General features: G+C 37.8%; 5 protein-coding genes and 1 long non-coding RNA gene across 9 annotated transcripts; 1 reads left to right on the forward strand and 5 right to left on the reverse strand.

Moving 5' to 3' along the window:
- Positions 1 to 11,705: 11,705 nt before the first annotated feature.
- On the reverse strand, positions 11,706 to 33,950 carry LOC139149119 (uncharacterized). The gene is made up of 4 exons (XM_070720682.1): positions 31,626 to 33,950; positions 29,559 to 29,732; positions 24,890 to 25,105; positions 11,706 to 11,844 (listed from the first exon to the last, which is right to left on the reverse strand). The coding sequence occupies exons 1-3, from the start codon at positions 33,820 to 33,822 to the stop codon at positions 24,891 to 24,893; spliced, it is 2,586 nt and encodes an 861-aa protein (XP_070576783.1). The 5' UTR covers positions 33,823 to 33,950; the 3' UTR covers positions 11,706 to 11,844; position 24,890.
- LOC139149120 (uncharacterized) lies at positions 13,506 to 22,814 on the reverse strand. Its single transcript, XM_070720684.1, has 4 exons — positions 22,703 to 22,814; positions 17,601 to 20,253; positions 16,499 to 16,660; positions 13,506 to 14,389 (listed from the first exon to the last, which is right to left on the reverse strand). Exons 2-4 carry the CDS (start codon positions 19,987 to 19,989, stop codon positions 14,160 to 14,162), a joined length of 2,781 nt encoding a protein of 926 aa, XP_070576785.1. The 5' UTR covers positions 19,990 to 20,253; positions 22,703 to 22,814; the 3' UTR covers positions 13,506 to 14,159.
- A 7,857-nt stretch (positions 33,951 to 41,807) lies between the features above and the next one.
- On the reverse strand, positions 41,808 to 77,751 carry LOC139149117 (uncharacterized). Of its 3 annotated transcripts, XM_070720679.1 has the most exons (9): positions 77,507 to 77,751; positions 70,438 to 70,563; positions 65,938 to 66,252; positions 65,365 to 65,462; positions 61,802 to 62,113; positions 59,206 to 60,441; positions 54,428 to 55,295; positions 52,719 to 52,859; positions 41,808 to 43,246 (listed from the first exon to the last, which is right to left on the reverse strand). In XM_070720679.1, exons 1-9 carry the CDS (start codon positions 77,649 to 77,651, stop codon positions 43,011 to 43,013), a joined length of 3,477 nt encoding a protein of 1,158 aa, XP_070576780.1. In that variant the 5' UTR covers positions 77,652 to 77,751; the 3' UTR covers positions 41,808 to 43,010. The 3 variants fall into 3 exon arrangements, with proteins under 3 accessions (XP_070576780.1, XP_070576781.1, XP_070576782.1); XM_070720680.1 differs by lacking the exon at positions 61,802 to 62,113 and having other exon boundaries at positions 77,507 to 77,729; XM_070720681.1 differs by lacking the exons at positions 65,365 to 65,462; positions 65,938 to 66,252; positions 70,438 to 70,563; positions 77,507 to 77,751 and adding an exon at positions 64,097 to 64,438.
- On the forward strand, positions 56,773 to 57,478 carry LOC139149125 (uncharacterized). Its single transcript, XR_011556076.1, has 2 exons — positions 56,773 to 56,890; positions 57,315 to 57,478. It is a non-coding gene; the product is annotated as an uncharacterized lncRNA (long non-coding RNA).
- A 2,967-nt stretch (positions 77,752 to 80,718) lies between the features above and the next one.
- On the reverse strand, positions 80,719 to 97,570 carry LOC139149112 (uncharacterized protein KIAA1958-like). Of its 2 annotated transcripts, XM_070720673.1 has the most exons (7): positions 97,294 to 97,557; positions 93,591 to 93,713; positions 91,862 to 92,257; positions 90,956 to 91,089; positions 88,073 to 88,190; positions 87,055 to 87,198; positions 84,373 to 86,652 (listed from the first exon to the last, which is right to left on the reverse strand). In XM_070720673.1, the coding sequence occupies exons 1-7, from the start codon at positions 97,427 to 97,429 to the stop codon at positions 86,504 to 86,506; spliced, it is 1,200 nt and encodes a 399-aa protein (XP_070576774.1). In that variant the 5' UTR covers positions 97,430 to 97,557; the 3' UTR covers positions 84,373 to 86,503. The 2 variants fall into 2 exon arrangements, with proteins under 2 accessions (XP_070576773.1, XP_070576774.1); XM_070720672.1 differs by lacking the exons at positions 84,373 to 86,652; positions 87,055 to 87,198; positions 88,073 to 88,190 and adding exons at positions 80,719 to 82,003; positions 83,709 to 84,095 and having other exon boundaries at positions 97,294 to 97,570.
- An 11,062-nt stretch (positions 97,571 to 108,632) lies between these two features.
- Positions 108,633 to 112,663, reverse strand: LOC139149113 (NPC intracellular cholesterol transporter 2-like). Its single transcript, XM_070720674.1, has 4 exons — positions 112,352 to 112,663; positions 110,505 to 110,621; positions 109,941 to 110,116; positions 108,633 to 109,446 (listed from the first exon to the last, which is right to left on the reverse strand). The coding sequence occupies exons 1-4, from the start codon at positions 112,431 to 112,433 to the stop codon at positions 109,360 to 109,362; spliced, it is 462 nt and encodes a 153-aa protein (XP_070576775.1). The 5' UTR covers positions 112,434 to 112,663; the 3' UTR covers positions 108,633 to 109,359.
- Between the last annotated feature and the right edge of the window lie 3,286 nt (positions 112,664 to 115,949).

The raw sequence follows: 115,949 nt of genomic DNA on the forward strand, positions 1-115,949 counted from the left end.
CCTTTGCGAAATATTCCACACTGTCATATACGTTTTTCAAAACCTGAAGATACCAAGACGCTTATTGAAATACACTGTTGATTCTCGACAAAAACCTAAGTACTCGGACATTACGTATACAATTCTTGGCAGTCCTTCCGATTTAACCACGAAAAAAATCTCTGTTTCTTACATGGTTCTGGGATCTCGTGTCTCCCCATTTTTGCATCACAGTTTTATGCTGACTGTTGACTGTTGCCGATGGGTGAAAAGTTTTGAACCGAAGCATCGAACGACGTTTTGATGAATTCGTGTACTTGAGCCAAATTCTATATTGTTTTGCCTTTTTTCCATACGCAATGTGAAACCTGAAAACAATTGCAGCAATAATTATTTTATCTCTTTACAATAGATTCAACAGAAATTGACCATTTCAACGAAAAAATAGTCGTGATCGAGGACGGGAACTTTACTATAATCTGCTCTGCCGATGCCAATCCATTACCAAACGTTACGTGGAAGAATGTGAGGAAGTTCAACAACAGCAAAGCGGTGTTTATATTTGTGAGGCGTCCAACAGATTTTGGAATGATGTCACGACAACAAGCTGAAAGTCATTTCAGCTAATCGTGCAATGTAAGTTCCAAAGGTATTTGACATTTTCAGTGACGTGTGAAATATTACTTATTGGAAAGAATAATTTAAAGCAGCATGTCTACTATAAATACATTCACATTAGTATGAAAACTGTTCTATGCTTTTTTCTCCGAATACTCTTAATAACGTTGTTTAATATTTACATTTAAGCTGTTTTCATTTCCCTCACTAGACCCACCTACACTTGTAGTTTCGGTAGAGCATGTCTGCAAGGAAGAAGATAATGTATCTTTGTCATGCAACGTCAGACATGCGAACCAATTACACGCAGAAATGCGGTGGCTCTTAAAGGGACAAAGCCAGCCATTTTTCATGAATTTTGTTTGATACGAGATACTACTAATATTGTTTTACATGTTGAAAGATACTGAATGAAAATGTGACAATGCATAAATTCAAACCTGGTTTTAGACACGATACATGAAACCATCGCGAAAATGAATTAATGGTCAATTTTCGCCATCGTTTCATGTATCGTGTCTAAAATCGGGGTCGAATATATGCATCGTCACCCGATCACTCAAAATCTTTCGACATGTCAAACAATATAAGTAGTATCTCGTATCAAAAAAAATTCATGAAAATGGCCGACTTTGTCCCTTTAAAGACGGGAAAACGGTACCCGGTGCCCACCTCGTTCCAGATCGGGTAAGTCGTATCGACTCGGGGAATTACACATGCATCGGGGCCAACACATTCTATGATGGTGGCCGAGGCTGTGGAAAGAACACAACAATCCTCAATGTACAATGAAAGTTCGATCGTTAGAGTCACTTTATCAATACTGAAACGGGGACGAAACGACTTAGGGACCGTTCAGTTTTTACGGGGGGGCCGGCAAAATCCAGGGGGGTCATCATAATTTTGGAATCCGCGAAGGGGGGGTCATCACTTTTTCACTGGTAGGAAAGGGGGGGTCACCACATTTTCAAAAACATAATACCTACAAATAAAGTTCACTTTATGCCATGGCCATGATCGACCCTCTTTACCGGCGGGCCGCCTTCGGCGGCCCACTACAATAAATATACATTATGTACTACCCATGACCCTCTTAACGGGCAGACGCCTTTGGCGGCCCACTCCAATTAGGTTTACTTCATGCAATGGCCATGATCGACCCTCTTTACCGGCGGGCCGCCTTCGGCGGCCCACTACAATAAATATACATTATGTATTACCCATGACCCTCTTAAAGGGCAGACGCCTTTGGCGGCCCACTCCAATTAGGTTTACTTCATGCAATGGCCATGATCGACCCTCTTTACCGGCGGGCCGCCTGCGGTGGCCCACTACAATAAATTGACTTTATGTAATACCCCACGGCAATCTTACCGTAAAATTCCCAATTGAAGCCGCGGCTTGTATTAGAAACATTTTTGAGGGACCCCTGGGATCACGCACTGAATAATGGTAATGGCCGCGCGCCTTCAGCGGCCCTGTCCAGTAAAGTCTACTTTATGCAATAGCCATGATCGACCCTCTTTACCGGCGTGCCACCTTTGGTGGCCCACTAGAATCAAGTTTACTTTATGTAATGGCCCATGACCCTCTTAACCGGAGGGCTGCCTTTGGCGAACCACTCCAATAAAGTTTACTTTATACAATGTCCATGGACATGAGTTGTCTATGGAAATGAAGTTAAAAATTGCCTTACAGTCGTCCTAATTAACAGACATTTCAATGGATGTGGCTGAGAAGTTTGTGCACTGGCATCTCTGCTACACGAATAAAGTGCGCCGCGTACCGGAGTTCAAATCCAAACCATGCGGGTAAATTTGACATATGGGTTTTGGTTATATTTCAGGGGGGGGGTCATCAATTTTTTTCGTCTGACAAAGGGGGGGTCATCTTTTTTTCACAAAAAATGCAGGGGGGTCTATATTTTTTTGAACACCGGCGACAAGATTTTGCCGGGCCCCCCAGGCCGTAAAAACTGAACGGTCCCTTATTTGGAATAAAAGTGTTCCACCTCGGTGTACGTAACCTTGGAAATTTGGCAGAGGTAAAGATCTCCTAAGATTGGGTCACTGCGTACTCGGTTACACGTCTGTTACCCGAAATTGAACTGAATTGAATTTATATTAGGATGTTGGGAAAAACTTAAAGTTTTTTCGTAAAACTATAATATGAGTTTTCAAGTCTCACTACGTTCATTGACGTATTACAGACAAACCAGAAATACATTTACACCAAATAGTGCCCGAAATTCTTGTTTAACTGAGATAAACATGCGAAAGACACGTGATAAAAAGCCGCTTCATGCTCCTACGCATGTGTAAAGTGAGGTGAGGAGTTTGTGTCAGAAACTGTTGTCCCTCTCAAGAAAGCAGAGGCGAGTACATGGACGTATAAGGGCGTTTTGGGTACCCTTTGCAAAAAATAAGGGTCTATGCCGGAGCGGGTATAAACAGTTCCCAAATGGCCGAAAAAAGTTAAGGGACTGGTCAGTTTCTTCAGCCTGGGGGGCGGTGGATTCATGGGGGGTCACCCTGTTTTGCCTAAAATGCTAGTATCAGCCACAAATTTCATCGTTCAGTTGTATTTTTCGGCGCGCCCTTCGGGCGCGTAATTTTAATAATCAGTCATATTTTTCAGCACGCCCAACTTTAACATATCAAGCATACATACATCAGAGATATCTATATGTTCAATATTTTTCAGCGTGCTCTTCAAGCTCAGTACTTTAATATATCAGACATTTTTCAGCATGCCCTTCAGGTGCATCAGATTTGGCTAAAAAAGCTCTCTATGGCTCCTCGGAGATTTAATTGGATGGTTGGCAAGTCTTAACACCCATCAAAGTTTTTGATTCACTGCTTTTTCGTCTTTGATATTAATGATTGACATCCATTTCTGTACAACAGTTCAGGACATCTGGTTAAGCATAGAAAGTGTGAAATACATTCACAGCTCATTCAAAATACAGCTCATTCAAAATGTACTGTATTCAAACTTTAAGATTGACACTTTGAAATTCCTACCTTACAACTGACATGTCAACAATTTCATTAAAACATAGAATGACTATTTAAAATATAAATATATGTAAAATGTAAAATACAATATATATATATATATATATATATATATATATATATATATATATATATATATATATATATATATATATATATATATATATATATATATATATATATATATATATATATATATATAATTTATGTCCACCTTTTGTTTTACATATGTCGCGCGCCGGAGGGGGTCACCCTGTTTTCGAAATTTGGAATGGGGGTCACCCTGTTTTCAAAATTTTGAATACGGGGGGGGGGGGGTCAGCGACTTTTTGAGGTCGGCAAAAAATAATCCACCGGCCCCCCCCCCCCCCCCCAGGCCGAAGAAACTGACCAGTCCCTAAGTTTAGAGTGTCGCATCCGTTTTACTAGTTATCCGCAATAATCTTGTTTACTCGGTTGTGATGAATAATCTTGTCCTTCACCGTGTTCTTCAGTGATAACACTGTCCATCGTGGTAGTCTGGAGAGATCAAGCTGTCCTTCACTCAATTCTTCACTGAAAATATTGTCCTCATCCCTTCTGTTTTCGGAACGAACGTGTGTCAGTTTAGTCTGACCCTTATACGCAAGCCAAGCAAATTTGTAACATTTGGGACCCGCGTTGACCCTATGTCAATAACCGTTCTTTGATTTTAACTTTTGATTTGAAATGGGCAGTTTTCAAACCGTTGAGCTTTGAGTGCTATCGTACGGTACAGACTAAAATTGGTTCTGTTTCGGTGTACTATCAACTTCGGTTGCAAAGACACTTTAATATTGAAAGGTTTTCAGTAACCACCACCCCCTAGAGGCTAAAGGCTTAAGTGTGAAAGATTTCTTGGAAAATCGTTTTCTGCTTCGATCAAAGTGAAGAGTGAGGTGATGAGAGACCGTCTTGATTGTCTTCGGTACTGCTAGGAGGAGACAAAAAAGATTCAGCCGTGTGCGGGCGCTCTGCAACCTCGGATCATACCTAACCATCTCTCGAGGGTGCGTGCTGAAGTGACTGTGAACGACCATCTTTCAGTCTTCTCCTGGGCGAGGGGAGGCGCGAATGAAGTTGGATTGCGTTGAGGCCAAGATCATGAAAATTCATCGTGTTTAACTTGTCCTAAAATATATCAACCGAATTGTTCGATTTTTTAATGAATAAAACCTAAAGAAACCCCAACTATTTTTGCCTTGTGGCTAACTAAAGTATACAGCATGGCAGTTAACAAATCTCAAGGTTTCAAGCGGCTTTTTTGAAATACGAAATATGAACAAATCCAAACAATTGTCAGAACTTTGCAAATTTCACCTCTGTTAAAGGGAGATGTAAAAGCTCGACGGGAAGAGGTATTGAAAATGGAAGATGCGGTGCGAATAGCCACTTCCATTAAAAATACTTTTAAACTTTAATAGACGTATTAGCCATCCGGGTTGAAGATATACACCCGTTTATACTACAAGTCAGACCAAGTTTAGTCAGCTTCATAGTTCAACACTTCAAATACACGCAATTTTAACGCAAAAGTCAAAGAATTGTTATATTTACACCGGGTCAACCCGGGCCACCAACCTCAGAAGTTGGTTTTAAGGGATATAGTTGTCGGAACTGCGCCTGTGCGAGTTTCTTGTTTACAAACAATGTATTTCGTGCACGATATCAAGATCACCTCATCATCATAGCTGCAACATTTAAATTATACGATGATAGATTATGACAGACATTTTTAACTTTCATCCATCAATCACCATTGTGCCTCGGATGCATTGTTGCCATGGGTGGTATGGGTCCCATACGACCTTTGAGCGCAGTTCCGACGACTATATCCCTTTAAGCTTGATGATGTCTTGTTGAATTTCTTGTTGAATATCGGATCCGAGGTCGAAGAGCGCCCGCTCACGGCAGAATCTTTCATTCTTTTGGGCTTCTCGCTCCAGTGGCTGAGACAATCTAGACCGTTCCTCATCCTGCTCATCACCCCACTCTCCATTTCAATTGGAGCAGAAAATGGTTTTCCAACAAATTTTTCACAATTCAAGCTCAGAATAAAACAAGCCACACTGACTGCAGGCCTGAAAACTCCAACGTATTTATTACTGTTTATACAGACTATCTTTGTGGGTATAACCAAGATGCACAACACGACAGTGAACAAATCTCAAGAAAGGTTGAAGCGACTTTTGGAAGTACGACAATGGTGCATAAAGCACTGTGAAATAAGAACGTAATACTTTAGACGGCCGTCTTCAGTATTTGTACTGTTTCAACTTCATAAGGAATATTTTAAACCTTTTTACTGTTAGAAGAAATGTTTTTGTGGCAATTTCTGAAAATTAAAAAAATTCTGTCAGCAAAACAAATCTTTAAGGGGAAGTGGGTTATAGTTGTACCTGGTTATGCACACAAAATGAAGTTTTTCTACACAAAAAATGGAACATGGAAAATGACATTCACATTGACGTTACCACCCACAAGTATGGTATTTGTAGTATTTGCAAAACATGGTTTTTTGCTACTATATTAGTTGCCATTTTGACAAGTCAATGCTGTATGCATATGATAATGAGTGCTAAAAATGATTTCAATCCTCTTTGATATTAAATATATCTATTTTGCCACCAAAGAGTTCAATCCCATGTATCTGGATTTTCATTCCATCACACTGTTTTACTTAGTTTCATCACCTTCAACAAAATATAGAGACACTCACAGTGCCTCGCTGGTCTCGTCAAAGTGTCCCAGTGTTGGCTCATATTGCTGTGGTCAGCTTGGTTACCCTGCAAGTTTGACCTGGGACTGGCCTCACCAGGCTGTTGATAGCACATTAGTGTTGATAATACATTTAGAAGTTGTACAATGTACTTGTAAAAGAACCCAACTTCAATCAAACTATTTAAACACAGACAAGACAGATACTCATAACCATCCGATTTCATCGGAGGCCACAACACTAGAATAAAAACAACAATAATTATGTTTTGTACAGCTGATAAGAATGAAGGAATGGAGAATGCAGTCACTAAGACCATGGAGCCATGTTTAGGCACTGCCTGGGTAATGCTCATCAGACAAGTGCAAACAGGTATTTGTGTTGCCCCTATGGTCATTTATTGAAATGGCAAGTACAGCAGCTGTAACTTTTAATGGTTTTTTTCAATTTTTTTTGTTTATATATTAATTGAAACTTGTTCTACTCCTCATAGTATGTTGAAACACCAACTATTTAGCCTCTCAACTCATTGTCTACATGTGTAAAATACACATTGGTTGAAGGTCAGTGTTGGCACCACACTGTCTCATCAGAAAATTTACCGACCAGATTACAATTTCAATGGAAAACAAAAGGCTATCACACCTCCGTAATCCTCTTACAGACCAGAACAAAGGCAATCCCAGGGATCACAAACAGTGCCTTTAAACAACATGTCTGAATAAGAAGTTGTGTGCACTTCATTCTTAGGTGTAGAACTTTATTCACTCTAAAACAACACAATAAGCGTTCATCTTTCATGGAATAAAGAAGTCTGCTATTTTGCTTGAAATGCACAACATTAAAAACAGATTTAAAAAGATTATCACTGTCACTGATAGCTTTGGTAAACTGTAAACTTGCGCAACTTGAAATGCGGTTGCATAAAACTAGAACTTAGAAAAGCAGATTTTGCCACAACACATATGTACGTACAGGTGCCAGTTCAGAAATAGCTACATTTGGGCACCTAAGTATCAATACTTTCTAGATTTAATGATTCAGAGGTAAGCCTGGAAGGTAAGTCCATGATTGTATATGCACCAAAACAATATTTTAAATATTCAGAAACAGTCATCTCTAAAATTTCATCTACCAATAAAAGAAACACTTACAATGTAAAACCATGGAATATTTCAATCATTTGTAACCCTTATAAGACTATGTGTGACAGGGCATCCTCTACGGAAAGCTATTGTATTGTTCCATTTTGATAAACTGGAAATAACTTTTGATCACTAAACCGGTAAGTTCCATTGCTTTTTGTGCTCTCTATTTAAACTGATCTACCGTGACTCCCATCAAGTTTATATCCAGTTGAGTCAACATGATTGGCCAAAGGCAATTTTCTTTGAAGCATTTCACTTGCTTCACTCACGGAGTAATTTTAACAACAAGACTTTAACACACGAATGCTACCATGATGTGCATATTTGCCCTTCATGTATTTCATGCATACATAAGTATATATCATCAATTGTATCAACCTCACACCTCTGCTTATTTAATCAGTCGTTAATTTACACTATCGAGTTGCCTTCACTTTACCTTCTAATTGACAAATTTGTGGACATCATCTGTGAATTAAGCTGATAAAGTCGACATCAGACACACCATTATGAGAACCCAGATCTTCACATGGAAATTTAATTCAGAGTACGGACGAAGTGATTGCCAAAACCCATTCAGCTCTCATGTGTGAACAGAAGTGTGTTATCACAGCGTCAAAATTAAGATTGCATTCAAAGGAGGTTCTTGAGACAATGCTTTGTTTTAAAAAGAATCAGAGACAAAACGTGTTGTGCAAATGGAACACACAGACCTGAACACCTTTGTGTTCTGCTTCAGGCGAATATTGTTGCAGTGTTGTTGCCACTGTCAATTGCATTGTCCACATTTTATGAAATGAAGTGGTTGTCATGTAGATATCCCATTTTAAGATTGCATAACTGTGGCATGCAACGACGTTTCAAATGCTGATATTATACACCTATACTTGAAGAGTGTCAAATCTCACTTCACGCAATGTCCAAATATAGACTGATGCGAGAAAATGTAACTCAAATAGGAAGGCGACTTTTAAATGCATTGCATCATGGTAGCATTTACCAGTGCTCACTCATTGAAAAAGTAACAACCCTTGTAAAGTGATTTGGAAAATCCACAAGCTTCTTGCAGTATCAGGTTGATCAATCTAAGCTACTTCTTTCTTCTTTTATGATACAAAACCGCGTTCTATGCACATTTGTGTCCTTCACTAGCCTTGCCTTGCACTACTTTTCCCTGACATGGAGATAACAGCTATCACCGTTCATGTTTTACGCTTTGCTGGATTTGAAGTGACACCACTATTCATCTTTGGCAGGATGTCTGTCAGCATGACCTGTAAGGCACTAGGGCCGACTGGTCTAAGACTGAACCATGATGTGTCGCTGTAATACTTCTCAGGATGTAAGTAGAAAGGCATCACTCCTGTGAATTCCTTCCACTTAGGACAAAGAGATGTGTACTTCTTGAATAGGCGCACATGGCAGCGTTCCGGACATTTGGTATTTTCGTGACAGATGATTTCACCTTGTTCCTCAGTTGTATCACTTGTTGTATCATCTATGTACATCAAATATGAAGTTCCATCATCAGTATTTTCATGGAGTGTTATTTGTGATGGCTTCATTCGCAGATTCCGATGGGCCATGCCCCCCTTCAGTCCAAAATGTTTTCTGTTGAGATAGACCATTGTCCGTAGAAGAGTTGTTGGGTCCCGATCACCAAGAATTCCTTTCTTCCAAAGCTTTTCCTCTTGTTCCTGAGAGAGCATTACATTTGGAAAATCCTCATCACCGTGTTTTTGACTCAGTCCGATGCCTTTTTCATTCAGTCGTCTGACTTCTGCCTCAAGAGTCTGCGTAGTGATAATGCAGAGAAACAAGTTGCAAGGTTATTAATAATTCATAAACGATTGTAAATTGGCCAAGAAGAAATCTGAGAGGACAGTGGTGCTGGCAGGTATGAGTAAAATGAAAAGGTAACAATGCAGACAAGATTCAAAACTATGAGTTTGCATGAACCGATATATCCCCATTGCTGTAGTGTGTTCAAATTTTATATCATCCACCATCCATGTGTCTTTCAAACACCATAATGTGCAATTATGACCATGACTTGAGGACTTAAAAATGACCGTAATTGTCCCTTTCATTTTACTATCGTGTTTAAGGTAAAATACACCATGGAGAGTTTTCTGAACACTTGGATATTCACAATTGCTGGTCTGCTGCCTGGGTTGCGAACTTTGAAGCCTCTGGACTGTAACTGAGAAGTTTTAAACATTTTGTTACATGTACTGTCAAAATCAAAATTTTGATTTGTACCAACAGAAAGTTCTGACTATCGATTAATGTAGGTAACTTTTTTCTGTAATCTTAGTGTTTGTACAATGAGAACTGCTTTTTTTAATTTCATAAAAAAGACAATGAAGTGTTTTAAGTTTCATTACGGCTTGAATAAATGTTTAAAATTATCTAGTTAATGCACTACATCAGTTACAAGCAGCACCTTAAATGGTGAACTTAAGGTTAAATTATTTTGCTGAAATATGTTACCTGTTGTCGAATTGGTATTATAGACTTTTAGCTTACTATATATATATATATATATATATATATATATATATATATATATATATATATATAATATATATATCTATCTAAGTCAGTATTTTAACCTGCCCAACCATTCAGTATTATATGAAAATGACAATGGTAAATACTCTAGGTCTATTATTGAAACAAAGTGCATACTTTTACTTAACCTATTAACACCATGTGTCCAAAAGGACTTAATAGACAGTCACCCATACCTGCTGAAATGTAACTTTTTATTTGATCATTAAATTACGGGTATTTTTCACCCTCCCTGTCAGTATGACTACATACCGGTGATCTCATTATTTTTATCACATTTATTGTTATCACATTTATTTTTATCACATGTATTTCTAATACATTTATATCTTTTAAGAATTGGCATTAGATTTTACCCTTTTTACCCCTTTTTTATTTTGATGGTGAAATTTTCACTTCAGTGAAGTTTCATTTTCTCCTGCCTCAAATATTTCAGTACTAGTTTGCTTTCTTGCAGCTGTCTCTATTTTTATTGTACGCTACACATTGCACATTTCTTATGTTTGTTGGGTTTCACACGTGATGTACATCGCATTAACATATGTAAATCAGCTTGTAAGTAATAACTCATTGCATTTCAACTGCTGTTCTGGTTGGTTCAGTGTCATTTTCATCTTGACTATTAAACAAGTGAGTATAGTCTTGCATTGTTCTACAACTCTTTGTGTAGTATAGATCCTCATGTTGAGTCCGCGGTCCAGTTACCACTGAAAATACATTGTAACGTTTCGCTTTTCAAGTTTGTTTCAATTTTTTAGCTGTCCTTTATTTTTTACATGCTTTTATAGTCTGTTGTCCGTTTATTTCAGTTTTTAACCCTGATGAAGTGGAATTAAGCCCACAAAGCATTGGACAATAAAATTTAGTTTGTAGTAAAGAACACTGTGTCCTAGAGTTGGTGCTGCTTGACCTATCCTCTCTCTCTCTCTCTCTCTCTCTCTCTCTCTCTCTCTCTCTCTCTCTATATATATATATATCAAAGTATACAGATGTCCTCGTGGGATATTACAGTTCTCAATGCTAAAGCAGAGCCTTATAAATAATGATACATTACTTCAAGTACAAAGTAATAATATTTGTTACCTAATAAGTTTCATGCATCCTGTAATCATCAGACAGATTTATCTGCCTGGTGATTGCAGGATGCATGAAACTTAAGTAACAGACTCTTGAAATCTACAATCAATATGATTTAGATAAGAATTTGATACAATTGTTGAATCAGTGCTGGTAGATTACTTCACAGAAAACAGATACAGTCAGGGAAGGTAGGCGTATAGTATTCTTCTGGTATGCACAGTGCTAACCTAGGGTAACTCTTGTGTTCAAACAGGAAAATCTACCGCAACAGAGTTGCAACCAGATTACTTTTCAAAAATATTGAATTCAAGGAGTGACGTACCTGTTTTAGAGATGTGTACTCTGGTTGACTTGTAAGTGTCTCTTTACCCCTGATCATGTGGACGTATCCTTGGAGGCCCTTAAACAAAGACTGCAAAGATCTCGCTGGATACTCTTTACCATTGGATTTTCTGACATCGGTAATGAACTTTGACACCCACTGAACAATCTCCCTATCCGTCAGCTCCTCCAAAGATCCGGTTATTTCTTGCAACTTTTTTGATCTGGCCACCTTGTTGTACGTATCGGCCCATGCATGGAAGACCCTTGCTGCCCAAATATTTCTCCTGCAAGTGTTGTGGGCAAAGGCAGCCCCTGACTTCACATCCACTTTTTTCTTCAGTTGAGACCTGACACCATCAGTAAGTTTCTGTCAGAATGAAAAGATTAGCTGTTGCTAGCAGTGCTAGGACATATAGACACTCCAGTCTAAATTGTGGATTGTGTGTCTGAAAAAAACTTTAAGGCATTTAGAGTATGTTGAAAGGAAAGTTTCAATAGCTTTATATTGGACCAAGAGATATATGCAAATACTTCTATAAACTCATAGAGCCATTTTTACCATTTCAGAGTCCTCACAAAAACTTGAAAGAGGCTCCCAATAATGACCATAACTGAATAATTGACAGTCTGGCATACAATGTGAACATCAGATAAATTGATGAGACCACATTCCATCGTGGAAAGTGTTTTTTCCATGTTCTCTAATATAAGGGGAATGCCACCCTCTGGTTGACTTTTTTTGTTTTGTTTGTTTATTTTTGTTTGTTTGTTTGTTTAATTGTTTGTTGTGTTGTTTTGGGGGGCTCTGATTGAGAGGCCATAGTAAATAATGCAAATTTGAGCTCGCAAAGTTGAAAGTTGAAAGTATGGATATATCAATGGATATATCAACTTGAAGACAGTCTGCAGTTTCTTATTCTGTTCCGTATATTTTTAATATATTAGAAGCTTTTACTTATCATTCACATTCCATTCATCACACACCGAGTTTTGTGATCTTGGGCAGGTCTCTCAGATTTACTATATCTTTCTGAAGATAGGAAGCCAGGGATATTACTGTGCCTATAAGCAGACTTAGTAAATAGGGTTACATCAACTATGTGACAGTTGCATCATAGGCAGTCATCATGGTGAGTGGAATGCCACTACTGTCAATCAAATACTCTGTGTATACAAATATCTCAAGATCTCATTGTAGGCTTGAGGAGCACGTGGTGCACTTTTGTATTTTTATAGGACATTTTGTTCAATGGGGAGGATTCGCACAATCATGAACTCCTACATAAGAAAACACTACATTTATGGAAGGACTGCAGTGATACTCAATGAACACACAACATCAGAGAAAGAAAGGAAGAATATACATATACATTACATACATACACACAAATGCACACATAGGGGGCTTGTAAAAATCAAAGTGGTCACGATCTGTAGCAATGCTGGTTAATACAGTAAATATTCATGAGTTTGTACAAATACTCATGAGCATAAACGCTGCAGCACTGGTGAATGCATACTAATTACATGTACATGTCAGTGGAAATCAACAGGCTTGAGGTATAGAGTCACCATGACTACCAGTAGCCCTACCGTGTGGAGTTCTAGCTTAATGCAATGAGTATATACGAATGTATAGCCATTAGTGTGTGTGGAACAGTGAGAATGTTTGTTGTTTTTTGAGGACAGTTAACTTGGAAACTGTTACATACATACATACATACATACATACATACATACATACATACATACATACATACACACACACACACACACACACACACACACACATACATACATACATACATGAATAAACTAGCATCAAAAGTGGACCCTACCTTTGGTATGTTCCTAGCACCCCCCCCCCCCCAAAATGCACACACCCTAGAAAGTTATTCCATCATTAGAGAAACCATGACGTCCCAGTATTTCTCAGCATTCATCGAATTTTTGCCTGTTTATTGGAACCAAACACATTTCAACATGTCTTCAGGAGATCCAATGTACAAAGCTTCGCTCCACAGGATCTACTTGGTTGAGTAGGCAATGGTTTAATATTTCTTCAAAAAAATAACAATTAACTTCAAGCTACATGCAAAAACTAAAAGACACCAAATTCTCTGGTGTAAAGTCAGATATCTAATCATAAAAATGTGTTTGTGCTGTAACTTGCATTACTGGAAACATTGCAAATATAATTCAATTCAGAACACTGAATAGCTGTTACTATGCTTCAGTATCACAGTGTCATCATAATGAATCAATATTGTGTCAAACTTACAAAACAATGACAGACTAGCAGCCACATTGGATCTTATCATAACATAAATTGACACTCATCTGAATTTCACTGAGTTTTATGTTCCTGTAACAATATTGAAAGCAATCAGTTCAGACAGTGTCCAAGTAATGGATGTAAATATTTACAACAAAAGGTCAACTGCATGGTAGCCATACTTGATGGTATCAAAAAAAAATAATTTGACCTTCATGTATGCTATATGACTAAAGTCCTTGAATAAACTCTGAAAGAACTGTCAGAGTTATAGCTCCACACATGAAAAGAATAAAAAAAAATCACTCATATCAAATTAACTGGCATGCATATTTAAGTTGCATTGTCATGCCCACATGAAAAGTTTGCAAGAAATTAGTCCAAGCATGTCTGATAGAAGTAATGGCTCAGGATAAATTCTTCGTAATCCAGTTTCTCACATGATCCTTTATGACGTGCCAAGACCGTCGACGAAGAGCAGGTTCTTCTTGAATAGCTCTCACACAGTCAGCTTTCTTTGGTAGTATGCGCTTCGCATAATGTTCCTTGAGAGCACGCTGTATTGCAGTTTTTTCTGCTTGGGTCCATTTCACATGTTTCCTTGGTCTTCTGAGTTTGTGCGCTCCTGGATTTTCACCTAAGGAAGGATGAATTATTGTCAATTCACTGTCATATCATGGCCTGTCTATGAACATAAGGGGGAAAAATGGCATATCAATTTTCTAATTGACAGATTCCATGAGTGTGGATACAGCAGTATGTGAAATATTCAATACTTCAGTATGATTTATACACAAAACAATGGCACCAAAAATGGCAAAATGTACAAATATTGATTGTGTCTTGGGGGTGTAAGAGTATGTGTTGTTTGAGTAAATGAAAGTATGAAAACTATGACAGCAAAGGTTCCAGAATTTACGGTAAAGTGATTTCAAATTGCTGGAGTTCAAATAAAGAGGTCAACGGATAACACAGTATTTTAACATTTAGCAGATAAAGACTCCATGGTGCGCAGTTGTTCTGAATCCTTGTGGATCAGCAATGTAACATTTCATTAACAACCTAAAACAATAACAGAAATATAAAAAGGAGATACAGGTACGTCTATTTGGCATTGCAGAGTACAATTTATCCATATTTGCCCAGAATGGCCAAGCAGTCAAAAAAGTGAAGTTCAAGCCTTGCTACTGTAGTTGTGATAAATATCTTCATTAGGATAATTTTCACCTTTTTACAGCATGAGGAGGGGAACAAGATAAGATGCTTTAAAAATTATTTATGGTTTATATGTTGAAATTATTGTTGTAATTAGCATTAATTTCAACAATCTGAAAATTTAAAAGTTCAATAATTAACATGTCTAATAAGAACACTTCCACTGTTCTCAAGGGTGTCCTTAATAGACAGGTTTCATTGCATAGGGAAAACTACATAGATATGAAGTATTAGATATAAATATGAAATATTTAGGGTGGTGCTGCATTTTGAATGGCAATTTTGGCCAAATTTTCACAATTTTGTACATCTTGGAGTTGTCTTGTGTTGACACTTATACAGTGAACCCTTGTAGGGACAAGCATGACCGCTATTAAAAAATCTTTTTTTTAAATTACAACCGCTACAACAAATCTCTCTTTTTTTAACTTTTTACATGTCCATGTGTTATTGTTTCTTTTTAGAATGCTGCATAGTGAAGATGCCGAATCTTTAACTTTTGCACAAAACCTCTCGTTGTACATGAATGAGTTATCTTTGGATACAAAGGGGAATGAATCATCACAGCATGCCATCCTCTACAAACTTCAACAGTAATTAGGCATGGATGTGATATGCCTATTTAAGGAATTGTGGATATTGTGCAAGAAATGGCTAAGCATGAAGAATGCAACGCAAAGCTAGAATTAGTCATCTGCATGAAAAGAAGCAAACCACTATTGTAAAAGGGACGGAACTGGTTATGCAAGATACAAGTCAATCAGAAGATAATAAGTGAAAGCCCCAGGAGCTAGTAAGTCTTAAAGACTGCAACAGATGTAATGTTGACGTCATAACTAACTTCAAGCATGGACATGGAGCTATAAAAGGAATCCAGGCAAAACTAATGGTAGAAGAAAATGGTATGGCAGAATTGCAGAAAGCCTGACATGTGCCATACACACTCCCAACTTTCAGAGGAGAACATACAGAATAATGCAATGGAAAGTAGGGAGACAAGTTACCGTAAACCTGTTTTATGAATCAAAAAATACTTGAATTTTTCAAATACAAATGACAAAGAAATTTACAAGTATAACTTTTCTCATAGCATGACCCCTTCAGTTCTGTCATAATTTTTGTTTTGTAAAAGTATGGGATTTGTAGTACCTGCAGACCATGCTTTTAAATATTATTTAACAGTAATTTTGAAAATGATAGCTGTAAAATCTAAATGTTTTTTTACTTTTCAAACAATTACATAGCTGAGGCATATTACTGCTTATACATACTGCAGAAAAAGTTAGTAGAAAGGAAATTGTCAGTGGTAAAAATAAAAGAGAATTGTTGGTAATTCACTGTGCTGTTGGTATTATTGTGCAAGATTAGATGGTGGAAATGGCTTGTTATGCCAGATTACTTTGATACATAATAAATATCTTTACCATGGACCTAGCCAGAAGTTTCCTGTAATTTATGATTCATATTGCATTCACTCAATCTTTTCTGTACATGTGCAGTTCTGATGCTAGAAGACAGAGATTATACTTACACCCTTCTGCTGAATGTCCAATGGTCTGCTGATCATTTACCACGTCTGTTACTTCTCCCACTACACTCTCCTGTTGTACCTCTTCTGTTCTGTTATCTGGAGGGGTACTCTGGCTTGCAATTTCTTCTTCTTTCTCTTCTGGAGTACTTGTATCTATCGCAACTGAAAGACAGAGTAAAAATACAGATAATGAGCAAATGTGACGTCAGGAATCTCTAAATCAGCTCAACAATGTATGTTCAATGAATATCAGAAAGCATCTTTACAAGGTTTGTATGCTGTAAATGTAGTTCAAATTTTGAGAACTTCTCCGGTGATTTTTTAGTAGGTTTGTTTTTGCTGTTTTTATAGTTTGTTTTTTACGGGAGGGGCAAAATTAGTGATACTAGAGTGATATTGAGCAGTATTCCTGTCCACATTTTTTTCATTATCATCAGCATATGATTTTAGGAATTTCAGGAAAATTTCATTTCAAAGTATTTTCAAAGAATGTTACTTTTTAAACTAAAGGTATTTCAAGAATTTTGCAGAAGCATATGAACCCTGCTACACTACATGTGTGCAAACATGACAGGTAACAGGGTCAGCTCAAAGTGCAACCTCGAAGTGCATCACTGAATGATCCTTTACATGGATTATTTGAGTGCACATCATTTCACTTGGTGGCGTTACATTGTGGGTTTGAGCCCAGTGCAAGTTTTGTGAAATATCAAAATACATTGTTATGGTTACTATTTGACATCAATCGTTATCATAAACCCTTAGAGAGCCAAAGTCAATTATTGTTGCATTTGTAGAATAGAATAGCACCAATTTTTTTAGACCTGGAAATTTTTTTACGAGATTTTCCCTGAATTTTGATCAAAATTTGCAGCCAACGAAAATTTTTATGTCCATTTGGTACAAGCCAATCCAAAAATTCACAGAAAAATTCATAAAACATGGTAAAATGTTACACTGAAATTTTGGTAGGAATGTATCTCGTCTTGTGTTATCAATCTAGTATTACCACTTGGTGTCAGTGCTACTCAGTGAAACAGCGGGCATGTTGTAACACATTGTAAAGACATAGAATTATGAAGAAATGTACAAGCAAGCTTACCATCTGTTGCTATTTGATCAAGAGTCTTGCCTCTGAAGATATTGGCATCTCTGCTTTCAAGTGACATCAGCAGGCGACTTATTCTACAAACTTCCATTGTTGCTTGGGGTAGCCTATAGTGGTTTTGATGTACATTTATATTATGTCCAAGGAAATCAGCGAGAATATGAAGCTCATTGTCACTCAGATTCAAAAACTGTGAAATCGTGGCCACATGCTTTCTAAGCTTTGTTGATGTCAGTCGTTCAGGGTTTGTTGCACCACAACTCCAAGCATAGAGTCTCAAGCACTGATCTGCTCGCTGGCATTCTTTAGAGTCATACTGTCGTGCAAAGACGTACGGGTTCTTGGGATGCACACTGGCCTCCTTCCGCAAATCACAGAGCAGGTTCACACAGTCTTTCAGTTGTGGAGTCAGTAAAACTGGCATGTTTCTCTCACCCTTTCCAGGAATTTCAATCTTTATCAGTTGACGACTCAATGACTTTTCAAGAGGTGTGAGACTCTGATCCACTTCGTCATTTTCACCAACACTGTTGTTGTCTTTGTTGTCTTCATAGGTTTTCAGTAGCATTCTTGAAACTTCTCCCTCCCGACATCGATTAAATAAGATGACTTGAGCCAATGTCGCCTTACATAGTGATGCCCATGATGCTTCAACTAACTTCTTCTCTTTCAGATTCTTCTCGGTGCTGCTCATTATGTCACGCAGCCTGTTGTTTAACTTCATGACATCTTTCGTCAATGGCAGAAGTTTGGGTTTGTATGACCTTCTCAATTCAAATGTGTGGACTGCAATGCTCGAGATTTGGTTTTCCCATTCAGTGTTATGAAGGTTGATGTACCTGTTAGCTCTCTCTTCGTCTTCTTTAGATTCTGTCTGTACAGACTGACTGACAATAATCTGAGCACATGTTTTCAGGAAGTGGCCTAGCTTCAAGGCAAGAGACGGGGTTGAGTAAGTTCCCTTTTCTTCATCATATTCTGCAATAAACCGAACTGCCTGAACGACTGTACTAAACTTTGATGGGTTAATCGCGTCTTGTAGATGTGTAATTGAGCTGTCTAATTCTCGTAACTTTATCAACAAACGTCCAAGTGATCTGATGCGCTCCGATACTTGAACTTTGATACTACTCAAGTCGGCATTGCGACCATGGGCTCTAGATGCACATTTCATTATCAAAGAGTCTTTTCTTGCAACTGTGGTGATATCATCTTGCATCATATGTGGCAACACATTTTTTTGTATTATTTTGCTAATATCATGTGCAACAGGCATTAGATATGATGCTGCTTTCTGGTATCGTCTCCTGTTCTTCTTGGTGTTTTGGTTGGTCTGTTCCTCTGCTAATTGACAACTCCTCACATGTTTGGATATTACCTTCCTTGAGAAAAGCCCAAAGCAATGGTTACATGGCAGGTAATCACCACCGGTTTTCTTACTCTTACAACTTGGTCTTCGGTATGGGACTACTTCTCCAATACCGGTTTTGGCCACTTCATAGTTATGGATATAGTTACCCTTATGTTTCAGTTTCCGCAAAAGCTTTAATCTCTCACTTGAGTGCTTTTTAAAGCTAAGAGCTTGAGCCACTGCTGTTTCTGTTTTATGTATTCGTTCAAAGTGCCGATACATGTTACCAATTTCCTTGTTGCAATACAAACAGAAATGCTTTCTGTCCCATATTCTTCTACCGTCCACTTGAGCTTTCGCTTGCTTCACATGAATGGCCTTCTTCCTTCCTTGACTAGGTTTACTTGAAACTTTAGTAGATTGAACTGATTTCCTTGTTATTGTATGCTTTCTTTGTGTTATTACACTCTGAGTGTGCTCTTGTGTGAAGCTCGAGTCTGTTGTTAAAGTCGAAGAAGGTGATGGTGGTGTCCCGGACTCAGAGTGTGGAGGTTGATAATCTGGATCAGCAACACTATCTTGGTCATTGTCAGTTTCACTGTTAACACAATCATCTTTTTCAATACTATCAATAACCGCCATTGGAGTTGGCTGGTCAGCACTTTCCATTTCATCACAAATATTTTCACATGATTGCATGATTTCACTGTCTAGTTCATCTTGTCCACAATCCATGTTGAATGTGACATCATGCACTTCTGACAGCTGGGAATCAGTCATTGATGCGTCTGAGAGAGGTTGTGGATGATCTGCATAAGCTTCACCATCATCAAGACAACTGGAGATATCTGAACAGATTTCTTTCTTGACAATGTCACATTTCTGTGACAAATCATTTGAAGTGACAGGTAAATCTATCTCAATGGCGTTTTGCTTTCCATCAGAATGCAAGGTTACAACTGGTCTTCTTGAATGTTCCTTACCTCTGTGAGTTACACTCTGCTCTTTGCTATGGACCTCTACATCCCTCATTTGTGAATCACTATTTGATGTCTCTCGTGTGTCCAAATGTAAATGTGGTGGAGAATTAGTTCCAATTGCTACACTGTCTTCAGGACATCTGGATGCAATATCTGAATTGACAATGGTCTTGGCAATGTCACCTTGACCGTCAACAGAAACCGTTGAAAATTCTATAGAGGGCAGATCGTTCTTTTCTTCAGCTGCATGACACACTATACCACTGGCAAGATCTGTGAGTGTTTCTGTACATGAATTTTGTACATCTTCAGGGTCCTGCAAAATATTAATACAGAATAATTTAAGTCCTTGTAATTCAGTCCAGACATGAACAATTAAAATATATGGCAGCCATACTAGATTTCATTATGAAATAAATTACTACAGTATTTATTTGTATTCCATATGGTCACAGACAGTAGAAGGTCTTCCAACCTCTGACAGTCTATGATGCCATGAAGCATTTTCCTTGTGTCAAGTATGGATGAAATTGGTACAGGCATGTCTGAAAAAAAGCTGGTAACGAATAAGTACACAGACAGACTGAAAGACGTAACCTGATCTAGAAGTCCCAAAAACACTTTTTCCATTTTCAGACCAGTGATAGAGGGGCTGTGATATGTACAATGAAACTTGTTATACAAACTGATGTAAATTCTTACCCCTTGTGTAAAAGTACTGGACATACGTTCATACATGTGTATACAAACTGGTATAGACATATAAATAGTGAACCCAGTGTATGCCAAATGGTATACATGAGAGCATGGTGAACCCCTGTGCATACACCTTGTTCACATGAAGTGGTATTGATGTGGAATTATTTAAGCAGTCTAACATCAACATAGCACCCACAAAGTACACCAGGGCATTTCAATGTGCGCCATCATTCTGCGCCTCCGATCTGAGACTTTTTAAACCATGTCATTATCAATGATTATTCTGTGTCAGTGTAAACGAAGTCCATACCAAAAAGTATACGGCCGCCATCATTATGCACCATTGCTCATTGTACCATATTCCATTAAATTTGTTGTTCCCCAATTTTCATTTTCGGGAACTTGTTTTTCTTAATATAAACACAGACCCTGGAAATTGGTTAAATTCTGAACCAGCCCGCAAAGCAAACTGTAAAACACATGATGCCAAGTCTCACTAGTACAGAAATGTGTGAGAAAGTTGTGAGAAATGGAAACTTTCTCACTTTTTTGCAAGAAGTATGTGAGAATACATACTATCTCACACTTAATTTGCCAGAATTTTGTTTTCTCGCAATCAGCCAACGAGAATTGTGTTTTATTGCTCTGCATCTGCAGGAAATTGAATTGAATTCTCGCAATCAACAAGCAAGAAATTAGTTAGCGGACTGATCGCAAGCATGTATCATTTTGCATGTAGCTGTGTTGCTCTTACATTGAAAGATGTCATGGGCTCATTTGCCACAATCATCGGATTTAGGCACAGCATGGATGCAAAAGCATACCGGTAAATTCAATGCTGCTACACATGCAGGTGAAAAATAAGGAAATCAATGAAGGTTAATATTAGGCCAAACGAATATAATGTGGGAATTTTGTTTCATCATGTAAATATTTTGAAGGGATCCAAAATATTAATAAAGATGTAATCAAGTCTCTTAATGACACCAAAGAAGACAAGAATGTTATTGTATTTGGCTTTAAAAATTTTATTACCGTGTTTTGCATGTGCAATGAAAAACAAAATTGTACATTTTTAGGATATCTGCAAATTTGAAAAGAATAAAAACTCTTGCAGCTGATATGTCAGTGACATATGATTTTGTTCTGATTGGTGTAACTCACTGCTACAGTGACTCTTATGAAAAAATGTATTGTGCAATACTCTACAATGGTGCACAATGTTGGCTACCGTCATGTCATGTTTTAAGCAAGAAATAAGTATCATTCTCCTAACATTAATACTGTACTGGCAATTAATAGACCATATATCACTTTAACTGCACATCTTTACAGCTCTCAGGTAATCAACTTACAAATGGGAATAATTTTGACGTATTGAACACACAGTATGCATTCATCTGCTGGCAGTTGTTGTACATAGGATTCAAATGTCTGTCTTCACTGCTCCAAGGAAATAAAAAGGCAAGAGTTTACAGTCAGACAAATTAACAAGAAAAAATAAAGGTTACCCAGAAAGGAAATCTAAAAGTAATGTACTCTTCTCTAAAAAATGGTAGAAGTATCAAATTATAGGAGATCAACATGGGATCATCTTCTAGCCAGGTCCTTGAGTATTGTACCTTATTATATAAAATCCATCAGTTGCACAGAAAATACAATGAAAACAGAAAAAGGGTTGAACAGCCATAACCAATGAAAACAAGGAAAGAATTGAAAATCACTTTGAATTTCTTAAGATATCTCTTGTTCAAATACATTTGGAGCAACACATTTTCAGCACTTCTCTGCATTATGGGGAACACAGGCACTTGTATCGCCTGCAGCATCAAATGTGTCGTCACTCGACCTCTGTATGAAATGAATGACAGTTCAACACAAACTTTCCAGCAAACCAAGCAATATATGATGGTTTTCTCAGACAGCTGTAATATAAATGACTATACCAGATCTGAGGTCAGGTCATTGAGAGACTCTGAACTGTTTAAAATCTGCTGACAGAGATGATGTAATACAAGATTTCTTGGCATAAAGCTTACATCTTTATGGATGATAAATTAACTTACATATGGGTGATCAAGCCACTTTCTTCGTACATCTTGACATCTGTAGACACAAGCTATGACAGGCGTGTCCACTGTATGGGGCCATGCTTGCTGCAAAAATAAACAGGATGATTTGAAGAGCACTCATTTTTCCCACATTCTGATTTTTCCTATTTTGGCATTTGCAGCGGTTAATGTTAAAGATGTAGCATCATAAATACGCTGGTGATCCAATAAAATATTTTTATGGAGGATATATGTTTAATGTCTGAACAATGATAGAATAGAAAATTTATTGGAAAGAAAATTATCAGACAAGCTACTGGCTAAAAGGGATATTAATAATATACATTTCAGTTTGCATCAGTGTTAACTGTGATTACAAAGGGTACAATAATTCAAATTCCAATGGAAATTTTCCAATTGCATCCATGAACAAATCTGCCATTTTCGTACAATGTTTCCATGTCATTGTTTTTTTACAAAATTATTAAACGATAAACTTCACATGGTCAGTCTTCCAGGAGTACAGGACTTTCAAATCCATCCATTCGAAAATCTCAGCTCTTTTGATTTGACTTGAGTGGCCAGGTGCAATTCATACCAGTAATGTGTAAGTGACCAACAACATTCAACACTTACCCATGGTTGCAAGTATTAGGATCTTCATTTCTGCTCAGTCATCTTCCAAATCGTACCAAAGGTCAGCGTACGTACGCATCCTGAATTTTGCAACTTCGACACACAATGTGTAACTTTTTAGTCAAATTCAATAGATTGTGTGGGAAGGGAAGCAACCAAACAGGTGCAATATGTAATACACACAAGAGATCACCAAATACTTATACTCGGATCAAGTATATCTACTTCAGCGAAAAAGTTGAGGAAAAATACACAGCTGGTGTATGCAACTTGTATGTGACAATATTGGCTGTGGCTAAAAAACAAGAGAACAGTCTACTAATGAAGAAGGCAGATCCCTCAGTGGATCTTAGTGTACGCACCACCACCGTCACGGTGGCACCACCAAGGGAAAATGGGCCCACCAAACGTCAATGTATTCAGTTGCAGGATTCACTATTGACCGCGGTTCAAGAACACTCACACACAGTTGTGCAATTTCTACATATCTGAATCATAAACATCAGACACAGAATCATAAACACCACACAGACCTCTATACAAAGTCCAAGATAGACAACAGCATAATGATCAGTCTTTCTGGTATTTCTTTTAAAACGGCTTTCATTTGAGAATATTATTGCTGTAAAATTTTCAATCAGAGCCAAATTGAGATTCAAAATGGCTGCAAATGTTTGTGTGACCTCCATGGAGGCAAATGCGGCAACAAGTGCATAAAATTGAACCCACCATTTCAATTAAAATTTGAAGCTTTTATTCAATACCACAGATTTCACAAGGTTCACTACCCTTTTTCCACAGGTCGATAGTACCTCGCATTAAATTGAAAATCAGAAGGGATATTTATGTATTAATTACGGAATGCTCAATAACAAGAAAAATACATGCCTGCATAATAAAACTGCAACAAGCAAAGATAGCAGTAAATTCATCACAGAAATACTGAACAAAAAAAAAACTGCCATTAGCACCAGTTCTGAGAGGCTCTCAAAATAAGCAAGATATGTCCCTTTCAACCTGCATATTAGTGCACAATGTTCTCATGTCACTATTGATGCATGGTGGTAAATAATAGGGAAACTGAGGAAATGCAATGAGCATTTGCATAGCAGTCTCCAATTTCTTCAAGAATACTTAACAAAGTCAACAAATCCTGAGGAAATATTGCCGAACTCTGCTTTATAAACTTTTGTCTGGCTTACACTTGCAATGCTATGGAGATACAGCAACTATATGTATTGTTGTTTTAAGGTGGATTGCCCCTCGGGGACATTTTTTCACAAACATAATGCGTTCCCATTGTTTTCGTTCTCTGCTATATTACAGAGTTGGAGGAGTTCTTGTTGAAATAAAAGAACAAAAATTGTGTTTACCATCTTGTTTTCATAAAAATCGCCAGAGATTGGGGCTGTTTTGAATCTCAAATTTGTAACAATTTGGCTCAATGATTCAAAACTTTCAACGGTGACCTTCAATTTTTATTCTTTACAGAGAGAATAATCTAAAATTTCCTCGAGTAAAATATGATAAATTGTGTAAGAGTTTCATTTCTCTGGTGTATACTACCTTAAACCTTTGCCTTTCTCTGTTTTATCTTGTTATACACATGATACTTTATGTCTGACCAACTCTTTGCAAACAACACTGGATATTTCTTTTTACAGGCTTCACAATCAGTCTTTCCTGGTAGTTTGAGAAGTCTTATTTCCTTTTGGAAATGCTTCATGACAGTCTCATGTTCTTCTACGGTCCACTTGGTCCATTTCTTTTTCCTCTTTGTGTCTGTAAAAGTCCATATAATGTTGTTGTGAATCTTCATAAAGAAGTTATGGCGGCTGTTAATTTATTCAGTTTTCAGTTTCAATTACAAATTCTAATTCTATGCACTACTGAATGTCAAAGTGCCTAGTGTTCAGCTGGTCAATATAGCCTTCACATATAAGTACAGTCAACATAGTTATTCAGTGTTTTTGCTAAGGTAGGGGAATATTGGTAAATGATTTGGGAACCCGCTAACATTGCTGCTGTCCCCTATTTGATTATATTGATATAACAAGGGGAACCCTGGTAAAATGACAAGGGAACCCCGGTAACATTTACCTGCTTACCACCCTTAACAAAAACACTGCTACTGTTGACCTATGTGAGTCTCAACTTCAGTTTGATTGTTGGCAATAACAATGCATGTTACCATATATTGACAGTGCAGACAAGTTGAATATTGATCTGGGGATTAAGGTGGAGCTGCATGTTGCCAACAGTTTTTTTCAAAGTAATATTTCTCATCAAAGATGACAAGGAAACCCCCTCATACTATATATTCTCAAAAAGTAGAGACTCTAAAGTTTAGTATGGTAGCAATAGTTTACTGGAACTAGTGGAAGGATGAAGTGGGTGCATATTTGGCGTAAAAAACCTCAATTTCGGTATTAATGATAAAAATTAATTTAAGTCAAAAACTTGACGCTATTTTATAAAATGTAGTATTTCACTTGAAAGAAGAGTAAATGTAGGAAAAAACGACTATTTTATTTTGCACTATGTTTCCTCATTCTAGAATGGCAAGGGTTGAAAGACTGACACTCAAAAAAGTTATTAAAATTGTGATTAGCAAAATTAAAATGCCTCTTATTCAAAATATTAGAACTTTATTGCCAAACAAAATGCTTGTTTTGTTATTTAACACTTGAAGAACATAATGTGAAAATTTCAGAATATTTGACCCCGCCAGAGTGGAGTTAAATTCTTTGGAAATTTTGAAATTGGGAGGAACAAGAAGCCAGGAAATCGGGTGATTTGTATACATTTGCATAAATCAACACTTTTGTCTCACACAACTTACAAATGGTTGACAAGCTTAAAGGTGAACCGAACCAATATTTTAATCTTGGGTTGACAAATTTATTGAAATTGAATGAATATTTGGAAAAAAGTGATTTCAGAGCAAAATACGCTGTGTTGGGTGCAGCACCCCTTAAATGAAGAAAATGTAGTTCATAATCAGTACGACAAGCTAACTAACAGCCAATACTCACCGCAATGTTATGTATAGAATAACTACTTGTGACACATGTTGATGAAGAATTTGGAAATCTTTGATAGCTCATTTTAGGATGGCCTGATCAAAAATAGCATCAATGACACTAATTGCTCACATTTGGTTACATTTGGCAAGCTGGAGTGATTGTACATACAATATTTAATAGCTTCTTTGGACCTTTGCTCATGATATTCAATTCATAGTCAGGAGCATTTGAACACATTTTGATACACCCTCCATCGAAGTACGAAATGGTTCACAACTGTACCAACAAACACACACTTATACAATTCAGTGCAGCCCAGTACATCATAATATAATGGTTATACATTCTACAATTATTATACCAAAGTAAAGGCGTCTTCTTGTAATATTGTATTGCATGGAACTAATGTAGACATTTGTTGGTCTCTCTACTGTCTATGGTTGCACAATTGAAGACTTTCATTCTTTAGGGCTGCCACTGTTAACAATGATGCCATACCTACATGATAATGGTATGTGCAAAACTGCTACCCAGTTAAATCAGCTTTGCAGTATCATAGACAAATGGGGAAATTTCCAAACAAACCTATATCTACCAACATGTTAAATTAAGAGCATCCATAGGAACATGTCTAAAACATCAAAGTTATCAGACATGCAGTTTTTGAGAATCAAATTTTTTGACCGAAAATGGCAAAAATTGCTCCAAAAATACAAAATTAGAGATTTCATAAGAATTTTTACATCATATTTTGATCAACCTTATGAATCTGTATACAAAATATCAAAGCTATCAGATGAGCGGATTTTGGAGAAAAAAATTGTTGACCAAAAATTGGGAAATTGCCCTAAAATTACAAATATGAAAATGTCACTACAATTTGTACAAACATGACTGAGGTCATCCTGAGGAATATGGATACCAACTTTCAAAGCAATCAGACAAGCTGTTTGAGAGAAGAAGATTTTTTCACTAAAAACTGACAAGCGACCTAGCGGCCGACATAGCTCCGCCGTGTTTATGTAGAGAATAACTGTTTTTGACACATGTTGATGAAGAAGAGGGAAAACTTTGATAGTTATTTCAGTGGCCACAAAATGTGGCTAAAATAGCTGCAAATTTACACAATTAAAGATTTCATCATAATTTGAATATATCACATCGGATTATCCCTAAGAACATGTCAACCAAAGCTATTTGACTAGTAGTCTTTTGAGAACAAAGTTTTCTGACCGAAAATGGCAACAATTGCCCCCAAAATAGAAATTGCAGATTTCATCATATCTCTAGCAGTTCATCTATAAAAACCTGTATACCAAATTTCAAAGCTGTTAGACCAGTACTTTTTGAGAAACATATCTTTTGACCAAAAATGGCTAAATTGCCCAAAAAATTCAAATTGCAGATTTCATCATAATTTCAATAAATATCATTAAGTTCATCTATAGAAACCTGTACACCAAATTTCAAAGCTATTAGATGAGTACTTTTTGAGAAACACATTTTTGACCAAAATGGCTAAAATTGCCCCAAAAATACAAAATTACAGATTTCATCAGAAATTCAACATATATAACTTAGCTCATCTGTAGAAACCTGTATATCAAATTTCAAAGCTATCAGACCAGTACTTTTGGAGAAATACATTTTTGTACCAAAAAATGGTAAAAATTGTCCAAAATTACAAAATTAGAGATTTCATCATAATTTCAATAATATCATTAAGGTGATCTGTAGGAACGTGTATACAAAATTGCAAAGCTCTCAGATGAGCAGTTTTGGAAATACACATTTTTGACCAAAATGGCAAAAATTGCCCAAAAATACAAAATTACAGATTTCATCAGAAATTCAATATATATTACTAAGTTCACCTATAGAAACCGGTATACCAAATTTCAAAACTATCTGACAAGTATTTTTGAGCAATACATTTTTTGACCAAAAATGGCAAAAAATTGCCTTAAAAATGCAAATTTGCATATTTCTGCACAATTTGAACAAATCTGAAATAGATCATCCCTAGGAACATATGTACCAAATATCAAAGCTATCTGACTGGTAGTTTTGGAGAAGAAGATTTTTAAAGATTTTTTTACCAAAAATGACAAAAATTGCCTTAAAAATACAAATATGCAAATTTCACCACGATTTGAACAAATCTGACTGAAGTCACCCTAAGTAAACTGCATATCAAATTTCAAAGCAATCGGACAAGCGGTTTCAGAGAAGAAGATTTTTTTACCAAAAACACAAAAAAATGCCCAAAAAATACAAATATGCAAATTTCACCACGATTTGAAGAAACTTAAGTGAGGTCATCCCAAGTGAACTGCATATAAAATTTCAAAGCAATTGGACTTGCAGTTTCAGAGGAGAAGGCAATTGTTGACGGACGACGACGACGACGGACGACGACGACGACGACGGACAACGACGGAAAATCAACCTATTTGATAAGCTCCGCGTCGCTGACAGCGGAGCTAAAAAACTTACCCCAAAAGTACAAACATACAAATTTCACCCTGATTTGTACACTCCTTATTTAGAATACCTAAAGGAAACTGCATACCAAGTTTCAAAACCCAATCTGACATATGGTTACAGAGTTTTAACAATTTGCAGGATTTTTCCTTTTTTCCCCATATTTGCATATTGTTGACACTGACATGTTCATTTGGACAAATTCACACTGCCGCAATGTATTCTGGGTAACTTAAAGCACTGAATATGGCGATCCTCAGGAAGAATACCAGAAATTCCAAGAAAGAAAGAAAGAAGTTCCTTAAATGAGAGTTCCAGAGTAGTCGCTGGGAATAATAGACAGTGGCTCCATATATTAGCTATCTTTTTGAGTAGGTAAGTGTTGCTGCAACTACAGTCAATAAATAGCCCCTGTTCCTATGCTAAAATGGTCTCTCTCTCAGAGCAGGGCCCTTTTCCCATAATACAAATTACAGTTCATCTCCTACAATTTCATTATTTGGCACTGTTATCATGAAATCTCGCATAGTGGTGACTGGTAAATATAACTCCTGATCTGATCAAACCTAAAAGAGAAAAAGGTCATAAAATCTACTCTTTTAGCCCTTCCCTTTGGGGGCGTTTTATTTTTGCATAATGGTTATAAGATTAGGCTTACAACATAATTCCACCATTACTCTGCTTTCTGTTTACTATGAGTTATTCATCATGGGTATTGCACATACCTTCTTCATTATGTGTAACTGCCGCATCCTTTTTGTTGCCTTCGAAATTCCCATGGTCATCAGATATATCCATATCGTCAACCGTCACATCATCTGTCTTTCCTGCCTCCACAGTATGTAGACCATCTACGTTCTCCTCTTTGTCATCTGCCTCCTCTTCCTCCTCACTTAGTTCTGCCAGACAATTGCCATGACATTCACATGTTAAAATTACTGCCATTGTCTTTATGCATGCAGAACACTGTATATGATATTAGGTATCCAAAACAGTAAGTGCAGGGAGGTGGACATTGTGGCCATTAACACAAGAGAAGAAATGTGCAATCATTTTTAAAGTACCAACTCACATGTTGTTTCCAGCGATCCACAAAAATAGCAGAGAATGGAAAGCACTCATCGCAACTTTCAGTAAATATGATGGTTTTGTATCAGTTGAATAAAATATTTCACAGGACAAAATTTCCTGTAAGCTATCACATGCATTCGGCCAAAGCACCAACATTGGACCTTCTTTTCATCTTCATGAATTTCAACTGTATAGGCTCTATCATGTGCTCCATGTTGAACAGAGCCACTGTTGCCAGACTGCAATTATTGAATGTTTTCTGAATAAAAAGCTGTAAATACCATTTTTATGCAGATGATTAAAGCATGTATATGGTCTTTCAGAGAGCATCACAAATCTTGAAGCATGTGGTTATCTATGAAGAAATCCCTACAAATTTAGAACATCACAAATGGACTCTGGCTGAACACGACCCCTCTATCACGACCATGAGCTGGGTTGCCAACAGTCACACTCGATCGGTGGATCTGTCAGGTCAGATCACGATCTCAGCATTTGAGGAATGAGTTCAACAAACACACGCCAGTGGCGAGTCTCAAAACCCGGACCGAGACGAGTCGAGACGAGACGAGACCAAAATGACCCCTTGGGCCAGGCGTTGTAAATACATCATATATACAATACTACAGAAAGCTTGCAGTTTGTTGTGAGTGTCAAAGATCGATGCACAAAGCAAGAGATAGCACAATCAACGATTGGAACAACTGAAAAAAGATTTGTTGAGGATTTTTCAACTTGAGTTCAAGGCGAGCTCGAAACAGGTGTGATCTTGGTGATCTGAACAGGAGTGTCTTTCGTAATTAAAACACTGTCATTTCATTGTCATATTCTGTAAAGGACGTTGTTCCACTTCTGTCTTAGTCAGTCAAAGAAGTGATATCCCACTCCTACCATCGACTTATGCTTGTTCATTTTCGTACATTCTCTTTACATGGGTACAAGTCAGTGGTTACATAGCTCTCCGAATCTGAATCTTAACCTGAGGCTGCCTCAGATTCCACACATAACGTTAATATACATGTACTATCGGCAATGTGGAAAAATGGTGCAGAGCCACTGTAATAATTAAGTAAACATATGAGCTCTCAGTTAACTTTCCTATAATGTGTTTATAAATGGTAAATCTAATTTCTAAAAAGTGATTACTTAAATCTCCTGTATGTATGTTTCCAATACAAGGTTATGCCTATTTTGAATTCACAGTAGATATCTGAGTAGAATCTGAATCTGGCGCTTATCACTTAGGCCACAATGCCGACGTCGTAGTTCGCATGTTTCGAGCTCGCCTTGAATTCAAGTTGAAAAACCTCAACAAATCTTTTTTCACTTGTTCCAATCGTTGATTGTGCTATCTCTTGCTTTGTGCATCGATCTTTGACACTCTCAACAAACTGCAAGCTTCCTGTAGTGTTGTAGATATGATGTATTTACAACGCCTGGCCTGAGGGGTCATTTTGGTCTCGTCTCGACTCGTCTCGGTCCGGGTTTTGAGACTCGCCCACGCCAGTTGAGGAAACATTTTGACATAAACACACGTAACTCTTAACCCAAATTACATATACTGTACGCAATTGCTTTTTTCCTACTTAGCCATATTGAGACATAATACCGATGGTAAGATGTCCACACACATGTACACAGTAGCTACATTAGGCACCAGAGTGTCTACAGCTCTTGGTGCCTAATAAAATGAATTCAGAATCAATGAAATAAATACTCACCATATGAGTCAACTTCGATTTCATCCAGGGTTTTGCCTTTGAATTGTGTGATATTGCCCTCCTCAAAAGCCATTAAGATTCTGCCAAGCTTTGCAACTTGCAGGGTGTGGTTTGGTAATTTGTGGATGCGGATATCGTGCCCTATGAAGCCTGCTATAATGTCCATTTCATGTTCCGTTAAGTTGAAGACCTGTGACAGGGTAGCTATTTGCTTGCGCAATCCTGTGGAGGTTACAACGTCAGGAGCCAATAAACCAGCACTGTCAGCATATTTGCGAATGGCAGTTGAGCCATGCACTGGCAGTTCAGAGTTCTTCAGACATGCGAAGACATACTTATTCTTCTTATTGATGCCAACCTTATTTCTTGATGATACGAGCAAATCAACTTGATCCTTGAGACAACTAGTTAGAATCACTGGCACATTTCGACCTCTCTTGCCCCATACCTCTACGACGTTCATCTTCTGACAAAGATGGTCTTCAAATGATGATAAGCAAGAGTCCACACCTTCATTAATTCCTCTATGAATATTCTCGTAGTCATCCATGGTCATTCTACTCATTTCACTGCTCCGTCGCCTGTTAAACAATATCATCTGTGCTAATGTCACTCTGCAGAGTTCAGCCCATGCCTTCTCATTTGGATCAGCCTTTAACTGCTTTGCTGACTCACTTGCTATCCTTTTCATATGTTTATGTAGCTTTGCCATGTCAGAGACAAGCTGCAAATACATGGTCTTGTTTCTTTTTCTTTCACTGATTGTCTTCAGTGCATTACTGCTGATTTCCTCTTCCCACTGCACATCGGCCAACTGAAGAAACCTTTGCGCTTTGTTTTCAAGGTGTTGATCTTCAGTCTTGATTGCATTTCCCTTGCAGATCATGCCACATTTACGTAAGCTTTTGCCGAGCTTCATGACTAAAGAAGGAACCTTGTATGCCGAATTCATCTCGTCGTATCCACTTACATTCTGTACACCTTTTATAACTTTGTCAAACATCTGTGGGTCAATACAGTGGGTTAAAGTCAATTCATCATCATTAGTGACTTCTCTCATTGCTATCACTAGTCTTCCTAACTCTCTCATCTGTTGGCTCACATATTGGAAATCACTGCCTAGTCCTTGTTTTTTATAGAGATTTTCCCCAAATTGTTTTATGAGTCGATCACCCCGTACAACCATCGATACTGCATCAACGTTCATTCTAGCCAGAACATTCTCTCTCAAACCAATACTAGCATCTTTGCCTACAGGCAAAAGCAGTGCACTCTTTCCCTGTAGTCTACGATAAGACTTTGATGCACTTCCTTCTTCATCCTTAACTGGTCTAAAAGGACAAACCTTCTCATGTTTACTAACATCTCCTCTGACAAAGTATGCCAAACAATGGGTACACGGTAAATAATCATACACTGCGGCTTCATAGGTAGGTCGTTTTCGGACAACAATGTTTCCACTTCCCTTTTCAAGTACCTTACAGTTGTGGGCGTGGTTTCCCCTGTTCATGAGCCTTTTTAAGTGAAGTCTTCGTTGCTTGCTTCCTTTTGGAAAACTGAATGCTTGACACACTTTTATTTCCTCTTTGTGTTTTTGTTGAAAGTGCCGTGGGAGTTTTGCGTATTTTTTTTCACAGTAAACACAATAATGGTATTTATCCCATTTTCTTTTTCCTTTACTATCTGTCGATGTCGGCTGAACCCACATTTTGGAAGATGAAGACATTGATGGACTCTTGAGACCCTTCAGATCATCCAAGCTTTCTGTTGTGTTTCTATTTTCTTCACCTGAATCAATTTGTCCTCTTCTGACACTTTTTTGTCTATCCCTACATTTACTTGGAAATGTCTTGTCAACTTTAAATCTCTTGCTTGGTTGAGTGACACAGTTCGATGCAGAATTCTCTTCATCTGAATTTGCAGATTCTGACATCTCTTCAATTTCTTCACAAGGATCATAATCTGGTTCCTCACAGCTATTGTTAGCGACATCTTGGTGATCATCATCATCACCATCATCATCATCATCACAACAATCGTCTGTGTCACAGTCATCACAGAAAGTATGCTGTACTTTACTTGTACTGCTCTTTGTACATCTCGCTTTTCCTGTTCTACATTTTCCGTTTCGTTTACCGATCACTTTCTGTGTTAGTTTCATTTTCTTTGCATTTTCTTGTGCTTTCAATGCTGACATATTAGGGATTGGAATTAATGTGAGAGGACCTCCTCTGACTCGTTGTCAGTCTCTGATACATGAACAATGTTTTCCATGTGATGGAGGGTTTGCAGATTACATTCACTACTGCCATCTGCACTCAATTGTGCCTGGAAATAAAAAATAAAAGTATGGTTTACAACTTATTTCAATTACTTGCACTTGTATATTGAGGTCATTCAGAAAACTTGTCTTTAATGAAATTCCATGCTGTTGATCAGTTGTATTCTGTATTAGACACGTTCAATCATGGTGAGAAATATGCACAGACGTGTATGATGTCAGTAAAGGGAACATTTCATGCAGCAGAATAACAAATATTGGATTACTACAGATGCCGCTATTTTGCTGAGATCATCTGAGCCAATTACCACAGGTCTGAAGTTTGAAATTTTCTGATAGTTATTTGCCTGATTCTTTTCATAAGTTGCTTCATGAAAGAATTTTTCAATCTTTGCAAATTGGTCATCACGAAATCAAGAATGATTATAGACTACGTATCGATTTAAAATACCACTCCAACATACTATACTGCATCAACTTGTATATCATCACCCGGTAATATTGGCAAGACAAAACAAATAGTTTTATTGAAAAATTCTTGGTATATTCTACTGGAGATTTGCAGTATCTATATCTCCACCTACATTCAGTATATTCTAGTCTGGACTATCATGCTGTCAAAAAGTCCAAAATTAATCACACATGAAAAAAAGTCAAATTCTTTTAAACTAGTTGAACAACCAGGGCTATACAGTAAATCAAATTCATCACAATTTGTTGAAAATTCACAGTATTTGGCTTGTGAACGCAACCTTCCTCTCTATAGACGTTAATGACGAGTGTTTTCAATTTAGACCAAAATTCAATTGAGAGCAGAGACATGTGTTTTACATGTATGTATGTGCAGGCTGTGTTTACCAGATGAATACCTGGCTTCTAAACATGCTTTTGGGAGTAAACAAGAACCTGTAAGTCAATATTAGGCCAAAAAGTTGGGGGAAACTCTAAATTTTCAGCAAATAGCTGTCCATGTAGGAGATATCCTAGCTTGTAAAGAAATCTTGGAAACAATGTTTGATAGTTATTTCAGGCTTTAACTTCCCCTATAAAAGCATGATTATTGCCGTATTTCAGGCGTTCTTTGTCATTGAATCTTGCATATGATACCTGTGAATATATAACAACTAAACCTGAGTCAAAAATAAACTGAAAAAATGTTGTTTTTGTCAGACAACGTAAATGTTTCAAAATGTCTTCCCTGTACGATCATTTGGCCCCTCTTTGCATGTGTTACAAAAGTGCCCATCATGAATATTCATATTTATCATATGGTCAAAGCGATGCTTTGAGAATTCATACACTCAACCCAGCGTATGCAAATGGCTGTGTCATCAGTAATCGTCCTATTGTGAGCCCACGGTCCTGTAACTTCAAGATTAAGCACAGTTGTGAAAAGTTCCACTTACATGTCCTTGGTCAGCAAACAAAATATCAGACTTCTCTCCGACACCATTTTGAACATCTGAACATTCATCACTTGCAGTCAATTGTAGCTGGAAATAAGAATAAATAAAATTCAGCATCTGGTGCGAGTTCAGTTTACGGTTCGATAAATTAGTTGTGGTCATTCTGCACAAACTCAGTTTTTAATGACATTCCATTCCTTTGATTAGTAGTATTTTGCATGATATAACTTAAAAATTTGGACCAGAGTGAAGTATAAACATATGATGTTCGTAACACGAAAATTTCTTGCTGGAGAAGAACACGTATTCAATCACTAGTGATGATGTTTTTTGTCAATTACCAACGGTTTGAAGTTTGAAATTTTCTAACAGACTTTTGCCTGATTCTTTTCAGTAGTCAGAATTTTTCAATCTTTGCAAAAAATTTGGTCGTCACAAAATAAAGAACTATAACCAACTGGGTATTAATTTAAAATACCACCCAAACATATTATAACTGTGAACCACATCAACTTGTACATAACCAGGATATATTGGAAAGACAAAACAGAATCAATAGTTGTAGTGAAAAATATTTGGTATATTCTACTGAGGACTTGAGACATCAGCATTTACATTTACATTTCATATATCCTTGTGGGGACTATCATGCCGTCAAAAATCCCCGAATTAATCGAAATGAGAAAAAGAAGCCAGTCAAATATTTTTACACTAGTCGAATAACCAGGGGGCTATACATTATATCGAAATCTTCACAACTTATAGTTGATTGTTTTGCTGAATGAATTATATCATCAACACACCGAAAATACCTGTCCACCGGAGCAAGTGGCAACAAGTTTCCATTGGTAGAAATCAGGGGCAATTTTTTTGCAGAGTGTTAGTTGAGAATCTCAAGTCCACAGTAAACAAGTCATTGTAAATGACATAGTCCCCATTTGGTTAATGAATTTGGAAACCATCAACGCAAATGGTAGTCAAGTGATATTGGTCAATGGATATCCAGAAAATGGTTGAGTAACTGTTGTATTGATGTGTATGTGAAGTTGATGTCTTACGTATGAATGGAATTAGTTTGCTAAATTTGAGAAACAGTTGGAGGTGTGATCAATAGTTGCAATGTAGGTATATATAAAGTCCAAGTGTTGGATGATAAAGATGGCTATGGGTGGACAGATGTAAAAGTCCCTCTCACGGAAAATACCTATAGGTTTTGCAAATTTTTCCAAATTGATGACCTAGCAATGTATAAAACTCAGATTTACATGCACAAGAGTAAAATGTGACTAGACTTGAAAGTGCTGAGCACAAAGTTAAATACAGGGCTATTAATTATATCTGTCAATGTTGTCGTTACACAAAGGCAATGGTACACTGAGGGAGAAATACTTGGGAGGTTGGGTTCATGTCATACAAACAATGATCCATCTCAGAGAAAAGAAAATGAAGCTGGCCATTTTAAATTCCTGTTTGAAGTGTATACAATGGAAACAAGCTATTGTAAATCTTTACTGTTGTAGAGAGACAGTCATAATTCTTGGTGCATTGAATCTGAACCACAAAACATGATATACTTTTCAAAGTTGGTGCAAGAAGTATCACGCAAAAAATGTTTCAGCATTTGAGGTGGTTGATGGCATAGGACATGTTTAATTCTGTAATAGTTACACACTCCAAAGAAATGGTTTCTGTAGCAAAGAATAAACTTGTGAATGCACTTGGGTAACTAAATTACAATTTCAAAACTAGTCTTGTTCTTGTCTGGTACTATTTCTTGTAACATCAAGGGGCAATATTCTGCTATGAATATTGTGCTACTGTATAGTATGAGCCATATTTTTTGTTCTGTTTTTATGAAATATCTCTGTGACTCTAGTATTTGATTTCTGTATTGGATATTCTAATGAAATTGCCTGCTACCAGGCAAACGGCTAGGCTGGTGTCTCTTTTCAACCTCTGGGTTTTCTCCCAAATGTATGGTGGGAGAGTAGATTCCAGTACTGTATTTCATATTTCGGTTCTATATTAGCCTGTGTTCAGGCCAACAGCTGAGATGGTTATGTGTTCCCATCTCTGTTAAATCCCTTTCAATGGCTGAGAACTCTGTACAACTACTGTTAGTGACCTAGGCACTAGAAAAAGTTGTTTTATATCTGAAAAAGAAACAAAAAACAGATTGTTATAGAAATGAACATCTTTACTGGTGTGCAAGTATGTCTCATTCTTAAACTTTAATAGTGTCTCAAAACTTATTGAACTCATTTCATGTAAAAAGGTATGAAATATTACATCCCAGTAACATTCGGCTTGTCACAGATGGCTAATGCCAGTTTCTACACTCGGGTGTGTAGACCAAATCATGACTGTTGTATTCATCAGCACTCTCTTGATATATCGGCAAAACGGAAACACACAGAAAGACATTGGTCCATTTGCTTGTACGTGTGAACAGAGCTACTAGTAAAGATTACTAACATAATGGCATGTTTCTGATGAAATTTTAAATTAGAATACATGACATGCTCATAAAAACTTTGTGATTTCTACAATATGCATTGTTAATGTTGTGAAAACTTTCAGCATCGCAAATTACTTTTACAAATAAGAAAGTGGTAAGTTGCGAATGAAATCTTGTGAAGAATCTCTGACACCATCTGATTCAAAGGTATTAATACTGGATGTTTCATGAACATTCTATATTCCCTCCCGTTTCATGTAATCCAATTGAATGAATACAGAACATATTTGTGACACTGATTGTACCGTGACAAAAATGATTTTCAACGTTTGAGGTTTTGTAGATACACTTGCTGCAGTTCCTGTGGTACATCCTAAAGTTTTTCCATTATTGTCCAAATTATTTAAAACAATACACCAGTGGCCCAAGCAACACAGCTACATGCACACATGTATACATGCACAGCACATTGCTGGTATGACAAAGTTCGATCAACACATAGTACTTTGTCAGTTTTACTTTACCCCTTCTTTATAGCCATAAAATAAACTATCCTCTACACAACTACCACACACATTAATAAATGATCTATAACTTTACCTACCTGGTATTGATAGCAAATCACAGCTTGTGTATGATACATGTTCACAGAATAATAGCTATAATGGTTATATTGAAAACAGATTCAGATCCGTGCTAAGATTCAGCAAATTTCACCAAGGTATTACAAGAAATTTCTCTGCATGAAAGGCAGCTGACATCCCTGTAGTTCACTTTTATTCAATAATGTGAACAGTAATACTTGTTTTATTGTAGTTTAGATGGGCCGGGGTCGAGGCTGTGAAGGGGACGGTCTCCGGACGAGGCTACCTAATAGTTAATCAGTATTGGCTTCGACCTCAGAGCGTTGACATGTGGATAACTTTTGTCCACAAAGCTATTGTTCCCGCCAACGAATAGTAACAATGTCAGACAAGGCACAAAGTTTCCGCGAATGGTGTAAGGCAGTAGGCCTAACGGAGGATACACACGACGTGCTAACTACACAAGGCATCCCATCAACCAATGTCCTAAAGTGCCTCAACAATCAAGACATCATCGGACTTAACCTGCCTATTGGCCAACGCAATTATAAACACTAACAAAACTGCATTTCAAAACATAGTGTCAATGACAGTTGGCTCAAATTTAGTTTGATGTGGCAGGCCAGTGAGTACATTTGATGAAGTTTACCCCTGAAAACATGCATATCTAGTTTCAAAGCAATTGGATGAGCGATTTCAGAGAAAATCATTGTTTTACAAAAAATGGGAAAAATTGCCTTGAAAAATACAAATATGAAAATTTCATCACAATTTGTATAAATCTGACATAGGCCAAACCTAGGATCATGCATACCGAGTTTCAAGGCAAAGAGGACCAGAGCTTACATAGATTTTTTTACCGAAAATGGGAAAAATTGCCCCCAAAAATACAACTATCAAAATTTCACCACAATTTGAACATATCTAACAAAAGTCACCATAAGGAACCAGGATACCAAGTTTCAACCAAATCTGGCAGGTGGTTACAGAGATTTAGCAATTTGCTGGATTCTCCCATTTTTTAACCCATTTGCATATTTTTGACACTGATATGTTCATTTGAACCAATTCACATCTTCATCCCTGCGTGCACCAGTACACCACATACTAAGATGGCAGGTGCCACAGTTTTTGAGTTTTTGATGCGGACAAACATACATCCACACATACTAAAATAATACATACAGATGCCGCTGACCTACCATATCAGCTCTCTTTCTTTGGTATAAACATATACCAAATGTGAGCTAAAAACTGTATAGAATCAGAATCAGATTTGTTCAGTCAGAGTAAGCGTCAGATTTGTTTATAAGTTCATTGAAAACTTCCAGAGCCGACATTCATTCTTGTCGTTGGTTTTTCTTCAACACAACAATAATTAAAGCGGCAAGCAGCATTGGCAGGGCCCAAGTGGTTGCCATGGTTTCAAGTTCTTGCACTGATGATATTATATGAAAAATTTTCAGCTTGAGGAAATCTTTTAGTTCTTGTAAATAGGGAGTTTGAATATCATCTCAAAGTTACTGTAGGTTTCGCTGGTAATCGTATGTTTTATGCAAAATCCAATATGGCAGCAAAACTACATGACCGATCCAAATGCCTCTCGCAAACTTGAAAGTACTCACACTAAGAAAGATATGAGTAAAATTTCAGTTCAATCGGTGTGTTGGTTCTGGAGAAGAAGATTTTGAATGATTAAATTGCGATTTTCTCAAAATCTAATATGGTGGCCAAATCACGTGACCGATCCAAATGTGTTCCGCAAACTTACACTAAAGATTATACATGTAAAATGTCAGTTCAATCGGTGCATTCGTTCTTGAGAAGAAGATTTTTAAAGATGAGACTGCGATTTTCGCAAAATCCAATATGATGGCCATATCACGTGACCAATCCCAATGCCTCGCGCAAAATTGAAAGTGCTCACACTAAGGATACAAGTAAAATTTCAGCTTAATCAGTGTTTAGGTTCTGCCGCAAGGATTGGGCCCCTAAAAAAAGAGACAAATATGCATTTCACTACGAATAATTTTGTCTGGTACATATTACAAGACCTGACATATTGTAGCCCATTTTAGTAACATTAAAACACTATCCACAAAAACAAACATGGCCTTCTGGCAGCCATATCAGATCATTTTTTAAACAATTTACGTTCAAATGTAAATTACAGTGCATTGTCGTGGTGCCAAGTTTGACAGACATTGGTCACAACCTGAGTGTGTGTCTGTGTATATATGTGTGTGTGTGTGAGTGTGTGTAAATGAAGTGATCCAAGAAATTGTTCCACGCATCTCTGAGAAATTTGCATATTACGCACAGACACAAGCATAGAGGCACGGACACGAGCAAATCTGTAAGTCCCCAAAGACAAACTCAAAACTACATACATGTACCTCAGTACAGAGGATTCTACTGAGGATATGTAAAAACCACATTCTATGTAATCTGGTAGATATACCTTTTACATCATAGAGGATATGAAAAGACAACACGGTGTATATTGTAGTGCAACTGATGAAAAGATCTATACTAAGAAACTTCATCCTCAGAAATTCAGATTTGTGGATTTGAATCAGTGAGAAATGTTCAACATTGACACATGTCACAGGGTCAGGCAACACAGCTTACTCTGGTCATGATTGAGCTGATTTGAATTCCAACAGTCATTTTTCAATGGTGTTGCAAGAAATGGTGTAAAAACTGATGTTATAGGTTTCTATTTATGAATAACACTCACCAGTTTCTGGGCTGACCTTATCCCAGCTGACAGCCATACTTCAGCAAGCAGGTCATGATTGAACCAATTTGTATTCCAACAGTAATTTTTCAATGGTGTTGCAAGAAATGGTGTAAAAACTGATGTTACAGGTTTCTATTTATGAATAACACTCACCAGTTTCTGGGCTGAACTTATCCCAGCTGACAGCTATACTCCAGCAAGCAGGAACAACTTGCTCTATGTTGCCTGGACCGTGCGGTGTGCTGCTTCCCTGCGCGCTTATAAAATTGCAAATTGATTGCATGTCGAGTAAATTTGATACACCTGTGCAGACAGGAGATGACCACATTCGACCCTGAGTTACGTACAAATTGCGGACACGTGTTAGACTACAGTCCCTCCATCGCGTCTCAAAAGGCCTGAGCTTGCCTCAGTGTGCAGAACAGGTGAACAAAATGAGAATGCTCGCTAATCGGGATGCAAGTTTTCCTTACAGTCCATAAGAGGTCAAGAAACATAATATTCAATGAGATCATGTCAAAATATACCAGCGTGTAGTAATAATCATTATTGATCTGGCTGAAAAATCTTCCTCAAAACATCAATTACTACCGTAGATTTTATATGAAAATAGCAGAGACCAACAAACTCAGAAATTTACAATGCAACTATAATCATTACTCATACGGAAAATATCTCATCCTGGAAAACAGATAAAACTTACATTAATATAATGATTATATACTTTTATTTGAAAATATCACATCCAACAAAGTAAGAAAGGTATTATGCTACAATAATAATTGGGACAAAAAACTTTTTAAAGCCCCATAAGCTGCAGCTTTGTAATATGCTGACCTGTAATCCATGTACAACAAACACCTGTGCAGGCATGTGAAATCAGTTTTCCATCCTTTTAGATTTCCTGCAAACTAGCAAAATATAATATGGGAAAAACGCTTGCAATTACCAAATGGAGGCCATCTAGTGTCATGCATTCCAGTGAATCATATGTTTGTTTCTGGGAAAATTTTGATATGTATACATGTATGGACCAGTTCCAGCACATCATAATTTGCCTTTTGGCAGCAATATTTGACTACAATACTCACATATTTTGTTCAAACTTGCACATGCACTCCTTATCAGTTATGATACTTCTATACAGTAATTAAATTGAAAACATTGATATGAACTAAGTTTGATTTGAAAGTACAATTATGAAACAATGAAAAAAGTTGCAAATCATGAGGTTTTAAGATAAATACTTAAAATTTCATCACGACTCGGATTTAAGGTAGTTGAATGGGAAACTTCAGTTGCTAAAAAGAAAAAAAATCTGGAAAAAAAGAGCTCAAAGTTACAGTTACTGGGGCTTTAACACAAAATGAGCCGCAGCAGTTAGTTCTCAAATCACTGTTTCTGAGACAGACATACCTGTACATACAGACTGTCAAATGAATGGATGCCTATTCTACCACATCACTCCATTTGGCATATAGAATGGAGACAAATAACTTTCCTGACATTTGTTCAGCAACAGTAATACTTTTAACTTAGTAGGTTTACCTATCTGCAAATTTCATCTTAATCAACAGTTTACCATATGTAGTTGTCTGATATCTGCCATATTACATGCAGGTTGATACTTCAATACTGGGATTATGTCTGGTGGTGTACTCCTGGAGAAAGGTGTATGGGTACGTGCTACCCAGTCTGGGTATTTTTCATGAAAAAATCCAAAATGGATTTGACTTTTCATCAAAACCTTCAAATGTGCTAGAATAATGGCAAATAACCTACTTTCTAGGTCTAATTTTGATGAACAGTCCCTAACAATGGGGCAATTTTTAACAAAGTTTCATTGTAACACACCACTTGTACATCTCTGCATGAAATTTTGGGAATATCACCACTAACACTCCGAGCCCCAATTATTGTTTGTTTGCTTTCCTTGCATATGATATCGCTCTGTTTTTGACATGCCATTTCAACAACTTCCAGTTCCGATTGCATAAAGCTTTCTCTTTACCTAGACATTTTTCAGCTTCATATTTTGTAACCGTTATATTTTTTTTTATATGTGACCTGAAATGCCTGTCAATGGCATCTTCTTCGTCTTGTGTCCAAGGAATCTTTCGTTTACCAACCCTAGCAGGCTTCCTCGTTTCTGTAATGCAAAAATGAGAAATTCTGAGCTTACTTAATGTCACATTTGAGAAAGGAGGACATTACCAACTGGTGGCAACTTGATTTTGGAAACTATTGTCCTGAAGCTTACAATGTACTGGAATGACAATCCACTATTATGACCTTTACAGTACATCTGTACATTACCTTACATCCTGGTACTCCTAATGGTATGCAGTGTCAAAAATCAACATTTTGGCACATTAAAAAAGAATAGTAATTCAGTGAATATAGCTACATATATCTGCTTTTTGGGTATTTTTCAACAACACTGATGAATTCATACCAACAGAAGTACCAGGATGCCGGTCACATAGAGGTCATAAAGCCATCAAATTACTTGTGTATTTCAAAAAGTGAGTACAGAATTAACTACAAAGCATTTGCAAGCAAAAGCGAAGTTCCAGAGACCAGAGCAGAGGAAGAAAAGAGAATGTGTGACAAAGATTGGTGCAGAATGAAAGAGTGCTTGGGATTTTAATATGCATGCATGTACATACAGTGAGTGAAATTGCTGAAGTTTGTAGAGTCTCGTTTACCAGACCTCGTCGCTTCGCCACTGCAAAATGCGCTGCTGACGGTAGGACATGGCGAGTCGCGGAGCGACGAGCGTCGAGTCGCGAAGCGACGAGGGTCTGGTGACTACCACTGCATTCCACTGTGATGACGCATCAGGACAGGCAGAGCACCTAATTTAAATATGACCCTTGACCTACTTGTATATTCACTTCGAAAAACCAAGACAAATGCATGTGTTTTCAATATGCGATAGTCAACATCGCATCGAGCACGTCGCAAATGTCCGGGGCAAATGTACTCTGTAGACAGTGACCATGCTGAAACTCCCGTGAAAATATACGGAGAGCATGTGAAGACAACAGCCAACAGACTTCCCGTACCCAGTGCCAGTTGGCAAGTTTACGAAGATGTCATTCCCCCGCGTAGAAAAGCTGCGATTGCTTCAATTTGCTTGTCTTCCAGGCATTCTATGGCTAATTTTTCTTTGCGACAATCGATTGCCTTCCTAAGTTTGGCTGTCAGCCCCATTTTCGCCAGTTGAATTTACGCACGTCCGCGTACTGTGATGTGTGAATGCCCAGTGCGCTCTTTATCAGCGATGCGGACGCGTTGTTTGGGGAATCCTTTTATGTACGTCATATCATTGCCTAGTCACTTGTGACGAGCTTATTGACGTTGTAAGTCACAGAAGTTCCTCATAGTTGTTGGTAGATATTTTTACAAGCCCCTCCTTCTATTGAATATGCATCAAAGTTTGCCTGTTGTCGCGGTTGTCGATTGAGTCATTTGATTGGTGGGTATAAATATCTTGGAATGCAGAAGTCAGTTGTCTCCAGACCCCGTCGCCCAGCCAGTGGAAAAATCACTTCATGTTCCTACCGCTAGCGGCGCACTTTGCACTGGCGAAGCGACGAGGTCTGGAAGCGAGACTAAAGTTTGTAGAGCAGTGCATCATGGTAACTGTAATATGTCTGTATGATATGGGCATTGTAGATGGCAGAGTTGGTAGACTAGTCTGGTTCCCTGACCCATTTCCCCGGTAGAGGGCGTGGGGAAATATAGGGTCAGGTACCGGGTAGCCATCTTGAACAGAATTTTGTTCAACATGGCGGAGGTTAGTCACCTGACAGAACATGCTACAACAAATATGGCTGCTTCTATGAAAACGCCGGTCAAAATTCGACTGGATCAGAATTATGTTCGAACACTGGTATCCGAACCAAAAACATTGGCACACGAGACGGGAAACATAAACTGAAAGGATTAATCCAGAAGTACGGAGAAATAGAGGTGATTGAAATTTGAAGGCTGGCTGTGATATGATATCGCAGCAGTACTTGTGGCGTGTATCGAACGCGCTATGGTCATTGAGGTCATCGCCGACTGTGGCGTGACCCCGATGACCAGAGCACGTTCGATACACGCCACAAGTACTGCTGCGATATCACAGCTAATTGAAAGCAAACTTTGTTGGAACTTTGAACGACGATTGATTTCGATGGATAGAATGGTGTCCGAATTTCGTGAAAAATGCCAGGCATCATGTCGACGTTCTAAAAGTATCAAGAGGTGTGCTGAATCACAGTGGCTAAATCATGGAGGTAAAAAGTCTTTCGTTTTACCTCCACGGCTTTGTGGTACAAACAAGAAGTTGGTGTCAAGTGAGCCTGAAAGTGCGAAACCCAAGAAACATGAGAAAAAGTTACAAGTGTTACTTTCATCCAATCACAGCTTGTTTTATTTTAACCCAATAGCGTCCATGTTTACATTAGCCGGTACCTGACCCTATATTTCCCCACGCCCTCTACCGGGGAAATGGGTCAGGGAACCAGACTATTGGTAGACTTGACATAGACATAGATATGGTCTAGGAGGTTGCCTTTCAAAGTTTGAGTGTAGTTGGTGATAACTTGAACAAAGTTGAACTTTGACATAAACCTCTTTGATAGGGTGAACTTGTTGTACAAGCAGATTTTCAATAGCGCCGATCGCAAATGACGTCACTGTTCTCTTTCATTAACATGCATAAATAAATATTTGTCCACGATTTCCGCATGAACAACGAAAATAAAACCTGCGAGTGTTAGAACGGCTATCTAGCAGCACACTTTTCGTATGCATTGATGACCGAGACTACAAGCTGCAACAACAGCCGCCCATACAACGACAAAATTTGTCCGAATTTCAGCATATTTGTCCGATAGTTGCGTGAGTGCAGCTATATTTAGTAACAAACCCGAAATTGCGATCAACGCTATTACAGTACAACGTAGTTGCAATGATTGTGTAGCGAGAGTCCAAGAGGTCGATCGCTGAATTTTATGTTGAACACGAACCCTACGCTGCTACAAGGCCCTATGCCATGGGCGATTGTCAATCAATTTTCCCGAAACCATTTGGTTTCGCCACAAAACCAAGGATCAACAGTGCGATTGCCTACTTTGGGTAGGGTTCGCGTTCAGTGAGCGACCTCTCGCTACAATCATTGCAGCTAAGTACGCTTACGCGACGATACATAACGGTAACAACAGAATACAACTAAAAGCAAGGCAGTTCGGGGAATTACAGTACAGTACACAAATGCCTACATGTACGGTAAAAAACGCAACAGATAAATACGGGGGCGACAACGCACGGAAATGTATATCAGACGAGGGAAGACATCGGACCATGGATGTAAAAAATAGAAGGATACAGGACAGCCCTATAATCCCTTTCACACCTATTGTTATCTCTTTGTCTACGCTGGTCTTTGAAGCTGTGGCATGGTTGCCGCGATCAGGACGGCTCAGACACACCCACTTCACTCATAATATCGTGTACATCAAATTTTTGTTGCCAAATTCATAAAAAAAACCTTTCAAACTTGTGAAATTGCTTGTGTTGATTGCCCAGGCTGAACAAAGCTCAAACAAACCAAATACTGAGAAAATCGACGCATATTTGACCAAGTTATGACTATTCTTTTGAAGCGACTTGGATAAAGTGCCCTGATTGTAAAATTACTCTCACTTACAAAGTATCTAACCGCGGAGTCTGATTTTTTCTTAATAAGGAGGTTCAAGGTATGAACTCTTAAAAAAATGTTTGTCCTCAGTGCTGGTTCACCTGGCCGTTGAAGTTATCATATTTTACAGTTGGGCTATATTTGCGGTACGCCCATAGTTCGTCCCCATAGGATTGCGTGCAAATGCGTTCTTCCTTCATGCCATGGTTCACCCCTTTTAAGTCACGTTTCAAGACGTTCAAAGACACTGCTGATAGAACTATTACGAAAAAACTAAAGTCGTATATAAAGACTTTCCTGTCTGGTCATGTGGCGATCTGAGTACCTGGCCGAAAATTCCCTGGTGAGTTTTTTGCTGAAGTTCAATGCGTCACGTCACCATTCTGCTCGGGTTGAGGCATTATTCAAGAAGGGGAAAGGTTATTACACATGCGCAGTTCTTGTTATACCGTGTTTACGTGAGACAGAAAGTGAGCCAGGAGCTATGTAGTCGATTGTTTCCTCCTCGATGAGCCGCATATCATTGTTAACAGAGAAAAAGGTCGTAGTATTGCGACAACAACATTACTGGCACAAAAGACGCTATTTTTGACGCTGTCTGTGGTAATGCACGGAAAGACTCGAAATTTACTGATGACAACCTGAAGGCACGCTACGAATAAAATAACACGCTAATCCCGTTACGGGATTACGAGATAACGAATCGGCGGCAACTATCCCTTGAACAAAGGATCAAAGGAGTGTCCTGTATCCTTCTATTTTTTACATCCATGATCGGATCTAGGCCGTTGAACTTGAAAACCGAGGCCACATGCATGGCTACACCACTCAGCTCTGGACAATCAACAAAGAAAGCCTCGTATATGTTACAAATATCTTATTATTATTATTATTATATATTATTATTATTATTAAGCACAGTGTTCTCCCTGAATAAGGTAACAGGGGTGTGGCGCCCTCTTGTAAATTCCGAGCGCCCCCTTGCCAGAAATGAAAAGATTTATTTTTTTTAAAAATAAAACAATAAAATGTACGGGGAAAAAAGTTGACAGTGATTTACAAGCAAAATGCGAGCGTGAGCGTCGATCCTGCAGACTGCAAACGTAATTCTCATCGATCTTGCAAATCTCGCGAGTTTGTGATGTCAACCGAGATCATAAGCCCATGTGCAACTCATCGAAGGCAGCCATATTTGCATGGCTCAGTCCGTAACGTTACGTTAGCCATGGTCCCTCCATAGGGACCGTGCATTAGGTAACCGACTTAGCTGAGTAAACATGGCAAGGAGCTGTAGGGTAACCAAGGACAGCAGAGTACATTAAAGTTTTTATAGGAGGTTAGAATTTCGTTTGTGTATTCCTTCCCAAAGCAAAAACAACCTAATTTTAGGCTCGGTCGGACGTGTATCAGGATGAGAACACGTGAGTGTTATGGTGATAATTTTGACATCGATGAATAAATGTATGTCTCTAGACTCGCTATGTTTTCGTTTTCAAAAAATGTAATCTTCATTGAAATCAGTGAACTGTAATAAAAGTTATGGAACACTGTGTCAGATCTCTTTTCCTTTGAGTTTTTTATACGAAAAAATCTGAAAAAATGCTCCTCAAGCCTGAGTTGTATGGTCACCATGATAATTTTGACATCGATGAATAAATGTATGTCTCTCGCTATGTTTTCGTTTTCAAAAAATGTAATCTTCATAATTGAAATCAGTGAACTGTAATAAAAGTTATGAAACACTTTCCTTAGAGTTTTTTATACGAAAAAATCTGAAAAAAATACTCCTCAAGTGCCACCAATAACACCATTTTAATCTCCGTTTTTCAAAAGCTCCACCCTGATACCAAATAGAAGAGTCCCACTCTGATGTCATAATCCGCCATATTGTTTACGTACTGAAAAACGTAGTATTTTCTAGCGATGCTGTTACGGAACTTCGATCTCACTGTTTGATATCTTTTAATAGTTTCTCTGATCTGAGCAATTTTACCAACTGTAACAGTATATTTTACTCTCCTAACCTTTCTTTATTTGAGTTAAACAAGGGTAGGAGCTTATACAACTTAGTAAGGATGTACTAAATTTTTACAGTTAAACTGTAGTGCATAGTGTGTTATCAGCAATATTTGGTCAAAATATGTAAATAGTATGCAAATGATTATGTAAATATTATGCAAATGATTATGTAAATTAGCCACCCACTTAATTTTTTTATTTGTGGAGAACACTGCCAAAGGTGACAGAAAACGTGGGGGCTTGTATAAACGGATGTCACTGCATAATCGAACGTGGTAGTTAATTTATGCTAATTGATGCAATGTTATGCAAATTTTATGCCAATGTTTTTTTATTCACGTGAGCGCTGCAGACAACTCATACTTTGTGAAATCGACTCATGGCCATGCTGCGTCGATACTGACAGTCGAATCTGTACGGTATTAATTAATGGAGATCGACAAGTTTTGAAATTTAGCATATTTGCCATACCCTCTTTTGCTACAAAATACGATAGCAATAAATCTTCGTATTTCGTGTATAGATAATCACCACGATACTTTGTTGCAACAAGTAGCTCCAGCAGTAGCTAGCTCCCCATAGCAATGTATAGCATGGCCGCAAAGGTCAGACAAGGAGTAAAGGGAAAGTCCCTAAAGTAGGGAGGCCAGCAGGTCGCCCAGGACGTGCTGAATTGGCACTCAATCACCAGTGACTTAGTCATGTTCAAAATTGAAAAACATCGATAACGGGAAAGAAAATTGTGGAAAAAATACATGAGGCTAAAAATTAAAAATGCAGCTATTCTCTCATATGTTTTTTTATTTCTTTATATGAACTACTTACTTTTTGAATAAACTGCAAAATTGAGCTAGAAACAGTACTGGGAACGGCGATCTGAAACATGGCAAGCACCTAATATTTACATCGCCGATTTTGAAACGCATTTTTGAAGGTGAGCAAATCAAAACATCCTTTACATCGAATACTCATTTGAAAGCCCAGATCTCGCTCTTTCTCGCGATATAAGGTTCTTCACCAACATAGGGCAGTGTATATGACCAAATCTGAGACAAAAAATTGAGAGCGATTTTTCCGAGACCTAACCCGACCAATTCTCAGTGAAACGTCCTCTAGTACGCAGTTTATCATTATTTCTTTTGATTTTGCTAGAAAAATGAGAAATTTTGAACAGCTCACGTATTTATTGACGGAGATATGACCACGCTTCACAGTAAGTGAGGCTACCCACAATTCTCCATGATCCGTACACACGGAGATCACTCATTGAACTGGAGCAAATTTCTCCTGTACACAGAACAGCTCGGTCCATATATCAAAATTCTGGGACCATAGTTTTGATAATCATAATTCTCTAATTTCTCACGGTGAATAATGAGAAGATCAATCCCTTTTGCGCAGAGGAGATAGCAATTTTGTGATTTTGTCGACATAGATTTTTGACAGCCATACACAATATTTTCAAGGAAACTAAGGGAATAAGTTGCATCTGTATTAGCAAAAGAATGGGTATTGATTTTTTTAAATGTTTGTAACAAAGGAAATTTGCATGTCTGACAGGTGGTATGATGAGACCATCTTAGTTGCTGATAACTTTACCATGACAAGTGTGCAATTTTTAGCACCTCCAAACATCGACTTCTCATTCAATTTACTCCTGAATTTTAAAGATGATCAATAATTTTGGAACATAGTTTTAACCAATAATCCTTAAATTAAATTCTAAGTTTCAAATTGTTCAGAAACTGATAAAATTGAAGAAGCCTTTACCAAATAATGTCAAAACTCCACATGGTCCCAGTGGTGATATTTTGAAAGCCTTTATTTGGATAAAATACTTTTTGTAGGTAGTTTTAATGCTGTAGAGCTATTCAAAAGTGTCATCAGCTCAAAAAGACCTTCAATTGATATATCACTTATGCCATTTGAGCTTAATATTTTCATTTTGTCATTTCTCGTTAAGTGTCGTTCATCCGTTGCCATGGATAAATCCAATATGGCCACCATCGTAATCGCGTAATTTTAGGATACATTTGTGTGTGCCATTGAAATCTATCTCCATACCAAATTTGGTACAAAAAGATGTTTTATTAACAAAGTTACAGCGAATTTACTGTAAATTTCAGCTAAAACTCCTTCATTTTGTCCCATTGTTCCCATTGTTATTATATCATGTATTGTCTTTCTACAGAAAGAGTAAAAGTGAATGTTTTAAAAGGTATAAAATTGTAACCGTTCATCCAATTTCGAAAATTAAAAAAATGTTTAGCTTCTCTCATTGAAATCTAAAAAACTACATTAATTAAAATGCAGATTGAACATTTCAAAATTTCAGTTGGCCTCCCTACCTAAAGTTCCGCTGGCTGTGATTGGTCAATTCACGCAATAGGTCAAAGGTGTCAGTGCATGAGGTCAGGGTAAAATTCTGTTCAGCACATGCATACAGTGTGGTGCACGGTGTCCGTCCGATGTTTTCTATTTACGATTTTCAATTAGCGTCCTCCTTAAAATAAATGATCAATTACACGTTGTGAGTTTTATTTTGCTCCTACGGTAGTTTCAAAAAGTCAAACCGTATCTCAAAACGAAATGTGATCTTATGAAAAGGCAGGCGCTAGGCTTGAACTGATAAAGTGTTGAAGCATCGGCCGGCTGGCCAAGACAAAAGATTGCTACGCCAATATGCTCACAATTTGATGAATTGAATTTTTGGCAATAAAACTTTGAAGTTTTTTTTATTTGTATCGATGAACGAAATGTCTCTTGATGTGGAATTCAGTCATCTTTGATCATCTGTTCGGAATGGTACGAACATGCACATTTTTGTTCTAGGGCCGTTTATGAAGTTGGGTATTTTTCCCTCGCAAGACTTCGAAAGCATGCATAATCTTGAAAATCTGTTACACTATCGCCTACTCATTGCCGGGACTAGTTCAGGAAAAGGACACACACAAGCAAGAAATGCCATTCAAACAATAAATACATTTTTAACATGAGAAAAAAATGTACAAAATTGATAAAACATAAACAAATGAATTCAAAGTATTTTCAGTTCATGCGCGGAAGAAACTTCAGATGTTGCGTTTGTCGATACAATTGCCCTCTTCATCGAAGTCAAACCCATCGAAGTCTATATCGTCATCTTCTCCCTCGTCATCAAACACGAGTCCCAGGGCTTCATTTGATAAGTCGTCATCGAGTACCGGAATCTCCTCGGAAATCATGTTGTCTTCAGTTCCGTCGAGCGCATTTGCGATACCCGTGGAATTTGGAAAGGAACGATATTTTCACCACGTGAAATGAGCGAATCGTACTTGATCGACACGTTCAAAAACCCGACTATCGTAATGTTCATGTTATGGTAGCCAAATGGCATCGAAATATTCGATTCGTACTTGATCAAGATGTTCAAAAATCTTCTTATTTTGACGTTAGCAAAATGACAGTGACGAAAAGACGGCATTGGACTAGATCGAGACGCTCAAAAATCCAACTCTTTTAATGTTCATTTACGTAGCGAAATCCAAGTTGAATTGTAAGTATCATCAGGAACGATAGAACCGTTCCGGATTGACATGTTCCAACACCAAACAATAGTGTACTTGTCAGAGGTTTGATACTTCACTTTGGCACTTGTTTGTGACTTTGATTAGCGACGTAGGTGTCGCGGATATCAATGTCTCATTACATGACAATGGCTCTATTGTTCCAGTCAGAATTTGGGTGTACCCCCCTGGGGGGCGTTATAAACGAACTAACGACCAATTACGAATCGATAAAATAATCCTGGGGGGGCGTTATAAACGGGCAGGGCTTTAGAATTGGAGGAATACGGTACTGATAAAATCTGATCCCAATGAACGATCATGTAAATCATAGGTGACCATATAAGTACATCTCTACTTACCTGAGCAAGGTCTGTCTTCTTTGTTTGAAACACCAGCAGGACTACTTTCTTTGTTTGAAACACTACTAGGGTTGCCGTCTCTGATTGAATCATCACTATCACTGCATGAGTCTTCCTCTTCAGAGACAATTCCAATAATATCTGTCGGAGAAAAATGGTTGGATAAAGTCATATTGATGAGTAGAAATTCCAAAAAGTGTGCATGCACCAGGGTAAGACAGGGATATATGGCTAGGGCACAGTTAGTGCATCTGTTATGCTCTAACCTGGCTGAAATCCTGGGCAGAAATACACAGGATTCTTTTGGTTATGTAGGTCATTTCCCCCACACTCATCATGACCTGAGTTCAATTAGTCTAGTCAAGGTCACTACCCTCAATGACCTCACAACCTTGAATTCAATTAGTCATGTTTGGAATGTTCTGGAAATTTAATTAGTTGTGTAAGAGAGATAATTTTAGAACAGTAATTAGCATGTCAATAAAAGTTCTAGATTGTTCTTATATGCCCTTATGTAAACGCATGTGTATAAAAGGGACGTGCACAGCTTCCAGTCAGACTTTTGGGATCGTGTCTCTTGTGTGTTACTAAACTCCAGCAGTAGTCATTCTCAAGACTTTTCAAGACCTTCACTGCCAACGCTGGATTTATACTGTGGACTTTGTGCAGCTTCAAGCCTGCAAGGACTGTTCATTCATCCAACTGACTGTTACAACTCTGAGACTGGAGCTTTGCCGTCCCAGCTGAGATAAGTAGTCTGTACACTTTTAAAGCTTGTACTCTATCCCTGACTTAACAATTAGTTTTATTTTCGTAATAAATTTTGTTTAAACGTTAACTGCTGAGTTCACCCTTTTGTTCGTTTTCTCTGCACGTAACATTTTAAATTCTTATTTTCTTGATAAAACTTGACATTCACGTTTTTTATTGAACTTTCCTTACTGCCAAGACAAGGGCATTGTTACCCATTCCAAATGTTTCATTTTGATCAAAACCCCGTCTCAAAAAAGTTAGCTTCAAAAGGGTGAGGAAATGTGAGCTTTGACAATTTAACCTTCTTTGATTCCATCAAAAACATAATTCAACTCTCAAAGCAATCAGTTATCATATAGGTATACAGAACAGTACCTACTGTACATTTAAATTACACAAATAGAGATCTGGACTAGTTTGCAACTCAGACTTTCACATCACACTTTTGTGACACTTGAAAATTGTCACAAAAGGCTGATGTGAAATTCAAGTTCCTAACTAGTCCAAATTTATTAAAATGTACAACAATATACCAATCTGTTACTGAACACTGAACATCGAGCACTCTCAATTCTATGTATAGACATCTACTCAAGCAATAAATCACACCCACCGACATCACACCCAGTGACGGTCGTCGCTGGGTGTGATTTATTGCTGAAATATCATAACAGTATATTGAAATTCTGGTGTGGAACGTCAAAACAGATTTTTTCTCAAGCTGAGAGCTCGCAATGGTATATCGCCAATATACCACGGTTCTTTTTGCGTCTTAACCAATCAGATCGCTGTATTTGCCCCATCGATATACTGGTATGATATAATACTGGATATAGCATAGTACACAAGTACCAGTGTGCAATTAATGGTTAAGACCCAAGTTATCATTAATTTTTCAGCGATTTTCAGTTTACAGCTGTGATAAGCAGGTATGTCAAATGAAGCAAAGTGCATACCTTCAAGATTTATATCTATCTCCTCAAGACTTTTCCCTCGATATTTTGAGATAGTTCCAGCTTCAATAGCCAGCAATACCTTGCTTATTTGTGTGGCCTGCACAGCACTCTTCTGTTGTTGATAAAAATTACTGTGCACTTGTATATCATGCCCAATATATTGAGCCAGATTTGCCAATTCATTGTCTTTCAGATTCAAAATCTGGCAAGTTGTAGCCACAAGCTTACGAATGCATGTGGACTGTAAGCTCTCTGGATTTGATACATTGGCCTGTACTGCACATGCTCTGAGAGTATCGGTGCCCCTGTAATATGATCTTCTTGCTCCATTCGGATTAGCGAAGAAATATGGATTTTCTTCTATGCCAGCACTTTCTCGCTTCTTCAGTAGCAATTCCATTACATCACAGAGTTTTGGTGATAGCAGTATTGGAACCTTGCTGCCCTGTTTGCCTCTGGTTTCAATAACTGTAAAGTATTTCAGTAGTTCCACTTCTGTGGAACTCAGTGAAGCTAAGACATCTGCATTTGGTGGAGAATTGTCTCTATTTCTGAATGTGTCCAGAAGAAGCTTTGACACCTCTCCGCTTCGTCTTCTGTTGAAAATGATGACTGATGTCAACGTCACCTGACACAGCTTCCCCCAAAGCTCCTTGATACTACTGGTATTGTCATCTACATGTGCCTCAGCAAGTTTGTCTTTGTAGTATGTCATCTCTTCAGACAAGTATTCAGTGAGTTTCTGTACATCTTCAGATGAGCGAAACACAGCATCTTTAATACACCTTGCTTCTTTGAGTGTGGTGAGAGCAGCAGCAGATACTTCATTATTCCATTCTGAATTATAGATTCTTTGGAAATGCTCAGTCTGTAAAATTAAGTTACATATTCAATGTCAGGCAAACATGACATTCTAAATTTCATTTTCTCCATCCATATATATCACTCTATACAGGAAAAATTCAGAAGCCCTAATTCTTGCAAATACTCTATGAAAAATGAATAGCATAAGGCATCACAAATCAAAAGTTTTGGGAGGACTAATATTTTCATGAGTGATTAACTTTTTGTCTTGTCAGCCAGAAATGTCACTTTGCAATTAAACACATGGACAAAACAAAACTAGCACAAGTTGAATAATAACAAAACCATTCAGGCTGTTGCCATTGTTATAGCTAGAAGAACCATTAGATAAGTGCAGGCATTTTAATTCACAGACAATCACCCAAAAGGCAGTGCATGTTTGCATGATGTTGATGAGAAATACCACTGCAAAAACAAATGGTTATGAGTATAGGGCCCAGTGTTCTCCCCAGCGGACAAATAGCGTGGCGGTGCCGCCACGCTTACGGCCACACCCGCCACGCTTTAATCAAGGCCGCCACGCTTACCACTTGGCCCGCCACTCTGTGATCACGGCCCCGTTCTTTGTAAAATCTTTTCATTTTCACCGACATTCGTTGTTTGAACGTCCTGTTCATTGTCCTCTTTTTTGCTTACGTTCTATAGGCCCTAATTATCACGTTTACACCTCGTTTGTCAAGTTCAATTTCAAAGAATCTTAATTTTGAAGGTGTTATAAACGCAATTTGATGGTGTAAACCATTTACCGACGTAAATAAAAGACGTTCAATTAAAAGACGTTGTCACCGCGGCCAGCGGCAACGCTGATTACTTGGCCTGGGGGTGACAAGGATGGCGGTAAGGGTACGGATAAAGTACTTCAAAGACTTTTGCCGTGAACATGAAAGGCCGTGAACTCACCATCACAGAACAAGAGAAGAGTAACTGGTGTTGACCCGACATGGGAAAAATTATTTCCATGGTTGATTGTAACTCCAGATGAAAAAGGTAGGTGAAATAAATACAGTCGCCCGTTTTCGTTTACTCAGATTACTGTACAGGCCTGTGCTACGTCCGTATAAAATTTAAATACGTAAACATAGTTTTTGTGTTCGGCATGCGGCCGATTACCCGCAAATTTCACTCCCCGTTCACCAGTTTGAGGGCAAAACTTAACTCTAATGATTAAAAAATAAGAGATCGCCCTATTTAAGTGTACGAAAACGCGATTTCACTTTACTTCCAAATGCAATCGTAGCACGTGTTCAATGGCGGCCATTTCTTGTTATTGTTTACTATCCGTCAATCATGTGATATCGTTCGAGACGTGTTTTGAGTTTTATTCATTCGTCCTGTCATGGGACTAGTTGTCTTGAGATTTTTTTTCGCGATTTAATAAACTAAATGTCAGATCGGTTCGATAAATGTCTTTCGTCAAAACCTTGCGTCGTGTATTGTCAAAATTGATCTGTGTGTTTCGAGGGCGCTCGTGCCGATCCGAGCACTGTATGACTGGAGGAGAGTACTGGAGAGTACCAACTAACAGTTCAAAGTGAGAACGCAGAGATCGTTTGGTTCGGCGTGGTTTCTGATATCTCTCATCCTTTCAGGGGAACAAATGTAGGTCTCCTATTCTAGAAAGTTATTTTTAAGTTTCAAATGCCACCGTAACTTGTGAGTGTTGATAATTGCTATGTCTCTCCAGAATCTATCGTGCAGGGCGGCGGCCATTTTGTTTCATGTCTGTTTACGTTTATGGCTGTAGGGCTTCAATAACAATTTTCACTGGAACGAACGGCTACAGCGTTTTGTAAATCATCGTCGCATTCCTTCGTTTTACGTTTTATGGCAAATATTGCCACACTATCAACCGAAAATAACAACTACAAAATTATATTCGCGGTGTCATTTTTTTGTGGCTGGTAAGATTACATTAACTTTCGTGTCACAACCAGACCCAAGGAGGCAAAAACTCGGGGTAAAATCGAAGTGTCCGGGATACTTTTGATATTGTACAAAGTGACCTTTTCGTCTTTTCTTTTAGGAATGCTATGCAGGGCATGTCAGAAGTTCAACATGAAGGCCTGAAATGGTTCTGGTGTGTGGAGTGTTATTCTGCCTGTCCAATATGTTGTTACCATTTATGATTAAGTTTTTGATGTCCTCTGTTTGAGAATGTTAATAAAAATAATGATCATGTAAAGCAAATGCGTCTTGTATTAAAAGTAAGATGTCTTCAGTGTAGTTGCAGTTGCAAGTAGAGATCCCATGATACATATGCAATAATCATGCAAATGATATGTAAATTATATGTAAATATTATGCAAATTAATATGCAAATTAGCCGCCACCCTATTTCAAAATCCTGGGGAGAACACTGGGGCCGTTCACAGTTTACGTCACTGTTCTCTCATTAATATGCAAAAATAAATATTTGTCCGCATTTTTAGATTACGCTTTTGAAAATTACGCATGCAAGAACGACGAAAATACATCTCAGTGGGCGACTGCTAGTGTAACAGTGAATACTAAAAAACATATTCACGACTCAGAGTACAAGCTGCAAAAACAGTCACGCATGCAACATTGATAAAATTTGTCCGCATTTCAAGCTGCGTGTCCGATGTCGCGCGCGTACAGCTATATTTAGTAACAAACCTGTAACCGTGAACAAGGGTATTAGTCAAATCACAGCCTGACAAGTGTATGCTACTAGCAGTGGAACTGAAAACAACATGCCTTTACGATGAGTTGGCAGAACTCTACCTGAACTATTCATGTGAATAGCATGCAGACATATGAACATGAAATTGTTTATATCACTGATTAGCAAAGGTGTTACTTTTCTGAAGTAATTGAACCATGCATACATGTACATGTAACCAAAAAGATGTACCAGTATGCAACGGATGTTCAGTGTTAACAAGCATTATGCATACACGCACAACTGCAGTTTAATGTTAATGGGCAGCATGGTATGTTGGATTACCCGCAATTCTCAATGATCTGTACACAGAGATCATTTCTACAACTGCATAGCAAATTTCATTAGTACACAAGACAACCCGGTTAATAGTTCTAAAGTCTGCCAACATGGTTTTGATGTGAGTGTAATTCTGATTGCCCACTTTGAATAACAAAATTAAATCCTTTCCCGCTAGGGAGATGTACTTTTTGGTAATTCTGTACATGACAGTCTAAATGCTAAATTTGTTATTTCCAAATCAAAATTTAGTTCAATAATTATTAGTAAGAGGCGTGTTCTCAATGTAATAATTCTGTCATATATTCAAGAACAAACTATATAAAAATAAAATGTTTGCAGAGGTTGAAAATAATGTTTTTCAAAGCCAAGGTATTTCCATCTAAGGTAACCACATCATGTCACTTGTCTAACCCGCCAATTGCATTTGTCATAACCGTTCAAACGTAATCAATAGCCTTTCTTTGACCAAAACAGGTGCACTGAGTTCCCTTAGATTCCCTGAAAAACAGTTGTCTCACTCTCCAAAATATCTGTTGAAAATCTCCTTCAATTGCTGTCTCCTCCATGGAAAAGGGGCTGATATTCTTTTCATTCAAAATGGACAATCAGACTGACTTGAACGTCAAAATTATGTTGACAGATTTTTTGACCAGGGTGTCATGTGTATTGATGAAATTTGCTTCAGTTCAAGAAATGATGAGTGTGTGTACAGATCATGGACGGATGTGGGTGATCCAACATACCATGCTACCTGTTGGAAAATGGTCCCTGCATTATCACATGATAAATTTGCCAAAAAAGTGGCTTTTCCTCATAATTTACCTTGTTCCACTTTTGTTTTGTGATGATAATTGCGGGAAAGCACAGTTACTTTAGCTACATTACAACTTAGCTTTTGATTTAATTGAGATTCGCTGAACTAAAGACATTTAATGTATTTACTATGTACCTGTTTGATTTTCTCATTACAGTTACCAATGATGGCATTGGTCAGAGATATATCAGAGACAGCACTGAGGTTGTGACCTATCTTCAACACCACAGAGGGGACATCATAGCTCACTCCGTTAAATCCTCCAAGAACTTTCACTGTCTTAATTACGGCTGGAAAGTTTTCTGGAGAAATAAAATCTTCCATTTGCTTTAGTCCTAAACTTCTGCCTGCTATAACCAATCTGCCGCATTCTCGTAAACGCTGCCTGATATACTCATTCTTTGTCGTGTCATATATGACTTTACCACTTTTGTCTTCCAGTATTCCATGCTTCTTAAATAATTTCTCTCCCAACTGTCTGATTAAAGGATCCTCCATGACCACAGATCTGACTTCATCTTTCTTCATTTCCGACAGAACTTTCCAAAAATCTTGTGACACGTCTTTCGGCATAGGCATGAGTTGCCATGCGCTTGATTGTGCTTTTCGACCTTTACTAACACCACTCTTATTGAATCTACATGTTCGTTGGTGACGATGTAGAGTGTCATTTAGGAACATTCCTTCACAGTGTACACAAAACAGAAAACATCTCTTGTCGGAGAGTTTCTTTGTTGGTCGCCTTCTTGTTACAATAGTTCCAGACTGCTGCGTTAATACTTCCATATTGTGTACTTTATTTCCTTTATTTACAAGTAGACACCAAGATTTCTTCCTTTCACTTGATTTAGCCGGATAAGCTAGAGCTTCAGCTACTTCCTTTTCCTCACTGTGTTTTATCTGTAAATGTCGGGCAATATGAGTTTGTTTGGTTTCACAGTAGTAGCAGTAATTGACTTTGGCATGTATTCGTTTGCCCTGTGCATTCCTTGAAACATACTTCTGTGTGATTCCTGTCTTGGACTTGCTTTGACCCGTGGCTCCCACTGGTTCTGCTTCCTGTCCGTCCGTTGGTTGGCTGCAGTTTTTGTTATTTGGACCTTCATTTGTGTTCAAGGCTTCACTTTGGCCCGTGGCTCCCACAGGTCCAGCTTCCTGTCCGTCCTTTGATTGGCTACAGTTATTGTCACTTTTGGTAGAGTTCAGTTCTTCAAGATGATCATCACAGTGATCATCATCAGCACTCTCATTATCATCATCACTGTCGTAATCTTCACTTTCCGATTCACTACTTGGAAGATACTCAGAACCACTGGACTCTTCATCATTATCTTCTGAGCCGTTCAAAGCAGAACGCAAGTACTGCAACCACTTCAGAAACACACAAAAAAAAGAAGAAATGAATATCTAATTATTATAGATATATCTTACACATGGAAATAAGAAAGGTCAATGTTCAGAAACAGAGCTGTACACTGCAAATTTAAATAAATCATGTAGAGACCTAGACTTGTTCACAATTCTGAGTTTCACATCACACTTTTGTGACAGTTTTCAAGCAAATGAATAAACTTATTTTGTCATGTAGTATTCTAGTTAAGTTTTTTATTTTTTATTTGATTGTGTATTTGAGTGACTAAAGTGGCGTATGTGGATTTACCAGGCTGAACTTATTTGGTGAGTGACGTACATGTAGGTCTGAGCAAATGATCTGAACTAATCCCCAAGTGTCTTCACTATAACATGTTCAGCCTGGAAAACCACCATATCAAATGGTGGTTTTCCAAGTAGTAATCAAAAACACAATCTGCCATTGCCATGCATCTGTTGGATTGAGTGTCCTATACCTTGCCTCATGATTTTCTGCCCTAACTTGGATTAATTTCCAACATGCCAGTCCCTGCTCGTTTTATGCTCTTTGAATCTTTGGTGTCTGGATTACTTGCCTGGCAGTCATGTTTGATTGTTTCAGACTGGTATACACTCGAGAAACTGTGTCCTGTTTTTGAATATATTAATGAGAATTTACTTTTCATTGCAAGAGCACCCTCATTCCTTCAAGAACCGTTGATGTATTTTTCAACCTTTGAAAATCACCCATTTCTAATCAAAAAAAGAGACTTGGGCCACAAAACTGCATCTCTTATCTTTAACAACCACAAATGATCTATTAATTGAATTTTTGGAGGTATATCTGCTGGATTTTAGTCTTAAGCTCAGATTTAGTCTGTACTCCATGACCCTAAAAGTGCTGAAACAAACATTATGTCTTATCCGTTTGCAAGCATAAAATCGTTTCAAATGTACATTTTGTATTAGATTTTTATCCAATAATTTGAATATACATCATTCCAATTTAGCTCAAGGCTCATAAGGTGGAGATTCCAGCCACCGGAGTTGACTAGGTTTACGAGTAGCAAGCAGTGCAGTGGCACATTGATCAAATTGGGTCAGAGGTCATTGCCACAGTACCGCGCAATGCTCACAAATTGCAGACAAGTTCACGCATACAACAGCACACACAGGTTACATATGCATATCAAAACTCCATTACAGAGCTAGACCTGCCTCTGCCTCTTAAAATAGACTGAGGATGTAACAGGCCTACCCACTAAATCAAGTCAACAACTTTAATTAGAATGCTCCAGTAGTATTGTCAAGCAATATATGCCACAATAATGCCCTTGTTAAATTGAACTTATCAGTGTGACACTGTTTGTTTAGAACTTACAGATTCACTCTGATCTTCAGAATCTTCAGCACTGGAATCCATAACAACATCCCCAGGATTGGAACCACTGACAACATCCCCAGGACTGGAACCACTGACAACATCCCCAGGATTTGAACCACTGACAACATCCCCAGGATTGGAACCACTGACAACATCCCCAGGACTGGAACCACTGACAACATCCCCAGGATTGGAACCACTGACAACATCCCCAGGATTGGAACCACTGACAACATCCCCAGGATTGGAACCACTGACAACATCCCCAGGACTAGAATCTATTACAGCTTCTCTATTCAACACATTTTTCTGTAAAAAATGTGAAACATCAAAACATTTGTGTCAAAATGTGCCATGGGTGATAAAAAGCCAGGTGTGTTCGCACTCTGTTTTTACGATTTAAAGGTCAAGGTTTATTGAACAAAATTTGATAATCAAACCATGGCCATAATTAATCCTAAATAATTTACACAGTTCAAGGTGTGTGACCAAAATGTGAGCATCAAACCATTGCCACAATTAATCCTAAATAATTTGCACAGGCCAAAAACAGAGATCCCTTCAGTTGGTCAAAACTTGCTTCCTAAAACTATGGCATTTGTAGTCCTTGCAGACCACAGCTATTTTGAAGCTTTTGCTATAGTATCTAAACATACTTTGGTTTGCTAAGTATTATTTATTATTTATTTAAATTTTCACCTTATATGCTGAATACAATTATATCAATTTTCAATGGTACAAAAAAGACAAAACTGAGTAATTTAGTGTACCCGCCCCACCTGACACCTTGACTGTGATCATTTCATACTAAGTACTTTCATTGTAATGAATGTCCATGGCCAAAATCTATCAATGATACTGATGCAGAACCAAAATTTACAACAATTGCTTTCAACGTTCATACAAAGTCACCACAAATTAAAAATACGACTGCAGGAAGACATACAAAACAATGCTGAAAGAGAATGTAAAGTTCGTCATTATGCTGCAAATTATGTTCAACACAAGCAGAACAAACACTTCAGAAATATTTTACAGTAATAAGACTTCCCTGAATTAAAAAGTTATAAGGGAACTAAATATAAACTACCTGCTATGGATACTGAAAAATAAACTTACCAGCATAAAATTCTACAAGACTATATGAATAATTCCATAGGAATAATACTCACTGTGCCTGTACTAATATTAATCTATGGTTTAACAATTATTTTCCTTTTATCCTTTCTTTTTATTTGTTTTATTCAGCAATTTTTGTTACTAATTTTACAATGCATTTCCAATATGCCAGCAAACTCAGTTTCATTTTGCAACATTTATACAATATTTCTCATAATGTACAGTACAAGGATACCTTTGCAAATATTTATTTTCCCACCCTGCCCCCCTCAGTTTTTGTGAGGCCCCATTGCACTTCCTAACACAGAAGGTCGAGTACGGCTACAATATGCAGCAAGGGTGAGATATAGAAAACAAATATATATTTCACAGTTTTTCATGCAAAGTCTATTTTTGTTGTTCTCTCAAAGGCTGCAATAATTGTAGCCCTGGTAGGCTGGGTCTTGCCACTTGTGTTTCTGTCCTGCAGCTTGTGCGAATTCCTACCCAAAGAAAAGGGGAAAATTTAAACGCAGCACAAAGAAACAGTCGCACTGGCGGCAAATTATCACTTATCTCATGGAAATTCTATCATACTAGTCTTGCTCTCTGGTCATAAGCTATACCCTGGATGCCAACTAGGCTGAAAAAATAACAGTTTAACAACTCTGAGCAACTCCTTCAAATTCACCACCACCATGCAAACACACGACCTTACAAAATGGCAGCGGATTCGTGCTGCCACAATCCGCATGACAAAAAACACAAGCCGCACCATCCAGCCCACCAGGGCTTCGATCATTACAACTATTTTCTTATGCGCTATGTGTCAACAAAAAATGTCTAAACCTTCGGCCAAAACACCTTTCATCCTCCTGGCCTCAGAATGGCATCACTGTGATCATTGCCGTATAATATCCTTACTAATATCACAACAATATTTCACAGATGTACATAATAAGTCTGTTCACCTTCCAAATCAACAAATTTCAAATACATATCAATAATGGCAGGAAGAGATTCCATAATTTTGAGCACGTAAACTGTACTAAGGTGTGTGTGAAACACATAGTTGATGAAGATCAGACGAAGGCCAGAGGAGTGATGCACGTTCAATTTAGACCTCCAAAATATAAAAATATTCAACCTAAATGGTACTTTACAATAAAATAATGTTGTTGTACGTGTACTAACCTTCAAATGAATGGATTCCAACCTTGTTTTGTCCAGGAATTTACATCCAATACATGGCGATGGCATGGCTATGCTGACTGACACAGCACTATCACATGAGGTACATGTGTGTGTAAATGATGGTGCTTCTTGTACACACTTTAGGCAGCCCCATACATCATAGTACACATACATGTATCAGTATTGCCCAGTGCACTTTTGTGCTAGAACCACCCAGATTTTGACTTCTGTACAATAATAGCTGGCGCTCAAACACCCATAGAATGGTGTGTGTCATTCCCGGTGGCTTCACACACACGCACACTTTATTTCACACTTTTTTCCAGATGTGAGACAAAATAAGGCTATAACGTAAAAACTTCTAAAAATACTTTTTAAGACTTCTGTTTAAGTTAAGTGGGCATTAGAAGGCTGACATTCTGAGGCCAGGGCGTAGGGTTTCATAAGTTGAGTCTGGTATCACAGAGTTGTGAAAATTCAGAGGGTATGCTCCCATATTTCATAAAACCCCAATGCGCACACACACACACACACACAAACACACACACATTTGGTACAGAGTTCATTGACTTTGACGTCAATTCTGCATAAAGTTAATTATCAGGTTCAGAATTGTTAATTATGTGCGATGACTATACCTTACGTGAGAAATCTACATACTGTTCTAGTGTTTATGGTGTTGGCAATTGATACATGTAGGTACCTTGGCACCAAATACATTACTATCAGGGAGAGACACTAATGACGAGTTTGCTTTTCATTTGTATGTAAATAAGGATTGTACAAATTGAATTGTATAATATTATAGAAGGTGTCTTTACAAATACCAGCTCAGACGAAGGGACATCTTGGGAGAAGGAACTATCTGGCAATATGTAGCATCCATTTGTAAGAAATAAACGGTGTTATCTTTGAAGACTTGGAGTCTCAACGTTGTTTCTGTATCCCGACATCCTCTCGCATGGCGATTCCCCGAGGAAGATAGTTGTCAATGGTAATAACGTACATGAAACATACATACATACAACCAACATTGTTTAGTAATTATGACAGCCGACTCTGAACATTCAACAAACACATACAAACAATAGTCTATGCATCAGGTCTAAGTTTTGCTGTCCTGGCATGCTATACATGTAAATGTACATGTTTGTTTGCTTGTCCAGACAAAGCAAACTATTACAGCAATACTGATGGCGGCTGATTTAAGTTCCCAAATTTTTTTGGAGAAATTTTACAGAATTTAAAGACTGAAACTAATCACCAACCTTGCGTTTGAAAGGAAACTTCACCGTTTCGAAGGGTTTTGTTTTCTTCAAAATGTATGTTTGCCCCGTTGATGTGCTGGGAACTTCATTGCTATTCTCTGCAAAGAAAGATGAGCAAGTTCACATTACAAAAACACAATTTTGAGAATCCTTGAACAGGTACAGTGTACAGGCTCTGCAACACAGCAGTGACTTCATGATTCATTTTACTGTTTTCCCTCTCAACTAAAAACATGTCAACTATCCAATAAAATGGTACCAATTTCACTTGAAGATGGGATTTTATTGTGCATCCGTGTATTCATTTAATACCAATAACATCTGTGGCAGTCTTTCTCACAATATTAATCTTGTGATAAAATGCTCCTATGAACCTTGAGATCAGTAAATTACAAAATGACATGTGTGTGTGTGTGTGTGTGTGTGAGTGGGTGCGTGCGTGTGGTCAATCCATCACTTGTTGAACTTGGGGAAAAAAGTTTTCCATAACTCTACTAAAATAAGCCGTGGAATCTTGTGATTACTGCTGCATGAGCTGCATAAAGTTTGAATATGAGAAAACATGCATTTTACCTAGCCGGGTGAAATTCACAATTCCATCATCTTGGACATTGACAGAAATCAGGGATTCCTGATTACATTCTTCAGGCTCAGTTGTCTTTTCAGCAGCTTCATGTATGATACCACTTGCATCAGAAGCTATCCAGTGCTTGTCATCCGGCGGTGGCTCTTCCATAGGTGTCGGATCAGGATCAACCTGATTCCAGCTCTGTTCTGTCTTAATACATGTAACATTTCCTCCATCAATGGGCTTGTTCTCAGAGCTTGCATTTAATTTAAGTCTTAAGCCTCCACACTGGCAAAGTAAATGCAAAACTGCATTCTTGTCTATGTAAGACAAAACAAAACAATGACAATTTAAATAATTAACTCACGGTAGCATTTCCAAACGCTGACATTATAGGCCTTGGCAAGAAACAGATGATATATTTCCATAATACTAATCAATCAAAGATGCGATTAATTCCAACAATCGTTATCAGTTTAAAACTTACTTTTTCATAGCGTCTAATAATTCTTTTTTCTGATAATTTTGTGTCTTCTTTCAATTTGATCCAGGGAGTCCTCTAACTCAAAATAAATTTCATCAGTGAAGTTTCAATTCTATGCTCTGTACTGATGGAACACTTACATATCTGCTGATTCACCCATTTCAAAACAGTAATAATAGACCATACTCTTCTATCAGAAATATTGGACTTTTTACAGCACTGTCAAACTGACATGCAAATAAAGGGAATCTGATTCAGCTATTAAGAAGAGTGATATTATTAAATGACATAAACCAAATGTGAGCTAACAACGGAAAAAACATGATGAAATTTTAGCCCACAGGGCTTATTCCATGGCTCATTTTTCCAGCTATTATATAAAATTACCGTACTCGTCCGAGTATAAGCCCCTGCTCGTCTATAAGCCCCCTACTGATTTCAGAGGATTTTAGAAAATGCATTACATCCGTGTATAAGCCCCTACCCTAGTGTAACTCAAATACAGAAAGGTTAGGAGAGTATATTTGGTCATTTAACTTGGCAAAATTACTTTTAGATAATAAAGAAACTATTAAATGATGTTAAAACAATGGGAAACTGGAGTTCCCTTGACATCATCGTAAGGAAAATGACACATTTTCCCAGTACTATCTTGATTCTTTGACCCTACTCACCCCCGTCGCCTAAATAGAATAGTCTCACTCACGTCGGCCATTGTTCAATTTCATGCACAGCCACGATGTTTTCATGCTTGAAACATGCAGTTTCTTTTGTTTGAAGCAATTATCCTTTCATTTCAGTCTGCACGATAACCCGGCTTTTGAGGTGTGGCCGGTACCAGCGATTTGATTGGGTATTGTAGGGTGATTGGCATGTACGACATTATGTTAGAAACCATTTTCTTTAATGGGTGGGTTCAATCGCTAAGGTATAAATAACAATTAATATTTGTTATCATATGAAGATATTTTACAATAATTTGATATCGTTTGTAATTTATTCACTTAAAATAATTATTTTGTTGATGATTTGAAGACGTTGACAACCTCAGTATGCACGTGTTCTATGACAGTTCAATTTCCCACCCTCCGCATAAATGGTTGACACTTCGACGAGAGTTGACCGCTGTCGATGCTACAACATCAAAACATTAGAACAAGAAACTCACATGGTTCTTAAAGTTACGGATCAAATTTAAAGCTAATGATGTTTCTAGAGTAGAAATAAAGATAGGTACAAACCGTACAAAAATGGCTTTGTTGGAACGAACCTACATTGAAAGGTCTAATAAATGTAGCGATCACATGAACATCCCGACCGGTCCAACTACCCGTCGACTGCCGTACTGTCAAGATTCGATGTCTAAAACACCAAAGAGCTGCTGTTTAGCCCCTGCTGATGTGTACCAGCCCCCAAAGAGTACTACCACATTTATAGAAAGCTACAAAATATGCGTCTGTTTTTACTCACAATTACTGAATCCTGTCTCAAAACTGTCATCCATATAATTTCCTGACGGGCAGTGTCACTGAGTGTGTGGATACCGGATACGATCATCGTTGCATGGACATACCACAGATGATCGTTGACACTTGCTGGGAAAACGACGGCTGGGACTATTATTTTGTTTGGTTTTACAGAGTGTAATGGGCACAGGTACAGAGATATCGACTGATTACAGATATTGGAAGGTAAATTGCCTGTAGGGCAGTGACGGGCAGCAGTATGACCCTTTGATCGAACACTTGCAACACTGCCCGCGATCGCAGACCAGTTGTGAGATCGACAGAAATTTTAGTTGTTGGGATTTTTTCAACAAATACGGGCTACCACAAGTTTTAATACCTCTGAATGCTGTTGTAATTAGCAACCTCTACTACATTACATTGATACAGAAAATGTGCTCATACGCCGACGAGTTATTCCGTATTGTGCAAGATTTGTGCATTTCGAGTGGCTCGCCGATGAAGCTATGAATGAGCACCCACGAGTGAGTGAGTAATACACGATAGCTCATTATGCATGACCTCATTATGTCTAGCCTCTAAACCAATAGGCGCAGCTTTGAGATGTCATGTGATACTATTCATGAGCATTTGTTTACAACATATGCGATTTTCCCGCCACGTCGTTAGCCTGCGTTTTCTTGATTATCTACGCCTATTTTACCTTATTAAGGCATAGCTGATGAGTCATACTTTGAGGGCAATAATAATCAGCTAAGCTGCATTCAAGAAAGTGGTAGGGGATTGGCTAGTACCGCGCTTTGCGCCCTTAGGACTGGGATTTGACATGTGTCAATCAATGGTTTTCACTGCAAGTTACTCGAAATCGTGTCAATCAGAGCAATTACCGACGAGGGGGCAAGCCCCCGATGAGTAATATGAAGCTGTATGTTGCCAGGAGTAAACCATTGCCGATTGGAGAGGTTTGCATTAGTCTGATGGTACCTGAGGTGGAACATAATCGGCTTGAAAATTTAGGGTTTTTCATTGTTTCGCTCAAAAGTTAACTGTGCTGAGAACACATTTTAATGAACCACAGAAACGATGAATCATTTTTAAACAATTAGTAATACCTAAAGGCCTTATTTTTCATACTAAATTGTCTACATGATTTTTAGACCAAAAATTACAAAGTTTCAAAGAGAGGTCCTGTCAACCCCATAGAAAATGTACCCTCCATTTCTTCGTGCAGTGAGGTCACCAGCCGAGCGGGCGGGACTTTAGCACCCGTTTACCGTATTGTGGAAGCTATGCCAAAGTGACACTTGCAGCCTTTTTCAAGTAGCGTCGTGCTCAACAGCAGGATTATGCCACAAAATTGACAAAATTTTTATATTTTGCCCTATATTCACACACGTGATTTCGCTCCATTTCTGCCAACGATCGCGTGTCTAGTGACCCAGATGACTTTATTTTACGTTTACATTGACAATGGGGTACGTTTAATCGGCATAGTTTGGCGATTGTCTCTTTAGACCAAAAATTACAAGTTTTGAAAGTTGAGTTCGTTCAAAATCGAGTAATTTTAGCTACCCAATTGAAAATTGATAAAATTATATTTTAAAATATGTATATTGCCAAAACATTTGTCGACAATATTCTTCAGACCTATAGCCGACACTTACCATCTCAAAAACAGTGAAAATATACCTTAGTTTATGAGAAAACCGCGTCTTTATTTTGGCGATATTGCTTTTTTTTGTTTACTTTCAATGACGCCACTGAAAGACGCCATTCTTGCCTATATTACCCGTCATGCAATGGTACCGGAAAAGCCCGGTCATCGTGCAGACTGTTTGTGAAGACTTTTCCTGGTGACTATTACAATTTTCACTGCTATGTTGTTGTTTTCACAAGATGTAGACAGTTTGATACTGGAATATTGAGTTGCCTTTCCGTGTAAGCAATGCGTGCCTGTTCACATTACTGTTGATCAGCAGCATACATCATACATGACGTCTTTGTTTCAGGTTTGGGGTTTTTTTGACGCTGAATTTCACCAAAATGTCACTTCTGTGTTCAGAGATTGTACAATCAGTTTCTTTGGATGTGTAAGTCGATTTTGAAAGCAATAGAAAGATCGAGTGGTGTTGAAAAAAAATCGTGCATAAAATTAGCATAAATTATGCGTCCATGACAGATAACATGGGGTTGCTCGAGTATAAGCCCCTCCCTAGTTTTACAGCGGTTTAGTGTTGCCGAACCGGGGGCTTATACTCGGACGAGTACGGTAAAAGGAATCTATTGGGAAGTTTTGTGAAGATTAAGATTACTTGTTATAAATCCTACAGGAATCAGGAGCTATGATTTTTAGATACATGAAAATTCTAAAACATGATGTCAATTCAATTGGCATGTTAAATGCTTTGTTCAGCACTGTCACTGTGTTTGGAGAAACAGTAGTTTTACACATCAAGGGCATTAGCAAATATGGCAGATTGTGATCTGATGGATACAAAGGGGTTACTACTTTACAGTTTATCCAAATGGAAAGTATAATGAAATGTAACCAGTACCTGAAGTTGTTGCTTTCTTTGCTTGGAGTTCCTGCAAAATCTGTCTTGTCTTTTTCTCAAAGATCCGGCATATACTAAGAAGAACATGGACGTTATCTTCTGCTGAACTCCAGAATTGCTGAGACTCTATTCAAAAAAGTGTACACAGCGTGAGAAACTTCAGCTATGAGTCTCCATCGTTCTGTTCAACTTACTCTGTGAGAATTTTAATGAATCACAGTTTGATAAACATTTCTACACACAGCACAGAAATAACGATTTCAGTGCATGAATTCACACAGCAATACTTTCTTACACTCCAGAAGTTATTTATTTCAATTACAAAACATTCCATTACAGCTTTGTGGAAAGAATGTCAGGAGAGTCATGAAGATGACTGCTATCAGCCAAAGCCCTGCCATTCCACAGATTGTGTTGTGCTGGGAATTGGTAGGACTACAGATCACAACAATAAAACTTATAACACTCGAGAAACTGGGTAGTGAATTTGCATATTTGATTAGAAGCAGAGCCTCACTTTCAAATGTGCACGTGTTGTCAACATGGCAAACCACAGACCTCGCTGCTGATGTAAACACATTTTAAGGAATGGTTTATCGCCTTGAATAGTCAAAAAGAAAAATGAAATTCACTTTTTATGTATCAGGATACAACAATTATTCAGTACATAGAAAAATCTGATACTTTTAGCTTCAGTTTTTTTTAATTTATAACCAATCTTGCCAGTTAGTCATTCAGTGCAGTTACTACCATACACAGGCCGGTCTTCCATGCAAAGGTTAGGGGTCATGGGGGTCTTGAGCCAAACAATATTTAAGTCACATGATTTTGAAAGGTTACTGATACTTCATGCCAAATATGGAAGATGTACCACCTTACAAACACAGCAGTGTTTTTGATAAGGTGACCAACTCAGGTCAACTCTCTACAGTCATAGCGTATGGATTAAATCTGAACCTTAGGAAAAAATCTGGCAGATATGCATCCAAAAATTCAATTGACAGTTTGTTTTCAGCTGTAAAGGTATGAGGTGCAGTTTTGTGGCCCAAGTCTCTATTTTTTATTAGAAATTGGTGATTTTCGGACACTGAAAAAAATACACCAACAGTTTTTGAAAGCGTGAGGGCGCTCTTGCAATTCTCATTAACATATGCAAAAGCACGACCCGGTTTCTCAACCAGTGAGTAATTTAAAGAAGATGCAACTTCTCCATATGAAAAAGTACAGGGTTCGAAATACCCGGTGGTCATGCGTCAAAAGACCACCAATTATCTCATTTGGACCACCAGATTCTATTTTGGGTGGTCAATCTTGACCACCAAGTTTTTGGAGGTCACAATAGTTCACTGCAGAGCTGTAAATCTTACATGCCTCTCACAGTTTATTGCTACGAGTATCCAGAAACAATATATTGTCCCAGAGATAGATATTTTAGCATTTTAAGTAGTACACAGTGTTTCATCTAGGCTGCGCGATTGCGCGATTCCCCCTCTTTTGTGTGCTGCGCGCCGCCAATTGTACGTAGAAGGGGCGACCCATCGCGCACTGCACTGAGCTGGCTGGAATGGCATATCAAATATCATGGGTGTCACACTTCGATACTTTTGACCCATTATCAGCACCTGTTAATACTTTGGCAACAGGCATTGTATAGTGTAGCAAGAACATTTACATGAAAGGAACTAATTTTAGTTCGATTTTGATACTTTTTGTACTTTCCGTATACTGATTTTGCATATGAAAGCCTGTCAGCCCATTGAGAGTTACGTTCACAAAAGTTCATTGCCCTTGTCTCATTACCTCAGTACGATCGAGAACAGGAGACAAACTGAAGTTTTTGTAGCAAAAATTGACTCGGAAATTGGACTTTACTGTTACAGAAACGTTTTCAGTTCAGTGAATGGCATTGGCACTGTGACGGGATTGCATGCAATGAGAGTCACAAGCAAGCTGTAGTGTCAATGGGCCCGGTTTTTGAATTCAGTGAACAAACATTGACTTACTTTTCGGGCAAATAAACCCTAAAGTTAACTGTTGGTGACAACCAACCTTTCTGTTTGTTATTTTCGTACTTAAAAATGACTGACAAAAAGCAATTGGAGCGAATCTGACATCGATAAACTCCACATTCAGAACACGGCAGACAGAGACCTCCTAAGTTGTTCGTTTTAACTCTACTGAGTCTGCGCACAAGACTACAAGACCAGCTAGGTCACTAGAAAATACAGCTCACTTGTTTGTATAGGGCAATCTTGATCCAAACTCTACCGTGGTTAGGGATGATATAAGCACAGTATAAACGTGACAAACAAATATATGTTATTTTTTTCAGAAGATAGGAAAACATTCCTTTATAACTACTAAAGATTTTTCTTGCTTTGTGTATGTGCACACAGTTCATAATCATTTAAAAATGAAAAAAATCCCTTGAAGGTTCATGTACAGTGGAAATGGCCAGCTGCTAACAAACATACAGAATATTGTAGCATACAAATTACGCTACAATTTTTTCCAGGAATATTAATGCTTATTAATATTAATGAGCCAACCGCCACTCTTCTAAGCTCTACATACATTCACAACAGAGATACTCAAATTTGTTGACTTTTGAAAATATCTTATAAAGAATGATTTTGCAGCCAGCATCTTGGATTGTGTAAGCAAGTGATTTATGGCTTGTAGTATGGGCATCACAAGTGACATCATTGCAACATTAAAACTTACCTGTAAAGCCGTGATTATATGTTTTAGTTAAATCCCCCTCAAAAATTTTAAAATCCCCCTCAAAAATTCCTGCAGAGGGGGACCAGTCCCCCCTGGTGTAGCATCGTAGATGAAACACTGGTACATGTCTTGTCTGTTCAATCACAGTCCCTCCACTACCCCACTCCACTACTCAACTGAGTGTTCCTTTGGATAGACAATGTCTCTCATTGTTTTACTGTTTACTGCTATGATTATTGTGATAAAGTCTGCAAACGTTGAATAACATCTCCTAGCAAATTTCGTCTAGTCATTTATGTGACAGAGATCAATGTACAAAACTCTTACAAGACTTCATAATAATCAAAAAAATGCAATAATTGTCATGTTATCAGTAGTAATTGTCATTCTTTATTACACAGTAATTCTGTAAAAACTTAAAATCTGTAACTCAAGTCCTTTGCATATAACCAGTCAGTCAGTCACTCATGCAGCAGTCATGTTGATCTGTAAATGACTGAACATTTTCCAGTGGATTTACTGGGCATCCATCATACATGTAAACCAACTTAACACGTGTAGCAGCATGGTGAAATGGTTTCAAAACAGCATGTACAGCCCACTATTCAACCCCATGGACCCCAACCTCCACAAGATTTACACTCTGATATGATCAATTTTTTGACCACCAAATTTTGCAATTGACCACCAAAATTTGAATCTGGTGGTCAAACTTGACCACCAAACAAAAAAATAAATTTCGAACCCTGAAGTATGATGTGAAGGCTTGTTTAATTAAAAAAGACATAGTGGAAACCAGAGTGGTATTACGTGAGAGTGAGTTTGTCTTGAAAAACTGCATTATATTTATGGAGAATATTAAAAAGACATATGTGCCGCAATTGCAATGATATGAGGAGACTGAGTTTGATTGGTCAAGCTTGGGGTTCCTAGTCCCAAGTGCCCAAGAAGTGTACAGTACTGCTGTTGCTACTCATCACATATTTCACGTTGACATTTCAAGGTTTGACTCTTGGGCACCATTTTACAAGTGGTATAGCCACAAACTGGTGACATCAAATCACCATACTCAAAACAAGTCATCGTTGATGACACAGTCCCCACTTGTTAATGAGTACTTTGATTACATGTCCTAAGAGGATAGAGTCCTCTTCATTAATTAGGTCTGTGATAAAAATACTTTGATACAGATGGCGCTCAATGGCCAAGAATGAGTTCCATGGTGATGAAAACATAAAACCAATGTAGGCCACCATCCTAAAGTTCATAAAATGAGTCAACTAGGAATTAATCAACAGGATGTTGCAAAACATTTTTGCATACAATTCTAACACTTGACAGATTATCACTGGTACCATATTTCATAAAGTTTTGATGCAGTATTTACAACACTATGAGATCAACTTCTGTATCAAGTTTCATCACATTTGACGTTGTATTAATTTGTGGCTATATAACCCTAATTAGGAAAGTTCATTGCTTATGCAATTACAAATTAATTAAAATGACACTGATAAATGTCTTTTTCAATGTTAAAGCAATGTGACCTTAACATCAGTTAACATCTGTATAAAGTTTCATGAATTTGATGCAGTACGTATTTCTTGACATATCAGCCTACTTACGAAACTTCAATAATTGACATGTTGCTGCTACATGACGTGAAACAAATTGACGAGCATATGTATGAAATAGGTCAATGTCCTTGTACCAACTTTGAATGATACTGGTGGAAATATGTCTGTCAGAGTTATGGCTCTGTACATCTGAAAATTGTAACAAAATCACCGCCATGCAACGATATTTGATCTTACTGTTTAAAAAATCAACATGTATATGTATGACGTAGTCAATGTACATGTACCAACTTTGAATAAGATCAGTTGCGACTTGCCAGAGTTATGGCTCTCGACATGAAACAACCATAACAAAATTGCTACCATGTGGCCATATTGGACCAAATCGTGAAACCAATCGACATACATATGTATAAATAAGTCAATGTCCTTGTACCAACTTTGAATAAATTTGCTTGATACATGTCTGAGTTATGGTTCCGGACATGAAAAAACCGGGAAAAAATGGCCACACGGCGGCCATATTGGATTGTATCATAAAACAAATCAATACACGTATGACATAGGTCAATGTCCTTGTACTAAGTCTGAATAAAATCGGTGAATAAAATTAGTTGAGACATGCCCAAGTATGGCTAAGGACACGAAATTGGATCATATCAAGAAACAAATTGACATACATATGTATGTCATAGGTTAATGTCCTTGTACCAACTTTGAATACAATCGGTTAAGATATGCCTTAGAGTATTATGGCCCTCGACATGAAAAAATCGTAACAAAATGGCCGCAAGGCAGCCATATTGAATTGTATCACATAACAAATTGACATGCATATGTATGACATTAGTCAATCTCCTTGTACCAACTTTGAATAAAATCCGTTGAAACATGTCTGAGTTATTGCTCTGTACATGAAAATATCGTAATAAAATGGCTGCCTAGCGGCCATATTGGATCGTATCACATAACAAATCGATGTACATATGTAAGACATAGGTCAATGTCCTTGTACCAACTTTGAATAAAATCGGTTGAGATATGCCTGAGTTATGCCTCTGCATATGAAAAAAATTGTAACAAAATGGCCACACAGCAGCCATATTGGATCGTATCACAAAACAAATTGACATGCATATCTATGACATTGGTCAATGTCCTTGTACCAACTTTGAATAAAATCGGTTAAAACATGTCTGAGTTATGGCATTGTATATGAAAATATCGTAATAAAATGGCCGCCTGGCGGCCATATTGGATCGTATCACAAAACAAATCGACATGCATATCTATGACATTGGTCAATGTCCTTGTACCAATGTTTGATAAAATCGGTTGAAACGTGTCTGAGTTATGGCTCTGTACATGAAAAAATCGTAATAAAATGGCCGCCTGGCGGCCATATTGGATCGTATCACAAAACAAAATGACGTGCGTATCTATGACATTGGTCAATGTCCTTGTACCAACTTTGAATAAAATCGGTTGAAACATGTCTGAGTTATGGCTCTGTACATGAAAAAAATCGTAATAAAATGGCCGCCTGGCGGCCATATTGGATCGTATCGCAAAACAAATCAACGTGCATCTGTATGACATATGAAGTAATCCTTGTACCAAGTTTGAATGAAATCGCTTCTTGCATCTCTGAGATATCTGCGTGAACGGACGGACGCACGCACGGACGCACACACGCACGGACGCACACACGCACGGACATGACCAAACCTATAAGTCCCCCCGGACGGTGTCCGTGGGGACTAACAAAGACACCTTGTAATTACGGCACTGTGTATTGTGTACGGTGTTTTGATGTCTTCAGTTTGTGGCTATACCACTTGTAAAATGATGCCGACTCTTGCATAGTCAGGACAGCTAGAGTTGAATGAGTGTATTGTGAACGTCTGTGGCTGGTTCCATGCAGTATGTACCATTGTGTCACTAAGTTGATGATGGAGAGTTGTGCAGTGCAGGTCCAGACACTTCGCACCCAAACCAGGTTACCCAACACAACTTTGTTTCAAACCCATTTTGTACCAAAACAACCTCGTCAAAAACACTACCTCGCCCCATGCCACTTCGCCTCAAGTACAACCTCGTACTAAACTAAAACCACTTCGCTCCAAGTATAGTACCATCGTAACTACCAACTCCTCCTAAAACCATGGTGCTACAATGTATCACAGTCTTGTTTTTACATGCAACTTGGAAACACTACTGTGTCAAGACATTTTGGCTACCGTGAACCTTTAATTCTTGCACAAAACCATAAACGGTGGAATAAAAAGCTACAACTCAGGTGCCTTGCGCGATGTCATTTTCTGTTCACTTTCATGACTTCAGTCCTGGGAGTGGGATGATGTATTGGTGATGAAACCTTAGATGGCAGTGATTGGTTATTTTTCAGCTTTGCCAGTTGGCGATAGTTTAAGACGAAGTTGAGTTTTAGGATCGAAATGGTCTGAGGCGACATGACTCCTGGTGCGAAGAAGTTTTGGTACGAGGTTGTTTGAAGTGGTTTTGATGCGAATGGGACGCAACGAAATGGTATGGTGTGGTGCGAGGTGGTTTTGGTGCGAAGTGTCTGGGGGCCGTTTACTGTCAGGTGCAAGATATTATGATGCGATACGATCGGCAATAATGTACATAAATCACTGTACGCACAATCAACGCAACTTCTGCATGCAGATGGTGTCGGAACATAACCTGAGTGTGCATTGTATGAGATTAAGTGGAGGAGAGTGAATTAAAATGTAGGCTAGTTTTACCTTCGTCTCTCAACAGAACTGGTACGCTCAACAAAGCGGGCAAGAAATTGGCGATGTTTCTATCGCTTTCGGTCAACACTACCGTATTATTATTCTCGAGCTGAACTTCAATAACATCAATGGTATCCATTTCTCCGCTAAGCATCAAACTCTTAGGAGTAATTCGGGAAATTTGATGAGCGTATCAGTGGAAAGACGCCCGATAGCCAAGCTTGCATGGCGGTATAAGACCACTCAACTTACTTACTTTTTATCATTTTTAGAGGGCGCCCTCGCGTGAAGTAAAACTGGATGTACCACGTTGTCATTTTGATGATGTGCATACATGTATATATGTATATAGCTCAACACTTTGATTTAACGACTAGTAAATTATTTATTAATACATAGGAATGTTCTTCACCACTAAGAACTGCTCTGCGAGGAGGAATCACAGTTTAAATCTTAATTTTGGTTGTAGATACCCCTAAACACCATCAACAAATACATGAAAAAAAACATTTGATATAAAACTGACAATGCCTTTTTTTCAATATTTTGCTCTTTTTATCAACTCTCCCATTTTACACACTATCCCTGGTCTTTCATTGATTTTTTTATCAACTAGCCAAGAAGGAATTACAACCGGCTAGTGTAGATGACCAAAGCTAGGTCATCAGCGTGGAGGGGGTCCTCGCAAATTTATGCATAGGTTGATTGGGCCTATTTTGAGCCTAAGCTTCTTTAACATTGTTGAAAAAATCGGATTTTCAGCAGTAAGTTATGGTGAGCTTTAATTTTGAAGCTTTTTCAGAAATGATTTCAAATAGTTTTATACAATTATTGTGCAATTGAATCTATAGTATTGATAGTGTCATATTGAAATATTCATCATTCAACTTGCTCAACACAGCCTGTGAATGTGTACTGTTCATTTGTATCGTTGACGAATGACTTTGTGTAACAATCAGACTCTTGAATTCCTCCCCTAATATCTGTGAATGCAGTTTATATACAAAGTACAAATTGCATAATTATAGTTGAAAACAATGAGTCTGGAATACTTATTAGTAGTCCCGGGAATTATGTTTACGTATTCACTGTTGATACTTACAGGTTATGCACTGGATGCTAATAATACCTCTATGATAATAATGATAATAATCACAACTGTAGTTTTTTAATGTCTTGTTCATTTTGCCCTCCCGTTGCACCAACCCCACCCCCATCTGTACAGTTTATGGACCCTACCAGTGGATGAGAACTCTGTGGATGCAGTAGGTACAATATATGTGATATTCATAGGCATCATCCCCTATGAGTATAAATGTAAAATTATGGGGAAATTGATAGGCAGCCTGATTAGTCTAAAGAATTCACTAGTCAGTCGATACTAAATTTTGCATCGGATAATTTTGTTTAATTTATGCAAATTTGATGTACGGTGATGGCAGCACAAAGATTGCAATACTGTAAGCCAAGCCCAGTTCAAGTGGTTATCTTGGTTGAACATTTTGGAAATGTATTTCCAAAAAAGAAAACCAGTGAAAATTTTTCTTACACCAACAGCTTTAAAATGACCCTCCACAAGTGGTAGACCAGAAATATATTGAAAATATTTGAGAGTCAGAATATCTATCCCTGAGGTGCCAGTTTGGCCTCAGTAAATTTGATCCAAATCATGCCGTCCACATCCTCAGAATATAGCACAGAGGTATATGATTTCAAATCTAAGGATTGAAGCAAGCTGATAGTAGGTCCAACCATAGGCGGCACCACTACGATCCAACTCTATTGTTGACAGATGCTTCTCACTGAACTCAGAACTTGAACCCAAAAATTCACAATAAAGCATGGTTGGTCTTTATTTGGCTCTCATACAAGTATGGTCATCAAATTTTATTCCATTTCAAAAGACAATAAAAATGGTCCATAAAGTGTTTACTTTCGACAAATCCACAGCAATGGTTTTCAAAGATTACAATGCGCTTTGATGCATTACCAACTTATCCTTTAAGTCACTATCTTTTGTGCGATGTTTTCTTGATTTAATGAGAATATTGATTAGAGCCTTGACACATTGAGAGACTGACTCGACTACAGATTCTACACTTTCTTTGAAATTCGAGCAGATAGAAAGCAGTGACATTATTTCAAACCAGTACAGTGGTTGAGTTCTTGATAGTGAGAATCGATGTACTTCATGATGCACTACAGTGCAGCAAAACCAGTGGCCTGTGTCGTTAATTTGCTTTCAAATATGATCACTCTGTAAAAACCAAATCTCTGACAAACAACAGAACAGCAATGACTCCATTTACTTCCTGACAAGTGAAGCACAGTAAGACACTCTGTTTTCTTCTAACATTCAACAACTTTAACCCTTTCACCCCCAGTTCCCTGTATACAGGTCCAACTTTACCATAGAAAACAATGGATTTGGGACAAACCATGGTGGTGAAAGGGTTAAGGGCTGACATGAACATACACCTGGTATTCCTGTTACTCATACCAGCTAGTTTCTTTACCAACCTACTCATAGTGTATTAAAATACAGTATTTTGCCTGTCCTAAGAGTCAAATGCATGTTGGGTTTCATTTGCCGTTATTGACGCTGAAGTTGTCTACAGGGTGTTTTGAAAAGCTGACCACTGTAGATTACATAGAACAAAGCATCAAAGTGAAGTAATGGTTACTAGACCTTTGAAAAGTTGTCCTCATGATATCCTTTCCCGATGTTCGTTGTATACCGGTAGTCTGTCCATGTGATGGAGGGACTGTGCTCAATGCTTTCCTATCAACATTAAGGTAGTATGTGTCTCAAAAGTGAAAGACTCAAACTTTCCTTCAGAAATCTTTCATCTATTCTCTTTCAAAATCATGAATAAAAATCAGGGTTCACCATTCAAATTTGGTACTTAGAGAAACGAATAACCCAAGATTTACCGATATTTAAAATTCAAATTGGCCTCCATCCCTGTGTTAACTCTATGGAGAAAAATAAAATTTTCGAATTTTGAAATATTAAGCCAGTGAAAAGTTTTCTTACACCAAGAGCTTTAAAATGAACCCCACAAATGGTACTAGTATGTCAGAAAAGAATTGTAAAGTTTGAGACTCCAAATATCTGTCCCCTAGGTGTGATCAACCCTAAGACTTCATTGCACTGAACAGTAAAACTAATCTAATAAAAATATCCACAGTCACAGAACTTTATACACCTCTATTGTCAATTACATTTACATTCTTTCACTTTTATTATACTTGTACTCATACAAAAATGAATTTGTACAAATGTGCCACTTTCAGAACAGAGAGTGTAATGTCCGAAAAGGAGCTACCTTTCAGCTTGGAAGATGTTTTGCTGATATTGCAAATAATCCAACTGTAGAGTGGCACTGTGATTATCCATCTAGATATGAAGAAACAATTTTGAAGGTTCCTTGTGCAATTTTGATTGTTCATGTCCATCTTACTCAAAAAACAATTCTAAGCTGTTTTCCTGCCTCATCAAAGTAGTAAGTTTTAAAAAATCAGTTTACATAAATATATGTTTTGTTTCTGAACAAGGACAAATGTATAAATTTTGAAAGGCGAGAATTTGGATGAATTGCAAATGCAAAATTCAGTAATGACAGATGAACATGGAGATGTACTGTAAAAAAATATTCTATCATATCTTTAAAAGTGTGCCACATGTTGGGGCAAGCATTTCGCTGAGAATGCCATGGCAGGTTTGACTTCATGTAAACCACTGTGTCTCTGTGACCTGTTCATTGTCAACCTCACCTAATGTACAATCTGAACATATCAGGAATATTTCTGTGTTTATGTTGAACAATGTTCTGAAAAATTTTCAAGCTCTCAGTCAATGAGAATTGGCTCTTGCTTGATTGCACCTGCTGGTTTGTTTCCATTGTCCATAGTCGCTCCAAGCGCATGATTGGCCTTAAACGTTGATTTCCCAAGTGCCTTGAACAAATCCGGCACAACTTGGTGCAATGCATTGTGTCCGACTGGTTGTACACTGTACCAGACTTTATCATTAGGGTTCCGTAGTGGCTGGAGGTAAAACGCACCATAGTCTCTCTGACTGGTGTTCGGACAAAGTGATAAGTACTTTTTGTACAGTCTGACATGGCACCTTTCTGGAGATTCACTGTCCTCGTAAATCACAACTTCTTTGCGCCGCGCCTTCCGATGCTTCACCCCTGCCTTGTTGGCCCGAGCTGACTCATCCTCGTAATGTAAACAGCTGATATGTCCCTTTCTTTCATGGAGCGATATTTGCGAAGGGTAGTAGCGTATGTTCCTGTGTTCTTTTCCGTTGCGCAGTCCAAAGTGTTTGCCGTTGAGGAAGACCATTGTGTTCAGTAACACATAAGGATTGTGTTCTCCCAATAACTTACACTCCCACAGCCAATCCTCATCTTTTGGGGTGATCAGTTCTATCTCTGGATGTTTTGTCTCAAGCCCTACTCCCTTTTCATTCAGTCTCTTCATTTCACTTTCCAGTACCTGTCCCGAGAAAAAAAAATAAAAGTTTGGAACCAAAATAGCGATAGCTGTATCATGCCTATCAGCTGTGATTTCTCTAGGATTCTCTAACAAGGGGGGAAATGTCACCCCTTGCTTGAAAATTTAGGGGGAATTTGGTTCTGATTGAGGGGGACTACAATAAATTATGCAGATTTAAATTATGCAAATTAAGATTTTTTCACTGGTATAAAGCATTTGTCAAAACTCAATAAAATACACTCATGTTCCTTTTTTTTTCATCCAGTAAACAGTAAAGTAGAAGCCTACACAAATCATTCAAACTTCCTTCATTTCAGTTCCAACACAGTTTTGTACTCGCCGTAAGGCAAATTCTTGTTGATAGTCTTACAGCTTTATCACAACCTTCAATAGATAGGAAGCTTGTATCACTTTACTGTGGCTACATATAGTGGACTACATTAACTGTGTGATGTTATATCATATAGACAGTAATCATAAAGTGGAATGTCACTGTAAATACACTGTGTAAATCATAATCTCATACCCTATTGTAGAAGGGGGCGGCATGTCTCATTTGTGGTTAATTGAAGGGGACTTTTGATTAGATAGGGGGAATCATGCAATCCTGTGTCCTGGAGAAAAGATTGTATCAGCCTATTTTCATTTTGATTCAGTTGAAGACCTTCCCTTTTAATGAGCATAGACAACATGTTTTGACACAGGTGGTTTTCAATCACAGTAGTTCTAATTCATACATGCTTAAAATTTAACAAATGTACCAGTAACAACACAATATTAGGTGTATTTGTCAAAATATTTTTTACTGCCAAGTTGAAATGCAAAGTGACACCATTCAGTGTCATGTAAGCTGATGCATTTTAGGGAGAGTTATTCAAATTTTCACAGTACTTTTCTTGGCTACCACTTGTGGGGGTTCATATTAGAGCTCTTGGAGAGAGATCAATTTTCACCATGATCTTAGTTTTTAACAAAAAATCAAAAATTGTACTTTTTCCCCACAGAGTTAACACAGGAATGGTGGCCATTTTGAATTACAAGTTTTGGTAAATGTCGGGTCATTTCTTTCTCCAGTACCAAACTTTGCACAGTGACCGCTGGTTATTCTTGTTTGGCGAGATAATCGATAAAAGTTTCATCAAATAGAGTTTGAGCGAAAGTTAAAATCTTTTAATTTCGATGCGCACTTTAACCCTTTTCCTGCCAGACAGTATTAAGACTATTACTTCCCCATTAGCCAAGTCAGTAAAAAGCAGTATTGAGCCAAAAAATGACGTATTTTCACACACTTGGTTTGGTATGTTATAGCATCTTTTGTCCCAAAAAATCAACTTTACAGTATTATGTTTTCAACAGCCTTCAAATGTACAGTACTATGTTAAAATACATCATATGGAATATGTTGTGTTTCATTAATTTTAACCATCTTGACCTGGTGGTGAAATAATCCTTCTTCTCTCGCTATGGCTCTTAATATATCAATCAGCCATCTTCAAACACTGAATACTAATGGATGAGTTACTCACTATCATACGACACTATAGAGTGTACCTTTAATTTTTCTAGTTGTTGATTTGTTGATGGTGATATGACGCTGACAAAAGATTTTGATGAGTGAGGCTAGCTTCCACACTGGCAATTATCACTTTCACTGTGAACAATACAGTCATCACCTGACACTTAGCCATCCTAAATTTTCTCTCACCTGTCTAAAGGGTTCATACTCCTGCTGTTCAATAACACTCAAGGTCTTCCCTGTCTCAATGCGAATGTGTGATTGGATACCCATGATGATACAGAACAACGTCTTTGCCGGATACTCATCTCCATTGGTCTTGCGCACTTCCAGGATGAATCTTGACAGCCAATAAGACAGCTCTTTATCATCCATATCCTTCAGGGCCTTGTCAACATTCAGATCACTGGAATCCAAGCCTCTGCCTTTGCGTACAGCTGCCCATGTGTAGAAGAGTCGCACTGCCCAGCGGTTGCGCCGCAGCGTGTGGATGGGGATTGCGGAATTCTGTGCACTCACGGCTCTGGCCTGTACTTCATTATCTGTGACAGGTTGGGCAAACCTGCTCCCAGGGAACTATAAGAATAAGAAAATTTGTTACAATGAATGACAATTTTCATTTAATTGTCAGTAAGTCAACAGTGACTAATCTACTGGTTATCATAAAAAAATATTCTAACAATTGTTGTAACACCTTTGTGTGCCTTTTAAACTTACAAGGCTAAAACTGTGCGCTGTTGTACTGATAAAAATGCAAATATATTTTGGTCACAATCAAAGCAGTGCAATTTTACCTTGACAACATCTTTAAAACGGGGAGGGTTTGTTTTTACTTTATCTGCTATTGTTTTTTGCTGAGATCCTTAATATCTTGTCTATGACAGGCAAAGTTACATGTTTGATGCTGGTAAAGCTATCTGAAAAGTTACCAAGGCCAAATAAAACATTTTCCAGTAACTCAACCTACCCTGTTTAAAATCCTCTGACTTTTTGCATTTCCAAAAATCATGCGTAATTCTGTCAAATTTTGCTGTTTTTTGATAGGTCACATCCAAAAATAAAAATACAAAGAAAATATAAAAGAGAAAAAGTTTCCAATCAAACTACCCATTTCCCGAGTGCATCTTATAAGGGAAACACAGAATATTTTTGTATACCTAATAGGTGTCTGCTTATCATGTTTGTAACATGTGGGTATCGAACAAAGTCAATGTGGGCCAGCTTTATACCACAAGTCTGCCCGCTTTAATACAGATGTTTAGCATACATGTATCATTTCTGTAAACAGGCTATCATACAGTTATTAAATTACCATTCCAATTCCAAACTCTGGCACATTAATGCCCCAGGTTAATATCACATAAAAAGCCTCTAAGAAACTGTATATTACAATATGAAACGAAAGGTTTAAACTAGCTACTGAACTTGCTAAGAAGTTTTCTGGTGTGACTATTGAGAAAAGTACTGCTGGGAAAAGAAGTTCAGTCTGAACAGAAGCATTCATAAACATGTATACATTTATTGCATGTTAAAATAATTGATATGTGCATTTTCTGATGTAATTTAAAGCAAGATCTGAAGTACAAAGCTGATTGTATGATGACAAATATAATTGGGCACTGTGCATCCATACAAGAAAAGAGAATGTTTCTTTTCGAAATTTTGCAAAATTCCGTTGTGGTGCTTATATTGCGAAAAATTGCTAAAAAAGTCAAACAACCCAATAAGGTTGAATCTCAATGCATCACATTCAACAAATAAAAGTGAAAACTGATTACAGTATGTGACAGAAATAGAGCTTGACAAAAGTGGAATGAAGACAATGTCAGCATATGTTTGCATTTGGATAGCCTCTTTTCATGACTGATGTGGACAACCTTGAGACAAATTGAATAACCTTGTATTGCTACTTACAAATCCTTGAAATGATCTGGTCAAGCTTGAAATATTTCACTTTACAGAATCTGTGGCATCATCATAAAATATTCAAATCTGCTAAAAGCATCTTTTTCAATAATTATCATTGAAGGGAGTAAAAAATGTACAATGACTGGTTCCCATATTCTCCCCAGCTATTGTCTACGATAAAAACCTATCTTATTTTCAGCTGCATTGCCCATTGTAAACACCAAACCAATTAGCAAGGTTTCACTGATATGTGAGCAAACAAGTAATTATGGACATCTTTAGCACTGACCTTGCAACAGCCATGACCCATGGCACTGGATTTCACAACTGACCATTAAAAATCGACCTTGAATATGCTACTTTAAACATCAAAATCTTTGTACTCAATACCTTTCCATTTCTTTACAATGGCAATATTTATAGGCTGTACTGCTAGATTTCAAGGACTGATATTGTGAGCTGTAAACGTTATGAAAGAAAAACCTTCTGAATCTGCTAGAGGTCTTTGTGTATTACACTGTTCCTTTTGCTCATTAGTGTATGTCATAATAACCGGTCATTTGGTTGTGTTCGGTACAATTGTCATACACGGTTGATTCTTGCACGATCAAGTTCTGAAGGTACAGGGACTATTACATGTTAATCTTGCTGTGCCTAGCACTCACTCAAAATGTTATGCCAGCACAGCTAGTGATATCAAATAAAGACCATAACAGCATATGCAGTTGACAGTCTTTCTGTTCATCTGTTTTTATATTGCAGAAAAAAATTAAAAGAAAGTGGATTTTTACTTTAAAGTAGGTGTGAACTCAAAGTGCAGCATAATATTCAACACAAATAATATTCTACATAACTTGATTGTGTGTGTAATCAGACGCATGGCATTACACTGTAAAACATTATATATATACTGTTCTCTATTTCTCTGCTTCAGGCAAGCTCCTTCCACTGTCAGTCTGACAGAAAGACTTCAGTTCTTACACAGCACACCATGTGACCATCCTTCAAGCCACTGACTACAGGAATTCAAACACTTTCCCTGAGACTTCATCATACAATAGATTACATGTTTGTTGTCAGTCTCCAATTGCACTTTGAGACGTATGTTTCGATAATCGCTTGATATCTCTTCTGGCATTGCCCATTTTGGCAGTGAATTTCTTATTAAAGGTAGTGCTATCAATTCGCTTGACACCTCTCTTCTTGGCCTTCTTTGCCAAGTATACTGAAAAAAATAGAACACAGATAAAGATAATTTGGGCATATCGTTACAATTTTCACAGAAATCTTTTTTCACCCTGACAATATTTTTGAACGTTACATGTGTGCTGGTATGTCTGTCAGTCTGTCAGTCTCTCTCTCTCTCTGTCAGTCTGTGAAGTGTTCTGTGTAAAAGTATTGACTGTTATAAACATAAAGTTGCTTTAATCCATTTGATAATTGAGAACTGTTCTGTTATACATTTTGACTAGCAATGTAACCTTTTCCAACTGTTGCCAATAAAAACTCATCAAATACAAAAACAAAGTAACTCATAGTGGTTAAAAATCTAGAGTCCTCAACTCACATTTTATTATCATGGTCTACGTCATGACAATTATTCAGGAAGTCCAACATTTCAACTTACCCCTTATTGCATTGACTCTGTGTTGGTCCAATGGAGGTCTCTCTTGCTCTCCCAATGGGGATTTCCTCCTCAGACCTAGACCCCCTGCATTGGCCAGTTCTTTTCTTGTGAATACAAGGTCAATGACTTCATTCAAGAGCGCTCCTGGTAAAGATAAAATGATGAGGATGCAGTTTCAGGGTAAGGAAAATTAATTTTAGACCATAATGAACTATATTATAGTCATTTTGTGTCACGAACAAAAATATATATGCAGTTGATTGTTATGTTACAAACATGTAGGTTGAAAGTGGTTCTCTGTAAGTAAGTATAGAAGTTTGCAATTTCACTCTGTGGCTTTCCAACATATGACAAAACAGCATTTACACATATCATGGATATTCTGTATACTGTTAGCAAACCAAGCTGTTATTCTTGTAATATCCTTTGAAGGTTTCCTTCCAATGAATAAATTATAATTTTGAATAAATTACAGGAAGGAAAAAGCCTGTGCTAATATTGCATTGTAATATTACAGGTTAGCCAATATCAAATCTTGTGCAAGTCTGGGTTTTTTTTGTCTCAATGTGTATATGACATCAGCAGTGATTTGATCAACCTAAAGCAGGTATTGTGTTGGTAACTGCTACACTCAAATTTTTACGATGTACACGACAGGATTTTCATAAAAATTCACAGCAATACAGATCCATGCAAGATCTGTTACAAGTCTTGGAGTGCCAAGACAGGGCTAGGATCACCGCTACATTTGGTGGTAAATTATCCAAGAGTTTGAACTGTGGTGGTCAAACATACTAACATCCATACATATGTAGAAACATAAATGCCACACATTCATTTTATGCATTCTTCTTCATACCACCATCATGAAATTCTTGCATTGTGTTCACAGAATACTGCAGTAGCCTGGCTGCTCCATTTTAACCCAGAGTTGCCGTATTGCCAAACAAAACTCCCTTTCCCCTTGGTGTTAATGGTTATGATGATGTCTGTTTTGCACTTTGTATAATATACTGACCTAAGTAATCACCGCCACTCAAAGCTTTCTTCTCTGCTCTGCAGAGTTTTGCTGAAGACACTGTGACATCTGCAAACCTGCTGGGATTTTCTTTTGTTGTGACAAGAGCTTTAAGTTTCTGCAGTCCAAAATAACAAAATGAGAAAAAAGAAATACAGGTAATTGTCCATGTGTCAGGATGATTCCCTTTGAATGTTTGTGAACATAATTTTTAAAATGGTATTTTTCGACAGAAGCTAAAATATGAATGAGAAAGAAAGTAACTATTGTACATGAGTTGAGACGGTTCTGATTTGCAACATTCACGTACATGTATGATAATTTAAGCTGCAAGTTTACAATCATTTAACAGAACCAGTTCAAGGTATTCTAGCAATTTCTTGAAGCTAAAATCAAATCATTTGCTTTTGGTAAGGCTTTTGCAGGCTTTCAGTGGCTTTGAAAGTTGCACTCTGATCGCTGACAGTGGCACTTCTGTTTTCTAAAATCTGGGGCAGGGACAAGTCAAATAATAGTATACATGAAAAATAAATTTAAATAACCTATAACTACATTTATTTTTGGCACATTTAATCAAATTATCTATTCTAATACCATATATCAATATTTGATATCCATGACAACAAAATAGTTTCATCTAAGCTTGTAATAGGTGCAATTTTTAGCGAATACTCTCAAATGAACAAAAGAAGAGAGAAACTTACCATCAGCATGAAAAACTACGATATTCTTTGTGCAACACATCACTCGTAATGGTCACTGCTGGTAAACAGGCTTGATTACGGAAAAAATATTCACTGAAGTGCTGAACATCATTAAATATCAAGACTCTGTCCAACCATGAAAAAGCTATAATATTGACCTGAGTTAACTGTTTCTTTTGTTTTTGTTTCCATTCGAAATCAAGTCTCAAGTAAATAACTCTCGAACTAAGAGCCTTTCTGTCAGGCGATCAGAGTGTAACAGTCTTGTTGTAGTAGAATCGGGTTAGGTAAAAAAAATTGTACTGTTCCAACAACCAAGCCTACCCCATTTTTTACCTGCTGACCCTAAACTTTTTGGAGCTACATAAACGCTGAAGTAACAAAAAAGAAAAGAAAAAACCTGTAAAATCATGCATTTGTTAACTGGCATTTGATTTTTGCTTGAACGAGGATGTCTTTTATGCTATTATTCCTTTATACGTATGATAAGTTTTACTGAAAATGTTGTGGCCAGTGTTTGATTGCCCAGAACCCCTGAAAAATGCATATTTAAAAATAAAAATATTTTTGGAAAAAACATCTGCCTACCTAACTACCCTATTTTTGAAAACCAAGTTATCGGAATAGTATTATTTATTTTTTTGGCCTAAGATAGCAAAGATATTAGGAATATTTTACAAAGGAATTAAGTTATTTACAGCTACTAGTAACATATACATGTAATTGTCTTTATCATGAATTTTGAAGGTCCAAAAATACAGAGTATAGACAAAAAGAACCATGAGAGTATCATAAATGTCATATTCAGATCTTTTTTTACAGAAATCCTATGCTCTAGCACATTCAGAAATAAGTGCATATATGACTTAAATTCACCTAAGGATCATAAGTATTCACTTAAAATCTCTGTTTATTGTCAGCTGAAACAATTATCAATTATTTTAATGGTAAACATTGTTTGTTGTTTAGTTAATACAGTACATTACATTTATGTATATTATTCTTTTGCTGGAAAATGATCAAGAAATGGAGAGCTTCACATCCTATCTGAGGACTAGCATTTATGTTTACATGTTGTGTTAATCTGTGTTCTGATTTATGCGTGAAATAAAGATATAAAACAGAAAAATCTATAACTTTTAAAACAGCACTACATGATAGTGATGACACCCTGAGAAATTCAAAGTAAGAAGCATTTGTTTGGTACATAGCTGACATGATCTACATGTGATTAATCATTTAGAAAATCGTGTTACATAACTCTGTTACTTTCCTAGAGGGGTTACATCATTTTGTAGCGGGGGATTCTAGCATTCTTAATTTCCAAAACTAGATTCATTACAAGGTCTCAAATTAAGGGTGCAAGATCTTTTAATTTGATGCAGTTTCAAACAGGAGTATTTAGCGAATGTAATCTTTTAAATACTGTGACCTTGAAAATCTTATATATTCAGTTCATGCAGTCATTATGCTATGCACAATAAACTATAAACATCAAATAATTCCTTAGTTTTGCATACATCTGATTGAAGTCATCACTGGAATTTTCAAGAGATACACAATATCAAATATATAATCTCGCAAAAAAATTGCGTTCCCAGGATATGTTAATTGTGTAGGATTTCAACCTTTCAATGCTAAACCAAAGACAAGACTTCATAAAATTTAGGTTGTGAATGGCAAAGCCAACCTTTCAAACACATTAAACTATCTCTACCTAAGGCCTATCTACTGTCACTATATCCGTACCAAGGAGCTAGCTCACACCGATGTTCCATCACAAACTTTAATAACGGCAAATTTTGGGCAGGACTTTCACATCATTTTCCAACATGTTTACATCAATGTGCAGAAATTTATTCTCTTTCAATGTCACTGAAAGTTTGCAAAAGCTCAAAAGCTCCTGCATTGCAGAATCAGAAATGTCTGCAAAATCGTCATGTACCTCTCTATCAGGACATCGACACCTGGAGCTCTTTGGATGAAATCATCTTACCAACTTGATAAAATTTCACACATAGTGAACAATTTTTGGACACTTTCTCATAACACTACATTTTCATAATAATTCATCTGCAACCACTCATATTTAAATTCATCTTCTAATTACTTTTGACTATATTTTGATTACTTACTTTTTAAACTGAAAGTTTTGGGTTTATGTTTCAGAATTACATACCTTTCGTTTCTGTCCGACAGTTTCATCTTCATCATCACAGTTACAATTCTCCATGATTTCATCATCTGATACATCTTCTTCTTCATCTTCTTCATTAAACACATCATCTTCTTTACTGGGCTTATCTTGTTCATCTGTAAGTTGAAGCAATGCATATAGCGGTTAGGTCATTTTACTCTGAGAAAAAAGACATTCTGTATATGATAACATCATTGCTTGTACTTGAAGGAAACTAATTAGCTATGAGACAATACTGGACAATGCTGGATTTTTCCAAAGAATTGAATTTGGGCAAGACAGAGGTGACAAAGTAATTTTAACAGCTTTGCAAATATAAATATGGGTGTGATTTATGTTCTACCAGTATAGATCATATTTCTAATTGTGCAATGGTACTTTTTTCAAAAGTAATATATTCTTTGCCGTTTTTGATATTTTATGTACCATAATCATTTTAATGTCTGGAGCTATAAATGTAAACACATGGACATTTCAGCTGAAATGTGAGTGAGAATTTTTCTGTCAATTTCAATGTTCTACCAGGGGCTGAGTATATCTGCCACAGTAGACAAAGACTTAACTAATACGCACATCAACAGCTCAATGCATCTACTTCCTACAATCTGCAGGACTGTATTTATTTCATCTTTCCTACAGAGCTACCCTGGGTCTGTTGCTAGTATCTGCAAAGCAACGCCAGGCCTTTTGCTGATCTCTGTGAAACAACGCCAGGCCTCTTGCTGATCTCTGAAAAGCTGTCCTAGGCCATGCATTTCTGCGAAGCTGTCCTAGGCCATGCTAACCTCTGCGAAGTTGCCCCAGGCCTCTTGCTAACCTCAGCTAAGCAAGAGTCTTGCAGATCAAAGTAACAAAGTAACATGTCATATTAGAGTTGTCTAACTTTACCTTGCTTTGCTGATATTAGATATTTTCGTATCAGTGTAAGTTGGCTTGGTCCAGCTTCAATGGCAGCTGGGGGAAGTCTGGACATCTCAGCAAAACTAGGCGCTGCCAAACTTTGCTGGACTTCCACACCACGGTACTCTGGGTCTGAACGCTGTGTCGGCTGATAATTGCTTTCTTGGACGACTGCCCACTGGCAGGCTTGCTGTGGATGTGGTTGTGTCTCATAGGTCTGTGGTGTTGGTTCTCTACTGATAGTACTGTTAGCAGATGATTCTGGAGTCGTTACACTTCTCCTGGCTACTCCTTTCCTCCTCTGATTAATGATGGTTGCAAGATCTGTGAACTTCAGCCTGACAGCTCCGGTGCGGCACAGGAAGTTAATGAGTTCATTTTTCTCTGAAAAGTAGAATGGTCTTCATCCATGTTATTCCAATTGTCATTCAATAAAGTTTGCTTCAGAGAGTTTTCTCCATATCATGCAAACTATGGCAATGATAAGAAAACTAATTAGCTAAACTTTTTGGAATTCTTACCAAAATTTACCAGTGTTAGGCAATATCATCGTACAATTGCTAATTTGAAAGAAAAATTCTTTCTCAATATGACTTGAAAAAATAAACCCCATCTTTGTCAAAAGCAAATATATGAATACAAGAGTCATAAATTGGGATGCTTTTGAACCCCTAGGAGCATGGACAGGTTAAATTCACAAATACAAAATAAAAAGAAAAAATGCTGGCTTGAAATGGTAAATGTATATACTCTCCAGTTTTTAAAGCCCCAATAACTGCGAATGTTTAATAAACCGATCTCAAAATATCCTTAGTTTTCCAAGAGTTTTCTTTGAATAAGACCCATTAGAGACTGAAAAAGTGTATAACGCTGCCATGAGTGTCAAAAGTGGAATGTATATTCAAAGGTTTTAAAGTCATTTTAAATTTCCCACCATTTTCAAAAATAATAATATGACAGAGAAAATAAAGATTACAACAACAAAATGTTGGCCATCATGTGCTGTGCATTCAAATAAATGGCATCATGCTTGTTTCTGGTATGATCACGATGTGTATGTGCAGGAAATACTGTTTTTTGTATTCCCATGGGGGCCATTTTATGGGTGCGGCACCCGTTTATTATTAAGCCTGTTAAAATGTGTAAGCATGGTCCAAATCAGTAAGCAGTGATACTTCTATACATGTCCTTCGGTTAGCACATTTACACGAACCAACTTTGGTTTGAACATAAAATCATGAAAATAATGCATAAAATTAGCAGCTATTGGGGCTTTAACTAGCTTCATGTCCTAGCTTCATATCTCAGAACACATTGTCACTGGAGAAATGCAACGAATGTGTTGTATCAGGGATGTAGCAAAAATTTTGGTAACAGGAGTAATAAGAGTATAGGTGGTTACAATTCGTGTGTGAGCACATTAAATTTGTGCAAAATCTCCCTAATTGTTCATCAACCTGATGTTTTCAGAGTCTGAAATTTTAGCTGGCAGCCAATTGTTTTTGTCAGCTATACATCCCTTGCTGTATGGCAGTGTATCAATGCAATATTTATTTTGTTAACACTGTTAACATCTATGTGGCTTAGCAGTCTCTCAAATTGTCACCAGTAAGTTTTCACCCATCTGTTCATCATAAAGATACAGTACATTGTATGCCTGAGATAACACAAACTACTTTGTTAATTTGTGTATGAGTCAGATAGAGAAATTTCTCACCTTTTGTTGATGCTGTCCCCTCTTTCACTTCTTTCACAAGCTGTCTGCAGGTGTTTTCAAAAATACTGCAAATGGAAGATATTAACTTCTTCTCAGTTGCAAAATTCCAGAATTCATGGCACTCTGCAAAATGATGCAAATGATAAGAAGAGAACAGTGACAAAGCCTTATGTAAACAATGGCTGACAACTGCAAATATTGTGGTATTTTTTTAGAGTGGATTTTGTTCTCTGTTGACAAACACAAGCAAAGCCTGTTCAGGTGTTTTATTTAAGGGATAAAACGGGACAGATTTCCTCGAATGGTTCAAAACCGCACATCATTAATCTCACGCACGAATATCGGCGTCCGCGTACGAGGTCAGTAACCACTGATCTTGTGTGTCCTTGGGTCCATATTACACATCACTGTCTATTGCATTTCTTTGGGTGCTTAGGGGGTTATGTCCTTGTCGTGTATGTAAAATAATACCCTTGCGTGACCACGATGCTGAAGTTATTTTCGTATTCGTTTTCGTATTCGTTTTCGTATTCGTATTCGTATTCGTATTGGAGTCACTGACAGAAATTGTTATTTTAGTCCAGGTTTCAGGTATGAAACGTGCAATATACGATATTTACTGAGGTTTAAATATTGTGATAATTTGTTTCGTGATTTCATCTGCCAGATTTGGTTAAATTTACATAAATTTGCATTTGTAGATATTAAAGAATTTTGTTCACTTCATTTTATTTGAAAAAAAATACTTAAAATCGGTTGGGATCTGGTAAGGCAGCATCTTCGCTTGCCAATGTCTCTTGACCGGGCAGCTGGATGCACCCCGAAATCAGGTGGTCAGTGCCAAGTAATGGGACTCGTGAGAGCGGATGCAAAGGAGCTGCCCTGGACTGTACCATTGTTTTGCGGGGAGGGCAGATTTTTGTGAGGCGCTGCAAAACTCGTGACCGTTGAAAGCTATGATGAACGGGGACTTGTCTAGGACAACCATCTGAATAAAAAATGTGAAAATTGTTATATCCGGTTATCCTTTTGGACTCACTTTAGAATGATCATATCCATTTACAATTTGTATTTCAAGTATTTTACTTGATTTTGATATGGCTCTACGTAAACCTGAAATAAATTATAATAACAATACAATACAATACTTTACAAAACTCAGGGAGTGCGGTAAGGCAAAAATTACAAAATTGCAAGTTACGACTAAGTTGTACGTGCTGCTACAGGGGAGAAAGTAACATAAATCAATGACAATAGGTAGTTTATCTTTCAGAGTAAAGATGTGAGCAATATTATACATAAAACCGGACCGACCGATAATTCATGTATTACATTCAATCAGGGCTCAAAGTAGCGACCATTTTCAGTCGCATAGGCGACCAAATTTTATGAGATTGCGACTGAATTTTTTTCAAGACATTTCTCCATACCGTATACGTGATCAAATACAACATATATTCGCTCAGTGTTCACGGAGCATTGTCCTGAAAGGCCACGACCCCAAAATACGCATTGAATAAGCATAGCCGTTGAGCGGAGTTACTCAAAGGTTTGAGCGCGTTCTCTCCACTGCACAGCGCTGCCAATGTGTCTGCTGATGTTATCTTGAATGATCTGTCAAAATATCCCATGAATTTAATGATAAATTTTACTACAATCCAATCAAGTATCACAAGCAGTTTTAGTGCTGTCACATCATTTCAAATGAACCAATCATAATCCCAGCATAAAATGTCATCAAAATATAGCTGACAAGGGAAAACAAGCAACCAGTATAAACTGCAACATGTTTCATGCGTTCACGTGCGTAATGAATATTTGCGTTAGTGGCATGTGACCGGCTAGACCATTTCCGGAAATCGTCCTTTGGAAAGCAGATCAAAGCATCGATTTCATCAAGCTTGGACTGGATTATCCTGTTTCATAAAGGTTTTTGTTTTCAGCTAGATCTAAATAGCAAGCAACTTTGTTGAAATATCATGGCAAATCTGCCGGGTAGCGACTGCAATTATGTAGAACCATGGAGGAAGTAGAGAACAGACCATGGATGGGACTGTGGCGATGACCTCAATGACCCGAGCGAGTTCGATACACGCCACAAGTACCGCTGCGATATCACAGCTAGGATTAAATGCGCATATACGTTTGAGTTTTGTTCTCTTGCCTACAAAATATCTATCGAAAGTTGATAGTTGCTGCATTTCTATTCAGAGTTTTTGTTGAAAAAAGTAGCTATCTACGGCTAGCGGCTTAATTGGTCCCCCAAAATAGTACTGCTGAAAGTTTTTGGAGTGACCTGCAGAACGGAGTTGTAGAGCGGGGCAAACTGCGTAACACTGAAACTGGATCGCACAGTAACAAATGACGGAAACCGATCGAGCCAGTTGCGACAGCTACTAGACTAGCTGAAGTCTATTTATCATAGAATACAGGTATTTCTCGATATTTCGCGATACAAATTATTTCCATGCATTCTGGTGTATCTTATCATAACGCAAGTTGATCAACATGTTCTGGCAATGACAGTTGACGCAAACGCAAGGAAAGAAAAAGAGATGGGCCGTACTGAAATAAAGACTCTGACAACAGCTCACACAGTAATTTAATCTTTATTAGGGAGACAAATGTACCGATCGGGACATAGGCCTATGATACCATTTTATTCATCTCGTTTCTTTTATGACGCTTTCCCACATCATATGAGATGATATTTTCTTTGCGACAGCAGTCTAATATAGCATGTCATCGACTTAGGGGGCATGCGATAACGTTGAGCCCTGCATTCACTGTCGTTATGACGATCACTTTCTCAGAGATATCAGTTTAAAACAGAAAATTACCTTTTAAGTTTACAACTCGTCAAATTGGGCGGGTCAGCTAAATTTCCATTATCGATACTAATGATGTCAACAGAATGTTTTAAGTTGGTTGTTGTGATAAAGTTAATACGAAAACGAATACGAATACGAATACGAAAATGATATTTGTTTAAAAAATCTTTCCTCCAAAGACTACTACTGGCCCACAGGCGCTTATAGCTTGGTAGTCTGCTAAATAGATCGATTTTCGGCTCGATCTATCGATCCCGTGGTCAGTATGCCCGCCACTGTAACCTAGTGTGTATTTTGGTTACAATGGCGCGCATATCGACTACGGGATCGATAGATCGAACCGAAAATCGATCTATTCAACAGACTACCCAGCTAAGGAGTGCCTGTGTACTGGCCGTTTGTTTTTAAAATCTCTCCTCTAATTATAGCAACGATATCTTTCAATCTAGGGCCTAAAAAGATTGGATCTTTTTCAACTTACATTCTCAAATATTGAAGTATCGATATATTGTCATATAAAAAGCACTTTAAGTTCTGTAAAGACAAAACTTTTATATAATACGTACGAAATTTGGACTAAAAATAAAACATTTTGTCAGTGACTCCAATACGAATACGAATACGAATACGAAAACGAATACGAAAACGAATACGAAAATAACTTCAGCATCGTTGCGTGACCTCGCTCGCCTCGGAAAAATCGACATACGATAAAGATTAACAATTTAGACATTTCATATGAAGAAGGGCGACCGATCATAGTATTGCAATGACAATTTTTGCGTATTCTGTAACGTAATTGTCGCTACGTCGAAATATTTGTTGAAAGATGTTCATATAAACACCCGGTTGAATAAATTTTATAAAATTACCTTGCTCGCGTAAGCAGCCGAGAGGAAACCCTGATTCCGTAAGCCTGCAGCAACCATTGCAATCCTCGACGACGATTGTTACACTGTTTTTCAGCGGAACTTCGACAGATTCAGAAAATCCACCCGTATCGTCCATATTTTTGGATACAGTGGCCTTCGTTTTTTCTCGCGGAATCGCCTCGACTGCAGGTTAGATCTAGCAATCGGTACAGCAGTGCGGTCGGTTTCCGCGTTGACGTAAAATACGTTGGGAACAGCCTTGATATAAAGTAAGCCCACCTAACTTAAACATGAAAACCCCTCTCCGTCCTTCGTATTTACCTTCGTGCTCGAACCACGGTTGTTTCACTGGTGATGTTCTTGACCTGGTCAAGGTCAGAGCTATTGAAAACGACCAGTACAAACCTGTGGGAATATTGAGGGGCAGGACAGAATTGATAGAGTGATGAATTTCAAAAGAAAAACCAACTGGATGCATGAAAAACAACCCCAAAAAATGTTGACCCTTCTTCTCCCCGAGCTCTTATTCAGAGCATAGGGTCCTCAGTCTCCAATGATGACGATGATGATGCAGGGAAAGACACTAAGGGTTGTCCGATTGCCCGGGGCAAGTGAAAGTCGCGTTCGGGCAAGTGAACCTCCGATGCCACTTGCCCGACGGGACAAGTGAAAAAAATAATTACCTAGAAATCGAATTCACGAGAGCGATTTTCTGGCGAGGGAACACGGACTTAAACAACAAAAAATAATCATATTATGTCATTGTGAAAATTTCCATGAGATTTTTCATAAAATTGCATGAAGAATTGATGAAAAGAATCATAAAATCGCTTCCAATAAAATGCAGTTCAAACAATACCACCGGTTAAATACCGTATGCTGATTTTGCATATGAAAAAGCTGTTCAGCTGGTGGAGCGTACGTTCACCAAAGTTCATTGCATTGACTGTGAGGTTACGGTGTCTCACAATATGTCGATAAAAAAACAAAACACACAGCGGTTTTGTGCTTTGTATGAGCGTTTATAATAAGGTAAAAATAAAGTCCAGTGGTGAAAAATCACCACAAAAATGGGACTTTTACTAAAACGTACTCTTCAATGTTAACTTGTTGAGTGACAGTGAGTGGCATCCTGGCAAGACCGCATGCAATGAAAGGCATGAGCAAGCTTAGGTGTCAACGGGTCCAGTCTTTGAATTTTCAATGAACATTGACTTAATTTTCAGGTCAATAAGCCAAAAGTTACTTGTCCGTGGCAACCGATCTCTCTGTTTGTGAATTTTCCCATTCTAAAATGACTGTCAAGAAGCAATTGGATCGAATTTGACATCGAGAAATTCACTTCCAAAATACATAACACCGACGCCTTAAGTTGTTGGTTTAAATTCTATTTAGTCTGCGCATGAGCGATAAAGACCACCTAGGTTATTAGAAAAATATAGGATACTGGTATATAGTGCATGGTAATCCAAACTTCATAGGGCTGGTGTATGATATAAGCGCAATAAAAACATGACAAAAAAGTACATTATTTTTCAGAAGTTTCAAAACATACCTTTATAGCTACAGATTTTTTTCTTTCAGTATAGATAAGTTAAAACTTTTAAGTGCAAAAATACCTTGAAGGTACAATTGAAATGGCTGTTATTATTTGTACATTAAGCCCCAAGAAGTAAACATACAAACATATGAACTACTAGAATTTTTTTCTATGAATATGAAAGCCCACTAGCTGTAAATCTTGAAATTTGTTGATCTAAAAAAGGCTTCCTATTTTCTGTGGTTTTCTTTAAATTCTACCCATTTACAGGATATAGTCTTTTACTGCTTTACAAAACATTCATTATTGAAAAATTGGACAAGTAAATTACATTTTAACCATTATTTTGATTGCCCGCCATACTACAAAGAAAACAAAACATATGTGTCCCAGTTGAAAATATTCAACACTATGCATTCCATTGGACTACTCTGTTGTTTCCGTGAATATTCAAATGATATATGCACGGTGTACACTGTTTTTGCTATATTTGCATGGGGTGCCATTTTACGTTTGGGCACACATTTATTATATTTCTTGTTCAAAATTGCACATGCAGTCTCACTGCAGTCTCACTCAATACTTGTATTCCAACCCCTCAAAGAGCATATTCCCAAAAACTTGTTTTAGTTCAGAAGTAAAATCACATAAAGAATGCTAAAAGATACAGCTAGTAGGGCTCTAATAATTAATTGAATACAAATGAGCCGTCCAGCACTCTTAGAAGTATGAGGAGAACCCTATGAGAATGTCTGACATTTTCTCATGATAACATGATAATTTTCAAAATAAAGTGGGTGAAATGAAAAACAATGTTTTAGCTTTTTCAAACATGTAAATTATACTGGGCAAGTGGTTTTCTAATTCGGGCAAGTGAACTGAACCCCCCACTTGCCCGAAGGGCAAGTGGATAAAAAATAAGTGTCTTTCCCTGTGATGATGATTAAATATTTAAAAAATGAAGAACAATAAAATATATTTGGACTCAGTAAATTTGTTGTTGTTGTTATTATTATTGTTCTTGTTGTTGTTATTGTTGATAGTATTTGCAAAAAAAGAACATAGTATGCACTGCAAAATTAAATACAGCCTAATTATACATATGCGCTAAAAAATTCAATACAGCCTGAGCAAATATCAACAACAACAACAACAATAATAACAACAACAACAACAACAAATTTACTGAGTCCAACTATATTTTTATTTTTCTTCATTTTTAAATATTTAATCATCATCACCATCATCATCGAAGACTGAGGACCCTATGTTCAGAGCCGGTTGCTGCATCGTTTGGTAAATATTTTTGCTTTGTTATGCCCATTCTTCGAACTTCAGGGACGAATTATCGCAACCTACGATTATCAGCAATTCAATTTACATGAATGTACAGAATATTAAAACAACCGAGAGTAAACAAGAAGTTCATAGTTTATACTGAAAACAACAAAAATTAAAACTACTACCCGTGTGCACAAAATCTAAACAGTGCGTTGCACGCCAATGTCTGAAAACGTTCTGTGATAACACTTCAGTAAGCATTTTTACATAAGTTGTATTTCTTTTTAAACCATATATCTAAATTCCATTTGATTTTCCAAATTTTTGAGGTTGTGTGAATCTGCTCAATGTGTCTCTGTCTACTAGGTTATAAGTTTGCTCGGGAATTGAAATTAAGTTTAAAATCATTATTCAGAACTTTAAAACCTCGCAATAAGCTTATTTCTGGAAAGTTTCAAAAACCGTCAGCAATTCTGGGACATTCCAAAAATGTGCAGCAATTCTCGGACATTCGCAGACATGTAGTAATTTTGGACATTTTAAAATGCGTACAAGATGCTTCGCAGAACCCTGCTGAATGAAAGTCAGTACTGACGAAGGGTTGCACCCGAAAATTCTGTGTGTTTTAGTCTCTGCAATTTGCAAGTGTTTTATTTCCCACTGGTCGGTCAGTATTTTACTTTGTTTTAACTATTTCAGTTTTTAACAAATATTGTATCTCCCGCTGGTCGGCCTATATGTTACTGTAATAACACAGGGCTCGAAATTAGCGTTAGTCTCGCGTCCACAGACTAACAACTTATTTCTGGGGCTACAAAAATCCATGAAATGGTAGCCCACACGGACTACCAAAGCCTGGGACCCGAAATTCAGTCAGTACTTGGCATGCCATGTCCGGTTCGTAACTTTGGGACGAGCTAAATTAAAAGGCTGCGTTCAAAAATAACGATCGGGGGAGGGGGCTGGAGGAATCGCGATTGAAATCTTATTTTCTTCAGATCCAATCTCAATACCAAAATAAAATTTCAAATCCCCCCTCTATATGATCAAAATTTTTCAAGTCCCCCCCCCCCAACTATCACAAACACAAACCCGTATATCAGAAAAGGATGTGCGCACGGAAAAATAAAAACGTATCGCGCCATTCCGCTCGTAGATGTTCGACACTACCTGTTAAGTCGCGCCTTCATAGTGATTTTACAGTGATTTTGCCTTAGTTATCTGTAAAGATTACATTTTTGTGATTCCTCTTTTAACGCGGGTTTCGACACCAGCATTTTTTTCTCTGAATCGGTTGCTCTATTCTTTTGTATTCCCTTCTTTGGATTTGATGGTGCCCATCTTCCCTCAAAGAGGAGAAGCCAGAGTCAACTGTTGTATTGTCTCCATTTGCGTGTGATCCAGTGTTTGTCATGCAAAAAAACTTTCCCTGATCGGAGTTGTAGACGCTTAGTTTTTCCAAGACTGGCACTTAAGTCGCAAAGCGTTTCTCGGCAGCTGAGTTACTGTTAGCTGTGGAAACGCAGCTGTGGCAGGGTAACGTGCGTCTATGCGGGCCGGCCATCAAGTGGCGGGGTTGACCTTTTGATGACCCGCATGGACGCATGCTACCCCGCCACAGATAGCTGTGTGTCCACATCTAAGTTACTGCATCGTCGTAAACCACGCGCCTCTTTACGGCAACAGCTCAGCGCGACCCGTCAAGAGATTTTTGCGTAGGTCTCGCGAGAATGAGTTACTGGTGGGCAAAGGCGTTCACCCCATCTGTGCAACAGCCGACCAGTTAGGCCGCGTTCAATAAAAACGGTGAGGGGGGAGCTGGAGGAATCGCGATTGAAATCTTAATTTTTTCAGATCCCCCCTCAATACCCTCAAAAATTTTCAAGTCCCCCCCCTCAATACCCTCAAAAATTTTCAAGTCCCCCCCAAAATTACCATGTAGCCGCATATTTATTAGGAATGCACAAAGAGTAAAAAAAACATGTAATGTGTCGCTCACGCAGATGTCCAACACTACCTCTTATCAGCGGGTTGTAGAGCCATATACCTAGGGCCAGTTCTTAAATTGATTCATTTTTAAATGCATCAGTGAACTTTTTGGATTTCTCAGTCTAAGCCGACTTGAGTTTATCCAACTCTGGCCAGGAAAATGGCACCAGCTGAAAAGCGCACAAAATGACAATCATGAGAGAGTATGAAAATTGTGTATTCCTAGCTACGTTTAACCAAATTGTGAAAAAATGAGCACAGTGACCTACCGAATTTTTTTTTTCAAAAGTACAAGACATATACAACTAGATGCCACTTATAAATGTTTTACAAAATTGACAATACTGGAAGGTTGAAATATTCCATGAAATTAATTAATGTTTTAATCTCAGAAATGCATTCACTGCATGAACTTGAAATGAATGGTTTTATATATTGATTTTAAATTATTTTAGAAAAACTGACTTTTCATCGTACATTTGTATAAGATCAAGTATGGTGACCCCCATCTTTTTTCTCTAATATTTGATTGTTCTCATATGCTAGAATTCAAAAATCCATGGTAACTGTTAGTCCCCTAGTCTTCTATGTGTTGCTCTCTGGCTGGATCTTGTTTGTGTACAAGTAGATGTATGTGTCACTGTCAATCGAGTGTCCTATGACCGAAACTCTTCTTAAACTACATCAGAGTCAGAGCTACATGTATCACTGTCACTGCCAGTATGTAGTAGCAGGGCAGTAGTTGTATTAACTTTTAATTTTGACAATATTTTTGTTCAGTTTATACAATTGCGTTCTTGTTCTACTCCCTACAGCATGTTGAGCTACTAGTATCCAATATTCAGCTTGCCAACACAGCCCACGTGTACCGTGCATTTGCATCATTCAATTATCACCAATATTTAGACTAATGGGCTTTGTTGACAAACTGAATATTGTGTTTTTCAGCAGCATGCTGTAGAGAGACACTAAGAATCTGTGTTTGATACATTGCATAGAAATATTGAAAAATTATCAACAGTTGTAGCTCCTGCCCCATTACAAGGCCAACTTGTTTTGCAAACCTTTAATGGCATTCATACGTTTTTAGATTTTTTCGAGATTAAAGACATAAAATGGGACAAAACGGTTCTAGATTTTGTTCAATTATTACTAACATTAGAACCATTGGACGACATCAAAATGTTGGGAGTCAAAATATTTTCAGGTCCCCCCTATAGGCAGAGCAAAACTTTCAAGTCCCCCCCCCTCGACTACTCCAAAAATTTCCGAATCCCCCAGAATTTTTCCAGGCCCCCCCCCCACCTCACCATTTTTTTTGAACGCGGCCTTAGTGCTGAATTTAGTCCTTCGGTTTATTTTGGTTTGGTATTTAATATGCCCAGAGACTTGGAGCAAGTCTAAGCTTTCCGTGTTTACACACATTTCAAACCCACGCTTGTGCGAATATTTGTTGTGAAAGGCTGTTTTAAGAAATAAAACGTTTCATGTGTTTGTTTTTAACCTTTAGCTGAGTTCATATGTTTTGCCACTGAGAGCAGTTGCTATAACTTTTGGTTTTGATAGACATCTTCCTTTGCTTTCCTTTAAAAGAATTAAAATGTACAAAAACAGTTTGATGCTAGGATGCTAAAGTGGTGCCTTCGACAGTTTTCTAAAAAGTGACCGTCCCCCAATTCCCGGGCCCACTCCCCTGTAATTACTGAAAGCTCCCTTTAAAGAAATCCACACTGAATTACTAACTATTCCTTCCACTATTATTTGCTATATACACTTCAAATATTAATCATAACCAATTTGATATTTTATATCCGTTGATTTCAAAACCTTCTCCATGTAAATATATTTTGAAAGTTATTTCAGCACACTCAATTAATGAATTCTGAATGAGCCTGTACAAAACTGCTGGCCGCCCTGGCGAATTTTCTTCTGACTAGATTATTGAATAGCATGAGGAAATATTTCGAAAATTTTTCACATATGCAATTAGTTTTGAATTGAGAGCGTCATTTCTACCAAGAGACAAATAGACAAATGTGCTTGAACTGAAGTAAAAAATAGAAAGTTATTTTCAGAATTTTGATTTGACCATATGTAGGCAGGCTGTTGAATTTATTTACCCGTTGCGCTGAAATGTTCGCGTTTATAATTAAGTAAAGTATTTTTTCACTCAGACACCTTTATAGACGGCGTTGAGGTCATGACCTTTATCCGATCCAAAGAGACGCACCACGTATACACTCCGCGGGCTCAGTTATAACTGGCAACAATTTCAAAAAAGTGATTTGGAGACGAATATGTGCTTTGGTATTGAGTGAATATCACTGGGAATTTTATGTCATAATTTTGGCCACATGTAAAGTTGAATATCAGCCACATCACATTCGTAAAAAGAAATACAAATTCCAAATGAAAAATAGCTCGGCTGGCGATGGCAAAGTCGAACGCTGCACTCGTTACATTTGTTAAAATTCTTTCTGGTTTTGCTTGCAGTGTTGTCCAGACCCTATGCAGGACATATATGCAGGAGGTGTTCGCAATGTGAACGCCCTCTGGCGACTAAGCGTGATCGGGGACGAATATACACACATTCGTCCCAGGCGTGATGCATTAACTTTCGTACCCTTATGTATTATGCTGTGCGCGTCGCTTGGCCGTTCACTTCCTTTTTGCACCTACAGCCCGGGGTACTCCCTTAGAAAGGTGAACGGGTAAAAGCTGCTCAAATGGGTCACTTTTCGGCTGAAAATTCCCTAAATATGGGTCGACATTTCATTGGAAAAATCCCTAAACATGGGTCGGAAGCAAAGCGAACGTACCAAAAATTTTCCATTCATTAGAATAACGGTATAAGGCTGCGTTCACAAAAAACGGTTAGGGGGCTGGAGGAATTCAGGGGGATTCGAAAATTTTGGGGGTAGTGGAGGGGGGACTTGAAAATTTTGCTCTACCTGTAGGGGGGACTTGAAAATTTTTGGGTCCCTTTTGAGTTTTACATTTTCCAATTCCAAGTTTTTATAGGTAATTCAATGAAAAATGAATACCATTTTTTCAAGTCATCAAAATGCTGTAGTGTTAGTAATAACTTAACAAAATCTAGAACTGTTTTGTCACATTTCATGACTTTTATCTCGAAAAAATATAAACGTGTGATTTGTCGAAAAAACGAACTTGAGCCTGGTAGCAGGGCAGAAGCTGTAACTGTTAATTATTTCTGTAATATTTCTATGCAATATAACAAACATTAGTATCTTGCTGTCTCCCTACAGCATGCTCAAACATATTTATTTTGTCGACAAAGCCTGTATATATAAATATAAATATGTATTTGGTGATAATTTAATTGGAGTCCAGACTGACAGTCAGTTGTCAGTGATACAAATGCATGGTACACATACATAGGCTGTGATAGCAAGCTGGATACTGGACAATTCAACATGCTGTAGGGAGTAGAACAAGAACGCAGTTGTAAAACTGAACAAAAATATTGCCAAAATTATCAAAGTTAATACAGTTACTGCCTACGGGTAGTGTCACTATCAGATACTACCCTGCTACTGCAGTGTCACTGTCACTGCATACCTGAACAGTGACAGAGACAGCTCTGACTCTGATGTACATGGTAGTTGAAGAAGAGTTTTGGTCAAATGACACTTGTACACAAGATCAGGCCAGAGAGCAACACATGGAAGAAAACATAGAAATGTTTGAATTCTGGCATATGAGAATAATCAAATATTAAAGAAAAAAGATGGGGTCACCATGCTTGATTTTCTAAATTTTCACACTCTTATTATAAAATGATACAGAAGTAAAACTTTGAATAGTAAAGACTAAAAGAAAAAATATGTGACCAAATGGAATTATTTATTTTTTAACCAAATTTGCAATTATCACACCCAAAATTTCAGAGATTAAAACATTTATTTGATGGAATATTTTAATCTTCCGGTATTTGCAATTTTGAGTAGCATCTAATTCATATAGGTCTTGTAGTTTTGAAACAATTTTTGGTAGGTCACTGTGCAATACGGCAATTAGCCAGAATTCACGTGACAATTTTCCTACTCTCTCATGATTGCATTTTGTGTGCTCTTCAACAGGAGCAATTGACCTGGCCAGAGTTGGATTAACTCAAGTTGGCTTTTAGACCAATAAATCTAAAAAATTCGCTGATGCATTTAAAGAACTTGCCTTGGGAATATGACTATACAAAGTGCTAATACAGGTAGTGTTGAACACCTGTGAGCAGAACGACGCAATACATGTTTATTTTTTCTGCGCTCACATCCTTTACAAATATGCGGGCCTGTGATAGTTGGGGGGACTCGAAAAATTTTGACCATGTAGAGGGGGGGGGGCATTTGAAAATTTTTTAGGGTACTTAGGGGGGTCTGAAAAAAAATAAGATTTCAATCGAGATTCCTCCAGCCCCCCCCCCCCCCCAATCGTTATTTGTGAACGCAGCCTAAAATCCCCAAGACCCATCCCTCGGGGCGGCCGCGCCGACCGTGATAGGCGATGCGCGTATGCGGGACGTGGTGACGGCTCTCATTCGACAACCTTCTCTGCAGTGACGTGACCCAGGTTGATCCCTTTTACTTGGCAACCAGTATCGTCAGCTCCTGTGCGTCTGATCCTTGGAAGTCATCTGCCATGGCGGCTTTTGGTGATGGAGGTGTCGCGGGAGGTGTTGCTGGTGGCATTCACGCATTTGAGGTTAGGAAGCAACCCGGGTCAGTTTTACCCGGGAGTGATTTTACATAAAGTAAGTTCAAAGAGATTTAGTTATTACTTTTTGAAACCTAACGGTGAATTTGAGATTGTTCAGATGAAGGCATGCAAATACATTCTTGGTGTCAATAAAAGTGCATGCACCCATGCTTGTTTGGGGAAACTTGGGCGTCTTCCACTTCTATATTATCATTAATGTGATTAAATATTGGGGTCGTTTAAAAAGCCGTAAAAATAATAATCTCCTTACTTTTGAACTTGAAAACATTGCATGATAATTGTTTATCAACATTTTTAGACTGTCTTTGCATTCTGACATTGTTCACATTTAGAGTGAAGAATTGTAAATTGTCTACAGTTATTGGGACAGTAAAATATTCCTTGAAAGCAAAGTTTCTTGATGTATGGAAGAAAGCCATAGAAAGTCATGAGAAACTAAATATTTATTGTAAGATTAAATCTGTTTTCAAATATGAAAAGTATCTGTCTCTTGTTCAAAATCCTTTTGATAGAATAGCATTAACAAAAACAAGAATTTCAAATCATATTTTCCCAGTTTGAGTTTAAGTCGGTCGTTCTAAGAATATCCTTAGACACCTTAGACTTTGTACTTTATGCAAAAGTGATGTTTGAGATGAATTTCATTGTATTATGATTTGTCAAATTGCAATTGCACAAGGTTTAAGAGAAAGTTACTGTAGGCCTAATTCTATTTTTGATATTCATACTCAGCTGAAACATTTTGACAGGATGTCTTATTCTTATGATTCCTTTGTGCATATTACTGCGAAGTTCTTTAATGAGCTGATGAAAGCTTATAACATGTAATTTTGAGATGGCTTTTTTCATCTCTTTCTTTTTTTTTTATTTCATTTATGCCAATGTCACGTATGTGTACACGGCTAAATAAATACACAAATAAATATTCTCAAAAACTATTCAGGCTACACAGTGAAAGTCCATTTCTGTTTTTTGACTGGTGGAAATATGTGCTTATATAGCACAGTGGCAATAAAGACATTGCATGCATGATAATTAAGGGAATTTGAAGTTTCAACAGAGATATTTTTTATTTCAGTGACACAATATCTCTCATGAAAATAGCAGTTTCTTTTTGCTGGCAATAAATGTGGTAATCCATAGCAATAAATTTCCGCTTTTCCGCTTGTATTCGGAGTGAAATCGGCACAGCATAGAGTGTAAGGCGACTATCTGACAAAAATTGCTTATCCGACAAAAATGATCTTGCAATATTGTGAAATAAGTTTGTTAAATTTGGGGATGCTTTAGTTTGCTTGTCTTGTGTTCATTTTCTCGCTTGGACTTCTGCGTGGACCACAGCCGCTTGTGGTTCGATATACGGCGAAGGCGCCTGTAAGCATTAGAAAGGTTCTGATGCTTTATATAGGGCATTCCGTTTATCGAACCACAAGCTACTGAACCTTCGACTGACAAGTAGGTTACAGCAAAATAGGGCGGTTTTGTCAGATATGCACCTTTGCCAGATACCCGCCGTGAAGGCCAGAAATGAACAAAGGGTAAGGCCCGAACACATCTCTTTGTCCTGATTAATTTTATTAACAAATAACACTTTGCGATAGATATGTCCAACATCAACATAAAGCTTGGTGTAGTATGACGCGGCGTCATTAACGGTTTACGCAAAGTGACCAACACTTGGTCGCGAAGCTTTGTAAGTCAAATTTGGGTCCTAAATACTGACAAATCTGTGGCATGCTAACAATGCAGTTAACATTCCAAAGATCTGCGACGATGAAAAGCAGATAATCAAAGATTTCTTATTTTTATTACATTTATTTTATTATTCTTATGTTACTATTACATGTACTGTGTTCTAGTGTAACGACTTTGCTCTCACGGCAATCCGTCATACGACGATTCAAAATTCTAAATACAATCTTAGACTAACTTAGAGCTACAACCGCTGCAAATATATCTTTTCAGACACAACATGAACGAAGTTCCTTTTCCTCTGAAAGAACAAGAAAAGTTGATCATATTTGTCCGCTTCTTACAATTGGTGGCTCCGTGTTGTCAAGTGATCAGCCTGTAGTTCATATATGACTAATCCATTGCAATTGTGAAAACATAAGGACTGACTACTATTGTGTGTACCTGAAAGTTGTTGTTGTGGTCGCCGCTTTCACATGAAAGTATAACATATATTAATGTAGACCATAGACAGTAGAAGCGTCTCGCTTCTACTGTCTATGTGTAGGCGGAATACAAGCTTCCTGGTGATAACATCGAATGATTGGCAGGTTATCCATTCTTTCTTGTATAACATGCTTAATTTTTAATGAGACGGAAAGAATGTATGGGGGTAAAATCCATTCCTCTTGAAGAGAACTGTCTTTTATGAATATATATGATGCATTGATAAAGATAAGGCATCGCCCTACGCAAGCTGCAACGAGCAAAAGAACGCCACATTTTATGGCGAAACCGGTGCCGAATTTGTGTGGGCGTTTCCCGGAGTCTGTCAATCTTTCAAATTGTCGCTAAGGAACAATCTGTAATGGGGCTTCAAAGCAAAATAAATCCTTTTGACTTTGGTCTTGCACTTCCCATTTAACGACAAGCTTCAGCTGGAAAAAATTAAAATAAGACTGCATTTGAATTCAGTTTTGATCGAGTGCCTCTTTGTCTCGCAGACAAGCCGAAGCTTGAAGACGCACCTGGTCCAGGAACTAAACAATCCTATGTCTTTTGTCTCTTCTGTGTACATGGTGTATGAACTACTGTTTCTTTGCCTTTTTCTAGATGCAAGTATTTTTCATATTCAATCTATTGACTTAAATATAAGCTCTAGGGTATAGGTTACATGGTAAATGTTCACCAAAGCTTTGCTTACTTCTGCGATGCTGAATGTGCCTATTCCGATGATATATCATTCGGTATACGTGTACATGTCGGAAAACATGTCGGAAAGAGGTGTATATGTTTTATTTCAATCCATGCAGGCACAGTAGGAGATATTATTACGAGGTGTATTTCAGACAACGGGGAAAGAACGCATCACTTTCTGCATAAAAAGAAGATTGAATTAAACACTGTCGTCTGTGGGTGTTGTTATAAATACCTGTGGGTAAATTGGATCAACAAACAAGATGGCGTGGTAATCGTACTGTGTGCCGCTCTGTACGGGGCATTTCAAGCCGCCGAATTTACACGCGTCGGGATGCGGCAGGGGAAACGGGACTGGGACATCTGCGATGATGCCGTGGACGACCGAGGTGGCTGTTGTGGCGTTTTCACCTGTGGCAATAATACGAACAAAAACATACAGAACAGAACAGACAAGAAATTTACATAGGCAAGCATGCAAGATATCCCGCACGTTATGCTGTTCTAAACGCTCCAACGTATCTATATCTGTACGGAAATATATACATATAAATCTCTATAGTTCTGAGATGAATAATGTTGGCTTGATATAATATGTTAGGAAATGATTCGTGGACGGGTATTGTTGGCAATTTCATAGCACAGGATGGTTATCATTTGAGATAAATATTTCAAATTCAACTTTGTTTGGCGGTAATTGCGTAATAGTATAAGCTTAAGGAGGAACTTTTTCATATTCCGGAAATCGATTTTAAAAAATCCAGAGGTACTACTATTGTCAAAAAGGGTTACACTATACCTGCTACAAACGTAACATCAACAGTAACGTTTGTTCCCTTATGAAGAGAACACGGTTCTGCCGGACAGGGATTTACGTCGATCTTTTTGATAACACCTTTACCTGGTGGTGCCGTGGCTGTCAAGAATATAAACAAATATCATCAACAACCACGACAAAAACATCGTCATTATCACGATTGAAAACAATAGACAATAAAACAGAAATATAATTAATAATCGAAAGAACGCAAAAATGAAAAGAAAGTTTTAAGAAATACCAGGATTTAGGCATATTTCCGACTTGGCTATTATATAACATTTACGTCGGGGTATCTACGGGTATGGTCGGACTATACGTGCAGTGTGTTAGGGTACGATCCATCAGAACATAACCTCCGGTCTTTCGTGAATTGCTCAGTATCATTAACCTTTTACCTCCAATCTTTCGGACAAATGGTAGAACATATAGTTTTTTCAGCAGCGTTTCCTGTACTTTTGGTTTTGTTACTGCGTGCTGACTTATATAAGAGCGTAAATAAGGGTCATAGAATGAACACTCATTCGGCGAACAATCGCATACGAATTGTGAGGTTTAATCATTGTGAGACATAATATTCTGATTGTGTCACCTTATGTGTCCGCATAATAAGCTCTTGGGGTCAAGGGTAATTGGCGCCCAATAACACCCAAGGTACGTAATTAAGTATACAACTAGTACGGTAACAATCAAAGATCTGCTTCAATGACTTTCCGATAGGAATAACAGAAATGCCGTTATCTATACTATTTTATCTTATTTATTTATATGTCATTCATTAAATCAGAAAACTAATCCTGGAATTTGAAGTTAGCTATATGCATGATATGGCAGGAGCAGAGGGGACAACCAGGTATCCCCTTGAACCACTGATTTCCACGAGTGGTAGTCCATTTGGACTACAACATAAAAAATTCATTTCGAGCCCTGTTACAATGAAACAGTTCAGAGTTGAAATCGAATTCTCGCGGCAACACGAAGAGACAGAAGATCGGGTAACTTTCGTTTATATTATGGCATTTGTGAAAAACACTTGGTGGACTTGCTATACAGCTCTCGCCCTTTCCTTATGTTATTTCACTTTCTGTAGGAGAATACATGGCACGGTCAGTAATGCGTCATAATCAGTACATTAGCATACAATAGTCGTTCATAAACTGTAAGTTCCATTTTATAGAGGAGGTCTTCCGAAGTCGACGTCTTATACATGAATGATGCGTCAAAGCTCAAGCGTTGTTGTTTGATACAGATCAAAAGTGCAAAAATTACAGCAATCGATGTAACCTGAACATTAATTTTGGTCCACAGTTGAATTTATTTGTCGATTAGTATGGACCCCCCCCCCCAAAAAAAAAAATACCGACTGTTACTACAGGCGGGTATCTGAGCTGAGAGCACCGGATGAACATATCAAAAATGCCCAGATCCTGTATGCAACAAGTGCGTTTCCACCTTTACGTATCTCTTCTTCCTGGTTTTGCTTGAGAATGTCTTTGTCACATCCGCTTGTGTGTTTATTTATCACATACCGGTCTACAGCAAACAACCGAATTGTCGTACTGCTAACTAGATAATTAAATATTAAACAGCTTTGTCTTTGGTTTCAAGACCAACGTGTACAGCAAGGTTAGGCAAGCATGAATGGGTATTTTATGGTACGCTGTTATTTACGACGCGCATTTTCCAAGTTTACGAGTTTCCCTCAATAAGCTTTCAAGTATAGATGGTGACACCAAGGTTCAATCGATGTCCCTTTGATATCAGCCACGATCACGTCAACGAACAATCAATTCAATTCAATTCACAACGCATGTGGCGTCAAAACTTACCGCAATCTTTGAAAGTGATAGTTTTCCCGGCTGCCAGTACAACTAAGGCGAGGAACACAAGACACAGCAGTCCTTTCGACATGGTGCTTTTGCGGTTGTTTTCAACAAACCGTGAAAGTGTTAACTTTATGTATGTGGGACGATAAGCACGCCTGTATTGTGCTCAATTCTTCCGAACAATATTCCACGGGAAAGGGGTCAAAGGTGAGAGATAATGAGACGAAAGGTTTGTCACATGACAGCAGTGTTTGCAATGGTCACATGAATAACGTGTCTTCCGATGTATCCGATACACGCACAAACAATATACCCGTATATTGTCAAAGCGACAACGTCGCCTGACGTCCGTCCGTGTGTATTTAAACCAGTCTGTCAGGATTTTACAGTAAAGGTTGCCAGAATGTCACTTCTACCTTAAGATGTAAAGATACTTGACATTCCGGGCCACGAAACTTGAAGATATGATAATGGTTTTTTTAGTTTTCACGGAGGGTAGGCAGCCGGGGACCAGTGCAAATTGGGACGTAAGCTTATCATGTAGTACAACAACCATCTTGCTTTTGAAAAGAAAATGTTTTTGCTTGTACAGGGTTGGAGATGCATGTGTAAATATTTTCCTCCGTAGTTGCATTTCAAAATGACGTTTACATGAAAATGTATAATAAATAAACAGATAAATAAAGTTGAATGGTTCTGTTTGGATTGCATAAAATAGTGGGCGGAAAAGTATATTTGAAATCACATCTGTATGATATGTTTACCCAGGTTATTGGCACTGACATGACAACCATACAAGCGTCGAACAAAGGCCGACATGTCTGTCTATTAATACAAAGGTTGCATGAAAAACGCCCCTTTTCCTCATGACAAAGGGTTAAAGTTTTGTTTGAAGATAAGTATCAAATGATCAGTTCGTCACACCATGGACGTGATGTATTTTTACGTCCATAGTCACAGCCTTGTCAACAAAATGACCGCAACTCCTTTATTTTTACAATGTAAATTATATCCTGTACCGCCGGGTTACAAAATAAAAAAAATATGCAACCATATAGGGCCTATATTGTATAGGCCTACTGCTCTGTGATGTGTCAGAAAAGAATTTTGTTTGATTGCTTATCATTTGACCTGTCCAACGCTATTTGTTTTACGCGACACGCGGCTGACTTGTATCATAGGGTTCTCGCCCCCACCTCAACCATTATATCGACGGCCACACGAAGGTCAAAGAGTTCAATTGTGTTTTCCATGGTTACGGCAAGGTCAACTTTTATAACGACCGTTCTGCCGCCCTCCTCCTCTAAAGTTTTGACAGTATGAGTCATTGATATCACTAGATGCAACTCATACCGCCTATGGTGGCCGGAGAAAAGCCTAGTGTTTGACAACTGCATCAAACGTTTCCTTTCGCACATATAAAATAAATCCGTTTTTCTCAACAGTATTTTTGTCAACTCCTGACAATCCCTGCTTCGCGCTCAGCGTCAAGTTACGTATACCACGATTTACTGGTTGTATGTAAGATTAAACCACGATAGAAAAGATAGGATTAGTGTCGGTGCAGCCACGGTTTTCAAATAAAACTTAGTAAACAAATTATGAAGGTGGATATTTTTTTCGTTAAAATATATCGAATGGCAGGTTCGCCCTTATGACTTGTTAACACACACTGAATTTTTGGCAAAACGAGGAGAAGGAGTGTCATCTGCGAATGATATGATTCATTGACAGTGTGAGAGAACGAGCATCACAAATATTAAACGAAAGATGAATATGAGGATTTCACCGCCGCGTTTAATGTTGAGAAGGACGCAAATTTATGAGACTTTTCGAATCTTCATCAAACAACAATCTGCACAGGTCTGTCTGGTTTTGGTCTTGCAGTTCCCATTCAACGACTATGATCCTCAGACGGAAAGAGTGAAATATTGAATTTTAGTCATCACGATTAGTATTAGCTGCACGTATACAATGAATGATACCTCATGCATTACACAGAAAATACACTGGCAATTAAAGCCCTGGCGACTATAGACAATAATTACTTTCGATGAATATTCTCAGTATTTTTCCCGAATGTACACTAGAATATCTTGAATTTGCCTGCTGTCACGAATTTGCAGTCTCCAGTCATTTTGCTAAGTTATGGCCATATCTTATTCTTGCCTATATAAAAGTGTCGGAGGGCTGTTGTCTATTGGCCAATTATCAGTAGGGGACTAAAATTCGCACCTAAATTTCGGGGTTACCCCTGACCTTTGACCCTTATACAATCCCGTACCTCATTAATTATGCTCATTAGCTCTAACTTTTGTTGCCTCTCTGCGTGTTTGTACAATACAGACGTCGAACAGTAATACTTGTGCTGTTGCCATGCCAATAGCGGTTCGGTGTTCAAGTTGTCAACACTGCCAGTATAAGTGTGCGATTTCCAATGTTGTTGTTGATCACTAAATTGTAGTCCAGACAAGCATTCATTTGTCATGTTTTACTACATGTAAATAGTGTTGTGCTGGCAAAACTAATTGTATTTCAACATACTGGATGGTGCAGCAGGACAAGAATGTTTTCATTATTTAAGAGAATGAAAAAACTAATCAGAAAGTATTCTCTCAGTTTCGAGTGGGCGATTTACAAATACGTACCAAAGCTTTGAGTCGGCACTAAGATGCTAACATATATACTTCGATGATATGATAAATTTCGGTACCAGTTTTTTCATAATACAAAGAATGACATCAGAAAGGTATGTGTGCGTGACTTTGCCAAGCATGTAGCTCTGCATGGCAGGGCTGTGTGTTACCGGCGTTATACGGCCGGTGGAGGCCGTATAACTCCGATAACACACAGCCCTGCCATGCAGAGCTACCAAGCATGGTGATTACAGAGTTGTGAAGATATGCTTGTTTCAGGGTGTGGGGCAGTACGTACTACTTTTACTCATAAACAAGAGGTCATAAGATGGCGGCGTTGTCCTTGTGACTGTAATACCTGTGAGTAAACTGGTAAACAAACAACGGTGTGATAATCATACTAGTACTAGGTCATTCTGTATCATACATGGGGTATACATGGGTATGGGGAATTTCAAGTCGCGCTATGTGTGAAAGTGTGGGTATGCTCGAAGAGAAGACGACACGGGATCATCGATATCATACGATGACAAGTGGCCTTTGTGGCTTGTTTTTGTCAGAAGCAGTAATATCATAGACCCTCGAGGGTCTGTGGTAATATTAAGAAAACTTTATCATCTCAATCAGGAAAATTGATTCTTAAATAGAAACGAAAAATACAACAGACGCAAAAAATAGGTCACCAAAACATAATAAGATGGCATACGAAGATCATCATGGCTCCTTTGACTTGGTACGAAATCTAAGATAAAGCCCAGTTTTGTTTAACTTCTCCGAACTTTTGGGACGGCAGGGTTCTTTAATGTGTTCTTTCATAATATTAGCAAGAGCAGCCAACTGGTAAATTCATCACAAAAATGTTTTGAAGGATGATATAGTGATTTTTCATATTTTCGCCCTTGACCCAAAATTTGTGGGGAACGTGGAGCTGTTCGTAATTGCCCTTCCACTGGCAAATGAGGAAA

This window comes from Ptychodera flava, chromosome 14, assembly GCF_041260155.1.
Source record: "Ptychodera flava strain L36383 chromosome 14, AS_Pfla_20210202, whole genome shotgun sequence".
NCBI classification, from domain to species: domain Eukaryota; kingdom Metazoa; phylum Hemichordata; class Enteropneusta; family Ptychoderidae; genus Ptychodera; species Ptychodera flava.

Excerpts from the sequence above, each read along its gene's own strand:
- LOC139149113 (XM_070720674.1), bottom strand. The coding sequence starts at position 112,433 with ATGTCGAAAGGACTGCTGTGTCTTGTGTTCCTCGCCTTAGTTGTACTG. Across the intron at positions 110,117-110,504 it reads TGATGTTACGTTTGTAGCAG|GTGAAAACGCCACAACAGCC; the intron begins GTATAGTGTAAC and ends TTATTGCCACAG. Across the intron at positions 109,447-109,940 it reads TTGATCCAATTTACCCACAG|CTGAAGCTTGTCGTTAAATG; the intron begins GTATTTATAACA and ends AATTTTTTCCAG.
- LOC139149120 (XM_070720684.1), bottom strand. The coding sequence starts at position 19,989 with ATGAGGGATGTAGAGGTCCATAGCAAAGAGCAGAGTGTAACTCACAGA. Across the intron at positions 16,661-17,600 it reads TGATCAAATAGCAACAGATG|TTGCGATAGATACAAGTACT; the intron begins GTAAGCTTGCTT and ends TCTGTCTTTCAG. Across the intron at positions 14,390-16,498 it reads TGGACATTCAGCAGAAGGGT|GTGAAAATCCAGGAGCGCAC; the intron begins GTAAGTATAATC and ends ATCCTTCCTTAG.
- LOC139149112 (XM_070720672.1), bottom strand. The coding sequence starts at position 97,429 with ATGGACGATACGGGTGGATTTTCTGAATCTGTCGAAGTTCCGCTGAAA. Across the intron at positions 84,096-90,955 it reads CTGTCGGACAGAAACGAAAG|TTCCCTGGGAGCAGGTTTGC; the intron begins GTATGTAATTCT and ends TTATTCTTATAG. Across the intron at positions 82,004-83,708 it reads AGTATGAACCCTTTAGACAG|GTACTGGAAAGTGAAATGAA; the intron begins GTGAGAGAAAAT and ends TTCTCGGGACAG.
- LOC139149119 (XM_070720682.1), bottom strand. The coding sequence starts at position 33,822 with ATGTCAGCATTGAAAGCACAAGAAAATGCAAAGAAAATGAAACTAACA. Across the intron at positions 29,733-31,625 it reads AATCGAAGTTGACTCATATG|AACTAAGTGAGGAGGAAGAG; the intron begins GTGAGTATTTAT and ends ATTGTCTGGCAG. Across the intron at positions 25,106-29,558 it reads AGTTACACATAATGAAGAAG|ACACAAAGAGGAAAAAGAAA; the intron begins GTATGTGCAATA and ends GGACTTTTACAG.
- LOC139149117 (XM_070720679.1), bottom strand. The coding sequence starts at position 77,651 with ATGCTTAGCGGAGAAATGGATACCATTGATGTTATTGAAGTTCAGCTC. Across the intron at positions 66,253-70,437 it reads AAAGAAAGCAACAACTTCAG|ACAAGAATGCAGTTTTGCAT; the intron begins GTACTGGTTACA and ends TGTCTTACATAG. Across the intron at positions 43,247-52,718 it reads AGAAGACAGACCTTGCTCAG|AAACGAGGAAGCCTGCTAGG; the intron begins GTAAGTAGAGAT and ends TTTGCATTACAG.